General features: G+C 39.7%; 2 protein-coding genes across 3 annotated transcripts; both read right to left on the minus strand.

The window, feature by feature from the left end:
• SMS (spermine synthase) lies at nucleotides 11,927-63,320 on the minus strand. The gene is made up of 11 exons (XM_021408915.1): nucleotides 63,130-63,320; nucleotides 47,438-47,558; nucleotides 37,798-37,891; nucleotides 36,997-37,061; nucleotides 34,317-34,492; nucleotides 32,300-32,454; nucleotides 31,649-31,738; nucleotides 30,563-30,677; nucleotides 29,921-30,000; nucleotides 17,537-17,652; nucleotides 11,927-14,739 (listed from the first exon to the last, which is right to left on the minus strand). The coding sequence occupies exons 1-11, from the start codon at nucleotides 63,179-63,181 to the stop codon at nucleotides 14,697-14,699; spliced, it is 1,107 nt and encodes a 368-aa protein (XP_021264590.1). The 5' UTR covers nucleotides 63,182-63,320; the 3' UTR covers nucleotides 11,927-14,696.
• On the minus strand, nucleotides 82,696-118,527 carry MBTPS2 (membrane bound transcription factor peptidase, site 2). 2 transcript variants are annotated; one of them, XR_002442313.1, is made up of 12 exons: nucleotides 118,196-118,527; nucleotides 113,552-113,700; nucleotides 111,760-111,898; nucleotides 107,662-107,765; nucleotides 105,237-105,364; nucleotides 101,692-101,810; nucleotides 100,564-100,744; nucleotides 98,013-98,107; nucleotides 95,905-96,100; nucleotides 95,691-95,755; nucleotides 90,070-90,145; nucleotides 88,845-88,894 (listed from the first exon to the last, which is right to left on the minus strand). XR_002442313.1 is itself a non-coding variant. In XM_021408925.1 (11 exons), the coding sequence occupies exons 1-11, from the start codon at nucleotides 118,268-118,270 to the stop codon at nucleotides 88,672-88,674; spliced, it is 1,485 nt and encodes a 494-aa protein (XP_021264600.1). In that variant the 5' UTR covers nucleotides 118,271-118,527; the 3' UTR covers nucleotides 82,696-88,671. The 2 variants fall into 2 exon arrangements, 1 of the variants encoding a protein (XP_021264600.1); XM_021408925.1 differs by lacking the exon at nucleotides 95,691-95,755 and having other exon boundaries at nucleotides 82,696-88,894.

Here is a 132,071-nt window from a genome sequence, read left to right on the forward strand (position 1 = left end):
CTGGAAAATATTTTGTCTTTCTTTAAATGCATTAAAACAATTGCTGTACTTTTATGAAGACAGAAAAATCAGTTCAGATTTAAAGGTAAAAACAGAACAAAACGCATGGGGAAATATAAGATCCATAGAGGTTGGAAGGGACCTCTAGAGATCATCTAGCCCAAGTGCCTGCTAAAACAGTTCCCTACAGCAGGCCGTGCAGGGAAGTGTCCAGATGGGTCCTGAGTATCTCTGGAGAAGGAGATTCCATCTCCTCTCTGGGCAGCCTGTTCCAGGGCTCCATCACTCTGACAGTGAAGAAGTTCTTCCTTGTGTTAGTATGGAACTTCCTGTGTTCCAGTTTGTGCCCATTGCTCCTTGTTCCGTTGTTGCCAATGTTAGTCACAGAGGGCATTTCCTCACGTGCTGTCCTCGTGGTACACATTCAGGGCTTGCCTCTCAGAGGCAAATGTTGCCTCAGAGGAATAAGTTAAACTCGACAGAGGCATTTTGCAGTCAAAGCATTACAGCTCTGATGATGCCTATCAAGCGTTTTTAGCATTCATACCACACTGCTGGAGACAGAACCACCCAGGCAGATGCAGCTAGAGTGGCTTCAGCAGAACAGCATACAGCAGAACCTGTAAAGTTCTGGTGTAATCAGAGGTCTATGCTGGCTTTGTAGTGTGAAGGTCAAAGGACATGCTGTATTTCATTTCATTTCAGGTGTTCCTTCATGGAGACTTGAATTGTTTTAACTATGCAGTTGTTGCAGCCAGAACTGGCTGACTGGGCTCTAAGTACATACAATGTACTTGAGAAAAAAACAGCACGCTGCATTTGAAGACAGCTTGACCATTTATCCTTAGATCTCTGAATTCTCTGAATCTTACAAATGATACTCTTGGCTACAGAAATCCCCAAATTTCCATGCTGCAGCCAACTGCAGCCATATTCTGGGACAAAACTGTTGCTTTATTCATCTCAGAGAGACTACTGGAAATATATAACTCCATTGTTTTCCAGTGGTGCAGTCACATCATAGAGGGCCTCAGTGCAGCTGTGAGAATGTGGATCATTAATTAAGACCCAGTAGAGAGTCAACAGGCTCTGAACATTGCTGTTGGCAAGCTTTTCTCCAAACAACATCTTCCATACAACTGCAAACGTGGAGGAAACGCCCTGCAAAGCAGAAATTTGTCCTCCTACAGTTCTAATTCCCCAAATAATTTTCTTATTCTTATTGTAGTTATTATTATTATTATTCCAAATAGGCTAAGTTGTTCTTCTTACTCTAAGAAGAACTTGTCCCTGTTGCAGGAAACATTGCTTTCTCAGACCAAAAGGTGCTTGTAACCAACTTGCTTTGAAAGCCAACATCTGGGATGATTAAAGTTAAGCCACTCAAGTTTGCAAGCTTTCTGAGAGCTGCTTTTGAAAAAGCACTTTAATGAAAAAATGCATATGCTGTCAAGCAGAAAGGAGAACTGCTTTATGTCTTCCAGCAATTTTTCTTCGAGAAGTGGATTAAATTAAACAAAAAATACTTCTCCTAAAGGCCATGTTCACACTATTCTTAAGTCTTTTTATGGGCACCCATCACTTCTGCATACTCTCCTCCTCATCTGTCATCCCACGGTACATATTAAATATGGGGTCCATTCCCACTGTGCACACTAACAGGGAATGCAGAAAGGCATGGTAGCTGACAATTTAAATATATATAAAATATTTGAGAGTATCTCAACATATCTTCTTGCTCAGAGAAGCTGTGGTGCCCCATCCCCGGAGGCGCTCAAGGCCAGGTTGGATGGGGCCCTGGGCAGCCTGAGCTGGTGGGGGGGCAGCCCTGCCCATGGCAGGAGCTGAAGCTCTATGGTCTTTAAGGTCCCTTCCAACCCAAACCATTCCATGATTCTATGATTCTATTAAAATTTTGGCCTTGTTTATCTGAATTGTGAACATTAGATGAATTGCACTGAATAAGACATTGCTGGGAAATGTGATACTTCCAACAGCCACAGCTACAGGTGCAGTGGTATAGACAAGACAGGACTATCTGCGATTTCTGTGATGCAGAAATACTGCATCACAAGAGCTTTAATAACTTCCTGTGCTCAACCCAGATGTTTAGTTATAGCCTTCAATGCAAGGATGATTTATACGAGTGGTAGAAGTAAGGACATTTGGTTTCCAAATGTTTTGTTCTTCATGGATGAATCTTCGGGTGTGTAATGGGCTATATATTCAATAACATATGCAACCAAAAGAGAAGAGCCACCAGAGCTGCTTTCAGCATCCACCCAGGAAATGCCCCAGCTGTGCTCTTCTGTCTCTCAGAGAAGAAAGACTGCAAACACAGTGCCTCCTGCCTACTCTCACACTTGGTTCTCCAAAGGTATCAGCACAGCAGTACACATTTAACTCCAGAAGAAGCAGGGATGGGGCATCCACAGCTTCTCTGGGCAGCCTGTGCCAGTGCCTCACCATCCTCTGAGTAAAAAATGTCTTCCTAATATCTAACTTAAACCTCTTTTAGTTTAAAGACATTCCCCCTTGTCCTATCACTATTCGACCATGTAAAAAGTCAGTCTCCTTCCTGTTTATAGGCTCTCTTTAGATACTGTAAGGATGCAATGAGGTCTCCCTAGAGCCTTCTCTTCTCCAGGCTGAACAAGCCCAACTCCCTCAACCTTTCTTCATAGGAGAGGTGCTTCAGCCCTCTGATAATCTTCATGACCCTCCTCTGGACCCAAAGTTCTCACATGAGGATGTCTACATGTACCTCCACAGGACAGATTCTCCTGTGCAGCCAAAGGGCCATACACATGCCGGAGCCTTCATAACAGAAACAATAGATCTTTCCATCCTGGCAAAAAGTTTTCAGAGCTGAGTATCTCTTAGTCCAAATCCCCTCTGTCAAATCTGGTTGAGGTTGGCTGGCAAGATCAAAGGTTCCCAAGCACAGCTGTGGGATGAAGGGCAGAGGCAGGGAAAGCACATTTGTGTAGACTCTGCTCTCAGAGGAAAAGCGGTTGGCAAAAAAATCTGCTCTTCCACACATTGCTATAACTGAAATTAGTTTTAATGCATTTTACTTTTTCCTCTCTCTCATATAAAAATGAAATTAAAATTAACTTTGCACATAGATTAAAGCCAGAAGAATCCCATGTCAAATATGATGTCTTAAATCCAACATCGCATGACAATATGGTATGTCTAGAGACACTTCTAGCAACTTGTCATGGTTGCCAGAACTAGTCTTGGTGCTACTTCAGTGATTGCGTCCATGTCCAGAAATGACACTCAGCAGCACCTCAGGAGGATATTTGATGAAGGTCTCGTGAAAGGGAGGCACGATCACTTCACATTGAAATCATAAACCCAGACCTCATGGGACAGAATCATGAAGACTAAACATGTGTTTTCCTCAAGTCACAGAAATTCTCAAGAACCAAACTGGAGCCAAATATAATTATCTTTACAATTCAAATTGCTTATGTCCCTGACAGCCCTTTCCTGAAGTTTCCAACATCTCCATTTAAAATAAAGCTTTGTACTTATTTTTTTTAAGTTGTTTCTGTTGGCTTTTTTCTTTTTTTTCTCTATTGACACAAGGTTATGAGACACAGATTTGTTGCTGCCTCACATTTTTATGGATTTATAACTGGACCTGATTAAAAAACCCGTAACTTTCAATAAAACTTGTGGACACTCACACAAATGATTTTCTATATTCATGTATACTTCTTAAAGTCAGTACCTGATATTTTCATTTCATTGGAAATGAAGAGTATTAGCTTCAGGCTCACTGCCAGGCCTGGGTAGAGGATTTATCCAGGAGCAAAGGAAAGTATGTGGTGAGTTTCTTTTTTTGTGACATTTCTGAACATACTGCAGTAGGAAAGCAGGTATTCTGGATTACTTTTCAAATTTTGGTATCAGAACAAATCTGCATGAGGAGAGCACAGATTTGGAAAGGGCATAAGCAAAAATGTCAAATGTCGTTTCTGAACAGAATAACTTAACACTCACACCTCTGTTTGTAAAGGGCAAAAACAGAAGAGAAACAGCGGTACAGTTAAAATAACATCAGATTTTTTTCCATCTTAGCTTTCACTGGCCAGAAGTACTACAAATGCAAAAATGAGAATTTGAAGTGAAGCTCTGACAAAGAAATGTGTAAACACACAGTTTCTGAGTCTTCTCTCTAATGGGAGGTAGCAGGATGGAAACATCAGTGGCGATTCGTTGTCATTGCCTTTCCCCAGCAGAGGAAAAAAATAACTGCAGAACTGTCATTAGAACAAGGGTTTCTGCTCAATTCTTAGAAATTAGTACAAACGTGATCAGTCTCTTCCTGGGTGCAGTTGGCTGACTGAAATGGGACATTCATTACCTAATTTTACAGCAATACGTGAGCCAACCTCTTACCAAGATGATGCTTTTAATATAAAGTGATAGAATAAGCATCTTGCAATATGCACAGCAGTAAGACTGACCAGGGAATACTAATGGCATCTGCTTTCACTAGGAAAACATGTACAGCCAGGCAATACATTCCAACAATTAACTGAAGACATAATAGCCTTCACAAACATTGGGTTTGAAGCACCAATTAATGAGAAGAAATATGAGCCTGCAGAACGGCACGGAGCTGCATCAGGGGAGGGGCAGCTGGGGGTTAGGGAAAGGGTCTGCACCAGAGGGCGGTGGGCATGGAAAAGGCTGCCCAGGGCAGTGGGCATGGTCGCAAGTGCTGGAATTCAAGGAGCATCTGGACAACGCGCTCAGACACGGGGTTTGATTTTGGGTGGTCCTGGGTGGAGCCAGGGGTTCGACTCCATGATCCTTGTGGATCCTTTCCAACTCGGGGTATTCTATGGTACTGTGATTCCACATCATCTACGCAGAGAGGAAGTCCTCATACCAAGACTGTCTGGGCTAGGACACACAATGGGAATTTCATACTGACCTTCTGAGCATCACTTTACTCTGTATGTAGGCTCAACTTGCTCCAGACTCAGGGTGGTCAGGGCCAGGAGAACACTGATACACCTCAATGGGAACCGCAATGTGCTTGGGACAGAGAGATCAGGCACGGGCTCCAGTGCATGGACGTAGTCACAGAGCTATCAGTTAATTTAAGTGAAAGATATCTATTTCCTTCCAGTTCTTTTTTAAGCCTACTAGAGTCTAAGACTTGCTCCTCTCATCTAGGCACTTACAGGCTTTCAGTGGTACCAGATCTTACCACAGAAACACAGTCTGAGAGAAAGCAGCGCACCATGCCAGCTTGGAACTGAGCTGCCGGCCTTCACTGATTTGTTTCCTCTCCTTTTGAGAGCCAGAACTGGTTTATCAGAAATGATTGAACACAGCTCACTTCAGCCCGTCAGCCAGAAGAAGTCACAGTCCTTTACAAGCTTTCATACCATGATATTGGTATCAGCATTGGTGAGGCCCCACCTCAAGTACTGCGTTACATTTTGGGCACCTCAATACAGAAAGGACATTGAGGTGCTGGGGCAGGTCCAAAGAAGGGCAACAAGGCTGGTGAAGGGCTTGGAGAACATGCCCTATGAGGAGCAACTAAAGGAACTGTGGCTGGTTAGTCTGGGGAAGAGGAGGCTGAGGGGAGACAATATTGCTCTCTTCAAATACCTGAAAGGTGATTGCAGTGAGAGCAGGGCTGGTCTCTTCTCACTGGTGACAGGTGACAGGACAAGGGGAAATGGCCTCATGTTGTGCCAGGGGAGGTTTAGGTTGGATATCAGGAGAAACTTCTTTATGGAAAGGGTTGTTAAGCACTGGAACAGGCTCCCCAGGGAGGTGGTTGAGTCACCATCCTTGGATGTGTTTAAAAACCGTTTGGATGTGGTGCTCAGGGACATGATTTAGTGGTGGGTTGTTAGAGTTAGGGTAGTATGGTTAGGCTGCGTTTGGACTTGATCATCTTGAAGGTCTTTTCCAACCTGAGCAATTCTATGATTCTATATCGTGATTACTCTTTGTTACTGCCTTTGCCTTCAGAAAACACGCTCTTAAGAGGAATCACATGTGTTTTCGGCTTCACGTCATAAAATCTTTTGTGGCTTGCCATCTATTTTTCTTCACTGTATCTGGGGATGAAAGCAACTATATAAACATATTTTGAGTTACATATAATACCGAATGAAAAACATCCTCTGCTGTGTGAGTCTGCAGGTACTGCAAAAGATGTGAAGCTATTAAAATGTATTTTGATTGGCACGACATAAAATGTACGTTAGTGTGTTTGAAGTTCAGATGTATTCGAGTGCCACTTGTTCACAACTGGTTGCTCAAGGAGGGCCAGATTTCTGCCACTGGCTGGAAAAAGTAATTCACTTGCTGTCACCAGGCAGCCAAGCAGGGGCTGAGCAGCCAGACCGCAAGCATCACCCAGAACGAGCCCACATTCCTCCACTCCCATAAATAACACGTGTTGGGTGCAGAGCACCACCGTCCTTCCAGCTGCAGTTCTCAGTGCAGCACAAAGGTGCTGCCTGTGCAACAGCCATTCAGCGTATAGAGGCACTGCTTTTGGATATGGATCTAAAAACCACATTTCTATTTTATTTTTCACTACAGGAAAGGAAAAATGAAAAAGGAAATAAAAGCTTGTATTCAGTTCCTTTAAAGAATGTAGTAAAGTAGAGCTATAGCCACGGAGCTCACATTGCAAGAAACAGGCGTTGGCTATGTATTCCTGAAGTCAGCTCCTGGCAAGGAAATGCTTGTAGATCTAGAGCAGGGCTCCTCTCACCATCTTTAACCTAACCTCCAAGAACAAAATCAGTCCATTCACCTGAAATGAATTGGAAGAGCTAAATGATTGCCATAAGCAGAATGTTATTTGAAAGTTTTGAAGGTGTGAAGGTTAACAAGCAATCAAAAACAGCGCACACACAAAACCCCAAAAGCTACGTGCGCAGCATCCACACAAACTGCAGATAAAGCTCTCCATATTTCAGTTAGAGAGTAGCATGTGGCCCCTGCTGGATCAGCTTTAGCTACTCCCAAAAATCTGCGCTATTCAGAAATTTCTGGATGACTGCAGTGATTCAGTAGATGTGACTACAGAGGAAAACAATAACAAGAAAGAAAGGAGCAACTTCCTTAGTAGTTCCTCCCTTGTATTTCTTAAGCAGGGGTGCACTGTGATGCTGTAGCCTTCGTTTGAGCATTTTCCCCTTGCCCTCACCATTTCCCACACCTTCACAGCACACAAATCTGTCGCACAACTGTTTGTCTGGCAACACAATGAACCACAGGTTCACTTTCAACACAGACTGCTTTCTCATCCGTTCATTTCAGCCGTGCAGCTGTAGCGGAATCAGTTCCCCAACCCCTTTCATGGCTCTTCTGGCTTATTTTCTAACGTAGAGAAGAGCCGTGGGTCTCACAGGAGAGGAGCTGATGTAGGATGAGAAGGAAGAGGTCAGACCATAGAGAAGATGGCTGGGACCATACGGCCCTGTGGCACAGCTAGCAGGAGAAACGCCGACACAGCAACCCCTTCACACGAGCTGCAGCCTTGGGAAGCGGGTTGAGTAAGTTGTAGAGAACACCCAATTCAGTCAAGAAGTCTGAAACATTCATCATCTTTGAGAAGCTCTGGTTAATTAAATTTTCAAACATCTCTGCATATTCATGAGCATTTGAAATTAGAAATGTTAAAAATAGGAACTCAGAGACTCAGGGAACAAGGACTCCGCAAACCCGGTGATGTCCATTTCATGAGCAAGTTCTCATCAGAGTTGTAGCGTGACCAATGGAATAAAAATACACAATATATAAAAGGAACTAGCAGCAGTTCAAGTCTTTAAATGTTATCTTTAACAACATCTGACTTCATGATTTACAGATGAAACTTCCAGAAGTGAAAATACTTTTTCCATATGCCCAGGCTGAGTGGACAGCATCTTAAAAATGATTGGGACTCATCCGAGTTAATGAGGCTGTCTCTCCCTCTGCTTACCATGATGAGCACTGTCTCTCACCTCTGCTGTTTCCCCAGTCACTTAAAGTTATCACCGTATTTCTTATACTGATGGTGCTCCACCCACAGCTTGCACCAAAATGGCCTCCAAACCAACCCAGGTGACCAGAGCCCACTGCTCCACACCTCCAGCACAGCACCTGCCCCACGATGCAGCAAGAGGCAGAGCGTGCAGTCAGTGCTTGTGTGCAAACAGCTTGGGAGACACGCGAGCACAGCGACTTCCCCTTCTACACGCTGGTGGTTTGGGATCACACCCAATTCCAACATCTAACATATCATCAGGGCTCTGAGCCAGCAGCAAGACACCTCTATGCTAATGCTCATTTTTGTTAGAAGCGGTAAAGATCATCAAAGCGGGTGCTGGATTGTGGTGCTGCCACCTGACACTGCGCATTATTGGACATGCAAGTGACAGCCTGGAGTTTTGACACTCAGTGTATGTGAGAGGAGGAGCAAGTTGTTCGGTACCTTATAAGCATACTGCATTCCTCCATGCACTGTCCCTATCTCCTGTGCACTGCAAGACTGGACTAGCTTGGATCAGCCTTCAGCTCTTGGGGTGCCTTCACCAGTTCCTCACCTACACTCCATACAGTGTCTCAAACAACACAGAAGCACACATAATGGAAGCACAGGACCTTGCTGCCCATCATTACGACCATTAGCTCTATCAATAACGTGGAAGTCTTTCCCAAGCTCACTCTGTACCTGCAAAGAACCAGAAGAGACAAGAGGCAAGTACAGTAAGCGTGCCCAAAACTCAGGGCTACAAGCAACTGTTGGTGCTGGATGCAACAGCAGCAGGTGTATGCCAGCTGTATGACCACATTCTATGCACACAGTTTTTCATTGAACTTATTCTGCTTATAGGTCAGCATGTGGGAGCCAGAGAGGTTGTCTCTGCTTTCCTTAGCACTGCCCGATCCCTGCTGCAGTCTTAAGCACACTCAGTTCTTCCTTTCACACAGGCAGAGGTGTTACCAGCCACCACAGGCTAAAGGCACAAAGGACTTCACTACCTAGATGGACAAGAAACCAAAGTAGACTTGAGGCACATTTTAAGTGTAACTTCTTAAGATATATGACTGTCTTAAATCCAACCAACCAGAAGCTGTGAGCAGATAGCTTCCCTCTTCCTAGTATTTAACAGTCATAATGAAAGAATGTCATAAAGGCAGCAGAAACTACTTTTTTTTTTTAACATGACACAGGTAAAATCTTCAAAAAGGATGTTATCTTATTAAAAAATAGAAGTTAATGCTCATTCCATTTATTATTCTGTTAGTCTTCACTGGTGTTTTTAAATATGAACATTCAAGAACTTGCTGCCTGAAAAATTCATTTGCAGTCACCCTTTCATTCCAACTAACTCGTGGTTACAAAAAGTCATCAAAAATACATAAAAGCACTGCAAGAGAAGCCAATCATTAGGAGAAAATTTCCCGGGATGTCCCAGTGTGAAGTGTAAGCAGAATTTGGACAAGGCATGGAATAAAATACTTTTGTTTAAACAAATGGAAGCATCAGTTTTGATAATTAACTAAAGAATAAAGTCAAACAGGGAAGTGCTGGGTAACATTAGCAGCTACCAAAATCAGAAAGGCTTCACATAGCTGTACATACCCAGCTTTGCTAGTCTCATCTGCTTAGACTCTTGCTTTACTGTGCCACTGATGCTTGTCTCTGTATATACAAATGTTACTCAGACAGTAAGATGTTTCCGTTGTACATCAATAAAATATTTTTATCTTTGGGTCTAAGTAAGTCGTACTAACAGTGCTCCACAGGCAATATGGCACTACGTGCTGTGCAGTGCTCACTGAGGTCATGAAACTTACTGTTCTTTGAAATTATATACAATGAAGTAGTCACACTACTTTGAAGTCCAAAGAAAAACCCTGTAGATGTTGTGGCAGCACTTTCTGGTTTTGGTTACTGTTTTGTTTTCATACCCTTACCATTTCAGAGTCGTTTTCCCAATTCCATGAGCCGAAGACAGCAGAGACGCCACTGGAAAGCTTCTGCCTTTGACCACTCCATGCTCACATTGACAACTCACAACACAGTTAAATCCCATTAATTTTCTATTTATTTGCTTGGGTAATTTGTCTGCACTGAATACTCCCTTATTCTGAGCAGTTTTGTTTTAATCACCATTTCATTTCCAGTATTATCATTCTCTTTATCTTAGAGTACTTAGAAGTCATCTTGTCATCTTTCCTTAGGAAAAAATAGAATATAAGCCTCACACCCCACATTTCACATCTCTCTCCCTTCCTCCAATACCTACAGAGGGTAGGCCAGGCAGTGCAACGAGCATACACATGCTCCCCCACCCCATCATATTTGTTGTGCTTTTCTTTTGCTGGTTCATCCTCCTGGCTCATTGCCCCCAGACACTTCCCATCTTAACTGCTCTTGCTCCTCCATCCTTTCTACACTTGACATAACCCTTTTTGCAACACAGTGCAGGTGTACTTCTCATCGTGCTTTCAGTCATGAAGTACGCTTCTCTCTCTTTTCCTCCCTTTCTCCTTCCTCCATTTCTACCTCTGCAGCTCAAGTTCACTCAAACGTACCAACACTGCATGAACTTCTTCACTCAGTTCCTAAAGCAAGGGTTAACTGCTCACGTGCCAAAAAGGCAGCTCCATGTTCTGTGCTATTAATCACTCCTGCACTCCATTCCTCTGCTGCTACTTTCTCACTTGCTCGTTCAGCATTTCAAACTTTCCAAATACTCCCTTTCTCTCTGTGGGCTTTATCAACTTCCTCCTATTGCCCTCAGGCACCATCATTTGCAATCTCCTATTTCTAAATTAAAATAAGAAACAGAGCGCTCTTCCCCCTCTCACTTGTCCCAACACCTTATTCCTTCTAGCAAGTTGTCAACACCTCAAACCCCAAGTGGTAAAAATAAAGATGCAAGAGACAACTAACCATCTTCCCTGTTGTGCATGCAGGCATTTAAAATGACTCTTTATCCTACCCTCTGTGACCTTTTCTTAAGAAGTTACAACCTTCTCCTTTCTTTTCCCTAACTACCAAGTCATCTGCTACCGCTGTACTTAAAGCAAATGTGCGTATGTCTCCCTCCCAGTTAGCTGGAATTTATGTTAATCTCTACAGTCTTTCTCCGAAATCACATTCTTCTTTCATTGTATGACATTATTAATCTTTCTGAATTGCAGCCCACACTAATGACTTCAACTTGCCCATCCTGTTCAAGCTCTTCTTTCCCTTCCTAAACTTGTTTCAAATCTTGCATCGTTCCTAATGTCTCATTTCTGTATTTTCTCTGTGCTATGCAATGAGTCATACAACCCTCAAAGTCAACTTGCCACTTCAGCAGAAAAACTAAGAAACAGATTACAGACCTCCAAAAAATTAACAAGTACAGAATTCCCCAGTAAATTAATATTTTTCTGCAGAAAAAATCACTGAAGTCTCAAGTGATTTCCCACACTGCAAACATCAGTGTTCCACACCACACAGCACTGTATCCGAGCACGTATTATGTGGAAAATAACTGAACTGAATAGTCTGAGAGAGACAAAATTTTAAGATGTTAGGAAGGAATTCTTTACTCAGAGCGGTGAGGCGCTGGCCCAGCTTCCCAGAGAAGCTGTGGTGCCCCATCCCTGGAGGCGCTCAAGGCCAGGTTGGATGGGGCCCTGGGCAGCTTGAGCTGGCATGGGGCAGCCCTGCCCACAGCAGGGAGTTGGAGCTCAATGACCTTTAAGGTCCCTTCCAAGCCAAACCATTCCATGATTCTATGAAAAGATACTCAGTAAAAGGACCATTCTGTGCCTTTATGCTTGTTAGGTGACAAATGAAAAAGGTACAGTGGTAAGCACCGTACCCATTAATTCTGCCACCTTAGCACTGAATCCACAATGCATTTAAAAATCCACACACAAGCAGTAATAGCGTACCTTTATTTTAACACGTGCACTGCACTGATGCAGTAGATACAAAGCCAGAAGTCTTCTCTTTGCACAAATTATCATCAAGTTTTTAAGTATCTAAGTCACATTTCTAGGTGGAAGCAGCATTTAGTGCAAAGAATAATTCAGAAAACCATAATGTTAACTGTGTCTTGGGAACTGTTTGCATACATAGTGTAGCAATGATAGCTATTCCTAACTGGCCTTAAACATGGAAAACCAAACAGCTGTTGCAGTTTGCTTTTGAAAATTCTAACACAAAGCAGTTTATTTTCCTGCCCTTAAAAACGAAAACAACCCTATACTACAGCAACAAATAAATAAAAACTGACAGTGTGTATATACTTGCTCAGAATCAATTCAGCAACTTAAAAATAAAAGGTAATATTCAGTGTTTGCTGAACTGCTTTACACTATATCTATCACTTTAAAAATCCTACATTAGAAAGTTAAAAAAAAATCCCCCAGATCTCTGTACTGTTATCAGTTGAAAGCACTGCTGACTCTCACCTACAAACACCTAATCCAAGTCCCTTGGTCATGACAGGGGATTACAGAGCACCCCTGCACACCCAGCATCTCTGTATTCAGGAAACATATCTGCTAAACAATGGGCTAGCCTTGGTACAGCAAGCCAGCAAGCCTAGCAAGCCATCTTCCAGTTCACATGTGTCTTTGCTAAAAAACAACCCACCCCTACTTGTTGTGACTGACTTCTAGATCTACCAAGCTCACTCTGGAAAACATGCTGTAAGCCCTGTCTTAGTGAATGCCTGCGTGCTTAATACCACCTACGTGGTAATCACACTAAGGATTAATGGGAATATTCATGCTTGCCATGGTAAGGGTACACGTAACTGCTTACAAGACATCTGCATTTGTTTGTACCTACACAATATACTGATCATGGTCCTGTATCATAAATGAAGAGCTACTACGAGGTTACAGGAAATAACAGGGGATGGATAAAATAGAGCTAAAACATTCAGCACTTTTCTCTCCTCCCGTTCCATTGGAGGATCTGCTCTTTGGGGGCACTTCAGGATACATGGGCCAAGAACTGTGACCCATGTGTATCTAAGAATCAGCATCAGCTAGAATCACTTGAAACAATAAGACAGGAGAACACTTCTTGGTTCTCCAAACTGAAAGCAGTTTAACAGTACAGCTGCACATATGAAATAAAGGGCAAATTTTTACAAGTTTTTCCAGTATCACTCTGCAATTCCACACGGGTCACTCCAATTTCATCAACTGTTTATGCATATGGGATGCAGCAAAACTGTTCTTCTTTATGTACGGTTTAAGAGTACAGATCCTAAGAGTGTAATCTTTTTTTGTGAACAGTATCATTTTGGTTATGTGGGGGAAAAAACACAAATCAACTCCCTCCAACTAAACTAAGAAAATATGAATCCTAGGTGTTGAAGGAAAAACATAATTATGTGTTTTGAGATAGTGTACTTTTTATTCTATCTTGGCAGTGTACAGAAATGTACAGAATGGTTACATCCTTCCTATCTCCTCTGAAGTGGAATCTTTTAAACACTGAAAGCAAACTTTTAGTACATAAGAACACTCTTATAAAAATATAACTTTTATGACAACATGATAAGCAATTTAAGAAAAATGTTTTATCTTTCAGAACAAAACTACAATGCTTCTGAACTTCCAGATTTTTAAACTGCAAGTGTGTAATTCAGCAAGAGCCCCACAACTTGGTCAGGCTAGAGAAATACAACCTGGACTTACCCCACTGAAGTATATCTATTTGCTCCAAAACTTTCAAGAAATACTGGTGAACATGAATCTAGATCACACTCACATTTGTTTTCCCTGTTAAGTGATTTTTCCTTCTTCAAGAATCTAGTGCTTCCCATAAGGCTGAGGAATGTATGTTCACAAGAACCTTAATAGACTTAATTTCTTGCATTGTAGTGAGATATCAGCCTTAATTTTCAAGCTGACAGAGTTCAAAGTACCTCTATAAACTACTGTTACATCCATATCAAAATCTAAATAATCAATACGGCAGCAGCTAAAGATGTCCATGAGGTGAAAGGTCAAGGACTCTTTTCTCCTGCAGAAGAGATGACAGCAATATGATGAATGAATGAAACTACGGTAAATAAAGTTTAAAATTAGCTATCTAGCTTTATTCCCTTTGCAACAAAGGATTTGGGGGTATTCTTTCAGAAGGTCCCGTTCCACTCTCCCTCCCCTTTTTTTTTTTTCCTCTTATGCCTGTCTTCTCTAAATGGAAACACTGTAGTATTAAATTCCAAATATCAAAGAAAAAGCCCTCCATCCTTAAAAAGCACAACAGATTAAAAAAAATAATCTGGTGGTAAACGAACAAGAAAAACAAGCTCCATGGACCACCCTCAGGGATGAAATGCTCAAGATGTCTTTTTTAATCAAAAAGTTTGTGAAGACCTACAAAAACTAAAAAGGATCACATTCTAAAGGTTCAGTGCATTCAGCAGCTATACAGGTTTGCTGCTTACTCATCTTTAAGTTGACTTTCAAAAATAACACCCTAGCTCATCAAAATATACATTTTTCATTTGCTTTTAAATTAAAATAACAATAAAAAAAAACATTTAAAGAATTCACAATCAATAGCATGACTAAGTTTCAGGATCATCTACAGCATATAATTTAAAGGTTCCAGATGCCAATATGCACCATGTGGCAGGCCTATATGCTTCATGTAGCATGTACATTTAGAATAATCTTGATGTTCAGACTTCAGTTTGTTTCTTCCAAATAGTGTAGAACACCCACCTGAAGAAAATAAGCAGTCAAGGAAAAAAACAAAACAAAACTATGTCATACAAAGTTAAAATGGAAGTAGCTCTTTTCACTTATCTTTCAATTCTGAAAACTCACAGCTCATAGAAATGGGGTAGGTAAAAACTTCAACAGCGAAATCTCTCTGGATTCTCTTTTTTGCTCAGCAGTTCCAAAGGGAATCCCAGTCCCACTGAAACTGAAATCCTCTGCAAACCCATCTTCTAATCCTTGCTGCAGATTTTCAGGCTGTGCACTCTGCATTGCAACCACTGAACAAACTACATAAGTACATCAGGATGAGCAACTAAAACTCCAAGTCTCTGATCACCAAACTGGGATCCCTCTCACTCACCTTCTCAATAGCTAAGGAGGAAGCTCCAATAGGAAGGTAACATCCAGCTAACTAATTTGTGAATTCCTACTGCAGACATGACTAGACACACCATTAATACTGAAATGTTCAGTAGCTGAACGCTAGGTGTCCAAATATCTTACTGGGTAAACATTTAACTGCATCTTAACTGCCTCAACAGGGGTTCTGCTGAATGCTCACTTGAAAAGATACATCTAAATTTTGCCTAGGCTTTTCTCTATAGGATTCTGTGATGTTGGCCTCAGGTGTCCAAATACAAAGTTCTGCTTTTTGAAAAGTATCACCTAGACTTAGCTAGAAGCAAAAGCAACTATAAGCTGCATCAGTAATCGCTAGTGGTCCTTTGCTGGGAGAAGGATCCAGCTTCAACACAGCTGTCATGGTTTTGTGATTTTCAATTATTGGTATTCCACATCATAACATCATGTAGTGAATATACCTGGTTCTCAGAAGAGAAGGACTACTACAGTCCCCACGGTACTTTTCTCCTCTGTTACCATTTCCAGCCGGAGGGAAAAGATAAAAGCTCACAGTATAAAAACTTGCAGATCACGAGACCTCGTCCCTTTTTCCGCCGTCTCTCGTCTTGGCAGCACCTCGCTCTCCAGCTGTCTTATCGTCAGCAGTAGAGTGAGGCCTACCTTGATTTTGGGACATTCTCTCTCTCTGTATTGGATTTATCAGCTTAAATTGTAATTATATTGTATTATAGTGTGTTGTTTTGCATTCCGATATCTTATTTAGTAAATTAGTTTGTTTCTCCTCAGATTGTTGCCGCTGTTCTTTGCTCTCAGGGCCATCTCCTTACCCTTTTCCCCTTTTCCCGGGGCGTGGGCCCATGGATCCCCCATCCCCTTTTGTCACGGAACCGGGCCAAACGCCCGTAAACTGTTGACAACAGCCATGCAACAGCTACGCTCAAGCCATGATTCTCTGAGGATGCTCCTGTCAGCAAGGACAGCTGATCCTCAGGAACCTTCTTGCCGTGCTGAGCATGTGAGAGGTCAAAGTTATGTAATTCCATCAGCTTACAAATGAGCAGATGAGAGAGTGAGACACAGGCATCACCCTTTTTTAGAATTGCAGCAACAGCAGCTGAGTAAGTCACAGATTTCTGGAATTTAAAACTTAATATAACCAAAGTAAACTCACATAAAGATAGATTCTCCTGCTCACACAGCAAGGTCACACACACTCCAGATGGGAGCCTGCATGTTCATTACAGGGCCATGGTAGAGACCTCACGGACACACACGCTTTCCTTACAATAAAGTTGGTTTTTATGTCAATAGCTACTTGAATTTCAGATGAGACCCACAGCAACACTGGTAAATACCAGAATTTCAAGCAGCAATTATACACAACTATTCAGGAAGTAGGCAAAGAAAATGTAGCTATAAAATGTGGTAAGCTTGCTTAGCATTTTGGCCACACTGAGGTATGCATACAGCTAATTTTTGTCACGTTATGAAAATCAGCATTTGCATTAAGTCAAAAGATTCATTCAATTGGTCAACAGGTTTCATGAATCTGAATGAATATCATATGCCATTTTCAGAAGAAAGATATAAAACCTGTATTTTTTAATTACTGTCACAACTCTACTGCAAATTTCTACATCTCAGTCATCTGTGAAACAGCACGTAGGTATAATCTTCCATCCAGATACATACCACCTTCTACTTGGAAATTTAAGTTTCAAGAAAGGTGATAAAAGTACAAAGTACAGATGAAGGGATATCAGAGGTCCAAAACCAAATTGAAAGTCAGAACTGAAAATATTTTAATGGCATCTTACTTTGGGCTAATCTGAAGTCATCATGATAACTTTTTTAATATTCTTGCACCTACACTGCTATATCACCAGGTTTTTAATTCAGTCAGAAAAAGTACACTAAGAAAACTTCCCTCATTTCTCTTTAAGTACTGTTCACTTTCAAGCTCAGTTACTCTATTTAATGGCCACTTGAAATAATATTTTTGTTAAAAGTATGTTTGCTTACTAGAAATATTTAAACGTACTATTCAAAAGAAAGAAGTAAAATTTTTGATATATTTAAAGTATTATTTAATACTTTACTTTAGTAAAGTATTATTTAATACTTTAGGCCTGACATTCTACACTGCATAAATAATACACCTGACAACACTTGAAAACATTAAGAAAAACACAGCCAGATCTTGAAAGGTGCTGATCATTTCGCCACCTGTGAATTTATGGCACCTTTAAAAAAATAATTCCTTCAATTATATTCAAAATAAAATTGCAGTTTTTTTTTCATAGTAAATGAATTATATTAATATTTTTGAAGATAGAACTGCCTTCTTGCATTCAAGTTCATTACCTCCAAGCCATCTAGGCTTACTTGGTTTATTAATACACATTCTCTGCACTTTCTCAGTCTTTAAGGATACAATTCCATGTAGGAGGGAACGCACACGATTTCTTTTGAAAACTCCACAGGACAATAAAGCCTACTAAGTTGTTCTTCATACAGAGTCAAGGCATCGGTCAGATTGATACAGTTTCCCTGAAGAAAAAATAAAATTCCTGGTTATAATCAAGCAAAGAAGCACAACTGCAGATTAATATATACACACTGACATTAATGAAAAGCTCCCATATACTTTAAAACCATACAGAAGCAATTCTTAACATTTAACATTTACAAGGCAAATATTGAACAGCTTGCCTTCATTCTGCCTACAGCAAAAAACAATTTGTGTATTTTCAAGAAAGAGTAAGTACGGGGGAATTATCTATCTTCTCATTAGCAGAAGTAACTATTGCATTACGGCTTCCAGTTAGAACAGATCACTGCGTGTTGTTTAGCTGTAACATTTACACAATAACCATTTGCTTTATGATTGCTTGAACATATCAGTAAATAGCATTAAAATACCCAGATTTTCTCTATTATTTAACATCGCCTAGGTCTTAAAATATTAAAATGCAGTATAAAAAACATAGTCTGTTCATTTTAAATCAATTCTTCCATAAAACAATATGACAAAACAAATCACACAAGTTCCGTGGCTGTAAGCCACAGTCTTAAGCTGTTGTACATCTGAAATAGAACTGATTCCTCTGATTTACGTTTTCTTTTGGTTCTATGTATAATCTAAGAATAGTAGTATATAACTGCATATTTAAACACACATACATATGATGTCCTTATCTTCCCAATTCAGTGTTTTTTTCTTAAAAAACAAAAACACCACCTATAAAAAGTTACCATATTAATAGACAAAGTAAGCAGGGCATCAATAACAACAAGACCAAATAATCCAGATCGACTGTAACAAAGTTAATTAACTACTTAACCAAAGGTGATGCTCTCCATGCATCAATACAAAGTCTAGCAAGAAAATGTTTAACTCTGTGTTCTTCATACTTGCACACATTGATTCCTATTTTTATTTAAAAAAGAAACAACAACAACAAAAACGTGCACACAAAAATCCACATAATAGCTGGCACATTGTACTAGAACGACATTTTACACTCATCATTTGGCTATGAACTCTCCTCATGAGAGTTCATAAGTGCCCATGAGGCACTTATTACAGGTTTCAAACAAAACAAAACACATAACTAACTCACTCATTTGAATGGTTCAAACAATCTCCAGGAGGATCTAAACCATTCAGCAAGAAAGTCATCAAGAAGACTTCACTGTAGGATTTTCTCTTCAGTCACAAAACTTCAGCTGTGAATTTCTGCTATCCTCTTTCCTTCTCCTACCTTCATTCCTTTCTACACTTTCTTATTTTCCACGTTCTAGGACTGAGGTACAGCTCATACAGAAAGCATTTCTTCCTTCTCCTTAGAGGTTCAAGGTAAATTTTCCACCTGGCTCTGTGCATCTGTTCTTCTGGGCTTTTACCTCCTTTGTTGAATCTGCTACTTCAGTCACTCAGGCCCACCCAAACGTATGAAGAGAACTACCACCCCCCAAAAAAAACAGAGTGCAGCTTCTACACAACTAAGTAGAACACATGACACTTTAACCAATGACTTCCGAGGTACATGGCAAACACAATAAAAATAATTTAAAATGAAGTTATATATATTCTGCGAAGTCTACAGATGACTCAGTGTCTCAGGTATGAGGTGCCAAATAAGGACCTGCTCAATGTGAATGTACTTCTGCTGCAGCACAGCACAGAGATGAGACGCTCTTCAATCCTGGTCAAGGGTGAGAAAACGTTAGCAGTCCTCAGCCTGCTGACAGACAGATTAATTCATTTGTGGTCTTCTCCCTCCATCTCCCTCATGAGGAATCTGCAGCTCAACCAGCAGGCTCCAAACATGAAGTCTAACTATGCAGCACATTGCACAGAAACAGCCACACAAACCATTAAATCTACCCATATGTGAACCCTTATGTGGGTCAGAATGAGACATCTTCAGGAGACACGAGTCCCCATCTCTCCCAAATGGCTGGGTTTACCAGCTTATGGTACAAATGCCAATTACCTTTACCAAGTCACAAAGTCTACTTTCTTCCTCAGATTTCTTATGAGTCAAAACCGAAGCACTAAGTAGCATTTCTCCAGAGGTATTTTCAATGTAAAAACCTCCTCAGCCTTCCATACATTCTATCACTTCTAGTGGAAGAACAGTAGTCTTCTTACTACAGAAGACAAAGAAAGACATCAAAAAAAACAACTTTCATGTACACTTACATGTGTACACAGCTCCTAGTAACCTAGCGTATGAGCCACAGTCTCACAAAATGATGACAAGAGACCCATGGCACAGAAGACTACAGTTTATCTCAGGTCATAATATTAGTCTCAAGACAGAAATACGTAGGTTGCTCTGTAAGTAATGCCTCCTATATACTGCCATGGAAACTACATCAGACACAAAGAGGACAAGAATGCTACTTAACAGAGCAAATTCTCAGTCACAAAACACTTTTTCCAACACAGTCACCACCATTAGCTATGCATTTTCACCAGCACTGAACAAGAGCCTGCATGCTCGTAACAATCTGCACTAGTCAAGGTGACCTACTGTCACCACTGCTGCAACACACCTCTCACTGCCTCACTGTGCTTACAACCACTGGTTGGATGTATCAGTAAATATTACAACACCCAGATAAATGCTCAGCAAGTGTAAATGAATGTCAGTGGGTGCCATTTTTTCTGCATGGAGGAAATCAATAGCACACCTGTGCTTCACCTGCACTTCCATGCCAGACACCATTTTGTCACTGTCTCTCCGCTGACATCTGTTGCATGGAACCAAATTTGATGGAATACTGGTGGAAGATCCAACCTCTACTGCCATACCGCCATTATCTGCCTCTGTCACTGTGAGCCAACATAATAAAATAGGAGGCATTACTTTTGGAGCAGCCCTTGTATATGTATTAGAAAGAAAATGATCTAGTTAAAAAAAAAAAAAAAAAGTTGTTCTGCTCCTGCTGTGTTTATTTTTATATTATGACAGTAAAAAAAAATTTCAACGAGTTTTTTATATGGGAGAAAAGAACAGTATCTTTAAAAAAAAAAAAAGAAGGTTGCTAGTCTTTTTGGTTAAAAAAAAAAAAAAAAAAAAAAAGATTTCTAATACTGCCAGCTTTTTATTTCCAGAACGACCCTTTCTCTTCATGACTGGACAGGCCAAAAGCCTTCCAGCAAAAGTACTCTGTAAGAAAGTACTGCTTTTCATCTTTTTTTCTTGCAAAGTTCAGAGCATGTAAAGAAGAAGAAAGCCCAAAGCAACAGACTCTGCCCATAGCACAGCAATACTGCTCTAAGCAACTTCTGGAAATGTTTGCACTTTTTTTTTTTCCCATTATAGAACAAGATATCTTGCCCCCTCCTGCCCTCAGATAACATGAGTAACTTGCATCTGACTGAAATTATTCCTTCAACAAAGAAGGAACCAGATTTAATTAAACACTATAGGTCTCTCATAGGCACACCTAATTCAATACTTCAGGACCTCTAACTCAAAATGAAGGACAAGTTCCATTAGGACTCCAGGAACAAAGGATTCATTCAACACTTCCAAAATACCACACTACCTGTACTTCACATTTGTAAGTCCCTCTGTTAACATGCTGCAACGTGTAACTCTCGGAGATCAGTATTTATTTAAGAAATCCGCACCTCACTGTTTAACTTCTGTTTCGCAGTGATCCCAGATGTTTAAAAATGGCCTTAAAATAATAAGTGCATACAAATGCAACTGAAAGTCAATTCTCACACAGTGAGGAACTCAGATGAGTTCAGTGAATAGATGCACAGATGCTTTTATAAACAAGGCAGAGGCTGAAACAACCTGAGCTCTTACAAAAACAAGTATGCCTACAACACATCTCCCATCAACATCATTTTTTACATATAACATCAGGCGATAAACAGAAATAAAGCTTTTAAAGCACAGTCTGACTTTGGGATTTGAACGGTATTTTCTACTTCTCAATATTGGTAGCATTTTTTTCCACTATGATGTATTTATACATTTATGCTTCCAGAGAAAAAAACTTTGAATTAAAAAAAAATCCTATGCACCGCATCTTTTAAAAATCTGCATTTCCAAAAATTCTCGTTCAAGAGAACTTGCATAGAACATGGATTTAATTACAATTTTGATTATATTCCATGTACAAACTTGGTGTACGTGGTTATTTTGTAAAGGAAGATGGCATCCCTTACGCTCAATAATCATACTTGGTTTCAGATGGGTTTAACAATCTCTGTAGCCTTCAGAAAACAGAAGGAGATTGGTAAAAAGTTATGATATGAGTACTAACTCAGCACAACTGCACAAAGCACAACAGACTACTGTAGCACTTGTTTAGTAACCTATTATTATCTAGGTCACTGCAGCAGTTACTTCGTTCAGCCGCCCTTTACCAAACATATAATTTTGTTTCAACATCAGACTGAACGCTAAAGAAAAAAACCACACACCTAAAAAACAACCTGTGTGTATAATTTGAGTCATAAATAGAAAATACTGCTAGGTAATTTACAAAGCATACCAGTACTACAGAGGAAGTTTAATAGGATACCCAATGAGATCCAAGGGTCTATAGACAAGTTTCCCAGTCTGCTGTTTCAGTATTTATTCTTCCTCCCTTTTTCAGCAACTGAAATCATTGCAAACAGTGTGACAAACAAATTACTGGAACAATGAAACATGGCAATAAGCAATTTTACTTTTCAAACCCATGGCTCCCCAGTCTACACACCTAGACCTTACTTAAAGGCTATATACTTCAACCTCTCCTTCAGGACACACACAGCAGGTTTTTATAGCACCACAGTTACAATTTTTTTTTGTAATTATTCAGCTTTACTCAAGAAAAAGCTGAAAATTAAGCCTACAAAACATATATGAACTCATCTCAGCAATAACAAAAGGTATTAAAAAAAATCACTATTATTAACGTCTTTCATTAAGACATGAATGGCTGTATTGACTAAGACTACAGTGCTAATAATGATGCCAACTGCATTTAGATGGTCTCTCATCACTAAAATATGACGAAGGGAACCATGCCCAGAATGCAATACAAGGATCAATGAGATAAAACATAAAGTCTTCCACACAACAAAAATAGTGAAATGCTAGAGCAACACATTTTGTCTTCTAAACAGCCACTAATTATTCAGCTGGTGTTGACCAGAGTGTTTAATATAGTTTAAACTTATGACTCAGCAATTTTTGAAGGGAAATAGCAAAAGCAGACGTTTTCCCCTCACATGGTTTTGTTAATTTGCAGCATATACAGACACCTTACCAGATTCCTCTCCCTGTGGCCCTGATTCCATTTCAAACAATTCAACGGAGAAGAAATGGGGGAATGCTAACTTTTCTCTTTTTACCCTTACCAAGCACCCCTTTGACGCAAAAGGTAGTTTTAAACTTTGAGATTACCCGATCTCATTACCTAGCTCACGACTGACAATTCCTGAACCGCATCACTCTTTTCACATTCAGTGCGCTCAACGCTTGTACACATCTTGACAGCTCACACCAATCTCCAAACACCAATTATCCTTAGCTTTCACAAGACATAAATTCTGCAGTAGAATCATAGAATATGCCAAGTTGGAAGGGACCCATAAGGATTGTTGAGTCCAGCTCTTAAAATTGCCCATCTGTTTTCTTTCTGCCATTTTTTCCACACAATCCTGTGTTGAGCCTGGAACTGCACTCAGTGACCCTTTGGGTCCCCTTTGTATCCGGATGGAAGTCTATGATTCTCGGGTATAGTGCAAGCAACACCCAATGAGATGTGAAAGGCACAGGATGTTAGTTTCTAGGTTTTTACCAAGTATTACACAATGATTTAAATAACAAATACAGTTCTGGGCAAATGATAAAAAAACAACTCCCTAAAATAAAGCAGTAAGAAATATGAAGGTTGTTTAAATTAGCACTGGGAGTTCCAGCTAACTTTACCTCACTATAAAGCGGATGTGTTCATCAACTAGTTTGGCTAAATTTAAGTCATCATGCTTCTTCTGACTTTAGAAAGTAAACCAGTGATTTGGAAGGAGACGAAGGGTCTCTCTCCATACCTGCCCATTTCCTACATATCATTTTTACACAACTTACTCTAAATGACACTGCTCCTGGATATCTTGTCTGTCACAGTATACTGGAGAAGTTTCATTTTTACTTTTAACAGTTTTCTATTTTATTTTGTAGTAACGAAGGAGTTGAACAAAGCCAGGGTTTCTTTCCTTCCGCACTTCAGAATGACTAACAAGCAAGGAGATACTCAAGAGCATAAAAGTCCCAGCATCAAACCTAGGTCTGAGGTTTGGATGACATGGACAGCTTTTAAGGAAGTAACAGGCAAATCCAACTGCAAGCATCTTCACAGGCCAAATGATCAATTAATTTAAAACTAAACTCTCAGTAAGTCAAGGAAATGCCTGCCCCTGAAAAACTTCCAAACTGCCTAGAAATCACAGATACACAGGCATTCTTCCAGCCTCCTTCCATGTTGCAGACAAGGAGAACACTGCTCCCTCTTTGGAAGTGATAATTAGAAAGCCCACACAACAGCCAAAAAAAGGATTTCAACTTTGGAGCAACATCATGATGGTCTAGACACTTACGAGGGCATGGCCACACTGTATGAGTAAGCAGTGAGGATGGGATGGCCCAGTGAATGGCCATGTGTGTGGGAGAAATCTGATCCTCATACCAGTGGTTACTGCTGTTTACTGCAATGAAACCTGTGTGAGTGGTCTGAGAATGCTTCCATCTCGCCTGGGTTAGGCAAGGAAGCAGTGAATTCCTGCAGCGAGGTATTTTTAAAGGTTCCATTTCAACAGGCTGAAAATGACAGCCTGTTCAACCTCAAAGGATTAAATCAACAGAGCAAAAGCTTAGCACTGAAAAAGGCATTTCCATAACCCCTCAATGAGATGCGGAAGGGAACTGGAAACAAAATAGAACTTGTGGGCAGAGATTAAAAAAAATATATATTTACTAAGACAAAAAAGGAAAAACAGAAGCAAAAACGCAATGATAATACTGGGTCTGCTCCAAAAGTAACACCTCCCATTTTATGTTGGCCCATGATGACACAGGCAGATGGTGGTATGGCAGTAGAGATTGAACCTTTCCACCAACACTCCGTCAAATTTTATTGATACGCAGCAAATGGCAGCAAAGGGGCAGTCTGACAAAAAGGCATCTGACATGGAAGTGTGGATGAAGCAAAGGGGCATCACTGAATTCTTCCATGCAGAAAAAAATGGCATCCACTGACATTCATTGACACTTGCTGAGCATTTATGGAGACCGAACAGTAGATGTGAGCACAGTGAGGCAGTGAGTGGTGAGTTTCAGCAGTGGCAACAGCAACGTGAAAGACAAGCCACGATCTGAACAGTCACAGACAGCTGTCACACCATGACATGAAAAGCATCTCAATTAGCTCATCTGCATGAATTGGCGTATTATGATCAGGGACATGTGTATAGAGCTGAATATCAGCTTCAATGCATTAGAAACGATGGTGGCAACATTAGAATATCACAAAGTTTACACCAAGCGGGTCCCACAAATGCTCACACAGGAACACAAAGAACATTGTACACAAGTTTATCAGGACGTGCTGAACCAATACGAGGCTAAAAGTGATAGTTTCCCAAATCGCATAATTATCAGTGATGAGATGTGGTGTCATCACTGCAAGCTGTAGTCAAAAAGGCAGTCTATGGAATAGCGATGTGAATTCCTCATCAAAGGAAAAGTTCAAGACACAGGGCTCAGTGAGTAAAATGATATCTTTTAGGATAGGAGAGAGGTGATCCTTCTGGATTTCCTGAAACTGGGACAAAGCATCAACTATGACTGCTACATCACAATGCTGTCTAAGCTGAAGACTCCAACTTCCAGAGTCAGGCCAGAGAAGAAGACAACCTTTCTTGTGCAACACAATAATGCCAGACTCCATACCTGTTTGAAGACCATGGAGCACACTGCCAATCTTGGCTGGACTGTCCTATCAGATCCACCATATAGTCCAGATTTAGTGCCTTCTGATTTCCGTCTGTTCAGGCTGATAAAAGATGGGACTGTATGGGGAACATTTTCCTAGCAACAATGCCATCACAGCAACTGTGAACAGTGGGTCACTTCCACTGGTGCAGATTTTTACACAGATTTTTACGCAAGGCATGTAGGCTCCTGTTCATTGCTGGTGAAAATACATAGCTAATGGTGGTGACTGCTGAAAATAGTGTTTTGTAGCTGAGAATTTGTTCTCTCAAATAGAGATACTGTGCCCTTTGTACTGTTGTGGTTTCCATGTAAATAAGAGGCATTACTTTTGGAGTGACCTACATACATACCTGCAGTGCAAACACTTGCCACTCTCTGACCAACACACAACAACAATACTATGGCCCACCAGCAATGCAATGTCTCACTGCCTGCCAACCAAAACCCAGCAACCCCTGAGCAGTGGCCCCCGCTTCAGAGAACTCCCCACAGCTTTACAGCCATCCTGTGCCTAATTCAGACCAGCTGTCCTGGCTGCTCCCTGCCTCTGCGGCCTCCTCATGAAGGCAGTGGCTATTCCTCATTGAGTGGCTTGGCCTGGCCCCAGGTACACTCCCATCAGTCAGCAACAACCCAACATCCATGTGCTATTAACACTGCCTCAGCTGAAACCAGGACATGGGATTATGCTTGTATGCAGACACAAGGCTGTGAGACCTGAAGATAAAGGTCCCTGAAGCTCACTTCTCTTTGTACACTGAAAACCCAGGTCCTACAAAGGACTACAAGACTTTCAAGATAAATGATATGGTTAAAAAAGCAAGGCTATGAATTGCAAGGCTACTATTCGTGCAAATAAGTTTTTGCTCTCAGCGATTATTACGATTGGTGGATATATAGAGCAATTACAGAAGCATTTTTTTCCAACATACTCAAGTACAGACTTATAGCAACAGAGAATGAGATCCATAAATTGTCCTTTCTCTCTCACCAGAGCTGAAACAACCAAAAATGTCATTCCTTCATCCTAAAATTGGGCACATCTGTTCTTGCATCCCCCAGGAATACAAATAGTCTGAAAAGCCTTTTGCAGACAGGCTCTCTAAATGTTAATGAAGCACAGTGCAATGTTAGTTATCAGTCTCCACCTTGTGGCGAAAAGACCTTCTGCATTAGCATTTGGAGTTTGCTTTGAGGATCACGGTGGCATCCCAAGGGAACAATCAGGTTATGTGTGTTAGAACAGCATGTGAAAGAAAGCTACAACTAAAGTTTTTCAGTAATCTGTGCGCATAGCATACTTCTACACTTCAATGCCAATAACCAAAAAACAACAATACACCTCAACTTCCTCAACTCTTAAATCCCATTTCTCCTTTGTACAGTTGTTAAGATCAACTTTTGCCAGTTTATTGCCAGGATTATCTCACATAATCCTGAAGTTACAAGAGCTTCTCTCAGAATTTTTAGTGTCAGGGTCAATGTCCCATTGTTAATGCAGTTAAATTTACTCAAATTTTGTTGGTGGTAATGCACATAACATCCTAAAAGTACAGTATCTGCATTAAGGCCTGCAAGATTTAGTAAAAATCAATTTGGCCTGCCAATATTTTTTTATAGAATCAATTCTGCAGAAGCAGACAAGACTCACTGCCAGCTACAGCTATGGCACCATCTATTTTGTCATCCACAGATTAAGAGAAGCCATCACATCAGTTACACAATGCAATTATGTAAAAACAGAATATTTCTATGCACTGAAACTTCGGTAAATTTGGGTTTTAAGTTAATAAAAAATATAAATATGTAACTAGCTGGATATTAGTACCTTTATCCTAGTTAATGCATACGAAATTATCGAACATTAAAAAATTCTGAAAGTTCAGAGCTACATCACAGAGCAACAAGAAGACACTTAATTTTCAGTTACGCTGCAAACAGTACACAGACCTCTACATGGAAGAATAACTGAATGTGAACAGAAGGTTATGCCTATTTCCTTTTAGTACTGTAGAGAATGCCATTATTAGTGGCATTGTTTCCATGTTACCAAACTACTAGCAATTGCCTTCATTTCCAGAACATCCCTAGCTTTTTCAAAGACTGTTTTTCACCCAGTGTATCTGGACTCTACAACACTGCAGTCAGAGAAATCCACACTCTGCCTACTGATGGTGTTCCTAAGCAATACCTACAGTGGTTTGCTCCTTCTGATAGCATAATACACATAATACACTTTCCTGTCAGAAGACAAGTTTCAGATGCTGTGTTGTGTTGGCAACACAATGCCAAGACAGAGAAAGCAACTATAGCTACTTGCCAGTAGCCAACATGATGATACTTTTGCAGCATCTTCCCTATGATGCATTTCCTTATCACAGTGAGGTTCAGGCTGTAGCAATTAAATGGACATTCCCCTGGTCAGTTTTCTTGATATTATTTATGTTTTAGAGAACCAAAAAAAGCACCTCAAGAAAGCTGGTATTAGAGAGGCCAGGGAAACAACACGAAAAGTGTCTTGGGTTTTTGTTTTGTTTTTTAAAAAAGCTTCCTTAAAAGGAATGATCTCTTCAGCAAGTGAAATACAGCGTATTACCTAAGATTTGCATCGTAGATGTTGACAGCTGGAACAGAAGTAACTCAAATAGCCAACATTAATACATGGAGCGAAAAAATTCTGTCATTTAACAACTAATATGCATCAGAGCATCCAAAATCTTGCACGTCCTCAGTGAGTGACTAAGATCAGCTACTCAAGTCAGCAGTGGTCACATCTGAACTTCAGTCCACAGTCTACTCCCAGTGGAGCTCAACCAGGGCTGCACCAGACTCAACCTGCACTGGCTGCAGCTTGCTGTACAACCACCTGCCCATGCACACTGGCTGCAGCATGGCCATCACACCAGCTTTTGGCACATCTTCTTCCTAGAGTCCTTCTGGAAAATCTGACAGATTCCACAGACATTTACATATCCACTATTAAAGTCCACTAGATTCATTGTGTACGGTAAGAGGCAGGAAAATTGCAACAGAAGTGCTTGCTCTGTCCAAAAGACACAGCCTCCCTTTCAATACCAAAACATGTAAAAGAATATTTCCACCGCTAACAAAATAGAAAAGCCAATAAGATTTAGTGCAGTATGTCTGTGTTAGTTGTATGTTGCATTTCAACCATAGAATAATTTATTTATCTTGTTCACACAACTGCTGCATTTCAAAGCAAAGCAGCACATTAAAGTTGCCATAATAAAAATTGTCATTCTGTGAATCTTGCATTTCTTTAAAAACTTGTCCAATTTAAGAGCAAACTCATTCCTTCACGCATCTCAGAAAGCTAGCTCTGATGGGAATAGTGTTCAAATGCATAATTCTAGCGGAGTTATTACAGGGTTCAGTGAAGTACTTCAAAATGCTGTACTCAGATGCTACACACATCAGAAAACTAGTTGAAGTACAGGCACAACACAAAATACAGCTTCAGAGACATTTCACTCAACTGTCTGCTTGCTCTTGTCATTTTTTTTTTGTACAATTGCATAGATCTTTATGGACTCCAAGTTCTGAAGCATAAAGAGGAAGTATTTTCAGATGAAATCTTTACCACAGTTGCATTATACCTGAGGTGGCTATACTGTAGCAAGTATATCAATTTTAAATTCACTTTAAATGGAACCGGATTAGAAACTTGACACAAGAACAAAGTCTTGTATGAACTGTATGAGGGATTCCAAAAAATGCCAAGCATTATAACGAGTAGATTAAAATGTTCAAAATCTGTTTTTCAAAAAGCAAAACCAGTAATTTCCATTAGAAATGGATAAAAAAGCAAGAAGAGAGTAATTTCTCCCAACTAATTTTCTTGTCCCATTGTACCTATGTCAAATTCTTACATCTTTAAGTATAACAGATTTTCATGTCTTACACTGTACTACTGAAGACATTAGCTTAAAAACCGTGTCTATCTTTGTAAAGTACACCTGTTCTGCTTTTCCAAGAATTGCTTGCAGCTAAAATATTATGCAGTATGCCTTCTGATTATTGAAATTATGTTTTTAAGTTCAAAGACACTAACTCTACAATTTCAGCTGAAAACGAAAAAAGACAAGTCAGTTTGGAAAGCCCAAATATCATGCAAAAATCCCAAACAAATTACTATAAGAAAACAGTTTGCTGATATATTCTGTTAGCTTTGTTGTTGTTGTTTTTTGTTTCTGTTGTTTTTTTTTTTTTTAAAAAAAAAGAGTCTGCAATATATAAATTACAATACTTATACAGCACTACTTCTTTACATCCAGATACCATACCTGTGTGAAATACTTTCCATCTTGCTTCAGGACTTTCATTGAGAGGTCAAGAATCAACCGCAGAAATTCCCACGTAGAATCTACATACAGAGTATGATCAATAAACAAATATCATTGGCTTTACGTAGTCAAGACCTGATACATGTCTACCATTTAGAAAGCAGCTATCTTTCAGCTTAGAAGAAAACAACAAAGAAACAAACAACCAAGAAAAATAAATCAAAGCCTCTCTATAACCCATACACAATGGCAACACGGAAGTAAATATCTCTGGTTTTCTCTACTGTAATTTTCTGACAGTTTTCTTTTGTTTTTAGTAATATTTTCATTACTTTGGGTAGGAACAGGATGTGTGGCTGTGTGGGCAGGAGAGCATACAATGTGAACTCACTGAGCACTTTTCTCAAGAGTTACTTGAGCTCACATTATTCTGGAATATGAGCACAGTTCTGAACAAAGTTCTATGCACTTATTTTTTTTTCTAATGCTTAAGAGAAATCTGAAAGATGTGCTGTCATTCTCTGCCCTTTCAATAAAGCCCCTACTAAAAAAGGTAATAAAGTATTTTTTATTCAAATTGCCAATTAGGGACTGAAACTGAGAAAATACTCAAAGTTTAGGAAAATAAATTAGAAGATTAACCTTCTTCTGGAGATGTGGAGATTGGAACAGCTGTCAGATCATTAATTACATAATCAAACATCCTTCCTTCTTTGGCATACCTCTTCAGTACAGGAATACAGTCTTCAATTAGAACCTAAAGGAACGAAATACTGTAATTAGTCCTCAAAATGCCCTAGAATTGACCTGGAAAAAGGAACAAACATGGATTCACAGAAACTAAGCAAGTAAAAAAGTGCAAAATTAAAAATGGACTTAACTTCAAGTTAAAATTTCGACTTTCTACATCATTATAAAGAGAAGGAACAGTTGTAGGAATAACCAGAAGTGCAAGGCACCACAAGACTCAATTTCCTAGCTCTGACTTCTAGGTGGCCACTGTTCTGCCAAATGGCAACACTTCCAGTTTCCCAACAGAGTAGTAAACTAAGGTATTTGTATGAAGGGCCACTGACTCATGTAAAGTAGCATGTGACTTCTCAGTTAATTTTTATTGTGCATTTTTTAACTCATGCCTTCAAACTAGTATTTATGAGAACATCAAGGAGCAGTAATGAAAACATAAAAAGATGATGTCAGATCACACCAACAAAAGGTGGCAGATGCAGCACAGAAGACTGCATGCATTTATACACTAAGAGTGTAGTGATAAGAGATTTTTCTCTGCAAATTAAAAAAAAATTGAAAGTGTTTTTTAAAAAAACCACAGATATTCTCAATAGCAAAGGACAACCTAACTTAAATACACGTTTCTTCTCTGATCTTTACAATTTAGGGAATTATGTTTAACACTGCATCCTTACCACTATTTCCTCTTCATTTTAAGTCACAGCAATAGACAATTCTCATATTTCACATTCCTTCTGGGTATACATAATCATTTTAAAAATAATTTGAAAGTGAAGAGTTGAAGTAATGCATGCTTCCAACACAAATTCCACTGACAGCTATTAACATTTAGAAATGGCATTAAAATAAAGGAAAAAAATTCTTCCCAAAATTAAGAAAAATCAGAAGGCTCTTCTACCAGACTTTCCCATGGCAATCTCCCAGCCTCAATGTAACATTTGAAATATTACTTTCAATGAAGGCAAAACAAAAAAATACCTGATAGCACTCTCCTTTCAGATTGTCTAAGACATCTCCGCATGTTTTACGCATGTATTTTTTACACCCGTCGATCACCATTTGGTCAATGTTTGAAGACAGTTAAGGCATTCAACATTCCAGAAATAATACAGGTATCAGAATTTCATTTTCTCCAAGAACAAATTCTCAAAAAGGTGAAATTTACAAAGGAATAATAAGATGTAGTTATGTATTGCAATAGCCAAGTTTACATATTTGACCCCAAATTCAGATAGAGGATCAAGAAGCGCTTATTTTGCTTTCAACCAGTATTTATGGCATATTAGGTTACCATTACTGTTAAAGCCTGGCATTTGAACAACAGGATGGTATATTTAAAAAAAAGAAAAGAAACATAAAGCTAATTAAGTTTAAGACTACATTTTTAGATCAACTATTTCTGATTTCTAGCAAGTTGAGCCCAAAACCCAGGATGATCAACAATTCAAATGGCTAACATGACGGATGCACAAAAATGTAGTCACTGGCACTCTCCAGGTTCACAAGAAAATTTCAATTCAGACTATCTCCTCATGCAAATTAGAGTCTGGTAGTTGTACTTAATGCTACAACATAGTGAAAATGAAGACTGCACAATGCCGAAATGATCAGTCATTTGTCAAAGGATATCTCTACCATAGTAACCATCTTTGGCTTCAGTTTGACTATCTCATACAGAATACCCCCGTCACCACCTCCAAGGATCAGCACTTCTTTGCCAGTGTAGTCTTCCTTTCCGCTGCCCATTATGGCTCGCGTATATGCCAGGTCACTTTCTGCCAGATCTGAGTGGAAGGAACAGTTGGACAGAAAAATCTTTAATTTTTCCGATTAATCCCCAGGTGATATAATACAGATCTAAGTAAGAGTAGCAACAGAAAGAACCTAGCTGAGACACACTTCAGGTACCAGGAGGCTGGTGATTTATCAAAGCTAATGAAATCCTCCTCAGAATTCCATACAGGACTTCTGCAGTCCTCAATGCAAACCCGACAATGGCTGCATCAACATTACCAAGTACTGTGTGCCAAGCGAAGCACATTTGCAGAGCAAAAGCGCCAGTACTTAGGACTTGACATCCACACTTGCCACACTTCAGTGGGTATTTACTTCAAATTAATGCAGCTAAAGACAATCAGGAGACTTTTGAAAGCACTCTCAGAACCCCAACTGAAAAGACCAACCTAGATGCACCCCTGTGGATCCCTGCACAGAAGAACAAGCATGACCATTAATACCTAACTGTTAGAGGGCCCTGAAGAATGACTTCTGCTTACTTGCTCACCAGTAGCTTCAAAACAGGCAATAGCTTTCCTAAGCTGCAATAACAGACCTAAGCTACAATAACAGACCTAAGCTACAAGAGCAAAGCAATGATGTGCTGTTGTACAAAGCATATTGTAATATTGAGCCTGCCAATCAGCACTTAGTTTATAACTGCGCAGTAACAGAACAACAGAGCATTATTTTAAAATTCTGTGGAAGGTAAATAAGTAATGGCATACTTCTCTTTCTATGAGGCACACTGTGATAGTGTTCAAAGAAAACCTCATTTCCATATGAAAATCAGATGAAAATTTCTGGCCAGGAGTATGGAATACTTAATTTGGCAATTCAGATACAATTCTAACTGAATTAAAGAATACTTTGCTGATGAATTCAGTATTAACAACGCTCACAGCTGCCATCTGCAAAGAATTCTGTAAGTGCCCTTGACAGCTGGCGATAGCTACACTGAATGGTTAGAGGTATTTCTGGTGATTTCAAAAGCTATATTCAAAAGTCTTAATTACTCAACCTCAAATTAGCTATCCTAACCCTAGATAGGAAGATCCCTCATTTACCTCAGTCAGTACATTTAATCATAAATACAAAGGGACTTTACAAAGCATATTTCTTGATGCCTAGTCTTCATAGCAAATAGCATCCTTATGTGGCTTAAAAGAACAGTAACCCATCTTCTCTAAGGTTCACTTTCAAAATACAGAGAACAGCAGGCACAGAGTACTCCACAGAAGGAACCTCTCATAGAAGTTGGGTCACTCTTCTTAGTAACTTGAAGTTCAATTGAGCATTCTGGAGAAGAGGCAAAATAATTTCAACAACAAAGCAGTTAGATGGAATACAGCTGTTCTGGCTGATCTCACTGAGGAAGTAATTCCAGCATCACAGAGAACAGAGCAGCAGGATTACCACCCCATACATACCAGCTTCCACTGCTGGATACTCCTTGAGAATTCCACTGTTGTTTTGAAGACTGATAAAGTACTTTGTTTTACTGTCAAAGAGAAGCCCTGAAGAGGTTGCTCTCGCAACAAACAGTAAAAGATCAAGTGAATGAAGGGATTGAATAAGCTGTGGTAGAGAACACTAACTGCAGTTCTCCTGTGGTACTTTCCACAGCAAGAAAAAGACTTCTGAAAAAGAAGATACCTTGTTTGTACTCTAGTTGTTACATCTGGTCCCCCTTTCTGATTGACATAGTTTATACAGAGAACCAGATGTATACGTACACACATATATACACGAGACTTAGCTTCCTGTATCAGAACCACAACCCTTAGTAACCCATTAAAACTGACATAGCAAGAGAGAAAACACTTCCTACAATTTCACCCCAAAGATCCTCCACTGAGACAATACTTACTAACATCCCCACTGAGAATAAGAATATTCCCAAACTGTTTTGAATGCAGAATTTTAATGTTCTGAAAAGGTGAATCTTCATCATAAACAACTTCATCTATGTCGTACTCTACCAAGCGCCCATCGGCTGTGGGCCAGTATCTATCAATGACGCCTCCTCTCAAAATGGCTGGCAATCTAGAAAGAGAGAAGAGGGAAAAAGATCACCAAACAAGCAAGAATGCTTTTTTTTATGTATTTCCTTTTAACAACCACTGGTTTCCGCATAATAAATAAATAGTATTTACAAGAGTAAATAAGAAAATTTGCAAGATTTAATGCTCAAGGGATTTAACAAACCCATCAGTCATACGTTAAATAAAATTTGCTAAGGTATCAATGAAATATCAGTGGTCATTCTTCATGTACAACTAAGTTCTACAAAGTACACATGAATGCACCTCTAAGAGAGGAGACTTACGTAACACAGCCTCTGCAGAAGAATCAGTTTGTAACCAGAAACTGACACAATACAAAATCAGAATGGAAACAAACAAACAAAAAAGACAAAACCTCTTCCCATCTTTAGCTCAGCTAAGAATGCCATTTCTTTGAGATCAGTGAGTTCCACCCTTCTAAAGTTGTACTGAGAGATGTTTTAAACACATATGGAAACACGAAAGTGAGCTACGACAGTGCTTCACACTGAGCCAGGTCTGCAGTGTTTAAGCACAATCCTTGATATCCACATATGTGAAATCTCAGCTGCCAGTCTGTTTTATTTTTTAAATGTGTTTCAAAAACACCTAGACAAGCAGGTTTTTTTGTGTTTAATCTTTTTTTTCTTGTCTTTTTTCTTTTAATTCCATCACAACTATGTTTGAAACGAGTATTAGATCTGAAAAGACAAAATATATTTGAAATGGTAGTGACTAATTAAAATGACTGAATTCCATTTTATGCAAATTGTTAATCAAATTTCCCACACATAGACTTCAGATATTAAGTCTTTTTCAGGAGGAGGTGCAGGAGAAAATCAGACCGACAAGCTTCTTGCAAATTCACTAGTGATTCTCAGCGAACATAGCAGAAATACTTTGTACCCTCAGTAAACCACGCGATGGCAGCACACGGTGAAAAAGCAAGAGCATCTATTCACAAGATCGAGGAAAAAGGTAGAACAATTTCCAGCAGCAGTAGTTCTATTAGAGCTCACATATAATGCAAACACCAGAAGGATGCAAAACAAATTTTTAAAAGTTGAGGGGCATGTCACAAGATCCAGTCCAGAATCACTGTCCAGAGAGATTCATCTTCCTATACTCAGGAAACAAAGCTAATCTAGATCACTTCAGACAGACTTTTTCATGACCTATACCTAACAAGTTCACATAACAGGGATTCTACAGACTCCCAGCATAGTATTTCAGTATTGAAGTGTCCTCCAAGAGACAGCAATTCCCCATCACAAACATACAGAATGTGATCTGTATTTGTACACTACGCTTCATGTATGGCTTCACCAGGACGAGATAAAGAAAACAAACACAAAAAATAATATTATAAAAAATAATATCACTTTTCAAATTGCTATCACTTTAATTGTGGTCTCCTATAACCTTCAGAGTCTTTTCTGCAATAGTACCGCATAGTTGTTGACCCATTTAGCATTTTTCTCCTTGGCGTTAGTGTGTTTTGCTGATTTTACACCACTCCTTTACTTAAAATCACTTCCAGGTCTTTTAATATATTCTTTAAGGCATCTGCGGTATCATCCAGCAAATTCACATCTGCAGCAAGAGCTCCATATGCTTCAAGGAGTTGGTCACTATGAAGACATCAAAGTGAGGTGTGCCCTTTCCAGACCTCTGGGCAACACCAGTGTGAAATGTCTTCTCAGCGGTAGTCAAAAAGTAATAGTTAACATCCCCACAGTTTGATACATAACCTTGTATTTAAGTAAACCAAAATGAGAGAAGACTTGCAAAGCACAAGTTATTATCTACCTTCAGTCCTATTACAAAAATTGTTAGAAAACATTGACATCTTCTTGGGGGGGCCACAGGCACACACCTTTCCACTGAGGCTTTGGCTGCCCATTCTCAAGTCCAGCTCCAGGAGATAAAGCTGGATAATCCTGCTCCGGCTGCTGGGACAGAGCCATGTGAGACAGCACTGGGAGAGGGCCTCCACCTTGGCTCTGGCCCATGCTCTTGCCTGAGCTAAGCTGCAGCTGTGCCTGCCCACATCTTCTGCCATTCCTGACCCCCAGGCCTGATACTCCAGCTCTGTCTGGCACCAACATCAGCCCAGCCTTCCTTGCTCCATTCAGGAGCTGTGGGTCCGGACCTTGTAGGTAAAGTCCGTGCCCTGGCCTGGCCTGCTGCCACCCTTGTCTCCCCAGCTCTTCCACGGCAGAGTTCACTTGCTTTCTGTTTGCATTTTCTTCCACTAATTCATGCAACTGTTGCAGAAAACAATAAAAGAAATAATTCTTGCCCAAGTAACAACACTGAAGGTCAAGCTTAACATGAGAAAACTCACAGAGTCTTCAATTCTGCAATAAACCAGTTTCAAAGTATTTGGAGAAAAACATAAACAAAAATTCATACTCCAGGATACTTATTCTCAGCAGCATAGCAAAGCATAATTTATTGTCTTTAGCAACCAAGAGAAATATGGAAGTATATGTATGAACTTACCGTTTTACCCTTTTCAGACTGCCATGAAAAAATTCTTTCATTCTTTCTTCTACTTTGTTTAGAAGCTGAAAAAACAGCAAACAAAAGAGGTGGAAATTATAGAAGTGATCACTTGATGTAAAACATCTTTTAAATTAGAGTTGTTGAAAGGCAATAATAAGAAGCACCTGTAGGGAAAGATTTTGCAATATAACATCAGAAGTCCATGAATAATTAGCTGGTTGCCTTAGCTTCATTAGTAGCAAGTGAATGCATACTTTAACAGCTGTCACTGCATTTAACTGTCCTCCAGGTTAACAGCCAGAACACTCAGACCCAACCTAAAGAGGGAGCACGAGAATCCTGGAAGGTTTCATTCCCCCAAATATCCCAACTCTGAATTTCATGTCAGGGAAGACACAATTATTTTTCTCCCTGGGAAAGAAATCCTAGAACAGAGGCTCCCCAGCTCCCTCATTAGAGAAGGAAATGATACACAAGTATACCAGGTGGTGGGCTGAGCATCCCTTCTCTCCCTGCTCTGGGTATAGGAAGGGAACTGAACCCTAAAATGAGGCTGCTACATTTTTATAGCTTTTATAGCAAAGAATGTGAGGCCCAGCACATGCAAGTACGCGTGAGCACTCATACACGTATGTGATCACAACAGGTGCTGCTACTCCACATCCACAGTGAGCACTAAGATAGCATTAGCTTAGTTATTTAAAAATGTTTTACCAAGATATACTTTAATAGACCTGAAGAAAAGAAGGGGCTCCACATGCAGTTTGGTAAGCATAATAAGAAAAGCAACCCTTCTACCTGATCAGTTTCCTCTCTTCCTTTTGTATGATCATTGTAGCTCTGCAGGTCCACCAACACTAATCCATGAGGGTGAATTCTCAAATTGGCGAAACTACAAAATAAAGAGAGCTGGTGATAATGACTTTCTTAACAAAAATGAAAGGAAATGCAAGGAAAGAAAGCCTGAAATTCATAGTTAAATCCAGAATGGCCATTTCTGTTTTGTCTTTTTCCAGAAGCCTGTCAGTTGTTGATAGTTCCAGCTCCATTTTTTTCTCTAGAAGTCACTCAGTAGTAAATGGAAAGCTGTGAGGGCATGCCAATCACTACATAGCTAATACAACCAGCAGGCAGCAAGTTAATGAAGAGGGTGTTTAAACCAGAGCAGTCATAACACAAGGGGAAGGACACTGCCTACTCTCAGCTCTTTGAGCAAGGCCTGCTTGGATAGGTGGGGTTTTCTTTATAATGAAATCAAACCTCAAGAACACAATGGGACATGTTCCCTCTCCTCTATCCTACTTCCCACTTTTTTGCCATTTTTTTTTAATGTATGGTAATTTCTTAATGAGACAGTGTTCACATTCAAGCTGCGTAAGAATTTACACACCAGAAACAATAAACATTTACACACACTAAATAAGAAATTGCAGCAGCAAACCCTCACTGATGAATACAAATGCAAAAGTATACTGTACGTTGTGTTTATTACAGCAGCTAAGAACAAGGCTTCATCGTGCTATGCACAGGGAGGACAAATGGAGGAGGGCCTTCAGGAACTTGCAACAGACAGACAATAAGTACTATGGGGAAGGACACACACAAAAAAACAGAGACACAAAGGCTACACCCTTCCCATACTGGGGAGGGGAGAAGACAAAAAGAACAGAATGGTTACAAGGAAGTTATATCAAGGAAGTAAAGAGAAGGGAGGTGAACACTGAAGGAAAGAACAGAGGAGGGAATGGGCACAAGAAGAGTGGAGCAAAGAAAGGTTATTGAGGGATAGAGGTTCATTAGCACAACACCAAGAAACTCCAGGTAAAGCTACAGACACTTCTCTGAATGCCCCTTTGTTTCCACTGTCCACTCCTGTCACCCCACTCAGCCTCAAAGTAAAAAACCAAGCCAACTTCTGTTAAAACAAAACATTTCAAGTAACTCCTCCCTTGACACCTTTCATTTCAGCTTCACCACAGCAACTTTCTTAAAATGGCAGCCCAAAACCTACAGTACTTCTTACATCCCATTGGGAGCTTCAGGCAGCAAACGTACCCATAGCTGCAGCCAGAATTGAAATTCAATATTCTGCAGGTGTGACCTGAAGAAGGTTATAATTTTTGGTAACCGTAAAGAGATCAAACGATGAAACTCCCTAAGGGGTGCACGGATAAAACACACTGCTACGACTGGCTTTCATTATCAGTTACCTGTAGCCATGCTTTTTTCACAGATGAACAGGGTGCCACATGCTTCCCTTAGAAAGATGACCCTGAGAAGTATCTGATTTTCCTCAAAACTTTACTTATAGGTCTTTTCCATAGAAAGATGTTTTTATACAGCAAGCACACTTCTATTGTGATTTCCCTGCCCAACTATTTGCTTCTTAGCACCAGCTTAATGACCTTATCTACATTTCACCGATTGTCCACTAGGTGTCTTCCCTACAAGTATTTTAGATTAGGGACTAGAAAATGCCTGTACTGTAACTACCGTTAAACTAAATCACTGAAAAGCCATAAACTGTGTACTCCCCTGACACCACGACCAGGAAATTATGCCTGCATAGAGTAAATTATCCCAGTTTGATCCAATGAAAGGATGAACAGAAAACAGCCAAAGAATAAATACAGGTCTTTTTGTTTTTCTTGTTTGTTATTTTTTGGACAGTCTACCAAAACCACAACTGACATGGAAGTGCAGATGAAGCAAACGAGTGTCACTGAATTTGTCTGTGTGGAAAAAAAGACACCCATTGATATTCATCAACACTTGCTGAACTCTGATGGAGATCAAACAGTGGATGGTGGTGGTGTGAGCAGCGAGGTGGTGACACTGCAGAGACACCAGTCACTGGGTCTAGCTGTTACTTCCACTGAGGCAACAGGGTCCTGACACCTCACGGGGACACCTCTCCCAAGGTAGACAGCAGACTGAAGCAGTGCAGTGGGCTAGTAATTCATGCTCTGAAGGTCCAGCTGGTAATTCCTGCTCTTAAACAGTAAACATATTGTTAAATTGAAAAACCTTCAAAGAAATTGCTGAGAAGGACTTCGAGGTTCTGGCTGATGAAAAACTTAACATGAGCCAGCAGTGTGCACATGCAGCCCAGAAGGCCAATGCTATCCTGGGCTCCATCAGATGAGGGGTGACCAGTAGGGAGAGGGAGGTGATTGTCCCTCTCTATTCTGCCCTTGTGAGGCCCCATCTGGAGTACTGCATCCAGGCCTCGGGCCCCCAGCATAGGAAAGATGTGGAGCTTTTGGAACGGGTCCAGAAGAGGGCCACCAAGATGATCCAAGGACTGGAGCACCTCTCCTATGAAGGAACTGGGCTTGTTCAGCCTGGAAAAGAGAAGGCTGCGGAGAAACTTCACTAAGGCCTTCCAATATTTAAAGGGAGTTTATAAACATGAGGGATAGTATAAGGGGGGATGGTATTAAACTAAAGGAAGGGAGATTTATATTAGACATCGGGGGAAGTTTTTTACTGAGGGAGTGGTGAGATGCTGGAACAGGCTGCCCAGAGAGGCTGTGGATGCTCTGTCCCTGGAGGTGTTTAAGGCCAGGCTGGATGGGGCCCTGGGCAATCTGATCTAGTGCTTGATCTAACAGCTGACAACCCTGCCTCCGGCATGGAGTTTGGAACTCAATGATCCTTGAGGTCTCTTCCAACACAAGCCATTCTGTGATACAATTCTATGATATGAAACCGATGCACATCCAGGCTGGTTATCCGCTTGTTAAAAACCACCTATTTGGAAATCCAGTGCAAAAAGTTCAAAAGCCTGTGAAGACTAAGATGCAATAGTTAAACAGTGCAAACAGGCATTCAGAAAAGTGATCAGATCAATGACACTAAGGCGATACTGGCAGACCAAGGCCGAACCCACAGACTTAATAGCTGAAACTAGCAAACAGCAAAGGCTACTTTCACTTTTGCTTCTCTTCACTTGTCTAACGACTACAACGTGTCAATGAAGGTTGTCAGCAGCAGCTCTTATGATAAGAGTAGAGGACAGGGTGTTATGGAACATTGATAATATAGTTTCAGTATCTTATCTCTGAAATTACAGCAAAGATTACTTTCCAATCTGAATGACAAAACAGCTCCAAAAAATTAAGTTTTCATCACAAGAATCCCCCTTTCTTCCTCTCTCACAAAAAAAAAAAAAAAAAAAAAAAAAAAAAAGAATTCCTAGTTTCAAAGCTTGCAAGTACTTTCATAAAAGGAATGACAAAAAAACTCAAAAGTAAGGAAGGATCCTCTCCTTTCCATTAGGATACAAAACCTGCATATGAAAAGCACCCCTTGCTATAACAAGGATCTAATGTCCCACCTGCATAGGTGTCTTCTACAGCAGTACCCAGGCTTTTTGCACTTGAAAGCAAGTAGACTGGGATTACAGAAACACTTTTACTGGGTCTTCAGAATACTAGATCTTGCATGAGTTATATTTTTCAGAACAACAGGGAACATCAGATGTTAAGAAATAAATAGTGATTGCACAAATTAAGAATTATTTGTTTGAAACCAGGATGAACATCTGAAAGAACTAGAAGGAGAGACGAACATGTTCTAAGCCAAAATATATACCCTGCCTCGGCTAGTTGATTAAGGAGTAAGAAATACTGCAGTCCTGCATATTCGACTTCTTTTTTTTCCTACAGATAAAAACTGGATAGACAGACAGGTACCTGCAGCAGCCCTCTTTACTCCATCAATGCTTTTATCTGCTGAAAGACTAACTTTGAGCCCTGACACAACAGTAAAGTATTTGAAGAATACCTTGTCAAGGAAATTGCCACCTGTCAAATTACCCGTGAGGGCAGAAACAAGAACTTGTTTATAATAGGAAATCCCAAAACAGTATCAAAAACAACAAAAACATTATCCAGACAATGACATACAAGAGACTTGTATCTTGATCTTTCTTTAAATGCTTCTTATCTTAATTACAAAGTACTTTAGGGACATTAAGGAATTAAGCAACTACAGTTTATCACAGTATGATTGTTTCTGTTTACTTTTTTAAGAAGGAAGGAAATTAAGACAATGAAAGCTACCATAGTTTTGAAATGCTGCTGATTCCTAGCAGTTGCTTCCAACCACTCTTCAGCTCATTTTCACACTTTTGGTAACTAAATGAATAAAACACAACATTTTCATCTGGCACAGAGTTGAGAAATGTCCATCCGGATCCTTTAAAATGTTCTGACTGAGACAGTAGTTAGCTAAACAATACGGGTGGAAACAAAAACGTGGAAACACCTAACCCTCCCTTCATGGTGTTAACATATTCATCATCATCATCTCAGTGACAAACAAGACTTCAGCTGGTTAAATCCTGTACTGTTGTGACAGTGAACTCCAATGCCACTAGGATTACCTTTCTCAAAAGGAAAGAATTCAGACAGAACAGAGAAGCTTAAGACAGATGCTCGAAGAGGGGAAAGTCGGTGCCTCTGTAAAAGAGAGTCGTGTAGAAATACCGGCTCTGGATTACAGGTTTTCTGGATTTTTAAAAGAACTTTCAGGTGCAACGTGACAAAAGAGGGATCAGAGAAGTGTTTGAGCAGATGATGTGGGTGAGGAAGACTAAAGGACAAGAAACACCCTAGTAGCTGTATATATACTCAGGACAGTACTCATAAGCAGTAAGGCTATCAAAATACAGTATCAGCTTCAATGATCTTACCCTGGCTTTATTTTATTAAAAAAAACCAAAAAACTTAAGATGTAATGGGCCTCATGACTCTGTATGAAACACCATATACATTCAGCAAAATGAAGACTTCACATTCATATCTTTTTAAAAAGTCTTTCCGGTCTAAACTAGAGTGACGCTTCAATGAAAGACACTTAAATGAAACTATGCTACTTACAGGGCTCCCAAAAAGATGTGTGCAGTTTCTGCGAGTGATCTGAAAATACATGCCAGGAAAACAAAACTGCGAGATCCCAAAACTCACAGACTTGTGGCTAGCACATGCTACCATTCCTCAGTGCAGCACTTCCTCAAAGGGAACGGCCAACAGAAAAGCGCATGCATTCACACCACTGGAGACAATGACTCAATGGCTAAAGTGAGCAATTTCCTGAACAACTGAAGAGTGTGAACTGAAGAGTGTGAATTTCATTTACAGTTTTTTTTTGACGACCCTATTAGTAAAATGTTTTCAAATGAACTTCCCTCAATTAGTTTGCTGTGTGGTTTGTTATACCCTGCCCCTCCCGCCAAGAACAAATCGCAAAGCTAATGAACCAGATAGAACTGATTTTGGCTTGCAAAACTTCAACAAAGAATGAGAATCCGTTGCTTTGGTAATGCTAACAGGAAAGCAAGGCATAATCCCCAAATAAACTCTAATTCATTTAATAGCAGTAGCCCTTCACAGAGCTGTTCACACAGTATCATTGTCAGAGACAAGGTTTTGTCAACAGCAGTGCCCACAAGTGCACAATCTGTAACAGGGCATCCCACAGGCTACTGGGGTTATCAGCACAGATGTTGGATTGCAGGCCCTCCTTAACAAAATATTACTATCCGATATCAAACATTTGCTCTTCTTGGGGTTAGTACCCTGCTTGTTACATTAACTGCACACGTGACTTGCTTGGTCATCTCTAGATGATTAGAAAATGCATCTGCATGCACACCCTCGTGCACACCCTCACACCACTTCCTCACAGAGCACAGACTCATGCATCTTTTGTGCATGAACAAGCTAGTCAGCTGCCTGCCACTTGCTGTGGAAATTTTGTACCCAGCATCCTTAGAGGAAGTTGCATGTAAGAACTGCAACTTCAGTCATGTTATCTGCCCTTCGTCACAACTTCTGTTCTGCTTTTCCACTATATAATACTTTATTTCCAGAAGGCCCTCACTTGAAGTGAAGGAAGAGTCTGTATTCCCAGGCTACTTCTGCACTAGCTGTATCAGACAGTATTTTTCTATTTTAGTCCATTTTGAGTAGCATTAAAAACTTGCCATATTTTAAGGTCTCCAAAAAGCAGACAAAATTGCTAGCATTAAAATAAAGCCCATGTGGTTGCCATCAAATCCTTTGCACGTATACCAGTTCATTTTGTCATTCATGAAATGTTTGCTTGGGTTGAGCTGTGCTTTTGACCTGTCCAGGCTCCTGTTGTTCACATCTGGATTTGTTTCAGCTAACTGAAAGTGTATACCATAACATTAATGGAAATATCCTGTTTAAGGTTGCCTTAGAGAAAGTATATACCATTTCTGTGAGGGATCTAAAACCACGTAACTCAAGGAGACAAAACTGCTGAGGCCCCAGAACTTAAAGAAAATTCTCCTGCTGGACCCAGTGTTTGTTCAATGTGGCTGCCAAGCACAGAAAAACACATTTCACTCACACTACTACAGACAATGAGTTGAATAGCTGAAGAGAGTAATTTTCAGGGAAAAAAAAACTAGCGCACAGTGGAGTTCAGACTGCAGCTACTACACAAAAAGAAAGCAATAACCATAATTTATTGATTTATAAATAGCATTGCACTAAGAAAAGAATCACTTGAAATGTGAGCAGTCTCCTCTCAGTATTCAGCTCTTCCATAGTGTTGTTCTTCCTTCTTCAGTTTTGAGAGGCTGCCTCACAAATTGCAATTCCTTATTACATTTAGAATGATCTCCTGAACTGCTCCTCTTAGAAGTGCAGCTATTTCCAGACCTGTGCGATATCAGAACTTCAATTTGAGCATTTATTTAATAATTACAGGGTTGAACAGCTCCACTTGCTAATGCAATTTTGAACTGACAATATCCGTACACAATTTAGCATTAATGTCTCCACAGTAGTTTATATACAAATCAAGATCAAAAAACTTTGACAGTTACCCACATTTCTGCTAGGGAACAGGGAGAAGAGGCAAGGGCTGCATTTACTGCTAAAACCAACATGCTGAATGAAGAGTGGTAGAGCAAATGAGCCCATACAAATCAAGAATGACTAAAACAATGCTGTAGGAGAAAACCCAATTATGTCTTACAGATGCTCTAAATATCAACATGCTCGAGTCCCCATTTTCTTCAGAAACTCAGTGTTCTCTGTTGGGTATTTTTCATTACAAGTTGAAAAGATTAACACTGCTAGTCGAAGAGATATCTGGCATGTTATGCCACTAAACATAAGAACCAATGATCAACTGGTTGCATTCAGCCTAGACGGCTCAAGGAGATGAACTCTTATGAGAATAGGTAGGCCCCATCCATGCTTACACTTAACTCCACTCTCCTCCTTATGAGTGAGGTTTCTCCTCCAGCTGATCAACTACCTTACCAAAGCATCCTAAGTGACAGGGCACTACAAGTCACTGGGTAAGTATTTTGTTATCATAAGGATGACTGCACGTCCTGGAGCACAGCACGAGAGTGTATGAGGGAGAAGTAAGGCTACTTGATACAACTACATGACAGCAAAAGCAGCTCGAACTGACGCTGCCTTCTGGGGGTAGTCTCTGGAATAAAGCTGCCCCCAGTACCCTGCCAGCTTTTCCCACAGATGAACTGTTGGTCTAACCCAAGAGACAAAATCCAGGCGTATGCAGCTTGTGGACATGGATGTCTGAGAGACTGCATTGCTGCCCATCTCTTCTACTTGCACAGTAGAAGACAGACAACACCAAGCTGGCAGGAAGTGTCAATCTGCCTGGGGGTAGCAAGGCCCTACAGAGAGATCTGGACAGGCTGGATCTCTGGGCTGAAGCCAATGGGATGAGGTTCAACAAGGCCAAGTGCCAGGTCCTGCACTTTGGTCACAACAACCCCAGGCAATGTTACAGGCTTGGGGAGGAGTGGCTGGAAGATTGTGTGGAGGAAATGGACCTGGGGTTATTGGTCAACGCTCAGCTGAGCATGAGGCAGCAGTGTGCCCAGGTGGCCAAGAAGGCCAATGGCATCCTGGCTTGTATCAGAAATAGTGTTGCCAGGAGGAGTAGGGAAGTCATTGTCCCTCTGTACTCAGCCCTGGTGAGGCCCCACCTCGAGTACTGTGTCCAGTTTTTGGCCCCTCACTGCAAGAAAGACATTGAGGCCCTGGAGGACGAGGGGGAACGGCCTCAAGTTGCACCAGGGGAGATTCATGGTGGACGTTAGGAAATTCTACTTTTCTGGAAGAGTGGTCAGATGCTGGAATGGGCTGCCCAGGGAGGTGGGGGAGTCACTGCCCCAGAGGTGTTCAAGAAACATTTAGATGTTGTGTTGAGACATGGTTTAGTGGGGTTATTGGTGGTAGGTAGATAGTTGGACTGGATGATCTTGTAGGTCTTTTCCAACCCTGCTAATTCTATGATTCTATGAAACAACACCAAGGTATCTGGATAACAGACCAACTCTTCTTCCCCTGCTAGAAGGTCACTAGGCCCATCTCCCTATCTTCATCTTCTCACAGTAGTAGGAATACTGACAACTATCCTCCATTGCAAAATACTGGAAGCTGCATTTGGCAGCACAATTAAAGGCTGAATGACTGAACATGTAATGTATTACAGCTCTGCAGCCTAGCAATCTATAGAGTCCTGAACAGGCTGGACATGTTAAACTTAAACATTTTTTAAGCCCACAAGGAGAAGTGGGAAGTCCTGACCTGGGTAGGAATAACCTCAGGCACCAGCACATACTGGGGGGCACCAAGCAGCTCTGCAGAAAAGGACCTGGGAGTCCTAACGGACCATCAACTTGAGTATACCCTTGCCCTTAGAAAGGGTAACAGTATTCTTGGCTGTAGTAGGTAAAACATCACCAACAATTCAAGAGAGGAGAAGCTTCCACTCCATACCACTGACTGGTGAGGAAACACCTGGAGTGTTGGATTCAGTTCTTGGGCTCCTCAGAAGACAACAGAATTACTGGAAAGAGTTCAACAAAGGGTCACAAAGATGAAGAACCTGGAGTCCCTCTCCCATAAGAAGAATTTGACGGAGCTGGGATTGTTCAGTCCAACAAAGAGGAGGCTTAGGGGGATCTCAATGTCTATAAACACCTGAAGGGAGAGTGCAATGAAGACGAAGCGCTGTCCTTTCCAGTGGTGCCCAGTGCCAGAAGAGGAGGCAATGGGCACAAACTGGAACATAGGAGGTTCCCTCTGAACACCAGCAAGCACCTCTGTGCTGTACAGGTGCCAGAGCACAGGCTGCCATGAGAGGTTATGGAGTCTTCTTAGAGATCTGCAGAAGTCACTTGGATGTGGTCCTGGGTACCCTGCACAGAGGCTGGACCAGTTCAGCTGCTCTGACATCCATGTCAGAAGATGGCACAGACAACATTCTCAACAGTATGGTGCTTCATTTTAGAGTCATTTCACACACGAAACAGGTCGAAGTCTGGTCTACCTGCACCCTGTAGCACCTAACATAGGAAGAAAAATATTTGTAAGGGAAGACAGATGGGAAATAAGAAGGAAAATCCACCTACCTGCCATTTTTTTTGATGTAGGTTGCTAAATAACCATGATCTTCCCAGTTATGAACTGTTTCTGTCATTCCCTGCTCCTGAAAAACGGGCTGTAGAGCTTTAAGAACGGCATTACAATCAGCTGCAAGACAGAACAGACAGGGAAATAATCAGTGAGGATTTTTCAGTTAAATCCTTTTTTTGTTGTTTATTTCTTAATATAAACACTAAACAGTTTTTGCTGGCAACAAGATACACTACTATTCTTTTGAGTTCTGTCTGAGCAATTGCTTTCAAGCTTATAGCTGATCTCACAAAAGAAAAACAAAACCACAAAACAAGCTATTACGTAGTTCCCAACCCATATACATACTTTCTAGTTCACAGATATTCCAAAGTTCTTTTAAATTAGTCTTTATCCCTAGGGAAAAAAAAAGTCTTGATGCTCAATCAATAGAATGAGTTCTTTTCCCATGTCTATTATTACTGGTCAACTGCTGTATCATAAGCCAATCCAAGTCTTATTCATGCAATTAACTTTATTACTTAAAAAGCCCAACAACAACCACAATAACCACCACCCTCAGCAATCCCACAAATGAACAGCAGCACTGAGGAGACAACTGGAAGTTTACTTTCCCTGGCTCAAGGCACTGAAAACAAGACAGGGCAAGCTACCTCATCTAAATAGTGGTCATTTTTCTCTTCCACTACTTTAATCAACAGAAGTGAAGGGCAAAGTCTCAAATTCTCAATGGAATACATAGCTGACTCTCAGCACACAGTAGTGTTAAATTAATGCTAATACAAAGAAAAATGGAAGCAAAGATGTATGTTTTTCCACATGAAAAGGTGGAAGCAAATGCAACTTCTTTCCTAGTCAGTAATGACAAAATTTCTGAACGTGTATTAGTTTGGGAACTGCAGGATGAGTAAGACAAGAAATCCCAGAATTTACTGCATATTCAATGCTTGCTAAATTTAAGTATCTCTGAGATCATTTCCTTGAAAGTGTGTTTAGCTTTCATCAGTGACTCAGAAAAGTTACAGAATGAGAAAAAATCATCGTGAAAAACATAATTCCACCATTTCCACAACTCACACCGGCCTTCAACTTAATAACTGATTGAAGGAATTGGTTCTGTGAGCCATTCTCACAGAGGAATGGTCAGACTACTCTGACAGATGCCTATCCACGTCACAAGCAGATTAGGAAGCCAGGGAGAGATGTCATTTTTTCTAACATCTAGGACAATGCAGACTCCCATGCACAGTCTCGAAGATGCTACGGAAAAAAATCCACAGAAATCCGCTTGGAAATAACCAAAGACTTCTTCAAAAGGAAGCTGATGCTTTATACATAAAGGTGTTTCTTCAGTTAGAAGACACTAATGTTAGAAGCAACAGGTTTGGTGTCTCCATGAGATTATTATTATTATTTTAAGTCTTTTTATGTAATGGAAATATTTTAATAACTAATTTAAGCACTCCATTCAAATAAGTATCCCAAAAACAAGCTGAGATTCATCAGCTGTTTGAAATTGACTACAGAAGTTAATCATTGATCTGGTAACGTTATACCTACCAGAACTGAAATCAAACTAGGGAGACTGTCACACCAGTAAGCATGTCAGTGAGAAGCCACAGACAGTTTCAGTGAGGTGAGCAAAATCATTTTGCTTCCTGTGCACAAAAGACAATGCCATCATAGCCATACAAAATGCAAATATCACAAGGATCTAAAATTACTCTGAGAAATCAACTGGCTTAGCTACTCGCAGACTGTTTATAACTCACTGCTTCCAGCCCTCACATTGTTGACCCAGTCCCAATTGAAGAGCTATTCCAAGGCAATTTTCTTTTATTTGCAGCCCTCAGCTGCACATACATAGGCTGCTCCAAAAGTAATGCCTCCTATACATTTCCATGGATACTACAACAAAGAGTTCAACATCATTGTTCGATAGAGCAAATTCTCAGTTACAAAACACTAGTTTTCAACGTAGTCACCACCCTTAGCTTTGCATTTTTGCCAGTGATGAGCAAGAGCCTGCATGATATGCTCATAACAATCTGTACCAGCAGAGGTGACCTACTGTCCCTACTGCCGAAACACACCACTCACCACCTCAGTGTGCAAACAGCCACTGGTTGGTCTCCATAAACATTCAGCAAGCATCAATGAATGTCAATAGTTGCCATTTTTTCCACATGGAGAAATTCAAAGACACATCTTCGCCTCAACCACACTTTCTGTGTCAGAGTGCCCCTCTGCTGTCATCTGCCACACAGCCACAAAATGCAATGGGATATTGGTGGGAAGGTTCAACGCCTACTGCCATGCCACCAACATTCGCTTCTGACATCATGGGCCAACATAATAAAATAGGAGACATTACTTTTGGAGCAGGCCTTGTACCTTGGAAACAAGTGTCACCTCCAAAAACAACAAGCAATAGCTTCCAGCATGTTTCTAGTGCATGCGTATTTCAGGCAAATAAAGAAAACTACACCAAATTACAAAGTTTGTCTCATCCAGCATAACCAAACAGCAGAACAAACTGGAAGCCTGATTACTGTAACCTCTGCATTTGCCATCTACAAAGACCACACTCTGCTACCTGTGTTTTTTACCAGACAGGCAAAAACAGAGGTAAAGAAAAAACCTTCGATTTTCTCTCTGCATTAAGTTTAGAGCAAACCAATTCTGTAATACCTTGACAAGAACACTTATGAGAAGCAGAAAGTCTCTACTTCTTACTGCTCATATTGCCTGACCTTTAATTCATATGCTGAGATATTTACCTTCCATCTTTTATGGATCACTCATTTACTCCCCATTAATTGTTAATTCCAATTAACAGAATACAAGTACTGTTAGAGAGCAGTGAATAATTTAACTGCTGGCACAACCGCAACCCTCTGTCAGCCAGTAAGCAGCCCCACTGATGGTTTGTACCCTCACTGAGGGAGCATCTGCAAGGGCTGCTATCACTATGAAGTTTTCTCTTCCCCTACCCTGCTGTGAAATCCACATTATTTGTACCATTACATTTTTGTACTTCATATTCAGCATCAGTCAGGTACCACCATGATGAGGGCACAACAAGCACGAAGTTTCCCTGCCAAATAACTGTGGCTATAGCAGTAATAGATGAGACAGTCAAGTCAATGTGTTTTAGGGACATCATCACAAAAGAAACAGAATCTTAATTAGAGCCATAGTTCTTAAATTGGTCCTAGTTTTTGCAGCCTTGCACTGGGAAGGAGAGAGATGTTTCTCCCCCCTTCTTCACCATTTGTTTTGCTTTTCCCACTCCTTTATCATCTGCAAAACCCATGCTCTTTAATGCTGATCTGGTATGACACAGATAGCAACTTCAATAATGCATGCCATATCCTTCCAGGCCAACAAACCAGTGTGAAACCCCAGATGGAACTAGTATGTAACCGACTTCCAGACCACTTCACTTCTGCAATACACTGAATAAGCCAGAAGAGAGATACTCTAAAAGAACTGGAGTGCTCATACCACATTCAGCTTCAAACAACCCCAAGGATTTCTGCTGGGTGTGCTTTGGCAGAGACTGCAGGATAAGTCATCACATTTTTCTGCTCCATGAAGACTCTAATCCCTCGCAAGCGGCTCATCATTCTACAGCAGATTTGCTAAGAAGCCAGGCACAACTTCTTCCTATTATGTGATTAACTTCATGAAGTTAAAATAACATGCTCTTTCATCAGGTCTCCTTTTGGTTATACCACACAAGGTTTGCCTCGGAGGGCTAATTAATTAATTCACCAAAGTTGGGAGACTCCTTTTAAGGCAACAGTGGTTGCTTGAAGGCATCACAAAGCTTCAGGAATCTCAAGATCTTCCTCCCAAATCCACTTGCCACCACCTCACTCCAAACTCAGATATGCTTTAACATGTGTTAAGTGAAAAAAGGACAATGGTGATAAAACCCCTAGGAAAAGACTGAATTAACATTTTGCTGCAGATTCCAAGTAGATTGTCTTTTCTACATGCGTGTGTACTATCCAGGAACAAAGGAAGCAAACTCAGGTTACAAGTATGAAATATTGTTTTCAATATTTGATATTTGCCAGAAGGAGTGAGAAGACACAGTATTTCAACCCTAGAGGACAGAAACGAGAACACTGCATAGAAGATTTGTGAGAGATGTAGTTCTCAAAAGAGTTAGTGACCAATCAGTTCAAGCCAGATGGTTTTGGCAACACAGTACGCTTCAAGAAGAGATATTTTGGAACAGTCACAGACATTCCTCTGGAGTCTTAGCAGACAAGAATTGCTAGTCGTCTGCAAACATGAGGGCTGCTCAAAGACCCTGGGTACTACAAGCATCCAGGCTGTCTTCACACGTAACACCATCCAGTTTCAACCAGATACTCCAACACAGATCTCTGTGATCTGCTATTAGACCAGTCTAGTTTAAAAAAAAAAAAAAAAAAAAAAAAAAAAATCTGTTTTAAGACCTCCTCATACCAGAGGACTTAAAGACTTTGCAAGTTATGGGAACAGATTAGATCTTCTTCGAGAATATTTACCTCATAACCCTGATTTTGAACCCTTTCCTGTAGGGAACAAGAACATAACATAAGTGAAACAATACAACACATTAAAGCACTCTCATATGCTTTTGTATTTTTCCCTTGGTAGCTACACTCTTAATAGAGAGGTGAAGAGAAATCAAATGAAATGAAGTGCTTAATTAAGAATGCATTAAGAGTTGCATACTATTAGCATATTCTGTATTTTCTATGCAAGACAGCAGTCTCAATGGCTGGCACCTTGTTACTGTTCAGAGCCACGCAAACTCATCATTTCATATTTTAGTTACATGATTGTGCTGCACAAGTCTGAAGCTCACGTGTGGACACTCTGACAATTCCAGTTCTATAAAAACATCACTGGCAAAGCAAGTGAACAGAAACAAGGTGGAGGAGTGATGAACGCAGCACTGGGAGAAGCTGGCAGCTTTTAGCCTGGTCAGGTCCTAACATCAGCTGAAGAGGACAGCAGCAGCAGGCTGGCCAAGTGCACCAAAGTGGAGCAAGGCCACTGCCGCTCGCTGGAAGCACAGGCATCAGGTTTAGAAGTTCCTCTCATACACACGTATAGGATCCAAAGCATTTTTCCAGTACCAACAGGTATCTCAGACGCAGTCGTGTTTCTTCACTCAAAGCCTTCAGGATTAAAGGGTAACTACCAAAGTGCTTAGTGAACAAAATACTCGGGTTTCAAAATCCAGAACTCACAAGGAACTTTAGTGCCTATATTTCAAAATCTCCTGGATTTCCTTTAGACTAAAACAAATATAGAAACAAAACTTGTCTGGATTTATACAGAGAACTCAACAAATCATGCATGGCAGTGGATGAGGTTTTCAAAAGGCAATTAGATGTAAATAGTCATCTGCTATTCAATATCCTACAAAAGAAAGATCAGTTTCAGGTTTCTCCATGTTCTTAGTCAGTTTCATTATTCTGCATTACAGTAGGTTAAGAACAGAAGGTGGCTTTTTCCTAATGAGTTTTCATGGATCCTGTGCCCCACAAGGCAACCCTGAGTGCTTCACACTATATATAGTGACTACTGGCAAGTTAAGCTACACTGTGCTACAAAGCAATGCACGAACTTACCAGTACCTCTACCTAAGGACCATAGTGATATAAATCAAGCGCCTCCAAGTGTCCCTTTGGGAATTATTCATGAAGTCTACCAGAAACAAAGAAGCGATCTCAAAGGACTGAAAGCTCCTAGCAGAATTCACCCCTTATCCTCCCCCACGAGATAACATTCCAGCAGTTCAGGTTGCCAAGAGAAATACATGCAAAACACTCCCATGCGATTCTAAATCTCTCTGCGAGACACCGTAAGTTTTTAATGCCGCTTGCTGGTTTTCTTGGATCACATTCTTTTTCCCTCTTTACTTAGCTGAACACATTCCCCCTGCAATAATCATCTCCCCATCCGCTAGATTTCTGCGGAAGCTAAAAGCAACCTCTCTCTTCCCTCACCACATACAATCCACAGCCACTTAACACCTTCTCCCTAAAGCATCCAATTGATTAGGGGCTCAACTCTAGATGTTCTTCTGTTGACGGATGCCAACCTAAGACTACACTGCCAACAAATAGAGCACTCCCATTTTTCCTCGCTTCTCTATTCTTGCCTGTTGCTTTACACTAGCACTGTCATCTCATGCTCCAGACACATATTTTAAGAGGCAATGCTAATATAAAAAGGAGCAAGCAGGAAGGGTGAAGAAGTGCTTAAGCCAGCGACGTAACCACAAACCCTTGGGGCAAGACTATTTCATTTGAGGTCTGACTTTTCTACAGAAACCAAACCCACAGTTCTGCATGCACCCCACTGTGGCACAGCCAGTCCAAGTAGTTACCTGAGAACTGAACATAACAATCTCAAATAAATGAATCCAAAGCTCTAGGATTTGGAATCATTTAATTCAAGCATGCTAAGGAGTTGCAGTAACTCCAGAGAACTCTTATGTCAACATTATAGTTGACATTATATATATATCTTAAAGTTACTGAAACAAATCTATGCAACCTTTCGGCTTGTAACCAAGTCAGATTTAAAATATCCTTACATTCCTCTGTCAACAGCTGCTTATGGAGAAACCGTTTGTACAAAACAACATGGAAGTGACCTACCTGGCTATAAACAAATCTAATTTGAGACAGTCAAAGGTCAGAACTCCACTAGAAACTCTTGCCAGTGCCATATTGATATGAGAGGGAGGTGGGGGAAGAGTTCTACATATCACACTATCAGTTCTTCTGTAATAATCTGGTCACAGCAATGAAAGAAAGCTTTAACGTAAAGCTAGTCACAAAAGCAATGTGCTAACTGAACTCATTTTCTTGCTTGAATAAGCAAGCACCTGGATACATGAGGTTACTAGCTGTAAAAGCAAAGCTCTTCAAGCACAGAGTCAGTTGCTGCAAGATATATAACGAAAGAACCAAATTAAAACACTTGCTACCAACTTAGAGCTGGCTCACACTTGATGACTAGTTTAAGATTGGCTGTAGACATGAGTGTTTTTAATTATTTTTTCTTTTTATAACCAGGGGCTGCATATTAATTCCCACTCAGTCAGCCCACAGGATTACTTCCCCAAGTAATATAACCGTGACATTCAGGAGAAGATCAGAGCCTCACTGAAGGCATTTTGTTTTTTTTTTTTTTTTTAAGAGGACTCAGTGGTAGGGAAGGATAACTCCTACTGACCAGCTGAGGATGCAGCCATCTCAGCGACTGTTACAAGTCCAGCCATACAACTGAGTAGAGGTTGTTTCATTAAACCATGCAGAACTCAGAGAAGGCGTAAAACAGACCACTTACGTTATGCAGTTCAGCTTTGTTAAACTTTTTGTGAATATATTTACTGGTCTCCAAAGCTTTGCCACCCATTCCTACCCACTTGCTTATGTGATGTAAATCTGCTAGAGCCAAAAGTAACACCAGGTACACACAGCCTTCACATTACTCCATGATCCTGTGGCTATCTCTAGGAGAAGGTATTCATCTTCCACAAAAGCATCCCAAAGAGTGCATACCCATGCAGAAAGATGAGCACTCAAGCAAAACAGACACTAGTTCACAGGAGAGCTTATTAATTAGGATCATCATTAATAGAGATCATAAAAGTAACTTTTTGCTATAACAATGGCTGACTACAGCAGAGCCAGCAAAGTCAAGGTTAAAATATTTGTAGCATGTCTGAATTCGAAACCACCTGAGGGGGAAGAACAAAGACAAAGAATAACCGCTTTCCAGAACCTCCCTTGATCATCTTTGCATAAGCATTTGATTATCATCTCCGATGACAGAAAAGAGTTACTCAGCAAGTCAGGCATTACAAACAAACTTTTCCCAGCTTATTTACTACACCAGCACAGGATTCCTGCTTGCAGATTCACCAACATCTAAAAGCTCACCGCTGATGATTCCTGACCAATGCGCAAATCAAGTTTAATGAGAACGCACCAGAGAACACACAGATGGCTTTTCCCTTGTACGATATTGGCAAAGCTGCTAGTAGCCCTCATTGCCGGGATCATTTAAGGGAATGTTTTCAACTAGCTACTAGACTACTGTTTTTCAGCTAAGCAAGGCAAGTCCTACAAGAACATCCCACTAGAAAGAACATTAATCTTAAGACACCAAATTCAGATAGGTTTTGGTTCAGGGTTGTCTGGGCTATTTCAGCACCGCCCCTACAGAAACCACTGGGTCACTACACCTTTAGCAGGTACACAGTGATAACACGCAGATTTAAATATTTAAAAACCCTCTCCTCAATTCACTTTGATATTGATAATTTCTTCCCATATTTTCTCAAATTATATACTTCAAAAGATGTTTCTAAATCTGGAATCTAATTACAGCTAAGTGATTGTTAACAACTTCTTAATTGCAGATCTTCCAGAATGCTGTGCAACAGTTCATCAGAAGCCCTGCTGCTCTGTGGTAGCTGCAGAAGAAACATTTACAGGCCTTAAAAGCAGCAACTGACATTAGGAAAGTCACACTGCTCTGTCTAATAATTAAACTAAATAGATGTTTATGAAATAAAATTTTATCTTCTCTCTCATTGCTTCACTCTGTAAGATTATTACGTTTTCTCCACTTTGTAGAAATTCACTGTTGTTCAATAGGAAAGAAACCTTTGTTCACAAGACATGAAATTAGTCTCAGAACCTGGACTCTTCCAAGACTTGCTGCTTGGTCAAAATGAATTCTGCATGAGAAGGCTGTTTTTCACTAAACTTCCTGTAACTTTGTGTCCCAACAGATTATCCATGCTGGGGCATTTGCAAACCAACATTCTTCATACCTTGAGTCTGAGCACAGAGGTGGTATGCTGAAGTATTTACATGCTCGTAAAACTTCCTTCGTCTGACACACAGCTCAAACCTTAATATCCACATGTGTGGTTTCAACACCTCAGCTCCACTAGCTGCATTTGTCTCTTCCAGTATCATGTAAACAGAAGTCCATTAACTGGCATATAAAGACTGTTCACATTCTAAACAATATTATCACTTGTTGAAACATCTGTAGCCCTTCCATCTTAAAAAATGAACAAAAGAAAAAAAAAAGGAAGCGTACTTGCTAAGAGAACTTCTGCATGCTCAAGCAATACCAGCTCTCCTGTTTATTATCAATCACCTGGAACCTGACCATCTTCCAGAAATGCACAAAGCAAAGTGACTAGAACTACTTGTCCTAAGCACTTTTCTAGTTCCAAGGATTAGAATTACAAGAAGGGGAAGAAACTTCACAGCATGGCTGCTATGCATAATGCATTTGCTATTTAAAAGGCACAGAAGCTTACCTCAAATAGAAATACTCATGTCAAAAGAAGCCCTCATTTCCTGTGTGAATTCGTTCCATGGCCCCAAACCAAGCCCTCAGGGAGAACATCTCTCATGCTGTATCCTTCACCTTCACATGGGAGAGATGCTTCATGCCCCAGCAAGCAGCCACTAAATTCCTTACATCACATGGGAGATTCTGATAACTATTTTCGGAGTTCCTCTCACAGAACATTTTACTTTTCAGCACTGGAAACCAACAAAAGCAGGGAATGAGTTCACAGCAATCCATGCTGCTAAAAATAGGAAGCCTCCACTCCCGTGTTAAGGCCTCCTGACAGGGCAGCCTTACACTGTGAGGCAGGGCAGGCCCATCCCTGGTCCCAGCCTGTCAGAACGAGAAGCTGCAGGCCTGTGGGGCACTGCTTGGAGCAGCACAACAAATATGGGCTCATTCCTGACCTGTGGCTCTAAGCTGCCTGCAAACACACCTTTAGCCAAGGCTGATAACGCAGTTGCAAGCCCCACAAGGCATTTACTTGGGTTTTGTTTAACCTTGATCTATATGGTCGTCATCCATACACACACCATCAGCAAGGAGTCAGCAAGTTCTGATAATGTAACATAAACCAACACAGTAAAGCGATAAGCGTATCACCTGCATGTTATCACTGCAGTCAGATGTTTTGGCACTTCAGACAACCCCATTCTTGACAGAACTGGTCAAGATGAGCTACAGGGCCAAGAGATGCTGCTTCCCCCGCAGTGTACTCTAACACACTTCCTCCTATCTAACTGCAGCCAGTCCCAGATCACAGAAGCAGGCACCTGCCTCATTAGAGAAACAGAGCCCTAGCATCTCTAGTCTATCAAATAAAAATACACATTACAAATAATGTTGAAGTAACTATATATAGCCAAGCACTCACAAAAGATTTGCTGATGAGCTTTTCCACGTACAATCTTAGAAACTGCCAGCAAACATTTAGCACTAGTTTAACCCTTCCTCCTTCATACACAGGGCTCTGAAGCATCTGAGGAAAAAAACTCTGCAAGAGTTCCCAAGCTACCATCTCTTCCTGCTTTCTTCTCCTGTTTCAACACTTCTTACAGGATCAGCCATGAATCAGTTCTGGAATTGTTACTGTTTGCCTGCTGAAGTTATGTTACTATGGCAGAGGCCATGCAATTCAGCACAGCCCAAGGAGCTTGCGTGGAATTCTCACACAGAAGTTTCAGAGATGGCAGAGAAAAAAAGCCAGTATAAATATGCCCCCTCATGTAGTTCTCTTAACTACTCCTGTTTCAGGGAGGGGGGTGGGAGGGCTTCCCCCCAAGAAAGACTTTTTCAATTAAAGTCGGTCCTTAAAGTAAAGGAACTCAACTACAAGATTCCAAAGGGATACAGAACTAGGTAAAGCCTTCTAACTCCTTCCCTCCAGGAGTTTAGATTAATACAAATCAAGAATGAGCACATAAAACATAACCAAGACTTTCAAAACACAACAATATGATCACGCAGTTTTTATGCTTTTAAGGATGTCAAACACCGGAGTACATCCCAGCTGTAAATATACTGGAGTATATCAAACAGCTCTGAAAAAATACATAACAGAGGGCACGAGGACAGTTTAAATCTTTCCACCCCTAAGCATATAGGTGACGTTTCAGTGAGAGCGTTTCTTAACCATTAAGAAGCATGTCACAAGTCTGTAAGACGTAGCACAGACAGCAGAGTTAACAGCACCTTTTCACATTGTAAGGGATACTTCAGCCAGGACAGGTTCATGTATTTCATTTAGCCTGAAAAGTAGTTAGTGGCCTCCACCAAAAAAAAATCCCTCAGAACTAGAAAGATGTATACAACTCCCTGTTTTGTAAAAGTGTTTTTAACTGCACTAAGCACAATTCCACAGCAAAATGCTAATTGAAGAATACGGAGAAATTTTGTAAGTCAAATCCAATACACACAGCACCAGTTAAAGTATGTGGAAAAAAAAAGATTAGCAAAGGACTTACTTTTGAATATAATGGCCACATCCAATAACGTGTCAGACATGATGTGCTGCAGCTATTATTTTTATTTATGTGCATTCCTACTGCCAACAGACTTGATTTTTCACTTTTTTCCCCCCATGCACAATTTCAGTATCGAGCCACAGGCCCTGAGGACAGGAACAAAGCCACAGACAGAAGGCCTAAAAAAGGAAGCTCAGCCTGCAAGAAATCATACTCTCATCTTTCCATCACCATGAAAACACTTGTTCTGCTTTTCTTCACGTGCACACACATTCACTTACCCTTTTCCTTAGGAACTCAAGCAGTGCCTTACCTGCACTATAGCCCTGGAATTCCTAGTGTGAGGAATTCACACAACAGTTTTGTAAGAACTTCTTTCATTAAGTGCATGAGCTCAAATAATCTCTGCTTTCCCTCACGCAAACACACATCTATGCCCTGCCCTGAATTCTGTGCAGCTGCAAACTGCGTAATTCCCTCCAATAATCCCAAACAGTAACAGATAAAACATTTCAAGTTATTTTTCCAGTGAGCTTTTACCTTCCCAAAGCAACTTTCCAAAGGGAGCAACAAAGAACAAGTCTGAATGGAGCCTCAAATTCTAAATTCCCTGCTTCTGATGAAGTAACCAATTGATAAGATAAGTATGCCAACAGCCCAGAAGTCAGAAGCATTATTAAAGCCTCCTCTGCCAATTATGGAAAGAAAATGAACTGCGCCTTTTCCATAAAAAAGACTTCCATTACAACACTCCTCTTATAGTTTAGGATAAGGAACACAGCACTGCCTGCTGCAGAAGCTGTCTATGTATCAGCTCCAGGATCCACAGCTAGGCAAGATGCTTCTGCTCTACAGTTGCTACTTCAAGCACCTCAAGGAGACCGTCACAAAGTCAGGTTGCATTACCCAAAGATTCAGACCTGCTTCTATCTAACAGCCCATTAAAATTTCATGAAGATTCATAATTAGAGATGTATTTATGAAGAAAAAAGGCCATTTTCTTCTGACTCTATTACTGTAGTACAAAACTAGAAGTTTGTAGTTTTCTTTCAACTTTTTAGGAAATTGGCATGCCTAAGTTCATTTGGTCCAAGCAACCCCATTCCCAAGGTAGTGCTCTTTCTTCTCCTGCACTTCCCCCACTCCCACCTGAAACTAACAGCAGAAATACCACCTTCTCCTTTTTAAACCTCCTTACAACCATATTTGCATTACTGGTATCACTCAATATCTCCAACAACTATCAATCTTACAGATACTTAAAAAGAAAAGTGCCTACTACTCCAGCTATTCACTCAAGTGAATTACTGAACATATATTTTTATTTTGAAAAAGGAACACTCTACAAACTACTGTCCAATATCTGGAGAGAACTGAACTGCATAAAGAAGATCTTCTAAAGGGTTTTGGCATATGACAAACAAAAAAAGCCAGTAGATATCACCACCAGAACCTATACCATTTTGCAGCATGAGCAGCTACTAACAGAATAAGTGAACAGTAACACCTACAGCTAAATGAGGGTGCTCAGAGCCCTGTTGAGCCTCACTGCGACTGCCTCCAGAAACAGAGCTTCCACCACCTCTGGGCAATCTGTGCCAGTGCCTCACCACCCTAATTCTAAAAAATCTCTTCCTTATATGCAGCCTAGATCGCCCCTCTTTCAGTTCTGTCACCACAGACCCTGCCAAAGATTCTGTCCCCTTCCTTCTTAGAGCCCCCTCCCCTTTAGCCACTGAAAGGCCACTCTCTGGTCTTCCTGGAGCCTTCTCCTCTCCAGGAGGAACAGCCTGTCCTCACAGGAGAGGTGTTCCATCCCTTGGATTATTTCTGTGGCCCTCCCCTGGATGCACTCCAACAGATCCATGTCTCTCCTGTACTGAGGACTCCACATCTGGATGCAGAACTCCAGGTGAGGCCTTTCCAGCGCAGAGTAGAGTGGCAGGACCATCTCCCTCTCCCTGCTGCTTTTGATGGAGCCCAGGATACAGTTGGCTTTCTGGGCTGCAAGGGCACATTGTTAGCTCACGTCCAGCAGTACCTCCAAGTCCTTTTCAGCAGGGCTGTGCAAGCATTAATGTATGAGAAAATCCTACACAAAATCATACACAGAGCTGTGTCCTGAAGATCCTTTCAGACATTCAACCATAGACTCCCTCCTTTACTCCCTCAGGGCCCTAAAACGACTGAGGATTAAAACAAGTTATACACAACACAGCATATAAGGAAAGATTCCAGAAAAGTTTTCATGTTGCAGAAAGACTATCCTTCACAGTCATGTTCAATCCGGATATATCACCAGAGAAGGCATTCTTCTTCCTTTCAGGAACAGGGAACTACAGACTAGATATTGTGTTAAACACAAACACTGAGAAGCATATTCAAATGGCTTCAATCACCATATATCACAACTCTGGTACACATTAAAGAAATAGACACCATGACCATGTACTTTTATTGCAAGACTCATTATAATAAATACAAGCTTACTACTGAAGAATACTTACTCTCATTGCCTGAAGTCCTTGTGTTTCTACAAGCTATGAAGTTAAAAGTAAGATCCACTAAAAGTAATCTGCCAAACTGAGGACAGGTAACATTTTGAGGCATAAAGAGCATTTACCAAGGTCACAGATTCTGCAATAGTTCAGCTGAAATGTAATGATAACATATAAGCCTCAGAGGTGCAAGAAAAAAATGGATGCATGGGTTTTCCAAGTCAGAACAGAACACTTCCAAGTTTTATTGTCCATGTAACTTACACAAAAAAAATAATCAGTTGGTAATCTATGATTCAGCATTGAAGTTTAACTTCTTTAAGAGCATCAACAAGTTCACTTTCATCAATATTTCTTTACAGACAATTCTTTATGCTCTGAGCCACAAGCACTAGATGAAAGGAAAATGCCACATGAGTGTAAATAATTAACTGTAGAGCTGTTACAGGTGAAGAAGTTCTTCACCTCTCACTCAAGGCGTCTACTCTGCTTAAACAAGCACGAGAAGGGAAAAAGATTCTTTCCTCCTTTGGAATATAATATATTGCTATACAGCAATATTTCTGCAGTTGGTCCACTCTCCACTCCCACTCAGGTACATCCATCTTAATTGGAGAAGGATGCAAATATTGTCTTCAAAGATAAACAGAGTAGAAAGCATTGTCTTCAGGTAAGTTTAAGACCACTATCACAGTGTCTACTTAATTAATATTGCAGTTTTCATATCACAGAGCAGGGAAATTTTCCTGCAGTTTATTTTCAATACACCCAGTCCTCCTCCTCCCCCTGCCATTTCTGATGGTTGTGCAGATGCCAAAACAGATGCTATGTGTTGAAGTTCAGGGAACCAAAAAGGCAAAGAGGTCACTGAGCCAAGGGCAGGAGGAAAGGGGAGCAGGAGGTTCCACAAAAGTGGGTTTTAGAAGTACTCAGCTTCATGGTTTTGTCAAGATCAAGCAAGGGCAAGATGCAAGGACAATGGCAGGACTATGTACTGTATCTTTTTCGCTGTCAGGTCACTATCAGTGGTGAAGCTGCACTGTAATACCTCACTGTGAAACAGCCTAGAAGACTTTTGCCGTGAAATATATCAGAGCATTCTAAAACAAACTGCTCTGATAACAATTCCCATTAGGATCTCCCCCCTTCCCTGCTCTTGGCTCTCAGTATCTCACTGAAGCACAAATGCAGCAAAGTCACCAAGGGCACAGCATGCAACAAAGCCCTCTGGATGAGGAAATCTCCCTCCTCCCTCAAGATACCGATACATCTCTCGTGTAGATGTGGATAGCTGCCTTCGCTCCCTCCTCACTGGTGTTATTAAGAGGAAGGGCCACTCACAGTGCGGTGGGGCCGGTTCGGCACTCAGGGCTCGGGCACCCATCTCAGCTCTCCCCCCAACGTTTCACCCATTTTGGCCGTAGAGAAACGTGGTGGCTCCCTTCGTCTGTCGGCTCGAACGTGCCCTCTACAGATAGCTTCGGAAAAACCGAGAGCTCACCTCAAGCTGCATTTTATTACCAATTCTTCCCCCTACGCCTTTGCAACGGGTCCGGCGGGGCCCCCTTCGCCTCGCCGCCACCACCCCCCGCCAGCGGGCCCTCTGAGGAACGAGCAGGAGGCCCGGGAACACCTGCGCCGCACGCGGCCCCGCCGCAGGCCCACGGCCCGCTGGGGCAGGAGGAGGCCGCGCCGAGTGCGGCGCAGGGCCCGCTGCGGGATAGGGCCGCGGGGTGCCTGCACGGAGCCGAGCGCCGAGGAAAGGGCCCGACCCTCAGGGGCGGAGGGAAAGCTGAGGCGCGGGGAGAGGCCCCGCCGCGCCGTTACCTGTGGCGCTGAGCATGAAGTCCAGGGTGCTGTGCCGCGCTGCTGCTGCCATAGTGAGGTAGAGCCCTGTGCCATGCCTGGAGGAGGCGGCGGCAGCGCAGAGAGTGCGGCGGGCAGCCTATATGCGCGCGGGGCTGCAGCGGCGCCGCGGGGGTGGGAGCGCGCCGGGCCGGGCGGGGCCGCGATGGCGGCGGGGCGGGGCCGCGATGGCGGAGCGGCCGTTGGCGGCTCCTTGGCCCAGGGACGGGGCGGGGGTTGGTCGAGGGGGGAGGTTGGCGAGATGGCGGTCGCGGTTGGGAGCCGGTGAAAAAAGGCGGGAGATGGCGGCGGAGGGTGCTCCCTCAGGCGGCTCCCACCCGCACCGTGCGGCTGAGGGAAAATAAACAAAACCAACCCCCGTTTCCTTTTAGATTCGGTCCACTGCAACGAAATTCCTGGACGGTCTCCTAGCGCTAGGGCCATAGATCAGCTTCCAGCAGGAAGGGCAAGCCCAGCGTTGGGGCCGTGGAGCTGCTCCTCACCCCTGCCCTCACCGAGCAGAGAGGTTGCTGCCTTCCCATGGCTTCACTAGCGCTGGAGAATCTTTAAAACCTTCTATTTAAAGTCTTTTTAATGAAGGATAACTAAAACTGCTTGTGGTAGCCGCAAATGATAGGAGCTGTGTGTAGTTACAGACTCAGAAACATCCCAGCCAGAAGCACTTAGCAATAGGATCGATGATTAGTGTTGTCAGGCACTACAAACGTTATAGCTCTTGGCTCCTTTCTTGCAGGAATCTCTGCAGAAATGTGATCTAATGTGAACAATACAATGGTATCAGTAATTTCATGGGATTCCAGAGCTTAAAGAATAAAAAGTTTTACAAGAAATAAAAAGGGTTTACAAGTAATCACTATTACGTAAGCTAATGTATCACAGTCATTTCTGTAAGTTGCAATAACATTTTTTCACTGCAAGCTTACGTTTTCCGTGTTTTAAAAACTGCAGTTCCACACATCCGGAGCAGAGCAAAAACATTCCCTGGAGATATGTATCAAAAGAGGCATAGATGTCTGCAGGTTTGCAGTAATTTCATTTTTGTCAGCTGGTGTTGATTTGACTCTGTCAATCCATGAGAGACTTTAAAAAAAAAAATAATTAGCCAAAGTACAGGGCTCTGCAGATTCCCATTAAATATATTTGATCCAGTCCTGCATGTTACAGGGGACTGCATAGTCCTGATTCCCCAAATGCAAGGAATTGGGTGTGCACGTTGCTGTTTCACCAAGAATTCGGCCTTTTCTTAGGCAAGAAAACAAACAAAAAACCAACCCAGTGCTTCCTTGCTGCCTGCTCTCTCTACTAATTTTTTTCAGACATGCAGCTGCCACAGGACAGCCAGGAAAATTCCCGTATTTTATGATCTCTGATGTCTCTCACCTTTGTTTGCAGCAATGGCAGTTGTTCCACTTATAACGTACAGAAGCTTACTGTCTTAGACTTCAGTGTGACAAGGAAATAACCAGTGCCTTTTTAGCTGAAGCAATTATATTATCTTTTCATTGTAGAATAGTCAGAAGAAAGTAATGGTGATGTTGTCACCTAAGTATACCTTCAAGTATTTGCTTATACGTGCCAGGAGCCTAGCTCAATTACGCCCTTATATACACATGAACAACTTCACCAGGTTTACAGGGGAAAAATTAGAGCAGATCTTTTCCTGGCATTAATTTTGCTATTTTAGGCCGACTGTTCTAGACTAGTACTGGAAGATGGGTGGAGCATTATCTTTTTAATTAAATTTTGTATGGAAAAAAAGAAATGGAACAAACAATCGTCTTACCGTATTCTTTTTTATATGGTTGGGAATTTTATGGATCAGCACCGGACTTCATCTGGAGAGCTGACAAGGCTAAATTATTTCAGAGAATAGTGTCAAATCTTTCTTAGACTTCAATGTAAAGGACAATACTTAGGCATAAATGGTTTTCACAGCTGCTCATTAAGTTAGGTGGAGATGGGAAAGCTGGCAAAACAGCTTTGAACAAATTCAAAAAAAGAGTATGGGTGGAAAAGAAAAGGTTCACCTTGGAAATATTGATATAGCCATAGGAAAGCATTCAGCAAGAGGAGGAAATCTACAGTATTGACCTGTAGGAGAGAAACTGGACAGTAAATCATATGTGCAGAAACATCAGAAAGCCCACAGATGCCTCCAAGTGATGGATCCCATCACTGATGAAGAAACTAACAGATTTTTCTCTTCCGTTCCTTTGGCATGACTACTCTTTGCCTACTACTTAACTAGGTCATGCCTGGGATATTGTGGGGAATCTTCCTATTAGAAAATTACACTCAAGGGGAATTTAAAGAAGAGCAATTAAAATAATTAAAGAGATTGAGGGATTGATTTACGAGACATGATCAAAAGAGCTGGAATATTAAAACATGTTTCACCAATACTGTGGAGTTCAGATGACATCATAGTGTTAAGATTAGCGCAGGCTATATGAAAAGAGTTTATTCAGTATAGGATTACATGCATATTTTGGAGCCCATAGAGACTGCTAAAGTGGCTGCAATAGGTTAAAAAAAAAAAAAAAACCCACACATTTGTGCACCAGTATTTGCCCAGTTATGAAATGCTTTGTTCTGAAATGCAGTGATAGAGGCCCTACTCTCTATGGGGAGATTTGACAGATTAGATAAGACACACAGGCTGAAGGGAACAATCTCACACTGGCAAAAAGTTGGGATAAAGGTCTCTAATTGTATGCAATAACCTTGAATTAGAGGTGCATTTTAGCCTGCGTCACCTTTTTTCTCCATACAGATCCATAGCCAAATGAAATACCAAACATTTCAAGCATCTATGTTTTTCAGGCAGAACGTAACAGTGTTTTTAATCACAGACTCACGGTTCACTTTCTTTGACTGCAACCATCTATGTTAATTGGTCTGTAAATATTTCACCTACAGCTGCCACAGCCTGAAGTTCACCTCAGGAATCAAAGTTAGAAACAACATATTCCTCATAGACAGCAAAAAAATATCCTATAAGAAGACCTTTATCACTGTATTATTTTAGATAGTTCACAAAAGATTTGTTAGCACTTGTTTAGGACCACCTGTATATCTCACAGCTTTCTCACTCGTGAATTAAGTGGTCATCTTGCAATGCTAAATGAAGCCTTGAAATCAAACATACTTGTTTAACATGTATGCATACACATAGAATCTTTCTGATGTCTGATTCTTTATATTCAAAATATTGTTAATTTATGCTAAACAGAGGCATTTGTACGGTACAGTTAAAAAAACAGTGCAATGTGGTAACAGCCTGTGCCGAAGTGACTGTTAGAAGATAGTAACAAAATGGGAAAAGCAGGGGCTAGAAACAGAAGATACTTTGAGTTTGATGCAGACTCCTGGAAGTTGTTTCATCACCTTCACTGTTTATGCATCATATTGGGTCAGTTTTTACCCCAGAATGTTAACAACAACAAAAACACACAGAGAAACTAACCAACAAATAAAAAACCCTATCACCACAACTCTAATAATTCTTTAGTATTAGCTTGTAATTGATAGAGGTTGTAGAAAATTTGCAGGAGTAGGGGAGGGAAGGTAGAGACTTGACAGATACTTCCTTTCACGAAAGCATGATGGGGAAAAAAGGGGCTTGTAAGTTTCTGACTTCTTAGAAAAAAACTTGAGATAAGGATACGGTACCACAATTTTGACCAATGATGAAGTTCACCTCTTAGCAAAACAGTGTATCTTATGAAGACATGTTGGTATTTTCTGGAGATGAACATCTGTTTAACATGGCAAGAAAACTAGAACTTAGTATTCTAATGAATTTACTTCTTTCATTCATATTTCTGTGTCTGAGCACGTTACTGTTTACTAAAACAAAATTTATCTCCCCTTTCTTGGATGCTCACAATCAAATATGTAGACTTGCTAGGGCATTGCACTAAACTTTAAAGGAAAAAAAGAGATAGGAAACTGTCTCTATCAAATTAAATTTCAGCTACTGCAGAGTCTACATCTTATTGGAAACCATAAAAAAATCTCTAACTTGAAAAACAAGCATATTCAGTTAAGCAAGGAAACACATTCAAGCAGATTACAGGGATGAGTGAAGATTTAATTTTTTTTAAGATCTGCAAACAAGGACCCTGGAGAGTCAAATTATATCACAGGATGCAAGGCACCTCACAGAACAAGAGAACAATTTCAGGAAGTTTTAGGAAACTCAGATAAGAGGTAATTGCTTAAGTAAATGCTACCATAAATTATAGCAGCTTTTATACTCTGCTTTTTGAAAGCTCTCTCCTGGATATCGGCCAGAGTGCTGTATTTGAACCCTTGTGATGGGATTTCCTTTGGTCCAAACAGGTAAGCAATCTTCTGGAGAGAGATTGCTTACCTGCTTACTGTGGAAGTGAGACCAGAGGTCCAATGGCCCAAAAATCCTGATCATGCTGTACACCTCCTCCTTCAGGAACACCCTGCTTGTGGTAGCACATTCACCAATCGAGTTTCAAGCCTGACATACTCACAAATTCTTTTGATAACACCAAAAAACACCCATGGAAACCACTGAGAGACCATTCCTTACCTTCACCTCTTCACAAATATCCTCCTTGCTGATGAGTCCTACCTTACTTAGCTCAGGGACCCGCCTCTCACCCACATATCCTGGTTTTGGTGGGTTTTTTTTGCCTAACTCCCAAAATGTAAAGGCCTCACACAGTTCCTTTCCACGTTTCTCTACAGATATTTCACCATGGAACAAAATTCCCCAAAATCCCAACTAGTATCTCCTTCCCTCCCCAAACCAAATGCAGAAAAAGATTAGATGAACATTGCTTTGTGAACCCCAGCACAATCTTGTCCCTGAACACATCACATGGCAGGGAAAAATGGGGTCAAGCTTTTCCTTAACATCTTGGTCCTTTCTCAGAACAGCTGTATCCTTTAAGCAGTTCCTTTTGTTGCTTGAAAATAGCCCCTGAGAGAAACCTCTTAAAAACTTCCATCAGATGATATCCCCCACTCCCTCTGAGTCCCAAGTCATCATCTGATCCCATGGTCAGCTCATCAAGTGATCCCAATCCCACATCAGATGATCATTATCTGGAACAGCAAAAAAAGGGCTTTCTTGACTTGTCCACTTTCTTTCTCCTGCCTGCCACGTAGTCCAGATACAGCTCTTCAGATATCAGGAGGGCTTGCCGGTGCTTATCTTCCTTTATGACATAAATGGTAACATTTGATAGCTGCATCAGCTAGTTAAAATATCTTAACCTCTCCCAGCTGGTGACTTGCAGACTCAGCTACAGGATGGGACCTGTGGTTCATAGGCAAAAAGAACATAACAGAAAAAAAAAATGTGTTTCCTTACATGTAAAGCATAGCCCTGGCAAGCCCAGGGGAGGTCAGATAACCAGTGCAAGGGGTGGCTCAGGGTGCAGCTTAAGGATGGCCCTCTCAAAGTTTCCATCGATGATAAATTAATTTTTCTACTACCATAAGCTAGTTCTTTCTGTTCTATTTTGCTTCTGTTCCAGTTTGTATTTCCTAATAATTACAAAACGAGTAATGCTGTTTTCCCAACCCTGCCAAGTCACATCTTGTCTACCATCTATGATTTTATCATTTCCCATTTTATGCAGGTAATTTCAGTGACAGGCTAGCCCCTGGACAGCAAAGAACCACTCTGAGCAGGCAAATTTACTATCTTTCATCATAGACTCAGTATCCAGTAGGCAGCATTCTCCTTTATTTTGATCTAGATTAGCAGTTACAGCTGAAATGAGGTAAAAGTGAAATCAGATCAATGAAATCTTAAAAAACAAGTAAAAAATGGTCAGGGAGAAGTATTTTTTGACAGCTTTTATTTCTTTAAAAACTATGTAAATAAGGGGAAAACATGCATAGGTTGGTAATTTGTAACCTGAGCTTTGCATAACGTGAAGGAAATGCTATTCTTTCTGATCAAAGTGTTTGTAAGGAAGGAAGTCCTGCACAGAGAAGAATGGATGACAAATTGATTAAAATAGGAGTTATTAGTTCATCCACAGTTAGCGTGAGGAGGCGGTAGAATACATGAAAAAAACTGTGTAAAAAGCAGACAGTGGAAAAGATGTTTCACCTGCAACAGAGACCAGTACTGCTTAGTTTACTTCATATATGTGTTGTGAAATACTGTTTCTTATGAAGTTACTCTCTTCTCTAGTTCTTTTCTGAGTGATGATGCCTCAATGTACAGTCTGAGAGTGCTGGTGAATAATGATTTTTTTTATCTTATGTATATTATGCTCTGGACTCCTTATTTTAAAGGCCGTTGCCATCAAAGCCATAGACAAATTTACTGCTGACTTCAAGGGAGATAGAATTTTAGTCTTTGCCTGGTGCCCTACAGACAGGACTAGACTTAATTCTGTTACTTGGCCATTTGACATTCTAGGCAGAAGTATACGTAACTGCATTTAAAAGAAAAAAACAGAGAATGAACAAAATGCTCAAGTACATGTTGATAAATCGTACTGGCTACGCTTATGTCACAGCTCTACGAGGGATGTTAGTGTACGTTCATTTGATAAGTTTCTGTTGTTAGCAAAAGCTTTACCACCTTGCTTGTCACACTTCTGGTTGCAAGTGCAATGCTAACTCCAAGTAAAAAGATGGTCTCTTCTTCAAAGGGATCTCCAGACTAAACAGCGCTGCTAGTCAAAAACGCTGAAGTGGTGGTGCAGGAAGGCTGTTCCACATTAGACTCTCCTGTGAGCCCTGTCAATGAGCTCATCATTGCAGAGATTTTCAGATGTCTACAGTGCAGATGTCTATATTGGACCTGGTTGTCTCAATGGCCTTAACAGTCAGCAGAGCCATTTTTAAGATGCAGTTCATTTCACCCTACCGAAGATGTCTAAAACAGATCAAATTGTGCTTTGCTTCTCTCTGTTGACTCTGAACAGTTCAGGTGAATGCCTGTCTGGCATTCCACATCCAGACAGTGCTCTGCACAGATTAAATTGATTTCCTTCTATTCAGAGATGCTCTTAACATGAAGTCAACATTGCCGTGTGAGGGGCTACAGCAATGATTGCTCTTCAACAGATTTCTCCTTAGCAGAAAGTACTGCACAAACTTCTCTATTCATTTCATAAGAAACAGCTTATGCTTAGGAAAAAGAGATGACTTTTCCAAGGGGAAAACAGTACGGCAAGATAATACTGATCCACTCAGCAGGCCGTGATCTGTCTGTTGGCTGCAAGACCGTATCTGAGTTTATTAAAGGCATCACAGAAAGAAGCTGGAAGGACTTTGTGGTTACTCACAGGCAGGTCCTCTAAGATGTTGCCAGGTAGCATCTAATTATAAATGGGTTTTTAAATGCAATGTAATTAAATCAAAAGATAGAGTCAGCAATACGATCGAAAGCAAATGATCTATATCTCACCTAAATAGTTTCACAATTAGTGTTAAAATGAATAGACCAGATTTGGAGAAACAGACAGAAATGTACTTAATCTTCCAAAATGTATGTTACAAGATACTAAACCTATTGATAAGGTAAAAAATTAATGTAGAAGGTCTTTTTTAGTCTGATATCAAAACTTCATCAGAACCCCCTAAAGTAATAGTTTGCACTAATTACAGAAAAATGGCTTTTGGAATTAACATAAAAATATTCAGCCTAAAGCAGCCTGTTGCCTTCAATAGCAGAAAACTTACATGGCCTTGCAACCTGAAAGCTGTCAAATAACATGTATTTGGTTGTGGAGTTTGGACCCCGCTGTTGCTAGCTCAGACATTTAATAAGATGTCTCAGTCGACACTTTAAGAGAATGATCCTGTCTTCTAATCAGAGCAGTAGGCTGAGTCAGGAGATCAATGCTTAATTTTTAAACTGCTACAGATTATTCTGCCTTGCATTAAGTTAGAGTCTGTCTGAAATGTGGTGGAAACTGCTTTCTTCCTCTCCCACTTTGTAAACCCACGAGGACAAAAACAGTTCCAGCTGTGATTTTTTTAAAATACAAATTCAACAGCTAACTATAATTTTCACTTGGGATGACTGTATTTGATAGTCTGCCTGAATTTTCCTTAATGCTTCTTTATTACTTGCCTTACATTATCTGAACAATTCCTCAAACTTTATTATATTCTCCTGTCAGCCACTAGGTTAAAAAATTCTTTTTTTTTTTTTAGCTCTTCTTCATTACTCTGATGGTTAATTTTGAACTGACAGAACTTCTGATGAATACCGAATGGTATGTGTAGCTGTTGTTAAGGATTAACAAGTTTGCTTTGAGGTTTTTACTGCAATGCTTATATAATGAATACTGTGCCAGTGGTGTTAACCTGAATACAAGAAAATCAGAAAATTAACCGGATTAGAATACTTATCATATGCAAAGTTCAAATGCAACATATTTCATTTATTTATTTGTCCATGACCAGATCTCCTTATAATTTCTGGTGTGGAAACGTCTTAATTTTACAGTTGTGCTTGACAAAATGTTGCTTTTATGACCTAAAGCATATGGCAGGTATCAGAAATAAATGAGTTTGGTGTGGCTGCTGTGCTTTCCGTGGTTTGTTGGAATTGTTACTGTGCTGGGTTTCAGCTGTAAGACGAAAATAATGTTCTTGGTTCACACCTGTGGGGTATTAAAATTGCCGTTAGTTTTGTCTTCTGATCCAGGCACTGATACAGTGGCACTGAGTTTGTATTTGGATGAATTCAAGCAGCAAGCTGCTCTGTTCTGAATGCTCACTTTTTCCTTACTTCATTTTCTGTTTTTCCCAGTTTTCAGGGACTATGTCTGTTGCAGTTTACAATACTGCCTCTCACTGTGCTAGAAGAGCTCAGGTTGGTGTCTCGCCAAGTCCACACAGTGCCAGAAGGCATTGATTGAAAAAGACATCTGAGAAGGCTGAAATCAGACTTCTGAATTGTATTTTCTTCTCAATTCCTTTTTTAAAGTATACGCTTTTGTGTTTCTCTTCATCACGTACTCAGACCAACATAGCCCCATGCAACAATAAACAGCATTGAACTGCCGGCCTTTAACTTTTACTGTTTGCTTAGGAAGTGTGTGAGAGCAAATCTGAAAAGGCATTATTTCATTTTTTGACCAAATGTATGATGAATAACAGATTTTGCAACAAAAGTAGCTCAGGAAAAGACAAGATGCATTGTCTTTGTAATGGCCATGCTTGACTATGTCAAACAAAGCCATAAAGCTTAACTCTGGCCAATATATTATACAGGCTTATTGGAACAAAATTATGCTGTTGCCTGAATCCATTCTTTCAGAAATCTTTTCCGCAGATTTCAGCACTCTCTGACATCATTATGCCGTGCCACTTCTAGCTGCTGACAGGAGGAGCCCAGGGCTTTCCTGGCTGATGTTCCCAATTGTCCGTGTGTTGTGGTCAGCCGAGTGCCGCCAGAGCTCCCATGGCCCAGCCCTGCTGGAGGGCAGCAGCAGCTCACTGCAGTGCCTCCCCGAACATTGCCCAGCGTTGGCATGATTCAGCTGCATTAAAAGACCTGGCCCTAAAAGAGAAAAACTTATCTTGTCAAAAAGCAACTGGAAACGATTGGGTGAAAACACCTTGTGGCTGTATGATCTGCAGAAGCATTCTCTGCAGCAGCACGTGGCAGTGGCGTTGAAACAAGCCTGTGGGAGCACACTGGGAGGGGATGCAGCAGGGTTGCAGCAGGAACCGAGGTGGCAGGAGGAAATACTGGCAGGCACCTTACTCTTTAAGACTGGTAAGTGTTTAGCACCTCCAAAAATGCAGTCTGGTGAACCCTCCTACTCCAGGGTTCCTCCTGACAGTTATGAGACCACATGATTACAGTTTTGCGGGGTTAATTTACGGGACTATCTTCACGTCTTAAATTTCTTGACAACTCTATTACTAAGCACATAGGACTTTTTACACTACTGACCTCTTGGCAACAAAGTGGCTCTACTACTGAATGAGTTTTATCCTTCTTTCTCATTCATGGATAATGCTACATCACATTTTAAAAAGTTTGCATGTGTTTTCTTTAAAACAAGAGTGGCACTTTTGGATGACAAAGGGACCCTCGTTTTCTCCTCGCACACAATATTTCCAGTCATATTATACATTGTCAGTAGCATTAGCTTTAGGCATACTTCTGGTAGTGAGCCTCATTTCTACCTTGGTAATCCTCAGTGGAGCCTGACTTTAAGGGACTGGTTTCTGGAAATAAATTGTCATTGCTTGCATTGTTTGCAGACTCTCTCTATTCATACAAAATACTTCAAATATGGCATATTTCATTGCTTGGATTATATGCAGTTTGTTTGAATGGTGACCCCAAGTAACACATTTACAGGATATCCTTCTGTAGAATGAAACTGCTCAGAGCTCCATTTACAAGTTTTTTAGGACCTAAATGGCTTGTAAATGCTCCTGTCCATAAAAGAAGGAGTTCCGTCTTCAAAGGTAATAGAGAGATGTGCACATTTATTTACAAACCGGTGTCTGGGCTGTTTTATCTGTCCTAAAATCCAGCTGAATCACTGAAATTTTCTCTCTTCAGCTGGCTTGCAGTCAAGCCCACAGTCACGTTCCCTGTGTGCCTTGAGTGTTTAATCAGTAAACACTGCAGGGAAATATTTAACTGCAAACACAAATCTATCATCACGGGCATGCCATAAACACACAGGGAAATTCCGATTTAATTTTCTAAAATTGCTTGCTTACAGGACTAAGTATGTGGGATTAAACTGACTTTAAAAAATGTAAACTGAGAAGCAATAAGATGCATAGATTCTGGTTTGGCCCTGTGCTGCTCCTGTGGGGTTTGCAAAGATGCTATCGTGCAGCATTTCAGTAATGGCAGGAATGAACTGGAAATGGCTTGAGAAGAGGTGGTGGGTAGGGAAAAGGTTGCCATAAAACCTAAGGTCACGTTTCAAGCTGCTTGAAATAGCATCTGCTAGAAACAAGTCACACAACTGTGGTGCAAATTGAAGCTAGCAAGACAGGGAGGTAAAGGGACAAAACATGACGGGGTGCCTCTGCATGGAGGAAAAGCAGTGAAAATCTATCTGACCTTTCTTTAACCCTTATCAAGCCTCAGTTATCTTTCCCATTTCTGCTCTGAACATTTTGTGTTCTCAAGACCATTCTTACTTCTTTCTTCTGCACGATCATCATTTAATATCTTTGCTGACTGGAGATCTCCTTTAATGTTATTTCCCCTCTGCCAGCCTGTCTTTTCATTTGCCATCCTTCCGTCTATAGCTCTGATACCTAATTCACCCTAATATCTTTCATTCATTGTAACATCTTGAACTGTTATTTAGAAATTAGTGGAGCTTTCTTGGTCTTATCATTCAAACTCTGCAGTCATTTGCCAAGCATTTCTGTTTGTTCTCAGATCTTTCTGCTTTTCTTCTTCTTTTCCCAGGCCATACTTCATGCTGTTTGATGCCAGCCATTTGCATTCTCTCCCACTGCTAGTCCTTTTTCATTACAGTGATTTCTGATTTCTCTGCTGTTTGCAACCTCTTTTTCTTGCTTGCCTGTGCTCTTGCTGACTTCTTGATGGAGTCAGTTTTGAAATGCTTACTGCTGTTTGGCTTTGGGCCATCTGACAGCGATCATGTTTAAAAGCTAATGTCTTTTTTCTGGAAGCCACTCTTTCCAGTGCACACCACTCTCGAACCATCCTCGTTTCAGTCCCTGGAGGCCGCGCTCTCCAAACTGAGTTACAACCTCAAATTGGAAGAGAGCATTTCCTCCTAGAGAATTTATAGTTCAAATAAAGGCAATACAAGGCATTGGCAAAATATTGTTGCTCCTGTTTTACAGTGTCTGAGTTGAAAGTTTAATTCAGATATTGTAAAACTTTGTCTGACTTGTTAATGGTAGAAATATTCTATCACATGGACTGTCACCTCACCAGTTCTCCTGGAAGCCAAACCAGGCCTGGATGGATGTGGAGATTTTCTCAGTATCTGCAGTAGTTATTCTGCATCAGAATTACAGTGCTGCTGGTTTTGATGGCTTTACTGTGAAAGGCAATCAACCAGGAGAAACTGGTTTAAGAACAGTAAAATAGGCTGCTGCTATTCCAGATCTCCAGGAAGCTAATGGTAACAATATGGTCAGTGCCCTAATAGGTAACTGTCACGGTTTTGTGATTTTTGGTTATTGGTGTTCCACATCATAACATCATGTAGTGTACTGGGAGTTAAAGAGTTAATGCTCCAGTTCCGTGGATTGTGGACAGTTCTGGGTACCTGGTCTTCAGAAGAACTACATTTCCCAGGGGACTTTATTGCTCTGTTACCATTTCTGCTCATAGGGAAAGATAAAACTGTTCGCAGATCACGAGATGTTCTCTCTTCTCTACCCGTCTCTTGTCCCGGCAGCATCTCGCTCCCCGGCTGTCTCACCGTTGGTATTAGAGTAAGGCCTACTTTAATTTTGGACACTCTGTCTCATCTTATTGGATTTATTAGCTTAAATTGTAATTATATTGTATTTTAGTGTGTTATTTTGTATTCTGTTATCTTATTTAGTAAATTCGTTTGTTTCTCCTCAGATCGTTGCCGCTGTTGTTTTTAGGCCCATCTCCCTACCCTTTTTCCCTTTTCCCTTTCCTGGGGCATGGGTCCGTGGGTCCCCTGCCCCATTCCTCACGGAACTGGGCCAAACCTGCCCATAAACCATTGACAGTAACCTCCTTCAGGTTTTCCAGCCTTTTCCCTTTCAGTGGGCAGTAAATCCTAATCATTCCGTTTCTTTCTGGTGCGCAGGTTGGCTCTTTTTAAAGAACTTGGTTTTCTGCTGTGTTGCACTGGAAAACTAAATCATTTTGAATGGGATCCAGATTCAGTGGCCACTCTGGCCAAATCTTTATGTGGTGCATGTCAATGCCTGTTCACTTCAAAAGCCTCTTTCCCTCTAAAGCAAACTACTTTTCACCACGAATCCATGTTTTACCCTAAATTCCCTAATGCCCTCGAGGGAGTTAAAGCATTAAGAAAGGCATCGTACGAAAGTATATATACTGGTATTTATAAGCAGCTTATAAACCTGAGCCAGAAATGCAGCTGTTCAAATAGATGCCACAGCTGGCCAACTGAATACAATTAGGCCTGGACTTCTAATTCTATGAACAGTCCTTCTCAGTCATCTCCTTGCAGTCACATACTTTAAAGAGATAAAAAGAATAGAAAGGTTGACAAATATTATTCCTAAAATCAGCAGCAAAACACACAGATGCCTTCTTCCTCCTTTCCTTCCTCCCTGACTCCACAGAAATGAGCTGCTGAGAAATTCTCACTTTTTCATTCAAAGAATGTGTTTTTACTGACTAAAGAAAGCCAGGCACATACAAGTAACTCTGGGAAGTGGTTCAGGATGTGTTAGTGAGATGATGAAGTCAAGATGGGGATGTTGCTGGGAAAGGCAGAAGGTAGAAAGTTGTAAATTCAGTATTAAACTTGTAGTGAATGTGACAGTGGTAATCTGCTCTAGCAGGGATGATGGCTTTCCAGCCCTTGGCTATGAAATGTGTAGTAAGATGGAGAAAAGGTTTGTGAACCTTTAGTACGCAAAAGCCTATTTACAACTACAACAGAGATCGAAAGTGGGAAGGGGCCATTTGATGCCACAGATATAATTGAGAGTCCCTGTCTTTAGTGTCTCATTTTATTGCAATTTTTATTTTAAAAATAGGAAGGGGTTGATAATGCCAGATACCTCGCAATTCTAAGTTGTTCATCATCCAGAGGAGGGCCACAGAAACGATCCAAGGGATGGAATACCTTCCCTATGAGGACAGGCTGAGAGAGCTGGGGCTGTTCATCCTGGAGAAGGGAAGGCTCCGGGGAGATCTGATAGCACCTTTCAGTATCTAACAGGGGGCTGTAAGAAGGACAAACTCTTTGGGAGGGTCTTTTGTGACAGGACAAGAGGAAATGGTTTCAAGCTAAAAGAGGGGAGATATCAGGAAGAGGCTTCTTAGAATTGGTGTGGTGAGGCACAGGCACAGGTTGCCCAGAGAGGTTGTGGATGCCCTATCCCTGGAGATACTCAAGGTCAGGGTGGGTGGTGCTCTGAGCACCTTATTGTAGCTGTAGGTGTCCCTGTTCACTGCAGGGAAGTTGAACCAGATGGCCTTTAAGGGTCCCTTCCAACTTGAACAATTCTGTGATACTGTGATTCCACATTTCAGTGGTCTTAATGACACATGCATATACAGAAAGTGCAGTTTTATTACTAGACTACAGTACTCGGCTGTGTCTGTAGTACACTGGAAGGGAAGCACTTCCATGTGAGTGCTCCTCAGATGGTGTCTCTTTACTGGCTATAGAGGGAGGAGTTCGCTATCCAAATTACTAAAGCGAGTGACTCAGGCCAGGTGTGGGAGAGTCCCTGAATTCCTCTCCTCTGAGCACCCTGTCCAGTAGACCTAGAGCCCTGAAAACTTGTTACAGTCCAAAGCAGAGAAAACTGTGATTCCATTCGATTGCTACATCCTCACGCTTCAAGACTGAGTAACTTTTACAAGATGTGCTTGGAAGAACACGCCACTGCCTTAAAGGACGCAGATGAGGGTCATTGCAAAACGAGTTAACTATAGCAAGGGAAAATCCTTGCTTCAACCTGTAGATTGAAGAAACTGGGAAGAAAACTATTTTTCTACCTTGGCAGGTGATCTTCTTCAGTCTGCAGGTCACCTTTTCACTTTAAAACTCGATATTGATCTCCATGCAGGAACTGGATTTTTCCCACTGACCTCAGTGTAGCCAGATCGTGTCTGTGGTGAGCATGGATAGATGGGGTCCTTTTTATTTTCAAACTGATAACAACCTTACTACTCATGTGTGATTTGGCTGTATATTCATGTAAGCATCATAGTAAGGGCTTACTTCATAGGTTTGATTTAATCAGATCTATGAGCCAGGTATAACTGTCTGACTGCAATGTCAGACTTCAAAGCATGACATTCCAAAGCCTGGGAGAGTAGAAATTTCTAGTCTCAGATGTCTGACTGTGTAGTTATTTAGGCTGCTCTTAAGGCAGATGACTTTCCTTACAACTGGAGAACAGCAAGCTTTTATCAGCACCAAGCTTGCCACAGTTTCTTCTCACTGATACATCAAGGTCAGGCATTTAGAGTAGCTGAAGAGGAGAGGGATGCTCTCAAAACTCCTTTGTTCATACGTTTCCATCTCCAAAACAGCACTCTTTCTAAGCTGTGAAGAAAGTTAGATTTGTGGTTTTTTAGACATAGAAAAGGCATTTCAGCAAATATTGGAGAAAAGCAGAATGGCCATTCAAGTATTAAAACACTTGTTCTTTAAAATAATAGTAACTATCTCCTGAAAGTTTAAAACTGACAGTATCCCTTTATCCTTCCTCTCTTCCTCTCAAGCTCATTCTCACATGGTCTGTACCTTTCTGTAGGGGAAGCATCTCACCAACACAGCTGTGAGGTATTACCAGTAATGGCCCTGGATAGCAAGCTTCTTATGCTCCAAAACAAATACAGCAGAAAGGTTGAAAAACAAACAACAACCAAGAACCACACAATTTAAAACATTCCTGAAAACATGTTGGCTCTGTCCTGGGGATCATACCTAGGCCAGGCCCTTGGTTTTAACAACGGCATTATATGAACTGTCTGGACCCCTCACTGCAAGAAAGACATTGAGGCCCTGGAGCGTGTTCAGAGGAGGGCGACAAAGCTGGTGAGGGGTCTGGAGCACAGGCCTTATGAGGAGAGGCTGAGGGAGCTGGGATTGTTCAGTCTGGAGAAGAGGCTCAGGGGAGACCTTATTGCTCTCTATAACTACCTGAAGGGAGGTTGTAGTGAGCTGGGGGTCAGCCTCTTCTCTCTAGTAACTAGTGACAGGACGAGGGGGAATGGCCTCAAGTTGTGCCAGGGGAGATTCAGGCTGGACATTAGGAAATACTACTTTTCTGAACGAGTGGTCAGGCGCTGGAATGGGCTGCCCAGGGAGGTGGTTGAGTCACCGTCCCTGGAGGTGTTCAAGAAATATATCATTTAGATATAGCGTTGAGAGACATGGTTTAGTGGGGTTATTAGTGGTAGGTGGATGGTTGGACTGGATGATCTTGTAGGTTTTTTCCAACCCTGCTAATTCTATGATTCTAAGATTCTATGGACAGTGGGTCACCGAGCAGTCAAGTGGTACAAAGAGTGGTACAAAGATTGTATCCAGAGTGTTTTCCTTCTGCTGTATCCCATTCTGACCTGTGCAGACAGCAGATGTACCCACTACTGCATTTTGTGGGATGCTTCTGCACTGAACAGCTCGATTGAGCCTCTAGGGCAAGAGATGCAGCATGCCTTTAGGACCACAGCATGTGAGGGACCTCTGTAGGCCACCTGTTTCCTCAAGCAGGGACACCCAGAGCAGGTGCCCAGGACCATGACCAGGTGGCTTTCAGGTATCTCTTAGAAGGTGACCCCACGAGCTGTCCATCACCCTCACACTAAAGACACGCTTCCTGCTTCATCCCCAGGCTTCGCAGCGGGCCAGGCGTGTGTAGAGGCAGGGCTGACGTGTTCTGGAGACCCGTTGACCTCAGGGTAAGCACAGTCCCAACTGTAGGGCCTGGCAAGTTTCACTGGCCTACCTCTCTCATTAGGACTTCAGCCCCTCCTGCTTGCATGTCACACAGGGAACGTGTAGCACAGCAGCCTGCCCAGCTGGATGGCCTCAAATTGTGGGCCCCCACATAGCTGCTCAAGCACTTCTCTTCGCCGCAAGCTCTTATTTATGGACCTGACAAAACTATTTCCGTTTCCTTCCTGCAGCAACGGCGCATGTATTTCACAGCCTTCTCAGGCCACTAGCAATCATTTTTTTTCTGAGCTTATAATAATTCAGGCTAGCAGAAGTTAACCAAATGCTTATCAAATTAGCATCTGTGTGTACACACAAATCTGTGGCAGAAAAAGAAAGATTTGTTTTGCATTTCAAAGCACCCTTTTGATCTAGAAGAAGGCAGATTTTCAAGCTACTTTCTTACACATTTGTAATTAATAATAAGTTATCTTTTTTAAAAAAAAATCCTCGTGGCCACTCATTTCCTGGATTCTTTCTGTTCTTTCACTGCACCATAGGACAAGTTTAGTTTCCCGATTCCCGTCTCAGTCAGCTACATTCCCTATCAAGCTTTTTCCCCCTGTTCCTATGATGAGCTCAGTTCACCAAACCTGGATTTGGTCTGGCTGCATCCCTAATGTCTTCAGCTACACTGTACACTATAAAAGCTGTAATTTGCATATTATGTGGTACAGAGTACAGGGGAGGAACTGGAAGAATCACATATACACCAGCAGAGTAATTTATCATGTTTAGTATCACACTTAATATCACATTTTAAGATGATATAGTTTGTTTTCTAATCCAGTCCATATGCACATGCTAAAAACAATCCCTTTTTAAGTAACCCTGTGTTTTCTTCAGAACAGCTTTTGGTATTTTCATGTCCAGATAAGTAATAAAGAGCAGTAAATAGTCATCATTAAAAAAAGAAATTGTTGGTAAAAACAGTGGTAAGTACTGAGGAATGTAATGTGTGGTTTGCAATGTGTGCTCATAATCTAACTTTGCTGAGTGCGCAGCGATGATAGAGATACAGGTTCAGGCCTCATTTACGCTAGTTATTCAAATAGCTGCAGGAGTGAAAATAAAGCCAAGGGGATAAACATTGTAAAAGTGGATTAATTTTTCTTAGTAATTGCACGTGTGAGGTCAACTCATACAGGAGAGGGAATGAAAAAACAGGAGAAGAGTTCTGACCTCACACACAGGCTACTGAAAGTGACCAGGCCCAATCCATACATAGTGAGTAGAGCACCAGCCCCCAGAGCTGGATACCCTGAACCACCAGCGAAGTACAGGCTTTCATCACGTCTCTGGCCTTACTGCATGGCATGTAGCTGCCAACCATGGAAATCCATCAGTGCTATCTGCAAGTTGGCTCTAGAAATGCTTGATATCATGCGCTATTTGTGAAGTATACCTGCTTTTCCTGATATAAAAATACTGAAAACGAACAAACCACCTCTCTCTGCAACACTCCTTCCCTGATTTTATCTCATTCCTAACTGAATCTCCACTTCTTTGATCCTCCAAGGGTGAAGAAGCCATGCACAGGGCTGTGGCAGTTGACCTGGATAGTCACACTCCCCCTGGGCAGCCTTGTCTCCACCTGGTGCCTCTCTGTCACCCTCTGTAGATCTGTGCACATCTGCTACTCGACAGCTGGAGAGATACGGTATTTTCTTCATAAAATAATGCGCCCTTTTTCTTGCTGTGCTCATTTTTTTGCTGCTTCCAGGGCTAAGGCCCAGAGAAGGACCATGTACGTCTTCTATTCCCATACCTCCCATGAATAGCATTACTGTGCAAAACCAGAAAACCTTGGGCATATTTTTACGTTAAAGAAAAGTCACTCAGTAAGCCCCATATTCCAGTGTAATTAGTGGGTTGAAAAGGAAAGAAATTCAAGGAAATGATCAGTCAGGCTTGTTTTCTTGCCCACATGTAAGCATCTGGTGTGATACGAAATGCCCTCAGGTAACCCTCCTTGTCCACTGGTCCAGAACGTCTTTGATCTCCTACAGGGCCCCATCTGTCAGCCCCATATGTAGCTCTTAGATGCCCTAAGACCTAAACCAACATAAGACAAATGGAGACAAGCGGGGGATGAGTATCAAAATGTGAACCTTGTTCCAAGTCAAATTACTAACCTAAGAACACCTTAGGATAGCTCAGGCCACGCCAGATGTCTGTGTGGATAACTGCATCAAATGCAAAAGGCTCAGAGGAATTCACACTTCAAAAAAATATCAGGTAATATTTTAATAGAGATCCTCATACAGCTGGGAAGGGACAAAGATATGGGTCCTTTCCCACTGCAATAACAAGTAAAAAGATAATAAATGTGGAAAAAAAAGTTTCTTGTTTTCATTTAAATGATTCCTTTCAGGGGAAATGAAACAAGATGTGCAACCATGTGTTTCCAAGACTGTCAGAAGTGGCAGTTAGACAGCATTGAGCTGCTGCTACATTTGAAAGCAACTAAAAAAAGGTAGACACCAAAAAATAATGAGAGATACAGAGAACTTTGGTTGGTAGGAACTTTGAATAGAGTTTCAGCAACACTGCAGCCCTAAAAGTATCAGAGTGAACACCAGACCCACATCTGTTTGAAGTTTAAAAAAAAAAAAAAAAAAAGAGAGAGAGAGAGGGAGTTAACAGAAGCCTGAGTTGCTCTGTTGCTTACACTTCATGAATATTGTTTTCTCCCAGTTTACCACTATAAACTTATAATCAAACCTTAAACTGCATTTTATCGGGCAGTTCAAGTGCTCATGAAAATCTTAGGATTGGATTTCATAGAATGGCTTGGGCTGGAAGGCCATCCAGTGTCAACCCCGCACATGTAGCATGTTTAGGAATGTTTCTGCTTGGTAGAAAGAACTGTATTAAGCTAGCAACGAGACACATTGATAAGAGTATTCCTTTCTAAATGTTGCATTAGTTATTAAGGCATCATTCCTCATGACGCCATGAATACATCAATGGCTTTATTCAAGACTACACAACACACATAATAACATAATCAGATAACATTTTCAAAGTCAACAGAAAAACTTCAGGACCATAGATGCTTAAATTCTGAAGAAAAAAAAGTGAACTGCTGTCTGAATATGTAACATCAGTACAAAAAAAAAAAAAATGCCACCTCCTCATGCAAGAATTGAGAAAATTGCATGCAGACCTATCTGGGAAATCCTCCCAGAGTGTCTGTGATCTGTGCTTTGTGCCTATTTCTCAGAGTAATCTTTTATCTGGGAACAAAGCTGTGCTTGCTGAATCAGCTCTGCTTGTATAAAGTAACAGCTTGTCCAATAAGCAACAAAGGACAATTTAGTTCTCAGTGCAAATAACCTGGCTCTCTATCTCCAGATGAGTTTGCTCAAGAAACAGAGCAATAAAGCTTCACCCTTAAATAAGGCTGAACAGTCCGGTGACGCCATGCTAGCGCAGCCCCAGATTGCATCTGGATACCTAAGGGAACTTGTTGAGAACTGGCTAGGATATATGCCCTGCTCTGCCCTGGCTTGTACATACAAATCAAAGGTTGTGACACATAGCCATCATCTTAATGTCATTCAAAGATCTGAATTTTAAGTTCCTCACATAGGACTGGCTTTAACACCCAGTCTTTAGCCAAGGCTGAGGATTGTGCTCCTAGAAGGTGGTCACTGTGTTCCGTGGCACATTACAGTAAAGTTCGCTTTGCTCAGGAACAGCGTGCAGCTGTCCCTCTGGATGAACTTCTTTATAAATCTAACCATTACTGTGATAAACTGGTAGATAAGAAAAAGCAAATTGACAGTGTTCTTAATTTTAGGAGGCAGTCAAGTACTAAGAAGGGTAGCGGGAAGCTTTTTGGTACCCAGATAGAGAATACAGATTACATACTAGAGGTGCATGAGAATGTAGGAGAGAATATAGTAACTGCCATAAATAAAGAATTAAGTCATTTTACCTTATTTTTAAAAACAGATTTAAGCACATTAACAATCAAACAATGAATTTCTTTGCAGGATACATTTATCACACACAGAAAACAATACTTATTGTTTGGTTGATTAAACAGAGAAAAAAACACAACAAAAAACACAATACATTATTCAAAGTGTTACATACTATTTGTTAACTGACATTTTCAGAACGAAGCTTTTTTTCTTTTTAAAAGTGATCATGAACAATGCATAGTGGGAACAAAGGGTCTAGAAATCTAACATTCCACAGCTGTGAGTCAGCATGAGAAATAAGGCTACGCAGAGGAAAAAACATCAGTGGGTTTCAAAACAATACGTATTCCATTGACAGCCTTCAGATAAGAGCATATGAAGCCTAAAACCAAAGTTACGTATGGAAAAGAGGAATTAACTTTTTCAACTTTTTAAATTTAACTTTTTAAAACAATTAAATACAGAATAGGTTACACAAACCTTTACAGCTCTTCTTCATCTGTCACAAATGATATCCAGATAGAAATTCACATCTTTCAGATAGAAGATAAAAATAAATTATTAAAAAAACCCAACAAAACACCACCTAGAAAAAACTACTTGCTACAGGGCATCATTCTGTGAAATGTGTAGGAAACTAATGGAAAACCTGGATTGGCGATACTTTGAACTAAACAAAAATACATCCTTCAGCAAGGAAGTCAAGAAACCCGGGACATCCTGATGCCATGGGAAGGTCTATCCTTAAAACATTTCTTCTGTGTACTCTGCACAGCCCCACTCATAGCAGTTATCATTCAGAATAGCACAAACAGCAGTAGTGAGAGAGTGGTAGATTCTAAAGTCCACCTCTTTTAACCGCCCTGGAAATCTTTGCTTACTGTGCCTATAGCTGAGGCTTCCCGGAAAGCAGGAAATGTGTTTTGAACATCAGCTGAACCAAACTCAAGCAGCTGTGGTTACATTACGCCCATCACATGTCTTTTAATAAGAAATCCCTATAGATCAGTTACGGGAGGAGAACACAGCTCCAGTTTTAAAATCCAGAAAAAGTCAGGAAATTCATAAAGAGAAAGAAAAATGCCTGCATTGCAGAATATGGAGGACAGCTGTTATCTCTAAAAAAGCAGCAACACAGACTGTGGCTCTCTATGTATCTACTGTAAATGTGTATTTATGTATATACAAACAGACAAAAAATCAGAACATCCACTAAAAAATTTAATTGTCGATACAGTTGGTTGTTTCATTGAAATTCAAAAGGGTGAGTTAACAGATTTTCCACTCTGGCTCATAACTTTGGACTGAATAATCTGCAAGTTTGTCTGCAATTTCCCTAGCAAAGCTTCTTTGATTTAACTTACAAGAGGCAAGCTGGTTTTAATTTCTAAAGTAAGCAATGAGCGGGTAACATCCTACATGCTAAGTAGTTCCCTTTATCATGTCACACCATGCATTATCGGACCATGCTGTGGAAGTCTTTGCTGATATTAAAAAAAGTCTCCTTAAAAAAACAAATCAGAACAATAATTGATTACAATTACAGAATTCTGACAATTTTCAAGTAAAAGCTACGTACAACACTTCCCAATGTTGACATTACTTTTTCCATCTGATACAGATTTAAAAAGAATAGTATATACATAAATAGTAGTATCCATCCAATCATTAAGAGTGTTCTGCTTTACACTTGAGAAAATAACCCCCATAATGATATTGATATATTCTTTATTAAAGAATAAGTTCTATTCTGGGAGGCTAATAATAATGAGGAAGATTTCATTTTAAAGAAAAATTTCTTTTTAATTTTTACAAAAATAGAAGAAACATTGCAAATCACCCAGAGTAAAAAGGGATCACATAAAACCTTCTGTGTCCTTCTGTGTTCTCCCTTGCTAAACAAGCAAACAAAACAGGAAAAGCAAAATAAAACCAACCACCTCAATAACTGTACGTAAGTAAAAAATGCCACTTGCTTTTCAGAATGCAATCCATGCATTAGGATTATAGGACAATAAAATGGGTCCACTAAACAACTTTTTCTTCAGAGAGTGGTCCACCTTAGCTATTACCTTTTTCCACAGTTAATCCAAGGTATATGCTGGGTCACCGAAGTGATCCCAGTTTGCGTAAAACCTTGATTCAAAGTACCTACACCTACCTAAATTGAACCCTATTCAGTAGAATTCCAGAACATGAAGAAATGGACCCATGAATTATTTTTAAACTCTTACAGCACTTACCTCTCCCACAGAGGTTATCCAGGGTCTTTACAGTGTACTAGCTTGTCTCTTTTGGTAAAGCCATGACCAACATGTCCTCTCTACCCTCATTTTGATTATGAGGTCAAACAGATGGAAATTCTACTTAGTGCAAGTTTGGTTTCCAGTGATCACGTAAAGTGAAATCAATAGGATTTATTGTTTGGTAAAACCTCATGTTTTGGTGGCACATTAGATAACTAGGAACAATCTGCTAGCTTCCATATAGTAGATGCAATGTATACATTATTTAAAAACAACTTCTCTTCCATTTCCAGAAAGAGTTACTATGCTAAACAGATCATCCTAAGCAGCCGGAGTCAACATGAATATATAGACTGTTAAACTTGAACTGTTTCTCACCGGATATTTTTGAAATCACCACAGATGCATTTGTTATTCCTCTAGAAATTAAGACAGCACTGCAACACTGATGCATAAACAGTAACTTTTCAAAAAAGTTAATATCCTGTCTTATTACATTGCAAATTAATTTTGTGTACTGTTGATTGGACAAGACACAGAGACAGTGGAAACTGACATGGTGCTTGGAAAGAAGAACTCAGATTAGTAATCAGCTACTTAAGTGAACGAACAGTCTTCTAGCGCATCACTTCAGAGCCAGGCTCTGTGTAAGAACCAGGCTGCTCATGTCACTGCTGTTCATGGAGAGAGGGAAGAATGGCACACCAGAAACTGCTACTCTGAATCTTCTGCAAGTTACTGAAAGTGACAATGAGCTAGGCTTTTCCAGGTGACTCCTGAAGAAACCAGCTGGCAGCTTCTGATAGTTCTGTTTTCCTTTCTTGCACTTTGTGACTTCTGATAGTCCCCAGGAGGTCCAACTCATGCTGAATTGGCTGAAGGATTTACTCTGACGCCTAGGTTGAAACAACTGAAAATCAGAGGCACGGGTCTGCGACCCCACAGAGGTGAACTCAGGAGGCCCAGCTTATGACAGCACTAGAGAGATGTAAACTAACACAACAACAAATAAACAAATACATTCTCTCATTATTGAACGCATCATCCTAAGAATACGTCTTAATAAGTGTGAAGGCTACTGTGCAAAAATACCATAATGCATCAGTAGGCAAACGTCAAAATCAGCGATGAATCCATGCAGCAGCACCAGCAATAGGGTTCAGCCTTGCTGTTAAAATTACCCCTTAAGCTCCAGCACCAAGAGAATCTGCGTTAGTTGATCATGAGTGCTTCACAACTCCTTGCAGGCCAGTACCCATTAGCTTAGCTTTCACTTACGTTCATGAATGGAAAGGCCATCTCATTAAAAGAACTCTGAGCTGCAGAAGCTCCTATTGGGAGCACTATATGGGATAGAAGCTGCAGAGTATTTTCCAAAACTTCCATATTTCAAAATATGTAAGCTTCCAAAGCAGAGCAATGTTATTTGAAATATCAGCCTGCATTGAGACAAGCATCTCAACGAATCTGGTTTATATAAAATAGGAGGACATGATGGTCAGCGTACAATCCTATTGAAGTACCAAGCATTACAGACTTAAAGGGCTTCAGAGTACGTCAGACATACTCAAGTCAGCAAAACAGCTTGCTCTTCCACTGCTCATTTAAAAACAAATATATGGTCCCTGTTAACTTCAGAAAGCAAAACCAAATGTTAGAATACTTCGATTCAGAATCATGTTCTTCCTCTAAACAATTCTGATCCCAGAACAGCTTCAACCACGCTTCAATTACAGCAAAGGAAAGCAACCCTTTGAAAGACAGAGAAATGTGACAGAGTTACCAGGCATACAGCATGCACAGCATCAGAAGACGGCCACTATAAAAACAACAGATTTCACTTTTAACTGTATGCAGTATTATTTTCTGAGAAAAAGGACAAATATTATCACTCAGCAATAATTTTGCACAGCGCTCTATAGCATTGAAAAACCAAGTTTCAGTTATTGTCTAGCTATTGTTGACAAATATTGCCTTTAAAAAAATCTTCAGCTGTGCATAGTAATGTGCAACTGAATGCATAAGAAACACAGACACGTGGGCTTCATTACCCTCCCACATACCTCATTCTCAACAGACACTGGCACTTTCCATCTACATCCTGAGGACAACATGCTTCCAGCCATTTTTGCCAGCTGCAAAGGAAAGATACTAGCCCATACAGCCTCTCTAAAACATGGTAATTATTCACTTAGTTTTACACCATTTTGAGATGAAGACTTCAGAGCTTCTGAGAGTCCTGTTTGGTAGAACACCAGATTAAAAAGCAAAACAGTCACTCAAGATAAAGCTGACTGAAAAATGATCAGAGCCCACACTTCTTTTTTTTTTTTTTGACATTATTCAAATTATAAAATAAGATCTAAGTGTTTTTTCTTTCCACTTTACAAATGTTTGAGGTCAAAAAATGTTCTTATTCTGAGATTTAAGTAAATAAATCAGGATTTTTCCTGTGAAGCGTTACAATGGAACCTCCCTAAAATGAATACAGTGCTTGAAGAGTACATTAAAAGGTGCTTGCTTCTTTCTATTATTCTTTCCAAGACCACAGACACAACACTGTACAGATTTAAGTTACAATAGGATCCTCTAGTGATTGTTCTTTCAGTGTCATTTTAAGGGAGTTATTTCAATCTGAGTACTGAACAAGTTTTAAAAGGCAATGGATTCATTATGTCCATGTAATATAAGAACTGATGGGTATCCGATGTCCTACCGTGCTGTAACCATCCAAAGTCCCAGTGCAACATTGGCAGCCAAAAGTGTACTCCCAGCAAGCAAAATTAAAAAGCCAACAAGCTCTCTATTTTGTTTTTCTACAATCAAGGAGCTCAGAGTGGCTTCCAGGAAAGAATTTAATATCCACTGACCATCCAAAGCAAAGCAGGGTACAGCATTGATAACTGCCAGTGCTCCTGACAGTGAAATTAGGTATCTGATTGACATTGGTTAAGGTTCATTAATAAAATCCAAAACGTAAAACCGAAACTAACAAAAAACACACTTTTTATTTCTAGTGTACAAGGAGAAGCATTAAGTTGCCATTCTATTTCAAGGAAATGATATGAGGACAATGGTTTTACACCATAACATAATGGCTCAGAGTACTGCCCTTATTGGTTCATGTGTTTTTAAATGAAAAACAAGCGCTAGGTTTGGATGCTTTAACAACCTGTCCTCTTCACAACTCAGACAGGAGCAGGAGACGGCAAAATCATGCTTAATGCTGCCCATCTTCCTCCCTTCCCTTGTGTGGTTTTGGAGCAAGGTTATAGATCTGATATTATGCCTGAAGTAAGAAGGTATTCCAGACCTATGATCTAAGTATGAAATAATGATTAGGAATATTTTCCAAAGCACTCCCTTACTGAAGTAAGTAAACGGCTAGAATATGATTGAAAACCTGGCCTCTCTCTCCTACTTAACTGTTAGCCAGAAAAGTTGAGTGAATTTCTGTGCATGCAAGTGCATGTGAGAATGAGGCAAGGGTAGATAATTTCTATGGCTGGTAAAGCCTTGCTAAAGCTAAGCATTCTTAGATTAGCCATATTCAAGACCATTAGCCTTTATTTGTGTGTATATACAATCTCACTCATTAATAAGCATGTTTAAATGCACTATCACCCTGCTTTTTAAACAGGACAAGTTTTCAGCTGAAGATAAAAAAAAAAAAAACACCACCATCAACAAGAGTGAAAATGAACAACTATACTCTATTATTTAGTTCACCATGATGGCTCACAAAAGGTATTAATAAAGCTCTGACATAGCAAAGCTAGCAATAACATTTGTCCTGCCATAAATTCAGGATTACTTTGACTTTCTTGTCAGAACTGCTAAAAATCACTGTCAAGAAATAGTTTAAAAAAAAAAAAAAGCCTGCCAAAAATACCCTGCTAAGCACAAGGAAGCAAGGAAGAGGGAGATTTCATTTGGGGCTTGGCACACGGACAATAATCAATGCAGAGATGGGATAAATATGTCAAAACTCTACAGAAATGTTTCAGAGCATCCTGTCTAAAATGATATCCAACTGAAATTTTGCTGGGTCACCAAATTCTAACCAGTTCCCTTCTTGTCTTTAAAGAACAAACATACTTCAAAGGATACTTGCAAAATGTCTCTATCACCACAGGCAGATCGATGCTTAGAAAGTTATGTCGTGGTACAAAACTGCTGAGACTTACTGAAATGAAAATATAAAGACACACACAAAAAAAAATCAAAGTCATTCCAGAACTTTAACATTATGAATTCTAGATTATAATTTTGCTGAACAATCAGATTTGAAATGACACTTCTTCCAGGATAAATAACCCATCTAAAATATGGTTTTGCTTGTTTTATTTTGGTTGTAGAAGACACAATGCAGCCATTAATTCTCTCTTAAACATACTAACATAGTAAAATCACTCCAAAAAATACATTTAGCATTACTATAGTAAAAGTAGATCTAAGACATATATTTTCAGAGACAAGAGGACATCTGTACTCATAAAGACCATATGGTGTAATTTAAGCCCTTTTCAAAAAACAACAACAAAACATATAAAAGGAGATCAAAGTTACCAGGAATTCTCAACATATGCAGTCCACATATATACATTCATACTGTGGGTGAACATGTGCACTTTCTTTCAAGGCCCCCAAATATTTTCCTTGCAGAAGATTCTCATGTTCTAAAGCTCAACTCATGTTGCATGAGAGGGGAGCAAACATGGATCAGAGTTCCAGAGTCAATCTGAGAGAACAAAGGCTGGGAAATGATGCACAGGTGCATTACATTTCTTAACACCAGTTAGCCAGTACATAAACAGCCTCTTCTTCTGTCTTCAAATGATACCTTAAGTGATTCCAAGATGTAACTAAGTGCAGCATAAAAAACCTGGGCGTAACACTCAGCATCCTTCACATAAAGTAACAGGAAGACTGTAGTGCCAAGATCCACATGGCCTTGAAACACTCTTTTGGTACTGGAGCTTCTTTAAAGGTGTAGATGAAGTTTCAGCTCACTGCAGGCCAAATGTATATTAGAGACTTTCTCCTCAAAGAAAACAGAGAAAGCTTGAAGTCACCCAGAGTGCACCCTGTTAGTACAGGGATGCTCCATCTGGCTTTTCTCGTGAGTAGTCTTGACACAGTCTTTCAAATTAAACAGCTGAGTCTGTCAGCCTCAGGGTCTGTTTGAAAGTCTTAGTTCTTTGACAGCTGAAAGAGAGACTCCTTTCCTACCATAAAGCTCCACTCCTAGCACAGTGGAGTTATCCCCAAAGCAAAAAAGTTCAGGTAAATTAAGGTAGAATTAGAAAACGATCTTAAGAATGAGCTTACACAATAAATGCAGGTGTTACTCTGTCCCTAAAGAACAACTTTGCACACAGAGTTGAGGCAAACCACTGGCCTGAATTTTCCCTACCAACGTGGGCAAAAGTTATCATCATAGGAAATACTGTCTCCAGAGAGATAAGCAAGAGCTCAAAGCACAGATTAATGAGAGTTCTGAGCAGAAAAATTCAAATCCCACAGTAATACAAGCATCCCTTGGGAAAGGAACAGTTTAACCCATTCTTTTAGACATTCTAAAACCATGGACTAAGAGAATACTGGAAATGGCAGCACTAGGACATAACATACCATTATTGCTGCTAACTGTATCTTCACTAAGAGAGAAAACAAATTTCGTCAGGTTCAATAAACAATTCCAGGACACCAGAACAAAGGGAAGAGTACAGTTCCAAAGGAACACAAGGCAGAGAATTGGTCCACTCAATCACAGACATGCTTTCTTCTCTTAATAGTGTCCTTCTGATGAGCCAGAAGGGCAAATGAGTACAACAAGCAAGCATACCGTGGGATGGAGAGACCTTAATAGCATTGGATCTCCAAAATAGAGTGGTTTTTGTGTGGCAACAAGCAGAGAGCTTCCCAATACAGAAACTGTCACACCTGGACCAAGATGGTTTGAAAATCATGTTCTGTCTTACTTTAGCTGAAGAAAGACCTTTAATTTAGGGGATCTGAGAACAGGTAAGTCGTTGGACTACTCAATGAAGAACATACAGGCAAAAATCCTGGAGATCATCCAGCTCAGAAAACCAGAGGCATCCAAGTCAAGTGATATCCAAGGCAAACAATTCATTAAGCTGAAGGCTGGTATCAGAACACCTGATCAGACTTCCTGCTCATGAGCCAAAATACAGTATATGCAAAGGTTTCGAAAGACACATGCTGCAATATACTCTATTTGCAAAACTTGACTGCCTCTTGACAAACGCTTAATGGTGTCATCATCATGAACCTGAAACTGTGCCTAAATTCAGAATGGTTCACTAACCTTCTTCCCTCTTTGATACAACAAATTGCTTGTTGTCTCTAAAAGCCCCTAGTTGTGAATCAAAACTCCAAATTTTGCTGCGGAAGCTCTCTCTCCAAAGCACTAAGAAACTCTTCAGGAAGTTGCTGGAGTGAGCTCTAGACACTGTAATGTGAGATAAGGGATGTAGTGGATCAAATCTAATGGTAGGAGACAAGTCTTTCCTTTAAGGGAAACAAGAAAAGTTACAGAAATGATAGAAATTCTCTAGGTTTGTCTTCAAAAGGCACTGCTGGAAAGAGAAGAACAGTAGCAAAGCTGGGTGAGCAAGAACAATAGTTGCTTTCCCCACTAGGATTGAACAATTCTTTGACCTGGAATTAAAATTTCTTTTGTTGGCTAATGCTAGATGGTGTTGGCAACTATTGAGAAGAATGTACAGAGAACATACTTTTAATTAGAAGGGTTTATATATAGTGATCAAAGGTATTAATAATGGTGTATCAAAGACCTTTTTAAAATCTCTTTCTGGAGAAAAGAACACATGCTACAGCATGAGGTATTTCTGTATGGAGTCCATAAAAACAATGCATGTAGCCCTTCACATTAGGGTAGAAAGCAAAGAAGAATCATCCTTAACAATAAGGGGAAACGGGTGTCAAAAGAGAGTGAAACTCTGCCAGACAGAGGTTACGGCTGTTGTTGCCTCCAAAAACCCCCAAGGCTAGAAAGTGGCTTTTTTGGGAAGGCTTGGATAAAGCAGAAATAGGTGAGTGGTCCAGTTTTGGAGAAGGTATTATGAAGGTTGGTTCCATGCTCTTTTCATGAAGGAAATTTCGCAGTTTGTTGATCCCTCTTCTGATGAGTGATGCATATACAGTAACATTCCCTCAAGCAGTGTGAATTCCAAATGGGAATGTTAGTAACCAGATTTCGCCCACCCAACAAGAGCCAGAGAAGGAAGCCAAGATTTTGCAATACTAGAAATGACATGAAGGAATAAAAGAACCCCACACATTCAAAATAAAGAAGAAATACTGCAAAGCTGAATGGCAGTAATGACACGGGACCTCCATTTCAACCTTACATATCATCATCCATCCAACAGAAGGAGAACCTCTAGAGTATAAAAAGCCTGCAATAAGAAAAGACTGAAAGTCTTGAGTTATACCACACAAATTAAACCCACAGTATAAATTTAAATTAGATTACATTAGGTACTTTTCACAGAGAGAATGCCAATTAAAAAGATTAATCAATGTGTCCACCCTAATCATTGCTTTTTTTTTTTTCTTCCAGTTTCAGTGAAATCTCCTGCAGTACAAATTCATTTAGGAGTGTGATTGTTTACAGTTATTTTATACTAGAAACAGTAGCTAAATAAAGATGTTAATCCATGTTAACAACAAATATTTATAATACAGTATTTTACTTTGAAGAAACTGAAACATTTAGCTGTATAACCTATTTCTTATGAGTAGCTAATATAGATATAAATTTTTAAAAATAATGTATCGTGAAACTGGCTTCAAATTAAAGCATGAGATAATTACAGCTTCTCAATAAATCAGGACTATCATGACAGCAATGCAAGCCTAAACAGAAAATAATACACGCATAATCTTAAAATATTTTTCAACCATAACTTTAGTGGCATTACCAGAGAAAGTAAAGGCTCAGTACACATTTCTGCTACTCTGATATTTGGCTATATGTTAAATGTAGCATTATTCTAAGAAGTAACATTTCTGGCAAGCAAGAATATTATACTAAAGAATAAGGAACATCATTACAATTTCTTTCTATCTCAAAATTGGCACAGTAGAGAAAGAAATTATTTTTGCTTTGTAACCATAAAAGAAACCAAAAACCAAAACCAAATGAACATACCATATTGCAATCATCACATCTGGAAAACCAAAGAAAAAGAAAACAACAACAAAAAAATGCTGGCCCTAAGCCGATAATGTGCAAAGTAAGCCTGATTCAGATGCTGTTTCACTGGAATGCATGGAAATCTGTGATGGTACAGTAGGTAACCTGCTGCCCAGACCAGGATCCTGTAACTTCAGCTCTGGTGTTTTTCCAAGGGGAATACAGGGCATTCACAGCAAAGTTTGTAATAAAGTCACTGTTTAGCTTTCAAATTAAAACATTTTATATGCAATTCGAAGTGCATAGAAAATCATTTTAAAATTATATTTCTGCAAATACATTGTAAGTTTTATTTTGACGTGGTAACCTCTTAAAGTAGAAGTACCTCTCTAGATGAATTCAATAATACACTTCTCGTTTCTGAAAAACTAATAGGTTTGACTGTTTTGCAGAATTATTGCTTAATAGGAAACACTGACTAAAATTCCATTGCTCCAACATGCTGGAAGAGAACAATATCAATTGTTAGAGTACATATCGTTAAGCTAGAGAGTTGAGAAAGGGAACTTAATTATCAGACACTATTCTTACAAATTATGAGTGCATATGGAATAGATGTCATCAAATACAGAACTGTGTGCCGGTGTCACACAGCTGAACAATGCTTTTCTTCCTAAATGGCAAGAGGGCAGAAATAACAAGTCGAGAGACCGCACTTGGTGCTTAAGTGAGGGCATAGCGCATACAAATACAAATAAGTCAATTAATTTTTCAAGGAGTATCAAAATAATACCAGCACAGATAGATAAAAACTGGCAGATTAAAGATACGTTTATGCACGAACGCTAATATGTTTACGCAAGCAGATTTCATCACTGCTTCTAAAGCTCTCTTGTATCACATTCTAATGCTTATTCAGAAAAGCATAATGCCTCTCTAAGGAGGTACTTCAAGATGCCTGAAGCAAAACCTCTCCCTGCGAGACTGTTTGTGAGGAACAGACAAGTTCTTTAAAGGAAAGAACAGTACTTTAAACACTTAATACTTTTTAAAGTATTTAAGTATCTGAAGCTTATATTCAACCTGCCACTCAAGCTACTAAGTTAGCACATATATCAGTCTGTTCGTTCGTCCCATTCTTGCTCCACTGGCAGAATTACTTTTCCCTTAAGCTTATCTAAGGAGAGCCACAAACCACTTCAAAATAAGGAACTGCTACTGCTATTCAATTTAGGGCACTTTAAAAAAAAAAATCAGGAAAAAGCTATGTTGTGATTGCACTTGTGGCTTAGTAGTCATGGGAATCTGTCACAGATACTTGGATACTGGGTGTGATTTAGGCAATCATGCTAGTGTTCCAAGTGAGGTGTTGGAGCAAGATGCCCTGGAGATTTCACAATACTTCATTTTGAGAAGTTTAAGTGTTAGCAAAATGCAGGTGCCCGGTTCCCATGACTAAACTGAATGAGATCTTCTACAGTAATAGCTCTTTCATACTTTTCTGAATAAACAACTATCTCATATCACATACGTTTTCTATTACCTTCGTAACTCATTGCACTGTGCACATTTCATTTTAGGCCTGAGAAGTCCATGTCTCTCCACTGGCTGTAACAAGAAATGGATTCTGCATTAAACAAGTTAAGTGACAAGCACTCCAAGACCTTGTTCAAGCAGCTAGGAAAAGTAAACCATATTAGAACTCGTAAACCATATTAAACTCCTTTTTGTTAGACCGCTTAGTAAGTTAAACAAACCTGTGTACTGAAGGTGCATGGGGTGTCCTACAAACAGCATGTCCATATGGGGTGGATGTTTTACCCTGATTAGCCTTGTTTGATTCTCTAAAGAAGGAGTCACACAAAAGCTTGGAACAAAGTCCTTCTGGCAGTCTGCGTTGGTTCGACAAACTTTGCTGGCCTCGATAACTTTTCGTGCTGGCAGACAGGCATACTGCAAAAGGCATTTAGAACAACAGTCAAATCGTAAGCTATTTTCCAACAGCTCAGGAAAAAAAAGTAATATATATATATTCCTTTTTCAGTCAAAGGAAAGGTCTCACTGTTATGTTAACCAGCTCACGAAGAGCTAGAATCTGAGGGATTATTGGTTTTTTTTTCCAGATCCTGCAGAACATCTAGTTGTTATATATTCAACCTGTCATTCCATTTTTGGTGAAGAGGATCTACATGCACCCAAATAAAAGCTGACTTTTTTAAAAAGGTACACACATGCACAACAAAAATTAAGGCATCTAAACATAAGACAGATTTCTAAAGAACAGAGCCTGCATCAATGTACTACTGACTTACCTGTTTAAGAAGTTTCAGCCTTCATTGACCTAAAAGCTTATTTGGCTGAACAAAACCCTACGTTCAGGAAAGCAACAAACCACCCTGCCCCAGCCACGCTCTTGCTAAGTGACCTTTTTTACTGGATGAACATAGCACCTGATGCGGCGCTATGTCTCTGGTCCTACCTATGTAATATTCATTCACTCCGCAGGCTGAAAGACCAGATCTTTCTTGCTCCCCACAGGCCAAACAGAGAACAGTAGAAAGGAACAGGAAATTGTTTTTCCCCACATGTCTCTCATAAAAGCTCCGTGGTAATTTTCCTTTTGTTCTTAAACACAAGCAAGGAAAGTTCTTCATCTATTGTTTGCCTTGGGAAAGAAAAAAGAGGATTTTCTTGCTTCTTAGTCTGACAGTTACAATGCTTTGTAGACGCATGTATGTCAGACACTCTCCATTATCCTCAATACAAGCTCTTTCTTTTCTAATTAAGAGGAAGGAGCACATTTTCATACACTGCTCTGTAGCACTTGAGAATGCTATCTAAAGTTATTTTATAAAAAATCACAGCCATTCTAAGGACATTTGTAAGTCACAGGATTCTGGATGCTTTTATTTCATCGCTGTTCCTAAGTAGCAGATATGAGCTTAAGAGTGTCAAAGCTCAGTAGGGCAATGATTTACCAAATATTGCTCAACTCCAGCCACTACCATATTTCAAGTGAACTGCTGGTCCATGTGCAACGCTTAGTGGCTAAATACAGCAGAAGGACACTAGAATGGGAAGTTTACAATCAGAGAATCTGTAAATATAGGAGATATAAATATTTATCCCTACAGGACAAAACAAAAATTAATTGGCACCTGTAGAAAAGTTTACACAGTTGCAACTCATGCTCTTCCTTCTTGTAAACAGAACTGTTAAAAATATTCCATCACTGTCAATATGGATCATGTATTTTAAGAAACATTTCCATACCTTGAAGACACTACGGCAAAAGCCTATTGGGAAACTTCAGATGTTTCCGTATGCTAAAGAAAATAAGTGTGATGAAAAAGGAATCAAATGGAAGCCTTGACGTTGAAAAAATTAATCAATCTCCGGGATCTTGACTTGCATGATTTTAGCTTTAACTGGTGAGCAGCATTGCCAGCTTCACACAAAATAACAGAACAGATATAGTGTTTTGGTTTGCCTGTAGTGTTCACTACCTTTAAAGACTGAAGCTCCAAAATAAAAAATTTAACCCTCTTCTCAGAAGTTGATTTTTCTCATCAATGTTCTGCATCAAATGGGGAAGATAGGAGAAGTGTCTTTCTGCCTAAATGAATGAGGGGTAAAAGATCTTTTTTGGTTCATCCAGACACCGCTTGACCATGGGAAAAGTTACAACCAATATTTTGACTTGTAAGACATAAAGGGGGGAAAGTAATGTACATATATACCTTTAATATAAACTAGAAGTATTCTTAAGCACTCGAGCATGCTAAATAAACATTAGTGAATATTTCTAATTTCATTTAAATAATTTCAGATTTACCTAACAGAATAAGCACTTTATGTAACTTACCCGATGGCTGTCCAAGTTAGTGTTGTATGAAAAGCAAATGTCTGTGAGGCTATTGTTACTACAACATTCAACTGTGCCATCGAGTCTCCTATAGACTAAAGAACACAGGCATAAGAGCAAAAGATCAATATTATGGTATAGAAACTTCCTGAAAAGAAATGAAAGTCTCTGAATAAAATAAAATAACCATTTCGTAGCCTTCAAGAACTGAAGTAAATCACAGAGCCTAGCCATGGTTCATTGCAACTAAAAATAAGCTTTACCACTTTAAGAATGTCATCTGATTTCAATCATTTCACATGCTGAACTTTTTGTCTTTAGATCTCAAGGAGATTATTGTAATAGATCTAGGGGATCTATTACTTCAGTGTTCTGAGCATTATGAATTAAAAAATTATTTTAGCTATTGCCTCCAACTTGTATTAAGGGCTGGCATAGAAATTTATGCCTGCTGTTATGCTGATTTCACTGGTGGACTATTGAAATAACCAAGACTCAAAATGTCTTCTTTAAAATGTGAAAGCCTTTACAAGATTCAGGTTTTGAAAGCTTCCCAAGCCTTGAAAACTGCAACAGTGAATAAGTGATGTTTTAAAACCTGGTACAGAATCTTTCTGTTGGTGCCATTTAAATCATACTTCAGCCTAACTTTACAGCAACAGTTTAAAAAAAAAAGAAATTTGAAAGAATAGTCACTGTAAGAACCTGTGTCAGAGCAACACTGCAGTATTTTCCTTAGGTAGATCATGCCTGAGTTGCTGGTTGCTGATTTAACACTGCATAAATAGCAACCCATTAACATGGAGCTTTATGCCTGAGGCTTACAGGTGCGAGCACTGTACCATACAATCCTTTCTTCAAGTACCCTGAAGCAACCAGATATATTGTTGAATAGTGAATGACCATGAAATTAGTTCCCATATAAACTAAATTGAAAACACTTTTTTTTTTTTAATTTCAAGAAGGTCCCTCGGGCACTGTTTTTTTGTCTAGCTTCATACTCAAATAGTTTATCCTTCATTTGTTTTACTGTCAAATAGATAGGGTCCATTTGCTATATACATTTTTATTGATACTCTGTATTTATGTTAGTTGTGAACTGTCAAGGTTTTGACAAATGACAGCTGCCAGAGACTGAAAGGAGTTCATTTAATTTCAGAGGAATATTTCTCACTGCTGGAGGCTTATGGCTCTGAAAATGTAGATGGACTGGTCTGATTAGAATGCAGCAGTGGGATGAGCTGCTAACACAATACAGCAACCAAGCCTGGATGAAATATTAAGTCTCTAGTATTAAGTCCCTACTATTTCCATCTAAATAGCACTGATTCCGGTGCAAAATACTCAGTTTTATTATCCATGACTCTGAAATTACATTTCAGAGAACAGCAGAATCTCAGAATATACAGCTATGGCATCTGAGAAGAGGTTCTTGCTTGCCATCTCAGCCCAGCTGAAAACATTTGCCAGAAATACCCTCACTTACAGAGGGATGATCCAAACTGTTACGTATCAAAAAGCATGATCTTACCTGTACTCCACTAGCTTCCACTTTAAATATTTATCTTAGTTCAATCTGTAGGATTACTTTCCTTATATGTTAAAAAATTCAAAATACCACTTTTTCAATCTCACATCAGAACGATAATGCATCAAAAAGCATGGGAACCCGAGTTGCCCAACCTCCTGTTTATTCCCATTATGATGAATTAAAAGGCAGTGACAATTTTCTAGCTCTGAGTATCATCCTACAGGTTTTGCCCAGCTGCAGCCCCTTACCTTTGGAATTCAGTCTCCATGGATGCATCCATGAATCAAACTCTGGAGAGCTGTAGGGCATGTCTCAAGACATTCAGCCAATTTAGCTGACTGCTCATTTTTGCTCTACTTAATTTTTGTTTATTGTTCTAACTTAGTTCAGTTCACATTTTTCTTCTTTGTTGGGGTAAGTTCTTGCAGTAAAAAGAACTTTAATGTATAAGTGAAAACAGAAGGAAAGAGACTGTCTCCTAGAAGCAATACATGCAGTCCCGACAAATATGAGTTTATGGGCAAAGAAATTGTGAGACTGAAGAAGTAAATGAAACATAAAACCCCTCTAGTGAGAAACATCAGAAGAAATGGCCGTAATAAAGCACATCATTGGGTTAAGCCACACAATTTGTAATGTCACGCTGATCAAAGCAATAAGGTGATGTATGGAATTTACAGCTGCAAAAGATCACTGAGTTGATCCATATAACTGAACCAAAAAATAGAGGAGATAATTGTATTATTGCTAATAACCAAGTCATACGATGTCCTAAGAAGGCAACTTCAATATTCAGGTGATACAGGATACTTTAACAGAGTGACTGAAAGACAAGAGAAACTATTTTATCTATCCCCTCCCTGCTTTTGTATTTCACAGAAAGAAATGGCATATTGGTCACTGCTTAAGACAAGACAGCAGACTCAACTTTCGAGAAATCTTTCTCCGCTAACAAATCCTAAATACAAAGTAGTTTTTAAGACACGATAAAATTACAATATAAAATATTGAAGAGAGCACCTCTCGCTGGAAAGCTTAGTTGCTGTAGTGTGGCAGTATTTATACAGTAGCCAATCTGTGATTTCTGTGAAAAGTCTCCCAGACAGGAATTCCAGTCTTCTACACCATAAATTGGGCAGTCTTGTAGGCTTGTGACAATATCTCCCACAAAAAGACCTCTTGGACCATTGGCAGGAGAATCCTAAGAAGAAACACTGAAGTCAGTCTTGTTATTATAGTTAAAACTACACGGATCCGTTTACAGTTGAATGGATGCTGAATATCCATTAAATGAGTTAAAGACATCACTTTCAGACTAACAGAAAACCTGAGGTGCCACTGGAACTCATTATTTTCTCTGATGATAGAGCATTACAAGAGTAATATACTCCACAAAGAAAAAATTACTTAGTGCATAAAGAAAAAAGAGAAGTCTCCAAGTGTTTCAAGGGACCTCCTCAAATTTGAGCAATTATTTTCACTCAACTTAAATGCTGTGTTTTTTCATGTCATTTTAAGTTGAAGAAGCCTCAATTAATACCCTAAATATTCCAACAATAAACGTTGTTCTTAGATTGTTACAAGTATAAAACACAAAAAACATCATTCTCCTCATATCTGCTCATTTTTAGGTCCAAGACTGAATTCTTTCAGCTCTGCTTTTCTTCAACTATGCTGTGTTTGATTAAGCCAGAAAAAAAAAAAATCATTTCTTTCCAGAAACTCAGCAGTCTAACTCTACTTTGCTTACAGCTGACCAAACAAGCACGAAAATCAAAGTAATCTCCAACATTAAAAACAGACAGCAATGAGCAGAGTGGTAATAGATATTTGAGTAGATTAACCTGGTGCCAGTACTAAACAAAAAAAAAAAAAAAAAAGCCTGCAAACTCATCTCAAATATCTGAACAGTCTTAGAGTCCGCTCAGTAGTCTTTAATTATTCATGCCATCTTTGTTCATTTACTAATACAAAAAAAAAAAAAGAAAGAAAAAAGAAACTAAAATAAACTTAAAGCAGACAAAAAGTACAATATATTAGATTCTGAAAAGCACTGTATTGACCAGGTTTGATTGGGATAATAAGAGACACAGTTACATCTCAGATCACAAACCATATAATATGAAACCAATACGGAACTTTTCTTACCTCTGTTACTTCAGTAACAAGTGCCCCAACACCCGTGTAATAGAAAGGGAAAAGAATGGCTGGCAGCAGAAATAAAACCATGAAACTCGCAACACCAAGAACAAAATTATGCCACACTCCTAAAAAGAAGGGAAACATTTTTCTAAATAAACACTAATAAGAAGGTGTTTTTCTGAAATGCAAGATTTTAATGTTAACTTCTAATTAACTTCCCTGAAATAATTAATGTAAGACTGGATGAAAAATGAATTAATGGTAGAACATCCAGAAAAAAAATATTGGCTTCTGACTCAATTTTTGAACTACAGTTTCTATCCACAGACATATCCGTAAATCATAAATATAAAAAAAAAAAAAAAAAGCGGAAAGAAATCTATTACTTGTCACCTTCTACCACAATAAACTCTTTAAGATTCTTAATTTAATGGGTTTACTTCTTAATTAATGGGCTTACAGATGAATAAATATTGTTTGTCCTAGTCAGCAAGAAGTATGAAATTTAGTTGCAATTCAGTATTTTTCACGGCTATTTCCATTGTAACAATAAAAATAATTGCATCTGTGTGTACCAAACAAGGTTACAAATGTATTTGAAAAATGGCTTCTTTTACAAGACAATCCAGGCCTAAAACCACATCCTGACATTAAGTATTTCAATCAGCATTTCCTAACCTTATTTTGGCAACATATTTGTAACAGCACTCTCTATAGAATGTTGCTCTCCATAGGATGAAACAAACCTCTCCAAGCCACATTTGCCTTCCTTCAACATCTAGCACCATGCCATTTTTTCATTTCATTTGTGCTCTTGGACATACATTCTGCATGACCAATGCAGGAAAACTTTTCAGCGCTGAAGACTCCTTACGCCTTTCTTAGAGTGCTTCAACTTGTTAAGAGGGTTTGATTCAATTCTATATTTACAGTACAATGTTTCTGATGCTGCACAAATGAGAAACACTGACAGCACTTGAGCACTTTAGCTAAGAGTTTGTTGCCATTTCTAGGAGTAGATGTTTCTTAAAGTAATTTCTACTTCTGTGAGTTTTTAATCATATCTCAATGAAAGATAATCAGAGAAAGCGTTTCAGCATTCAATTATCATTATCAAACACACATAGGTACACGCACACAAACAAATGCAACAAAAGAAGTATTAAGAAAACGTTTTAACCTTTTATCTTTAAACAAAACCAAACCTTTATTTTTTCCAGCTTAACAAAGTCTAAACATCTAAGACAGAAACAAAATTGTTTTGTAACAGTGTGGTCACTGGAGCGTAAACTGGAGGGAAAAAAAAAGAGTTGATGGAACCGCTGGAGGGTGACAAGAAATGCCTTCCAACAGCCAACAAAACATAGGCCTTAATAGAATAATCTACACAGTTTGCCGTGTGGAATACAGCAGAAAAGCCTAAAATAGAAAGGCTTCAGCTTCATTCCAAGTGATCCCTAGAAAAACAAACAGCCTAAAAATGAGAATACCTGTAGAGGCACACTGATGACTACACCACAAATTTCATTTTGCTGGAACAGCCTCATCTTTGGACACTTAAGTCCAAGGATGTATTATATATATGTCCAAGAAGTATTATTTAAATACAAATATTTAAAAATATTATAACCCTTAACATACCTTAAATAATACTTTAAAAATCTTTAACTCCCTTTTTCTGTTAAAGCCAAGACAAAATAAAAAAAAAAAAATACATTGATTTGAACTAACTGTAAGCAAGTGCTGCACAGCAGTACTTTTTAAATCACTAGGCAGGGAATGAAAGCTAAAAATAGAAGTCTCACAATTCTTGAACTCATGATGCCATCTGCTGTACAACAAATATATTCTTTGAATTCCAGAGTACAAGTGAACTACCAGGGGAATATTCAGTATAGTTCTCTATTAGTTCTTTTATTTAGCGACCATATAAAAATCCAAAACCTTGTATTTGTAAATGCAGATCTTCAGTACACTGAAGATTTGATAATAGGTTCATTCAGCTGTTCTGAAAATTAAGAAAAATGGAGTCAAGCTTACTGAATATCATATTTTAGCATCATAACACATCCTAGTGCTGAAACATACATACCACTAACTGTAAAAAAACCTGCATATATTTGTTATAGCAAAGTGATAACAAGCCACTGATGCTAAGCAGCCTTGCAAAGTGTGCCTATCTTGTATTATCCTATTTAAGGTTTTCTCAAAATGATTACATGTGTTCACTTGTCACCCAAGCTATGCAAGCAACTCTTTTCTATTGCAGCTTACAAACTCATTTTTCTAGACAATTTTCCAGAAATAAATGTAAACAACTTATTTTGAAAATTATTATTTCCTCTCTTTCAGTTCTGTTCACACTAGCTGAAAATGGAAATTGATTAATTTGAGAAAAAGGCTTTCATAAGCTAGCCTATTGCAACAAATGATTTTGGTGCATTAGGGCATTTAGAATATAGTTCTTTACTTATCTAAAATTTATCATCATTTACCTGATCTATAAAAACCTGCAAGTATGCTTAATGTTTCTGTATGCCAGTCTAAAATCCTCTTTATAAAGCTTTACAGTTACAATATTCAAGAAACAGTGTTAGTATGTACATAGTACAACAGGCTGGCTGCTTTCTATTGCTCTCTGCAACAGAAAACTATCATTATCGTGAACTAAAGCATACCATTATTTTTTCTATTTTACTTCAATAGGTTGGGAAACTTCTTTGTCTCTAGAAGTCAGTAATAATACAAGCAGTTGAAGCATAACACTGTCTCAGTATAACTTTCCACAACAATGGTGCTCTAATTCCCAGTATCCAAGGATTTCTCTTTAGAAACAAAAGACCTCAAATGAAAACCATTTGGAAGTTTATCTGGAGCTGCGACTCTCTTCAGATGTTTGTGGTTTAGCCTTCATTTCCTTCTGACAGCAACATCAAAACACAGTCAACTATATAATAATTTAACTCACACTTCATAGAAAATCAGTCAAGATACTGTTGAAAATCACATTCCTCCTATTGCAGAAAAAGGTCGCGGTCACACAGGAGTGTTCACTTGTGACAGCAAATCACATTCTCATACCACCAATCTTCTGTCTGAGCATTTTTCCAGTTTGTGTGCTCCAGAGTTTCAGTATTTAGGCCATTCAATATGCGAAGAGTCAAAGGAGCTTCTGCACCTGAGCTGATCTAAGAGCTTATGCTAGTGGGAGAGGATGAGCAGAAAGTACATTTTTTCCTCAATCACATCTACAAGCATTCTGAATCAGATATAAGACATAACGTTTTTCAAGGCAGGAAACCAGCACTCATTTAAGCTCCTAAGAACAGAACAATCTCTTTCAGAAAGCAACATAATAAGGACAGTAGTGATTAAAAAAAAAAATTATGACATCACAGTTTAGGTTCAGAACAGAATGATCATCTTTTGTTAAAGCGAAGCTTTTATGCTTCTTCATTGTAAATGTTCAGTCCTCTACCAAAGATCTACAAGTGATGCCTGTAAAGTAACTGTGCTAAGCAAAGACTTAATGAAAGAGCACAAAGTATTACCTGCACAAAATATTCTTAATTGCTGGACTGGTGATATTAGTTGCAAGTGGGTTGTGAAGAGGTCAACAAATGCTCCAGGATAGACAATGAAGATAAAAATCCCAAATCCATTAAATCGTACTTGTTCTCTTTAAAAAAAAGAAAAAAAAGAAAAAAAGAAAAATGAAGAGGGGTTTTTGTACACTAAGAAACGAAAAACTGAGATTCTTCATAGCACGTGTATTTTTGACTATGAGAATAACAAAAATTAAAATTATAAAACTAACTTTTTTCATAGCATGAAGGATGGAAAGATAATTAAACTAGAGGATATTTTCTGCAGTAATTGCCCCTTGTATGCAACAAGCATTTATGAGCCAGGTAAAAAATAAACACTAAGTTCAACCTCTTTTCTGCTTCCTAGGCAACAGTAATGAATTAAATACTTCTCTATAAAACCTACTTTGAAGTAATATACACTTTAGTACATATTTTAACATTAGGGTCCTCTTCTAGGTAAAAAATGATAATCCTTATGTCTCAATTTCAAAGCAATCCCTGAAAAAGTACCTGGAAAAGCTACGTCTTTCCTTTAACAGGTACACTTTCAAAGGGCACTTTTTGGTACCCTTTGAAGCTAGATATTTTCTAAGGGACTTGCACAGGTGTGACAATCAAAGACAATTTTTGCAAGCCAGGCACAAATCAGCTAATTCCTCTTTTTTTTTTTTTTTTTTTTTGTGGCAGTTCACTGGGCATAGCATTATATTTAGATCCTTTCTATACAACACCAGCTGCAAGAATGAGGAGTACATAAATTAAAAGGAGACATGAAATTATGAAAAGATATAAATTTATGCAAAATGAATCAGAGTGAATACATTAATTCCCTGCATTCAGCTCATAAGATCTACCCTTACTACAAATAAGAAATCTTTACTCTCGTAGCCATTCCGTACTTCATTACTTGGGTAGAAGACAGACGGAAAAAAAAAGGCTCGTTTGGCATAAGCCTTGACTAAGCTTAGACTCAAATACTTTAAGTTTTTGTGGTCCACAGCCAATACTATCTTGAACTGAAGTTGGTGAAAGTGTGTAATAGATTTCAGAGAGTCAAAGTGACTTGCCTGAAAACATTATTATCATATGCAATAATAATAAATACAATTTTTCCATAGTACAGTTATTTAGTAAAACCTGAGGGTGGACTGCAACAGCACTATATACCCAAACTGCACTAGGAGGAAAACAAACAAACAAAACAAAAACAGGGAAAAAACAGCAGCAGCAACAGTCAAAAACAACTTAAGTCTTCCACATCTTAACCAATAGCAATTTTACATTACAATTTACATTTACAATACAAGTTTTTCTCCTAAAAATAGATGAGAATCAAATTTTAACAAAAACATAAACTGAAGCTGAATATTCAAAGCCATTGCCCCAGATCTTGAATGAAAGTATCATACCACAAAGCTATAGGAGCTACAAATGTTAGAAACAGCTCTATAGTTACTCCTGAATTCTCTGCAGTTAACCAGCAGCACTTGAAGGAAATGTTCTTAGCTCTTCCTGTTGTGGGATGTGCAAGAGTAAGAGCTTCTTCCTCCACAGATAAAAACATTAGAGAAACCAAGCTTGAAGACAAATGGATTATATGATACATAGGGAGCCACATCATTCCTTTGACTGAGAACATTCAGGGCCATAAAACAGGCAGTAACAGGTTTAGACGCTGTTATGTCTTCCTATGTTCAAGAAAATCAGTGAAACAATTTAGGGCTTCATGCCCGTGGGACAACTAATGCCTGTGATGCTTAGGAGATACATGGAGGACACCTGAAAATCAGTTCCAGTAAGCACCACTTAACCTTCTTATGCTGGAGTGCTGTTTAAGTGTAATGATTAACCATGTCAAATAACTTTCTTGTGAAGTAATCACCACAGTTAAATAATAATAAAAAATCTCATCCATGATCAAAAATTCACACATCGTTGAGATTAACAGGTGCAAATCACATTTAACTGAGTTGCTGCTTTAGCCTTTTCAGATGCTTCATCACAGGCTGCGTTTAACAAATTAATTTTAACTCTATTTTAAAATACCATTGTACAATAGCATGCAAGTCCTCTTCAAATGCAACAGCTCCAGAAATGCAATTACTTTGTGAAAAACAGGATCACTTAGAAGCAGAATTATTATAAACCTGTTGCAGGACGGTATATTTACAAAGCAGAATCATGATCTGTAGAATACACACTTAATGAAAACTCTGTCCTTTACTGTACATCTTTAGAAACTTAAAATCTAAGGAAGTTATGAAATAAAGAATAAACAGATTCTCAAGAAAAGCTGAAGAAATGCTAGTAACATTCCCCTGTAATTAAATACTCTGGAATATTAGGCTTTGTTGGCACATAGTAAGAGAAAAGTAGTTCGTATTACCGAATAGCTGCCACCCCATGGCCGACTTCATGTATCACACCACTGATGAGGATTGCAGAGAAGAAATAGGTCAGCTGGCTGACAGGCAAATTTACACCAGGCACCTGTTCATGTGGGCATGACAACAAAACAAAACACACGAGGAAACCAAGAGGTACAAAGACAAATCATTCTGTCTCTATCCTTGCTGCTCTCACTCAGCTTTCTCAGCCCACCAACACAGTAAGAGCCACTCACACAGCACTGCTGGTTTGTACCTCTTCTCTCAATGCATTTTAAAATACACAGATATAAATTCTTTTGCTAAAGGTTGAAAAGCTCTCTAGGTGAAAAAGCCTTCACCCTTCCTATTCAGTCCCCACAACCATGACACTGTGTCCTACTTTATACTAAGCTCCAGAAGTTTATAAACACATATGCAGCCTTCAACTTTAATTAGAGAGAGGGTTGGCACTGTGAACAGCGGTTTGCATTGTGCTGCAGACAGTCATGTGGCTATTGAGATCCACTCTTCAAAAAAAAAAAAAAAAAAGAAGTGTACTTCACTTAAAACATGAGCCGTAAAAGTTAAGAAAAAAAACAGCCTTCAACTGGAATTGTCAGTCTCCCTTCTCTCTGTACATAAAACATGAGATCACTCCAATTTAAAAGATCGAAAAAAGGGTAAGTTCTGTCTATTGTTCAAGTTTTGGCAGTCTATATATGGCAAATTAACATTTAAAATTAACCTTTTAAATTAAGATTTAAAAAATCACTTGCAATGGAGATATTATTTTAATTGATTAAGGTATAACACGCATGCCCCACATTCCTCCTTTTTGTGTGGTTTCCCACCATAGCCCAGCTCCTCTCTGCACCAGCTCCTTTCATCCAGGCTCCAAAGGAGGCACAAGTCAGACAAGGAGGAATTATCCTCTTTCTCCATGGGACAGAGGGCTGCTCGGCTCCCACATCCTCTCAGCTGCTGTGGCTGCAGTAGGAAGACCAGGCCACTTGAGCTGCTGACTTGGGGGCAGTGGTCCTGCCTACCCTGCTGCTTCCCCTACTCTAAGCAAGAAACCCTGTGGTACTATCAGCTGCAGTACACATGGCATTTATTGTGATTCAGTGGCAGAAAAGAGATGGTATGGGCAAAAATTCTTCACCTGCCTCTAAGACTCTTTAACGACCTCGTTTGACAACAAAAAGCTGCAGTTCCTGAATGCTGTTTTCCTGGCAGCAGATCCAACTGAACAGACCCTAGTCAACCCTACTGTTGAGGGTAGCCCTGCTCATTCTTCAATTATATGCATTTAACTACCCATGCAGAACTCTGAAACAGCTTATGAGACCAACTTGCTAAAAGAAATCCTTCGGAGGACCGTTCTCATTAGTATTATATCGAATCATTTCACAAATTCTGTTCAGACTGTGATCATGACCGAGGTATTTATCTTAACTGGCACAACAGTCCTACCTCACATTATGAAGATAGCCGCTGTTCACTTGTTAAGCATCCGTTGCTGCTATTAAAGCATCAGCTGGTGGTACTAACGGATCACTTAAGTGGTGTTCTCAGTGGCTCTCTGCTCTGCATACATGAAAGGACAGACAGCAACAGCAAAAGCTGCCATCTTAGTGCCACCCTGATGGTAGCACATGAGAAAACAGCACTGAATGCTTTCAGTGCTCATGTCAAAGAAACAAGTTTAAGATACCCCTTTAAAAGGGAAGCTAAATATCATGAAGGATTCATGCAGTATTTTGTGAATAGGCATTGCCATCTTATATTTCATGGTCTTCCAGGAATGCCTGTATTAAAAGAAGATCCTATTCTAATAACTGATCTGCTTCATCCCTGTTTTTGTTAACAGGCAGCCAACACAAGAGGGGGCAGCTAAAGAAAGAACCCAGTTACCTACAGATGGATATTTTAAATAAAGTACATGACTGAAAAAAAAAAAAGAGGAAAGGTGCAAAAATCTTAATCCATAAAAAGCAAGCAGAACTGTATTTTCCCTCTCCCAAAACTGAAGGCTAAAGGCTAAGTAGATCCATGCCAAATGCTGAAACATAATTAACAAATTTATTTTTTAAAGAAAGAAAGCAACTAACTCTCTCTCTTCCAAGGCAATTGATTTATTATGAAACATATAGATAACTAATTTGAATGAGGAGAAGATTTTATTATTTACAACCTCATCTGGGTCACTTTTTAGCGTCAACTTATGCTACTGCATTCCCCTCAAACAGAATACTGAAACTCCTTAAAAGCAGAATTATACAATTGTGTATAATTCATTTCAGAAATGAAAGAATAAGGTAGAAAAGAAAGAGAACCACAAGTCAGCTTAGGATAAGTAATCTCATCCCCATATATGATATTACACTATCCCTATACATTCCATCTTTTTCTGTACTGATCTGTCCTTGGTTTGAGTGCAGTGATCCTGCCAGTATGCAGTTACTGAGGAATCCATTCCACACTAAAATTGTTAATGTTATGCTATACTTCGGCTTTCATAGTTACAGTTCACTTCAGATTACTTCCAAAGGCTCATCTCCACTTTGCTTCCCTTCTATTTATGTCACTTACATAGAAAAGCTGAGTATTTCAAATGACCAGTTTACTCTGGTATCAAAAAAGTGGATAGATCCATCGAATCATAGAATGGCTTGGGTTGGAAGGGATCTTAAAGATCACCTAGTTCCAATCCCTCTACCATTGGCTCAGTTGCCACCCACTAGATCAGGAAATGATCAAAAAAAAAAAAAAAAAAAAAAAAAAAGAACATGTAGAGGACACTTTTCTTATTCTCAAACATAATAAACATACATTCTTAGGATGGACCCTATTTGCAGCTAAGTGAGAAATCTTCAGTCTCGTGTTCTGTTTGTGCTCTCTTGGACACACAGCATGCCGCCAAGACTTTTCACCCGCTCCTGCCTACTTCTGGAGACAATTCAGGAGCAGGTTGTAGACCAGATGACCACAGTGGCAGTACCAATACTTCTCTCTCAGGTTGCCTGCTTTTCCAGCACATACTGTATTCGCTACATTCACCCTGTATGTGTGAAACAAATCCAAACCATACCAAATGCACTGAGTTTATAGCACATGCTAATGAACAGTCAGTTCAGCACTTATGTGAAGGTCTATCACGGGAGCACACAATCCCCAACTTCTGTTCACTCGACTGAATATTGAAATAGAGCAAAATGGCTGGGTATCACTGCCATATAGTGGAAGGCAGAGTAATCTCTGCCTACACATTCTAGTCAGAGAGAATTCTTGGAGAAACAAGGTTAGCTAGGAATCTTTCCATGTTAAAACTGCTTTAAGTACAATGTCATTTCTTCCATTACTGCCTTACGTATTTTGATGCAAGACATAAAAAAGACAATATTTGCAATCTCTCCCGTTCTATAAAAGACATTCCTTTCTAAAATAACATAGTATATTGTCCATCATCAGAAATCCATGAAACAATCAAAGAACTTGTTACTAAGCCTCTGATTAGATACTGCCAGAAACAGGACCCTCAATTTCGTACTGCAAATTAGGTAGAGGCCTTTTAACAATCCAAAAATATGACATCTCTTCACTAATGAATCTTTGCTTCCACAATAACACAAAGCTCTTTACAATTCTTTCCCTTCCCACTAATGCTTTGTATAGCAATAAATGAAAGAAAACACCTCTCTTCTTGTGGATTATGGGTTAGTTTTGCAAACTTCTAGGCCACCATTGCCTCTACACTGCATGGCTCAGAGAAAGCAAATTCGTACTGCTGTTTTGTATTCTTAGTACTACAATTGCTGTTTTGTATTCTTAGTGGTATAATAATTTAAAGCTTTTCAAAATTACTAGCCAGTTCTCACTTCTGAGAATATTTAATACAAGATCTTCCACATATTTGCCTTTATTTGTCTTCCCATTTTTCACCACTTCCACCTCATTTTTAAGGTTGATAATAAACCAGCAAATTTTTATTTAAATGGGTATCAGCAGCTAGGTTATTCTTACATGGGAGGATTTAAGTATCGTATATCTTATTAAGAAGATGGTTAGTATCAGCTCACAACCCTCAAATAAAGATCTGAGGAGAAAACACTTACCACAACTTGCAGCATGCGATCATTCTGGGCTGTTGGTGCCTCAGTCAGCATCTGTGTCAGTGTTTGCACCAGTGTTTTTCCAAGAAGAATCACAGAGCCAAACATAGCAACTATACCAAACACCATTCCCATGTTGAACCTACAAAGACAGGCAAATAGTTAAGAAATGCATAGGCACTAGAAGGTAGTGAATACTTTCTGGATACTTAACCACATTAGCACAACTTAGCAGACAAAACGAGTAGGGCAAAACTTATCCAGTGCTACTACTATTCACACATCAACAATACAATACAAAAACATTAGCTAAAGGAAACTAACAGCACTAACAGTATATACCAGTAACATAAAATTGTATAGTATTCTCCTTGTTTAATAAATGTTTGATATCCAAATCACATCTTGATTCATTTTCCAATATTTTTGTGCTGTTCCTATATACGCTAATCTTTATTCCGTTACTCAATTTGAGTAACTTGCCATTAGCCATGAATAAAAACATAACTTTACAATGTATAATTTAACATGCTGCACCATGCCATCACATATTTAGTAATGCGGATCAAGTGATGAGACAGCATGCATACATACTTGCAGCTTCCTCATCTGCAATAAAAAAGTGCTAAAGAACATTTACATGAGACTCAAACTTCTTTAAAGAAGAAAAATTAAAAGATACAAATGCAACACTAGTTTAAAATCAATTACTTTAAAAACATTTTCCCTCTCACTCATTTATTAAAATTATTATGTAGAAAAACATTTCAATTTAGATCAGCCCATCTAATAGTTGATTTTTATTCATCATTATTATTCTTTTACACTATTATAATACTTGAAGGATGTGATAAAGTTTATTTTTTAGCTAAAGCATTTCAATTCATTAGCTGTTCTTTTCACAACAGCATAATTGATCTTTAACTGTCCTTAATAATGCTCACCGGAAATTAACAAATTTATTTTAAGCAATATCTACCTATAATGTTAATTAGAGTGGTATAAACATTATAATGTAATAAATTATACACATTAAAAATCGTGACTGATGTAGAGCTATTTAAAATCAAAATAAAATCACTCAATGCTAGAGAATCCAATATGAAGCAGAATTCTTTTTCACAACTATCTCTCTGAGGGTAGCAATGCAGGAAATGAAAATAAATTCAAGCCCTACTCTTTTTTATTTTCTTACTGGATATAAAGTAACAGCAGGAAGGCAATTCAGCAGTAATTTCCTAAATCAGTCCAGAAGCATCCATACAACCACTCTGCTAATTTACCCATTACCAGCAATCCATGCAATCTTAGCAGGGAAAAGTACAGGCAAGTAAAAGACAGAATGAGGGCAATGTGCTTTTGACGAGGTATAGTTGCTGAATGCCTGGGAAATGATTGGCATCGGAGGCATGATCAGGGGAAAACTCGGCGTACAGTAATGGACAGATCTGGGATATGAGAAGCTGCTTCCACATCTACCTCCTCATACAGTATTGTATGTAACAGCCCTGTATTTAAGAACTATGAATGGCTCAAACCATAGGTAGAAATACAGTTTACAGATTTCTAGTTTTATAGCATCTCCACGCATAACTTTGCTATGTCATTTCTAGCAGAGGAGATAGACTTATGCTGGCATAGTACTTTTACGGCTACCATGTTTGTTCTATTTTATTGTTAGTCTACAGTAATAACCAGATCTACCCATTCCACTGCTATGGATAAAAGGCATAGACATGGTCATAATTCCTGTCTCTGTATGCATTTGACAGAAAAAAATATCCTGAATGTATACCATAAATACAGAAATCTGGGTTTCCACCTCCCCCAGTTGTAGAACTGTCGGTTGAAGAGTGCTGTTTGCCATCGCATGTGAAAAGGAGAGACACTCAAGCCATAGTTCACCAACCAGTCTTCATAAGATGCCTTCAAAGAGCTGGAAGACTGCAAAACAATGGAAAGTTAGGTTAACCCAAAACTTTAAGGAAGATTCTGTGCTATGTGAACAAGCAGTAAATCGGATTCATATATACAGACAAACATACAACTTCAAGTACATGTCCTGTACATTATTTGTATTTTGACTCATAGGTGACATATAATACAAAAAGCTATGCCACTGTTGTGAGGTAAATCACAGCAATTCTAGGATTATGAGATAGATTAGGTATTCAGTGGTATTTACCAAATAAGATCTTTATTATCTTTACTACTGTTAAACCACTTTAAGTGATTTTTAACTGTCTGGCTAAAAAATGAACTTTTATTGTATTTCTTCTCTGCATAATTTTGTTTTAGTACATGTTTTTAAAACTGCAGCAAACACATTCTGTTGCCTTTCTGTTGGTATCAGCTTGTTTCTAATACTGGTGAGATGTGGATCGGTAGTGGGAGTATCCTTTAGCAAGAGTAAAAATGAGGTCTACTTTTCAAATGCAGACTATGACTGAAGAGACCTGAAATACACGATCATACTACCAAAAAGGCAGAAGGACTTTAAAATTATCAACCTATTCTGCAACAGCGATTTCACTGATAATTTTACAGCATTTCAAGATACTGTTGGTACATCTTCCTAGTAGTTCCAAAGATTTCTCCTTATATTTGTCTTTATAATGAATGCAACCTATGGACTGTATAATTAATACTTTACTGCATTAGTGCCCAGAATTATAAACCAATAGTAGCAGTTTTGCAACCGCTATTTTATAACATATGGTGCTGGTTTTCTCAATAGTTCTTCCTCAGCCTGATTCCTGGAAGCTAGTACCAGAAAGCCAACCGAAGGGCAGCTTTCCGTAGAGGAGAAAAGAGAAATATGTAGCTGAGGAAAAGCTTATCAGAGCAGGAGTGTGTCTGACATAACCCAGACAAGTCTTCAGAGCCGTCTGAACTATAGCATTGTTCCTTCATTTCCCTATGAGGAGCAGCACCTATTGAAGATGTCAGGAATGTGCAGTTCACAAGAGTCTCTCCTCTGCCTGTAGACAGAACTTCACATGTTCCTGGCTGTCTTCCATGGTTCTTGAAACAAATTTAGAACTTGCCAAGTTCCTTGCATTGCTTCTGTCCTTCTGTGTTGGTGGTGAGAAACAAGCAGTGTATCGTATCTTCCACAATCATATTCATAGCTTTTCTCATTTTGTTGAATTAATTACAATGTGAAGTAAAATTTACTAAAAATAAACTAAAACAATATTTCAAGTAACAGCCTCTCATCTTATCCTTTCTATTTATATGTTTCTGTGTAACTTCTTCTACAAGTTATTGATTCCAGTCATATTTTTGTTCAGTCAGCTGAGTACAACAAAAATTTCTGTGGTTGTCATGTATCCCCTAGTCAATACTGGTCAGTCATTCCCTACAACACTGCTAAGTTTACTATCCACAACTAGATTAGCATTTGCTAGCCTATCTTTAATAGAAGAGATCACAAAGACTATTACTCTTTTACAAATCATGCATAAGCCAGAGAAACAAAGAAAAATGCCTGATCACATAATCTACCTGATAATTTAGAACAAAAATCTGTACAACATTAAGTACATCTGACAAGAGAAACTGTATTTTGGGAATTCAGTAAACACATGTATCCTATTCAGTTTACACAGGATCAAACAAAAACAAAACAAAACAAACAAACAAACAAAAAAAACCCCACACCCCAAACAACCCCAAACCTAACCAAACAAAAACCAACCAACAAAAAAAGAAACAAATAAACATGCATTATTAATCAGAAATAGAGATCTGGTACTTCAAAAGTATCTGTTCTCTTAACCACGTACAAAAACATCAGCCACTTTTCCCCTAGAAATTCCACTAATGCATCCCTTCAAATTCATTCTAACCAAACCACAGCCCCTCTCTACTAGCATAAACAAATATGCAGTTCTTAATGAGAAATGTGGGATTCTTGAGCAATACATGTGCCAAAAGGCACAAAATAAAACTTTGATTTGTAAGTGGTATTCATAATCACTAAATGACAGCATTCCTTGAAACAAGTGACCACATTCCTTTCAAAATGTATGAAAAAGCTCGATGCAAACTTTTGCTCCTTCTGTCCTGAGCCCAATAGGATCACAACATTAGGACGTGCACCATCTTGCCCTGGTATGAGGTATATTATTACCCTTTGTTTCACCTCAGTCTTCCTCCACACAGACCTCGGTTCAGCTTCTTTAACTTGAACTCTAAGTGACCTCTGTTACATTAATTTTACTATAAAAGCAATACCCTTTTTATTTATGCAATCTTTCAAAGTAATGACCGCCTACTACATACTCCAGGAGCTCCATAAATATCAGTCAGCAAGCAGGAGCCCTTAACATTCTTTTGTGCTGACAAAGTTCGTTCAAAAGCCCTGGACCATTTCAGCTTCCTGACCTTAAAAGCTGAAGGCTAATGTTGACTGAATGGGCCTAAAGCATTTTTACTTCTGATAGCAGAAGGAGGGACAACCTTCCATCCTTTTCACATCCCTGGTCCTTCAGGCACAATGAAATGGGATGACTTAACATGCTGGGGAGCAGCAATTCAGGGGTCTGCCTAAGTGACTCCCTTTTGTAAGATCCAGTCTTCATCAGGAAGCTTTCTTATCAGTGGTTCAACAAAGAGCAACAAGAGGAACCTTCCAAATCCCAGCCTGATTCATAGTTGATTTGCTAACACGAATGTGCCTTGTAATTCAAGCAATATTATGTGAATTTATTTGTGCAAAATGGCATTTATACACAGAGTTCTGCCTTTCATATTATGGAGTCCCAAAGAGTGAGACTGCCATACAAAAATGCTTGAAACCTGAACAAAATTAATAAGAGATCAAACTGAGCAAGAGACACTGCACATTGAGAAAGTGTACAGAATAAACATCAAGTTACAGCACATATCCTTCTGTTGCCCAAAACATTATCAGCATAATGCACAGAAAAGTTCTCCGGTATTACTTTTCACTTATGTTCTGTATGTCATTTTCATGTACTTAAATTGCAAGAGACTGGAGATCTAGACAGTTTGTTACAGTTGCTAGCAGTTCAGTTATAAGTGTGGTGGGAGATTTAGAGTACTAGCAATAAAACAAACATGAGTTTCCTAATTACCTAAATCTGGTCATTTAATCCATAATCTATTTTGGCTGTGGTACTCACAATGAAACTTATCAGATCTACCTGTAAGTTCACTGAAACCCAACAGCTCCCCTATACTTCCTGACGATTAATTACCACTGATAACTTGTAGTTAAAACATCAAAGTTACAATTTAACTCCTGGACTCTCCTGCTTGCTAGAGCATTCCGGGCATTTGCCTTTCTTTCTCAATATAAAGCAGATACTAAGTGGCCTCCCACCAACGTTTTCTTTTCTCCTTTACTGCTTCTAGGCTCTACTAGAGGTTCTAAGAAAAGCAGAAGCTCTTCTTACTCACAAAAAGGAATTATTTTAAGCTCTAATTCTGAAAAATCTTCAAAATCTCAGAGATACAAATGCGTCTCAGTATCATGCTGCAAGAGTACTATGTGAATTCAGTGACTGCTTTACAGCTTGAGATTTTTAATCAGACACAAAGCTACCACCAGAACATCAGCCTGCTGACTGATCTTCCTGATGGTTGAGTGTCTCACTTATTTGGGAGCACGCTCGTCCTGCGTTCAGCCAATTCTCTAATGTGTTTCCAAACAATGTCATGCTTGTTATGAAATATGGCCTTGATATATTAGATAATATAGATATAATATAGACTCGATGTGTTACAATTTGAAAAATCTTCAGATAAATTACTGTTTTATTTTTCTGTCATTTGCACCATTAAGATGTACAGATTAATATTCAGCAACTAATGGCTGTCACCGTTGACTGAGCTGTGGTTGCTCTATGGCAATTAGCAGCAGGGGGAGCTACTTAATTTTCCAAGTGTCCTCATCAGCTAAAACGTAGCTTTCCTTATAGCATTTTTCTCTGTGTTTCACACTAATGACAAAACGAACATTTGTTACTTTGACACTGCTAGACCCTATCTGTACTTGGTAGAAACAGAGCAGTTCCTAGACTGTAGCATTAATTTCAAAAAGCAAGAGAATTCTAGATGGAACCTTTCATTTTATATTTTCCTCGCATTTCTTGGGCTACTGCACGTCCTAGTGGGAGCAGTGGCTAGTGGGGAGCGCTCTGGGCCCGGCGGCCGGAGACAGCCGTTAATTCTCATTGGCGGGACGTCGCTGGCCGCCTCAGGCCTGCAGGGCCCACGCAGGGGAGCGGCGGCTCCGCGCGGGCGAGGCGGGGACCGTGGCCGGCCCCCAAGGAGGGAGGGGAGGCGGGGAGGCCTCTCGCTGGCGGCGGTGCTGGATGCTGCCAGCCCAGCGGAGCGAGGTGGGGAGCGGCGCTGCTGACCCGCCTGTACGCCCTGAGCTCCCGTTGGGCTCTGCGCCCACAGCCCTCACCTTGAGCAGCGTATCCGCCAGGTAGATGGCGCACCAGCCCCCCAGCACGCACACCACCACTGGGATCGGGATCATTGTGGCAGCCCAGCCGGCGGCCGCGGCGGCTCACGCGGAGGAGCGTTCCGGAACTAAACCTGCCCCGGAACGTTTCTCCACCGGCTGCATTGTCCGCACGGACACTTCCGGGCAACACGTCGAGGTTGGGCAGGTGACGCCGTGACGTCACGGCACGGGGGGGAACGCATGGAGGCGATGCGCGTGCGCAGAGGGCCGACCGTCCCTCCCACCTGTGCTGGACTCGGGCATGACCGCGCCTGCGCTGTTGGTACGGAATGGGGTGGGAGGGGCAATTCGGAAGGAGACCCGCCCCGCCCCGCCCCGCCCCGCCCCGCATGTAGGGTGACGTCACAGCTGGTTTCTCAGAGCCTTTCCAAGTTTAACTCAAACTGTGAGCTCTAAAAGCAAATAAGTACAAAACAAAGGATAAAAGTGATACTTATTTGCGTGTACAAACGGTGACATTGACCTCTTCCACCCAAAACCAAATAAACAAAAAACACGATTGTGTTCTCAATTTTCTCATTATTTCTAAAAAGTTCTTTTTAGCAATGAATACACCATTGATGGGAGAGCCCTCTGCAGTTTGTGGTTTCCAGCTCACCTTTCCGTATGTGCTCTAGATTAACTTTCCTTGGCCTCTTTTTGTCAGTACTCAGGACACCTCCCTACTGTAAACACTTATCTGTCAGTTCTTCAGCTCTGATGTGTTGGTCTGTGGGTTCACAGGCTGTGCTGTGGAACAGCTGGGAGTTCGTGATGCCGACCACAATCTGTATTTTCCACACAGAAAGCTTTGTAGCAGTTGTGTTTTCAAGAGCTCTACCAGTGTCTGTGCTTTGAATCTAACAATAAGCCAAGCCATCCCTTTGCTAGAATTTAAATGTTCCCATGCTGCTATTCCATCACTTTCTCAGTATTTTTCAGCTCCTCCTGTGTTCTGCGCACATTGCGTCATTCTCCCCTTCCCAAAGCAGTCTGCTGGGAGCTTTCCTTGCTGCTACAATCAGGAAGAGCACCTCAGCTCTGAGCTCCTGGGCTCTTTCCTGCTCCCTTTATTTTTACTGACAACATGGCATTGCCAAAGAGCTGATACACGGGAGATGGGTAGGCCAAGCAAGCAAGTAAGTAAGGGAAGACAAAATCTAAATTTTATTGTATTTGTAAGATAGAGTCCAGCTCTGGGGACTTGCAGGGGCAAGTAAGAGCTGGTAATACACACCTGGCCTCTCTTGTCTTCTGTTGAACTTCTTCATTTTTCTGCTCAAGCTGGAGGTGCTTTTCCCACACCCTTCCGATTTTCCCTTGTCCTTAAATCATTACACAATCTGTTGACTGATGCCTCAAGAACTGTGGAAGGGATTGCATTCCAATGTTCAAGCAGAAGAATGATGGGAAATGTACCCAGCCCTGCATGCAATAAAAATGAACAACATGCATTAAATATAAATGTGCAACATTTATTCTAGTTATGGTCTTTGGAAGCAATAAAGGACGATCACACTCATACAGTTAAGAACATTAGTACTTACAGTGGTGACACAGTCTCTCCGAAATCAAGCATAGTAGAATTCACACAGTGCCTCTTGCTTAAAAGATCCAGTCAATAAATAGCTTTTGCAACATTATTGTATTTTTCTTCAATGTTCATTTAGTATACCATATGGAATAGAGAACTGATTTTTTTTTGAGTTTGCATTGAAATTGGCAGTGCAGTTAAAAAGGAATGTGACTAAAATGCACAGTCTATGTTTTATAGCCAGAAAGTTCACCACAAGAAAACAAACAAAAATGAGAATTTTCTGGAATGTATAAGAAGTTCTGAGTGAACTAGAGCACTCTTAGCCCCACTGTTTTTACTCACATAACTTTAGTGCTAATTTGCCGGTTGCTAAAAGGCAAAATTAATCCTTGTTCTCTTAGAGTGAAACCATTGCAGACTGTAAAGTGTTACAGGGGAGACTGCATTTTGCATTTTTAAAATTAAGGTTTTCAGGATTAAAGATTTCTAATTTAAAATTATTTAGGAGGTAGCAGAAGTATTGATGCATGCTTTTTACTACCACTTGTTTTTCTTCACAGTCACATACTACACTGCAGTAGTAACTAAAACAAAATACAGTAGTTAGGTCTGTAAGTCATCACAATGCTGCAATGCTAACTGTCATAGTTTTAGAAGTTACAGCTGAGGTGTGCACTCATGGGAGAGTATGAGTAGACTTCTAAAGGGTGAATATCGAACATTAAAAAAAGATATACATCAGTCATCATGAAAGAGTATCTTAAGTCCATGCAAAAACTTTAAAGGAAAAATTAATAGCATAATAATAGTGATTAAATGTAACTAGGCAAGTAAATACCAAACAGAATGTGTTAATAGTATATGAATTAAGATTTTATCAAATGTAGTTAATGAATTAATATCATACACATCTTTGTATAGACAAAACAAATATCTTTGTCTAAGATAATTATGAACATATCTAATAATTAATCTTCAACTTTCAAGTATTACTGAAGTAAAGAATTGTTCAGATTTTGTCATGCTGGATACATGACCCATTGCAAGCTAAAAATAAAATTACAGACTTAACAGTGCTTACAAAAGCTGTAATGTTAGAGGGTTTGCTGGGCCCCAGAGAAACTGCACCTTCTCACAGTTTATCATGGGCACAGACATAAACTCTGCTAAGATGAGGATTTTGCCAGTCAATAAAATCAGAATGTGACTTGGTTGGAAAAGTGTTTGAGCCTTGAGGACAACAAATGGGTTTTTAGATATGTTTTGAGTTGTATTTGTTACTGAGTTGCTGGGTTTGGAGATGAGCTAAATAGAGGAAAGGAAGGCGGAACAAAATGTGGCCTTGATTCTGCAAAAGTTCCTGTGCTGACTTGAAATGACAGACTGGACTGCTTTCATGGAGTACGTGAATGTTTGCAGAATTTCAAGCACAGAGAAGGATGCGTACAAAAAGAAATAAATGGATAAAAATGAAATGGGTGATTCATTAAGCACTTATGTAGGATTGGCTATTGCAGCTGGAAGGAATGTAAAGATCAGAGTAAAGAAGAAATCTGACACACAGGAAGAGAGATAAAGAGACTGGCATCCTAGAGAAATGTATAGAGTCTTGCTTATAAGTGTTTGAACAGCAAATACCCATCTCTTCAGTTACTTTACTAGAATTATTATCTAAAAATCTCAGTATATGGAAAAAATTCAGTAATGAGAATTCTGGAGACATGCAATATGCATGGTATTTTAAACTGGAACCCAAACAAGGAAAGAAAAAACTTTTGACCCTTGCTGTGCCTAGTGAATGGAAGAGCAGATTTTTTTTTACAATTTTCTGGATATTTTATGTTCCAAGTAAAGTACAAAACAGTCTTACTTTATTCAAATACAAATGAAGTCAAAGCATTCTGTTTAGTTTCTGCATTTGTTTGCATTAGTTAACCTGTTTACGAAAACTACATGCTGGAAAGGTGGGACTTTGATGCTTAAAACAAATGAAATTTGTTCTTAGGTTACTGTTCATATAAACAATTTAAATAAAGGAAAAGCACAAACTTTCATAGAAACATGCCTTTACTATGTTTGTCTGTTACAAGGAGTAGCTCTATATGCTTCTTCATCAATTGTTAATTACTAGTGCTTGATCTCTAGCAAAAGTTAAAGGTCTTTTTTAATTGCTGTCAATTCTCAGCAGTAACTCATACGATTCATCTGTCATAATTCTTTTCAGCACCTCACAACTGAAAATGGGTCAAAAAAAAGGTCCTCCAATGCTGTTGTGCACCAAAGAGAAATGGGCATAAGACAATTCACTCATTTTAGCTGGTAGTCTTGTTTGCTAAACTGTTTGGCTTTGCACTCTCTGCAGCTGTTTGGACCTTACATATGGGGAAAAGCATAGAATTTCTACTTCAGAGTAGCTGTTCAGCATTAGTTCTTGTGCTGGGATACTTCTGTGATTTTATAAGTCCGTCATTGAAAATAGATTCATCTAAACTGCAGAAAACAAAGGGTTCCGTCAGTGAAGGAGGAGAGCACATATGGGAAGATAACGCCAAACAGCTGTTGTGCTTTTCTGTGCTTTAAATTAGTTTTGAAATCCCTAGGTACACACAATCCTCTGTTCTACTGCAGCACACAAAATAAATAGTTTCCATTTAATGGGTATTGTTTCATGCTCACTGTAACCTGAAATAAATGCACGTGATAGCATTAGATCTATCTAGTTTGAATCCCAAAAGCTGCAGGGCAGCCTTGAACCCTAGGGAAAATACTGCACTTAGCTTGTGTAAGTCAAAGTGAGATAACACTTTGAAGAAGACAAAGCCGTTTTTGATTCACTGTTGAGCACATACACTGCTTGAATCGCTTGTATTAACCTCTGGGTATAAGGCATTTAGCTGTTCTAACAGGAAGGTCTTGCACAGGAGGAATATATGAGGTTTTCACCGACTGCCTTACCTGTACAGAAGGCTGAAGTAGCTCCTGAGTCACTTCAGCACAGCATAGAACTTGGCTACACCCTCACTGGTTTTGTTTTGCCACAAGGATCAGGCTGCAAGCAGAAGCTGCTTCACGTCCACTTAGCCCTCCAGGCATCAGATAAACTGAGTTTTGCAATTTCCCAGTACTACAGATTCCCACTGCCCCTTGTCATTCTGTGTGCATGGGAACTGCCTATGACAAAACCACAGTTTTGCCTTATGTAAGTTATTCTATGTTAGGAACCTAAGCTAAGGACATTTCCTCTTCCTTGATAAAAATAAATCATCAGTTTGAAAGTTGGCTGCAAGAAAGCTGTGAGCATCTTCCTGTAGCACTCTACTCAGAATGCAAAGATTATATTCTAGCACCTGACTGATAGTTGGTGGGCACAGGAAATACAGAGCAACCAGCGGTTCTCAAAAGTCATATTCAGGACAAATGATTTTCAAGCACCACTGTTAGCTCCAGCCCTTGAGAACGGAATGGCACTTTGAAGGGCTACTCTCTGTGTTGCACAGTCTGATGTGACTGAATCAAGCAGCTTAATATTTATAGTTTCTTTTTTGAGGTTCTTTGCTATCCTTGGACAGAAAATAATACCAGTCCACAGCCCTACACTTCATATGGGTATAGACTAATACATGAAGATTATAGAAAATACTTTGGGTGATTTCCTAGCAGAAACTGTTTATACTATTTTTAACACCTGAGATTTGATACTGTGTTGAGAAGCATCATTTAGAAGTTAGCAGCTGCAGAACTTCAGTGGTCTTCCTGTACCAACACTGATTTCTGTTGACAATTTTTCTCTGAATGAGTCCAATATTTGTATAGCAGGAGATTGCAAATGACTGAAAAATGTTACTGCATCAGATCTGATTCAATAAAAATAAAGTTTGATGTAGATCATGTTTGACTGCTGGATAGGTATGTATGACTAGTAGATTTATTCATATCTTCACCACGGAAAGCATTCATTCTTAATTATCTTATTTTTTAAAACTTTGGATATATGAGAAGATAAGTGTTGTTTTTTTTTCCTTATGACTCATAGGAACTAAGATAAGTGTTTGATATTGATTCAAACTTCAAAAATCTTCACACCTACAGTTTATCAATCTTCATCTTTTATTTTTTGTTCAAAGATAAAAACCAAAGATAGCAACTGATCAATCATGTGTGATTCAGCAAGTTGATGAAGTTGTCCTTGAATTTGGTTATTTTTTATCTGAAGGCACTAATTTCTTTTTGATGTTCTTGATATTCTGCTTCCAGTGCTTTGCCTTATCTCCCTCATTCTGGTTCCATCTTCCTAACCAGGCAGGTTTTTCATGTCTAAACCATGCCTTTTTTGCTGCTACTAAGCCACGTAGATGAGGAATCTTCTTTGTTTTCTTTGTTAGTCTTAGGCTGAATGCCTTACTCAAGTCTGCTATGTTTGCGCCAGGAGCAGGAACTTTGCATGCGAGCTGAACACCTTCACAACTGCAATTTTGTTACATGCTTTAGTGCAAGAAACAAGTACATTGCTTTGTGTGGTGCTGAGCCCCTAGTTCGTCTGGTATATCTGTACTTAGCTCTTGTTCATCTTTGGACTAACTGGATAGAATGGCAAAATTCCTTTCTGTATATCTGGTGAGACCTCTTAATTTGACCATCATTGAGCAGATGTAATCAACGGATGATGATGTAATCAACTACATCAAAGAAGTCTTTTAGATAATACAGGCGTATTTGAATTATCCTCATTTGTGAAAATGATGAATGGCCTTCTGCACATAATTTTGTTAATGATTCAGTTTTTTCCTTTTTTTTCCTTCAAAATTGTATGTCCAGAACAAAATCTGATGGCTCAATGTCATGTTTTTTTGTATCTTTTCCAAATTATGCTGAATCACTGTAGCAGACAGGATGTTTACACAATCAACATGTTGCTTAAAATTCATATTGCCCTCAAAATCTGCCAGTACTTCTGCTCTTTATTATGTTATCAGCTTTTAGTGGCTAAAATTTCCCAGGAGGAAAGTGGAAACAAAATTGCTATTTTTATGTCATCATCACATTTCAGTTAGTCAAAGCACGTAAGAATTTTACAGATTAAAAGGCAACAGAGAATATGGCTTTTTGAGTAATTCAGTGGTCAAAGCTGTGATGTAACATTTGTGTGGGTTATATTCATACTGCAGTTTTTTAATACAAGTTCTTAGATGATGCTAACTAAGCTATTAAAAGATGCTGGAACTCTGAAATTTAGAACAAGGTCACCGGCAGCCTCTAGTGAGACCATCTTCTAATACAAGGCTAATTATTTCTTGATGGAATAGTCTGTAATAATAATCACCATGCTTTTATATGGAAAAGAAAGAGAGCATGCAGGAGCTGAATTAATATTTAGCAGCTCAGAAATGCCACAGAAACAAAACCAACTATTTTAGATATATTTGTTGATTTCCTGTCCATAAGATAACAGCAAATATTTTTGCACACTTTTTTATGCCATTCATTATTGGAACAGATTGGTGTTACTGTTATTGGCAGAGCTGTAGAAGACAGCTGTAGTAGAAACTCAAAGTGATGAATTTCTCTTGATATTAAGAAACATATAGATTAGGGGAAACTGGGAGGATCAAACAGTAGATGGTACTTCCTCAAATAACATTTATTTTGACAAAGCAGTTGAGATCTGTCAGTCTTTCTGAAATATAGAATTCACAGGTATTTTTAGTTTAAAGCAAGAGTAAGAATTGGCTGTGAGAATGCCAAGTCATTGCTAGCTCTTGTGCGTGTTTATATATATATACTGTTGTTCTGTCTAGCTTCATATGATGGTACCATTGCTAAAAATCTCTGTCTTTCATCAAGCCTCTGTGCCAAATAGTTGTTAACTGGAGTACAAAAATCTTTACTAGGGGAAAAGGGCCCAAAATGTACAAATAAAATTTGTATGGTTTAGAAAATAGAGTGTTCTTTTTCTCCAGGATCCTCTAGGTTAGTCCTCTGATAAATCAGACTGATAACAGGTTTCTTACTTTTAAACTTTAGTCATAATTGTGATTTTTTTAAATGTCAGTAACTTCCCATCCTAAATGTGTTGAATGAGGAGAACAGTTTATCTTGCACTGCAACCTAAATTTTAATATTCTTTGCCAAACAATTCAAGTAAAGATAATTAACTAACCAAATACTTAATATTCTGGGCCCACTATTTTTTGCCTGGCAATAATTTGTAAAAGAGCTAAAAATAAGATAGGCAAGCAAAGCTTTACGTGGTCAAATATATTACAATATGCCAAACGTACTAAGGTACAAACTGCTACTACCCAGCAGGGTAGTAGCTCTAGGAGTGTTTTTTTTAACTTCTTACTGTAAAGAAGTTTTATTTCATGTGAACTGAGATTGTTCACATGAAAGGCTACTCCTTTGTTTACTTGCATTTTATTTGTATTACACTGCTTGCATTACTCTATGATATTTTGAACTATAGGAGAAAAATATTTTTCTTTCAGGAGCCTCAGGGAAGTTATATCTGTGCTCAAGAGGTTTCTCAAAGAGCAAAACATTTAAATAAGCATATTAAGTAGTGACAGACTAAAGAAACAATTCAGACATTATACAGTGAAACATCCCAGTCAAGAAGTAAGATACATACACATTTCTGTTAACCATCAACTTTGTTTTCAAAACTAATAAGCTGTTCCAGCATGTTAATTAGACAAGCTTCTAGAAATGCCACAAAGGTATATTTTGAACTGTATTGGGATTTTCCTACTTCAAATAAACATGTAATTACTATGTCTTTTTGGATCTTTGGACACAGGACAATAAGTTTACATATTGTGTGTCAGTGTACCTGGCCCTAACACATGCACTTAGTCTGTCATTTGGAATGCACGCGTCTCATGATTTACTTATTGAATCATTGGCTGCACGTATTTCACAGATGAATCTGCAAGTCATGGGGCTATGCATCCTAGTGGTTATTCAAAGGCAGTGATACTCCACAAAATTATTGTAAAAAATGTCTTTTTTTCCCCCCATTAACATCTACGGAGAACTACATTTTATTCTTTTAGTGATAAAACTTGGATTTTCCCTTCAATCACAACTATTTAACACTGTTTAGGTGTGATAGTTTATGACTGTTAGGTAAGTGACATAGGTAGATTCTCTTCCTACTTGAACATCAGTAAAGTTACCTGTTATTTTACTAAATTATGAATATGTTGCAGGAGACAGTGTTGACTTGATCTTTCTCAGGCATATTTGTGAGACTGTGAGTTTATAAAGTGGAAGCAATGGCCTGGTTTGAGTTACAGAACCTTTGCTAATGTAACACCATGTGGAGGAAGGAACTCTGTATGCTTCTTGTATCCCAGAGCAGAGCTGATTCATACTACAATTATTGTAATACAAATTGGAATAAATTAATTTACATGACCATGTTAAAAAAATATATCACCTCTTTCACTCTCAAATACCGAAAGCATGACCTTAGACTCCAACAGAACCAACTTCTGCATTCTAGGGAAAAGACCTGTCTGTGAGCTGTTATGAACTCTGCCAAGTTTCCAGTGCAATACTCTTCTTAACCCTCAGAACACTTTGTAACAGTCATGCCTGGACTTTCTGGAAAGGTAGTCCAGGGGCCTCTCTAGAAGGGCCTGATTGCCCTCTGTACCTCGGTTGGACTCAACCCAAACACATGTGCCTGTGGCATGCCTTCCTGTGTGTCTTTCCTGGGAATGAGGGGGCTATGAATAGCCTGCAAGCTGCCAAAGCAAGTCATCAACTTTATAAGCTGCTTCCAGATGACAGCTCTTTTGGGAAGAGGGGCAGCAGAGAGTGAGTCACAGGCTTAATGAAGTGGTCTGGGACGTCATCTTTCTCTTTGAGGTAGTTAAAATGGAATGAGTGGCATGTCAAGTGAGTTAAAGTCAAGGGAAATCCTCCCTGAAATCACTATCTCAACCACATTTTGGCATAATTTTGGAACTTGATGATCTTCCCTTAAAAGTTGGCATATCCTCCAGCAGCAAGTGGTTGTGCAGTATCATAGAATCATAGAATAGATTAGGTTGGAGGGGATGTTAAAGCCCATCAAGCCCCACCCCCTGCCATGGGCAGGTCTGCCCCCCACCAGCTCAGGCTGCCCAGGGCCCCATCCAACCTGGCCTTGTGCACCTCCAGGGATGGGGCACCACAGCTTCTCTGGACAGCCTGTGCCAGCCCCTCACCACTCTGAGTGATGGATTTCCTCCTAACCTAAAGCTACTTGCTTTTAGTTTAAAGCCATTTCTTCTTGTCCTATCACTATGGGACTATTGGTAAAAAGTCAGTTCTCCTGTTTATAAGCTCCCTTCAAGTACTGGAAAGCTCCCTTCTCTTCTCCAGGCTGAACAAGCCCAGTTCCCTCAACCTTTCTTCACAGGAGAGGCGCTCCAGCCCTCTGATCATCTTGGTGGCCCTCCTCTGGACCTGCTCCAACAGCACCACACCGTTCCTGTACTGGGGGCCCCAGGTCTGCACACAGTACTCCAGATGGGGCCTCACGAGGGCAGAGTAGAGGGGGATGATCCCAGTAACACCAGTAATGACCCTTCTGTTGTTGCAGTTAATGCTATGGGTCAGTGGAAAACAGGCATAGCAGAGGAAGAGGACTGACGAGGAAAGTTAACTCCTCTGAAGCTGCAGTGGGCAGGAGGCTCCTTCACTTGACAGCAGCACTCACAGGTAGTGTGAGCACAACCGTATGATAACTTTTCATGTTCTTTATTAACTTCATCAGCTTCCCCACACACTTTTCCTTTGGCTTTTCTTCATTCACATGCCCTACCATTCCACAGCCAGCAGCCATGGCCTCACCATTTCAGGAGCTCTCCTTCCTGCCAGCGTGGCTGTTCTGCATGCAGGAACAGCAAGCTAAGACCCTCGGGCAGGTTTGCTCCCAACTCAGCTGCAATACAGCTATGCTGGCATGACATTCACCTCCCCTAGATAGTCCCACTGAGGTGAGTTCTTCGTAATTATGTCTTCATAATTATTTCCTCCTCTGATGTGGCAGGAGGGAGGCATGTGCTGCCCCACACACCGCTGGAGGAGGTGTGCACTACCTCCCACCATCATGTGCCTCAGGGAGAGGGAGGGCATGAAAAGGACCCAAAGGTGTGTTCCTTCAACACCTACTGCTTGACACTTGAGCCTTGGTTTTATGATGGTCAAGTGTCACAGGGGACCAAGTTACAGGGTGAATCAAATGCTATATTTAGGAAGAACAACTGGAAGCTATGACAGGAATTCTCTTTTACACTTTGCTTCTCAGCTGAGTTCCACTCCAGCCTGGAGCAGCTCTCGGTGCCGTCCAGGCTGAAAGCATCTGAGCTGTTTCAGACACATTTGGCGGATCACAGTCAATAATTCAGCCGGTAGAAGAAGGTAACTCTTTCAGCATCGGAAGGAGGTGTATATACTCATTTGACGGTTTGGAACTTTTCTTATATAACTAGATAAGTAAGCTAATCTTGAAGGGGTCAATTAAAAAAATGACTTATGAAAACTCTTTAACAGCTGGCTGTGACGTTACTGTAGTAGTTCTTTTTTTACGCTTGTTTTAATGTCTTGTGCAGAGTATTTAGAGCAGATCGTTATAGTTATTGCTTCATTGGCTGCAAGGATCTTAAAAGATTTAAAACAGTCATTTAAATACCTGCTGACTCATAAGAGGCACAACCGTATTAGCTCAAATGCTATAGTACACAGGTACATGCTTATTGTTTTCTATATGCTACAGCTAGTGAAATGTTGTGGGAGGGGTTGATGGTAAGAGAGGTAGTTGTTCAGTGTTAGTTTAACAGGTAACAGTGGTGGTGGGAACTGCATTGCAGGAAATATTATAGCATTTCCTTACAGCATGTAGTAACACTCTGGAAGCTGCAAAGTGGAGGTTTCTCTTCTTTATTTGTGCTAGCTGGGTTCCACAGTGATGTGGTTCCTGTCTAAGCCTTTTAATAAGATAATACACTGCAGTTCTGTGTCCAAAATAGCCTTTGTGCTTGATGCTGTAAGTACAGCAGGGGGGAAAAGGACAGCTTTCAGCTGGGGGGGAGTCCCTCCTGCTGTGTGTAAGCTACTGTGCATCTCTTGTGCAGATTACAAAAGATGGCATTATGATACCTCATTGCATTTAAAGCAAATTGAATCAGTCAGCTTGTTATCTTTCTGCAGCCCTGTCAGAAATTATTTTTAGCAGAGGGAGAGTAGATAGGTCCTTTGTTTTTTAAAGGATCTTTTCACAACACAGGTTTTTGTCAGCCTACAGAAAGTAGTGGTTACTTTCTCTGGGAAGTGAAGAAAGCACAGGAATTTGCAGGGGCAGCCTGGCATTAAACAGCTCCGAACTGACATCTGTAGCTGCTGCTTCCTAAGTTTGGCTCAGCATGCAGACCATAAAAGGTAAGAGGTAAGGTATAGGGCAGTGCAAAAGGCACCAGGGTGTAAAGGCTGTATGCCATCGTGCTTCTCTGAGCCTGCACATGGGAAATTTGGCCATGGAAGTGACTGCAGAGAGTGATTTGTCCAAACTTGCAGATTTGAGTGGAATGCCAGAAAAACTCAGTCAGTGCAGCACTCGAGTTTCTGAGGCACCTGGAAAAAGAATATAGAAATTTATACAAATACAGTAATTACTTCAGTAGCAGGTGCATTTGTAATGTGGGGTATATTTTCCTATGGTTGATAGTACTGTTCTGGAGGGAAGATCAGGAAAGGGAAGGAAGAGAAAAGAGCTGGGGAAGATTGTCTATTTTTACTCAGTGGTGTGCTGTTGTCCTGATTTCTCTGGCAGTAATGAGGACAGGATAAACTGGTAGGAAAATCACCTCCTCCGAAAGCAGTCCTACACAATTGTATCATACATCTGTCTTTAGGAACTGGAGTCTGATTGCAATCATTGCAAGCTCAGAGCATCTCAATGAGGAGCACGATCTCTCTTCTTTTAAAGTAGAAATTCCTTGTAAATCCTTGCCCTTTTGTCTGAGGTAGCCACAGAAGTGTGGAGCACTGTTTCTGCAATGCAGACACACGAGACAGAAGAGTTTACCTTAGTCTGAATTTTTTTGTGACAGTGTTTAGAAAGTAGACCCACAGTATTGTAAAATGTTTCTATTAATTTCCTGCCCTTTTGTTTCCATTTTTCCATTCTGATTTGAAAGAGGAAAAGATAAGAAAAAATAATTAAACTTTTCTGTATTGTGAGCCCTATTTTCCAATGAACTGGTGGATTGTTTTGTATTTATATTAGGAATACAACTGCTGATTAACAGCACAATGCATCAGTGTAAGCTGTGTGGCAATCATAAAGAAATGCTTATTTCTATGCATAGCAAGGACTTTTAAAAATGAAAAAAGTGCACTAAATCCTTTAGTTGAAATTTGGGCTTATCGAAATCTTTGCAAATATTGCTATGAACTTCAGTGACCAAGATCTCGTCCCTCAAACTGAATTCTGAACTTTTCTAAACTATCTCTTATTTCAAGATAGTGCCACAATGTAAGATTCACTGCAAGCCTGCTGTTTGCATTTTGCAAGGTTGGATTTTTTTTTACTGATTTACAAATGTCGGTTCACCTATCTAAATCTGAAGCCTGCATCCTCTGAGTCTGGAGTCGGCCAGCACCCATACAGATGAGCATGCAATCAGAGAGAGACCTCTAATGGCGGGTCTCCTGCACTTTAAGTTCTGCTCAGTATTAGGAACAGATTTAAAGCTGATAAGAGAGTACGAAACAACAATCTTCCATGCAGCTTCAGGACTGATATTCTGGTCTGAAGGCAACCTACAATGATCGGTATTTTTCTTTGTTACTTGTCTCCATGGGAAAGTTATGGTCTTTGGAGTAACAAAATCTTTGGCCCACTTGTGTTTTCTCACTGTATTTCTATTATTTTCTCCTACATTGTTTATTACTTTTCTCAGTATTTTCTTTCCAGTCTTAGGTAAAATACTGTAGCCAAAATATGCTATAATTTGGTTGTTATCAGTGAGTTCTCTGATGGATTTCAAGTACTTACTGATCAACTTTTAGTATTACTATTCTTTTTTTGTATTATAGTGAGACAGTGATGAAGGACTAGTCCAGTTAAAGTAGTAAACCTCGATGAAAGAGTAAAAGGCTGAGACTATAATTCAGTTAAAGGGATAGTAAGTTTCTTTTTCTTTCTCTTTCTTTTCTCTTTCTCTTTCTCTTTCTCTTTCTCTTTCTCTTTCTCTTTCTCTTTCTCTTTCTCTTTCTCTTCTCTTCTCTTCTCTTCTCTTCTCTTCT

This window comes from Numida meleagris, chromosome 1 (assembly GCF_002078875.1).
Source record: "Numida meleagris isolate 19003 breed g44 Domestic line chromosome 1, NumMel1.0, whole genome shotgun sequence".
NCBI classification, from domain to species: domain Eukaryota; kingdom Metazoa; phylum Chordata; class Aves; order Galliformes; family Numididae; genus Numida; species Numida meleagris.

What these genes read in the sequence shown, in the direction of transcription:
- SMS (XM_021408915.1), bottom strand. Translation starts at nt 63,181, where the DNA reads ATGGCAGCAGCAGCGCGGCACAGCACCCTGGACTTCATGCTCAGCGCC. An exon ending in TACATCAAAAAAAATGGCAG is followed by an intron (nt 37,892 to 47,437) that starts GTAGGTGGATTT and finishes TTTATTTTGTAG; the next exon opens with TTTCGCCAATTTGAGAATTC. An exon ending in ATGGAAAGTATTTCACACAG is followed by an intron (nt 17,653 to 29,920) that starts GTATGGTATCTG and finishes TTTTTTCTTCAG; the next exon opens with GGAAACTGTATCAATCTGAC.
- MBTPS2 (XM_021408925.1), bottom strand. Translation starts at nt 118,270, where the DNA reads ATGATCCCGATCCCAGTGGTGGTGTGCGTGCTGGGGGGCTGGTGCGCC. An exon ending in ATTAAGAATATTTTGTGCAG is followed by an intron (nt 101,811 to 105,236) that starts GTAATACTTTGT and finishes CCTTCTTTTTAG; the next exon opens with GAGTGTGGCATAATTTTGTT. An exon ending in CATGCACCTTCAGTACACAG is followed by an intron (nt 90,146 to 95,904) that starts GTTTGTTTAACT and finishes TTTTCATTTCAG; the next exon opens with TAAGTCTCAGCAGTTTTGTA.